Source organism: Poromitra crassiceps (genome assembly GCF_964638095.1).
Source record: "Poromitra crassiceps genome assembly, contig: HAP1_SCAFFOLD_129, whole genome shotgun sequence".
Classification (NCBI taxonomy): Eukaryota; Metazoa; Chordata; class Actinopteri; order Beryciformes; family Melamphaidae; genus Poromitra; species Poromitra crassiceps.
The window spans coordinates 520,001-642,500 of record NW_028152232.1 but is presented as its reverse complement, the minus strand read 5'-3'; the positions used below and the strand labels follow the sequence as shown (position 1 = coordinate 642,500).

General features: G+C 43.2%; 2 protein-coding genes and 1 pseudogene across 3 annotated transcripts in view; 2 read left to right on the top strand and 1 right to left on the bottom strand.

Annotated features, from left to right (window-relative positions):
* The window catches only part of LOC310800864 (ribosomal protein S6 kinase 2 alpha), a gene marked incomplete at its 5' end in the record, with an annotated part of 44,702 nt that extends 29,892 nt beyond the window's left edge, over nt 1-14,810 (top strand). Inside the window, 6 exons of the mRNA XM_083664757.1 lie at nt 2,083-2,241; nt 5,071-5,232; nt 5,433-5,509; nt 7,167-7,284; nt 8,556-8,693; nt 12,840-14,810. Of these exons, the coding sequence (XP_083520883.1) occupies nt 2,083-2,241; nt 5,071-5,232; nt 5,433-5,509; nt 7,167-7,284; nt 8,556-8,693; nt 12,840-12,962 (777 nt within the window). The remainder of the gene's footprint in view (nt 1-2,082; nt 2,242-5,070; nt 5,233-5,432; nt 5,510-7,166; nt 7,285-8,555; nt 8,694-12,839) is intronic.
* An 18,577-nt stretch (nt 14,811-33,387) lies between these two features.
* Nucleotides 33,388-73,973, top strand: LOC310800863 (myosin-11-like; annotated as a pseudogene). Its single transcript has 34 exons — nt 33,388-33,489; nt 37,466-37,639; nt 42,469-42,642; nt 43,014-43,207; nt 43,622-43,743; nt 44,186-44,255; nt 44,356-44,516; nt 45,259-45,336; nt 45,619-45,649; nt 45,853-45,984; nt 46,140-46,344; nt 46,513-46,665; nt 47,665-47,715; nt 47,833-47,956; nt 48,208-48,379; nt 48,612-48,824; nt 49,486-49,630; nt 49,986-50,192; nt 50,314-50,418; nt 50,562-50,714; nt 51,008-51,256; nt 52,488-52,700; nt 53,899-54,030; nt 54,292-54,420; nt 54,507-54,601; nt 54,712-54,835; nt 55,258-55,466; nt 56,200-56,308; nt 56,569-56,741; nt 58,078-58,114; nt 65,984-66,124; nt 66,229-66,235; nt 67,410-67,559; nt 73,654-73,973. The product of its transcript is annotated as a myosin-11-like (transcript).
* A 17,392-nt stretch (nt 73,974-91,365) lies between these two features.
* On the bottom strand, nt 91,366-100,143 carry LOC310800862 (centrosomal protein cep57l1-like; the record flags this gene model as incomplete). The annotated part of the gene is made up of 11 exons (XM_083664756.1): nt 100,026-100,143; nt 99,600-99,768; nt 99,217-99,384; nt 98,941-99,062; nt 98,360-98,437; nt 97,408-97,500; nt 97,233-97,307; nt 96,162-96,424; nt 95,776-95,920; nt 95,430-95,499; nt 91,366-91,484 (listed from the first exon to the last, which is right to left on the bottom strand). Exons 1-11 carry the CDS (start codon nt 100,044-100,046, stop codon nt 91,366-91,368), a joined length of 1,323 nt encoding a protein of 440 aa, XP_083520882.1. The 5' UTR covers nt 100,047-100,143.
* Between the last annotated feature and the right edge of the window lie 22,357 nt (nt 100,144-122,500).

Sequence of the window (122,500 nt, the reverse complement as noted above, 5' to 3'; positions counted from 1 at the left end):
TACAAATATACATATCTGTATCATTCATACTCATACATGCTACTACAACCACTTAGACACACAAGGCAAAAACCAACAAAACACATAACCACAACCACTAGCTCAAAACTTATCTAATACATACAATTGCTCTATATAATAATTGAATATGTAATTAATTGAATAGGTGAGAAAATAAATTCCTTTGCAATAATGAATAGCAAAAACAAGGTCATGTTATATTTTACAGTTCTTGTGTAAACATAATTTTAGTTTTTTGTTAAAGCATGTTTTATTACTTTGTGAAATCAAAAAATGTGGTAATGAATTCCATGCCAGCTCTGTAATAAACTGTTCTCTGAAATAGACTAGTTCTGCATGGAGGCAACAAAAAACGACCTTCTGACGACTGGCGAGTAGCATAATTATGACTCTGCAAAAAATGACAATTTACTATAAAGTATTTTTGGGGTTTTGGTTATGATGATATTTTTCACATACCACACCAGAGAATAATGCAACCTGCTCTTTACACTTAACCAAGCTAAATTAGTATTCATTATACTTACACTCGTTCTATATGGGCAGTGCAGAACGATACGTGCTGCTCTGTTCTGAGCTACCTGTAACCTGTTTAAATTATTTTCTGTTGTATTTGACCAAATAACCAAACAATAATCTAGCTGTGATAACACCAATGCTTGCATTGATTGTTTTATTAAATGGCTAGGCATGACTTTTCGACAGTGTTTTATTGCAGCCATACCTCTTCCCATTTTTACTACTAATTGGTCAATCTGACTCTTCCAAGATAGTTTACTGTCAATAGTGATCCCTAACAACTTTACATCAGTAACTTGTTCTATAAGTTTATCCCCTAAAGTCAAGTGTAGGGTTGGCATCACTTTTAATGAATGTTTTGAACCAACCACCATACATTTTGTCTTTTCAGTGTTAAGAACCAGTCTATTTTCCGTTACCCAATTAGCTTTAATTCCTCATTTAGGATCCTCCCAAGTTCTCCCGGTGTGTGTGATGATGTATATATTGTTGAATCATCTGCATACATTGCAATGGTGGCACAATTCAAAATCAAAGGTAAATCATTTGTAAAAATTGGTCCTAAGCAACTCCCTGGAGGCACCCCACAACTTAATGCACTTACCTCAGAATAACTACCATTAAAAAGTACAGTATATTTCCTATTTGTGAGATAGCTTTCGATCCATGCTGCAGCAGGTGCTTCAAAGCCATAACAGTTCAATTTCTTCAATAACAACATGTGATCTAATATATCAAATGCTGCACTAAAATCTAGCAATACAGCACCAACAATTTTCTTCTTATCAATTTCTTTCATCCATCCATCAGTCATCTGAGTTAATGCTGTAGCTGTGGAGTGCCCCTTTTTATAAGCATGTTGATACACAGTATTTAATTCATTTTTACAGAAGTCATTTTGTATTTGTTCATATGCTATTCTCTCCATAATCTTACTTAAAGCTGGTAATAAACAGCTTTAAGCAGATAAATTGGTCGACTATTTTTTCCTGAGAATGGTTCTTTACCATTTTCTTCTAGTGGAACTATTTTGGCTATTTTCCATTCTGATGGACAAATACATTTGTCTAAACTTAGATTAATAATATAAGAAATAGGCAGAGCAATCAGTTTTGCTACAGGTTTCAGTAGCTTCACTTCAAGATTATCCGGAAGGTTTGTCTTTACTAGCACTTCAACAATTTTTCAATTGTTCCAGTACAAATCTTTTCAAATTTAAACTTACGGTACATGATTTATTTGTCATTATTCTATCTTTTATTAACCTACTTGAAAGCTCATCTTCTAAGCTCGTCATAAGTAACGAGTTACTCTACACAGACAGATATTGTAAACTAACTTATTACTTTCAAATGAAAGTAACTGGTAATATGTCGTATTTTACATTTTGAAAGTAACTTGCCCAACACTGATTACCACACATCCAGTGCCTAATATCTGTGTGTGTGTGTGTGTGTGTGTGTGTGTGTGTGTGTGTGTGTGTGTGTGTGTGTGTGTGTGTGTGTGTGTGTGTGTGCGTGCGTGCGTGCGTGCGTGTCTCAGGTGTATGACACAGGTAAGCAGGTTTACCTGGTGACGGAGCTGATGCGTGGAGGAGAGCTGCTAGATCGCATCCTAAAGCAGAAGTCGTTCTCTGAGCGAGAGGCCAGCGCTGTGCTGCACACCATCACTAAGACTGTGGAGTACCTGCACTCACAGGGGGTGAGAACTACCAGCACTACTAAACCACTTCCAGCAGCTGGTCAAACCTCCACTTGGACTCGAGGATGAACTGATTTGGTGGTCAAAGGTCAAAGTTCAAGGTCACTGTGACCTCTCGAACGCCATTTTCAAGCTCGTTAACACGATATCTCAGCAACGCCTTGACAGAATTTCTATCTATTTTCCTCAAACGTCCACTTGGACTTGAGGATAAACTAATTAGATTTTGGTGGTCAAAGGTAAAATTTCAAGGTCACGTGACCTCGCGACTGCTCGTTTCATGCTCGTTAACGCGATATCTCTGAAACACCATGACATAATCTCATCAAATTTGTCTCAAACATCCACTTGGACTCCAGGATGAACTGATTACATGTTGGTAGTCAAAGGTCAAAGTTCAAGGTCACTGTGACCTCACGAATGCCATTTTCTAGCTCGGTAACGCGTTATCTCAGGAACGCCTAGACGGACTTTCGCCACATTTGGCTCAAACATCCACTTGGACTCAAGGATGAACTGATTAAATTTACGTCGTCAAAGGTCAAGCTCACTGTGACCTCACGAACGCCATTTTCAAGCTTGGTAACGCCATACCTGTCTCCGCAAACTCCAACTCGTTCAAAACTCAGCCGCCTGTATCATTACCAGAACTCTCTCGTAACGGGACAAGCCCCGTATCCTGTATGTACGTGTCCTGTATCATTACCAGAACCCCTTCCACTCAGCATATCACTCCCGTTCTTCAACAGCTCCACTGGCTCCCTGTTAAATACCGGATTGACTACAAAATTCTGCTTCTCACCTTCAAGGCCCTTCACAATCTTGCACCTCCATATCTCTCTGAACTCCTTCACACTTACACTCCCTCCCGTGCTCTCCGATCCTCCTCTGCTTTCCAACTCTCTATACCCTCTGCCCGCCTGACCACCATGGGGTCCAGAGCCTTCAGCTGCTCTGCCCCCTATCTCTGGAACTCCCTCCCACAAAACATCCGACACCTTGACTCTCTCTCTATCTTCAAATCACACCTGAAAACGCACCTTTTTAAACTGGCCTATTCTCTCTACTAATTATTTTACTTACTTGTTGTTTTTAAATTATATTTTGTATTTGTATTTTATGCCTTGATTATTGCTGCTTGTTTTAACCATGTCTGTACGGTGTCCTTGAGAGCCTTGAAAGGCGCCCATAAATAAAATGCATTATTATTATATATATATATATATATATATATATATATATATATATATATATATATATATATATATATATATACCGGTATATGTATATTTATATAATAATAATACCTCAGTAACACCTTGGCGGAATTGCTTCACATTTTGCTCAAACGTCAAAGTCTGGACAGACATGGATGTTGACTGCTCACTTGTTGGCGGAGGCATAATCCGCGGTGCGGTCGTTCTAGTTTGAATTTTATCCTCAGTTTGTATTGACTTTAAAGTCGGGAGGCTTCATACAATACAGCAGGATCAAGTTACAGCACTGCGAACAGTTACTGTAAAAACACAATACAGTAATATCAGAGTGGGTATTCTTTATTGTGATTATGGGTATGACACATAGATTGTATAGATGTCATGACAGCTCCTAAAAAGTGAAGCCAAAACATCTCGCCTCCTGGTGGTTGGCTGCAGTACAGGTCATAAATCCAGCGCCCTTCATGTTAGAAGATGCGACATGAGCCAAACAAAAAAATCTAAGTACACGTCAAATATTCTTTTCTCAAAGATGGTTTCTGTCATTTTGTTCTTAACGGTATAAAAAGGGCTGATTGACAGCTGTGAGAGCCACTCTCAAACCTCCATCAGACGGGCGGCACGGTCATTCCTCCCTCTCTTCTCTCTGCAGGTGGTCCACAGAGACCTGAAGCCCAGTAACATCCTGTATGTCCCTCCCTCTCTCCTCTCTGCAGGTGGTCCACAGAGACCTGAAGCCCAGTAACATCCTGTATGTCCCTCCCTCTCTTCTCTCTGCAGGTGGTCCACAGAGACCCGAAGCCCAGTAACATCCTGTATGTCCCTCCCTCTCTCCTCTCTGCAGGTGGTCCACAGAGACCTGAAGCCCAGTAACATCCTGTATGTCCCTCCCTCTCTCCTCTCTGCAGGTGGTCAACAGAGACCTGAAGCCCAGTAACATCCTGTATGTCCCTCCCTCTCTTCTCTCTGCAGGTGGTCCACAGAGACCCGAAGCCCAGTAACATCCTGTATGTCCCTCCCTCTCTCCTCTCTGCAGGTGGTCCACAGAGACCTGAAGCCCAGTAACATCCTGTATGTCCCTCCCTCTCTCCTCTCTGCAGGTGGTCCACAGAGACCTGAAGCCCAGTAACATCCTGTATGTCCCTCCCTCTCTCCTCTCTGCAGGTGGTCCACAGAGACCTGAAGCCCAGTAACATCCTGTATGTCCCTCCCTCTCTTCTCTCTGCAGGTGGTCCACAGAGACCTGAAGCCCAGTAACATCCTGTATGTCCCTCCCTCTCTTCTCTCTGCAGGTGGTCCACAGAGACCTGAAGCCCAGTAACATCCTGTATGTCCCTCCCTCTCTTCTCTCTGCAGGTGGTCCACAGAGACCCGAAGCCCAGTAACTTCCTGTATGTCCCTCCCTCTCTCCTCTCTGCAGGTGGTCCACAGAGACCTGAAGCCCAGTAACATCCTGTATGTCCCTCCCTCTCTTCTCTCTGCAGGTGGTCCACAGAGACCCGAAGCCCAGTAACATCCTGTATGTCCCTCCCTCTCTCCTCTCTGCAGGTGGTCCACAGAGACCTGAAGCCCAGTAACATCCTGTATGTCCCTCCCTCTCTTCTCTCTGCAGGTGGTCCACAGAGACCTGAAGCCCAGTAACATCCTGTATGTCGACGAGTCGGGGAACCCAGAGTCGATCAGGATCTGTGACTTTGGCTTCGCTAAGCAACTGCGTGCCAACAACGGGCTGCTGATGACCCCATGCTACACCGCTAACTTCGTAGCTCCCGAGGTGAGCCCAGTGATTGGTCGGTCCCATCCCTATGAGGTTTATGATTGGTTGGTCTTGATCTCACACTAGTGATCGCACGAAAAGTGATGACGTTTCTTTCTCTGAGACACCGCCTTTAAACGAAAACTTTGAATGATATTGAATTTAAACATTATGTTATGTGTTAGACATTGAAAATAAAACACATTTCTATATTGCAGGTGTTGAAGCGTCAGGGCTATGACGAAGGCTGCGACATCTGGAGTCTGGGAGTCTTGCTGTACACCATGCTGGCCGGGTGAATAGCAACACACAAACACATTCTCTCTCTCTAGCCGCTTTCACACCGACCTTGAAAGCCGCAAAATGCACGGAAAATAGGATCCGCGCCTCCGATGTGAAAGTTGTGAACACGGGTTGGTGGGTAATTGTTGTACGCCTTTCATTCCATCAAGTGGACCTAGTCACAGCGCCACAGTGCCATTTGATCACAGCAGTTACCAGGCAACCCGGCTCCACTTGAAAGCGTAGGAGCGGCAAGCCGGAATGGGGCGAATTCATGGTCAGCTCATTCATAAAAAAATTACAGGGGAAATCACCTCATGCAGCAATATGAAAGGCATGAGTGAAAGTAAAAAAAAGTAGCCTATACAATCATGACTGCAGGGGCGCCAGGAGGAATGCTCCGTGCCTGTCAGTAGGTTAGGCTTTATGCTCAAACGATGTTGACATAGTAGGTAAATTAACGGATATAATAATACGCTTCAGAGGACTATAGCTGTCTGTGGCGAGTTGGTCTGAGGATATTCACTCTGGAAACCAGCTCCAGAACTGCAATCTGTCTAGCTAGCCAGTTGTGCATTCCCTTACAAAAACTACTGACGTTATAGTAGTCATGTGCATTTATAGCCTATACTATTCCCCCGATGAACGTTATGCAGACTGCAGCTGTTTGATATGCGGGCGTTGTCTTTCAGAATGGACGCTAATAAGGCTACTTCATGGGAATAATTTGCTTTACAAAAAACTGGAACCAAAAGATAAGAATTAGCCTTGTACCTAATAGGCTACATGATGGTGCATCTGTGATCCATAAAGTCGATCAGATTTATTGAAAGCCTTACCATGCTGCATGTGGACAACACTTTCCTGTTTTATCGCTAATCACTTGATCCTTAATGACCGCAGCTGCATGTCGTTGGCTGGCATACATCGGCGATGTTTGGTTGTTGAATGAATTCGAACAGCATACAGTAGCCTAGGCTACAAAATATTCATTTGGGCAAGGAGGAGCTGGGTGGAAATGCCTCCGCTCACCTTTCAATCCGGGAGAGGTGGCTGTCACCTGAAAGCACACCCCAGGACGGGAATGTGGCGGTGCTGCTTGGCTGTGTGTGAAAGCAATTTCTGTGACGAGGCTGCTGGCTTTGCGGGCCTTCTGAACTGCAATTTTGCGGGATCTGTGTGTGAAAGCGGCTTCTCTCTCTCTCTCACTCTCTCAATTCAATTTCAATTCAAAAAGGCTTTATTGGCATGGAAAACATATTACATTGCCAAAGCAGGTGTAAAACAAAACAAAAATGCACAATAATAATACAACACATAACATATAATATAACAACAACAACAACACAATTATTAAAAAAAAAAAAAAAATTGTATTCCGATCTTGCAAACAAATGTGTTCATAAGCCTATGGTAAACAAGAGTTTAAAAGAAGGATATAGGCAGATGAGTTAAAGATATCTGTACAGTAGATACTGTATGTACAGCATGTCTATGTACAAGATGTGCAGAGGGTGGACCCTGACCTTTAAGGTGGTTGTGTCCCATTTGTCCTTTGCGCACATTGTTGTGTTTCACCCAGCAGATATGATAGTCTCTCTCTCTCTCTCCCTCTCTCTCTCTCCCTCACTCACTCACTCACTTTTCTCTGTCCCATTTCCTCACACCAGCTTCACACCCTTTGCCAATGGGCCTGAGGACACCCCGAATGAGATCCTGAGCAGGATAGGCAGCGGTCACTTCAGTCTGACCGGAGGCAACTGGGACGCTGTGTCCGATGCTGCCAAGGTAGATCAAGAAATATCTCGAAAGACTTCAAATTGTTAAAGGAAGACTTTACCGCTAATCAACCCACTTTGTATCATTAATAATCTTGGTAATATAAGCACATGGGCAGTGTTTACCTTCTCTCTCCATTTTCCTCATGGAGATCTCCCATTTCCTCCTCTGGCAAAGCGCTCCGTTGTGACGTGTTTTACATCACAGTGTGTCAAAATGGTGCTGTGGAAGTTCTGCTGGAGAAGCAGAAACTGCTCCGAGGGCGGCTGTTATTGTTTATTTTTTAAGTATGTGCACATCCACGGAGAGAATCGCATGGAGAGCCTTAACAAGCCTTAATGCTGCCCCTGCAGCTGGCGGGGGCAGATTTTTCTCTGTGAGGAAAACAGAGAGAGAAGGTAAACACTGCCCCATGTGCTTATATGAGCCAGATTAGATATGAGACAAAGTGGGTTGATAATCGGTAAAGCTCATTCATAAAAAAATTACAGGGGAAATCACCTCATGCAGCAATATGAAAGGCATGAGTGAAAGTAAAAAAAAGTAGCCTATACAAGACTTTACCGCTAATCAACCCACTTTGTATCATTAATAATCTTGGTAATATAAGCACATGGGCAGTGTTTACCTTCTCTCTCCGTTTTCCTCATGGAGATCTCCCATTTCCTCCTCTGGCAAAGCGCTCCGTTGTGACGTGTTTTACATCACAGTGTGTCAAAATGGTGCTGTGGAAGTTCTGCTGGAGAAGCAGAAACTGCTCCGAGGGCGGCTGTTATTGTTTATTTTTTAAGTATGTGCACATCCACGGAGAGAATCGCATGGAGAGCCTTAACAAGCCTTAATGCTGCCCCTGCAGCTGGCGGGGGCAGATTTTTCTCTGTGAGGAAAACAGAGAGAGAAGGTAAACACTGCCCCATGTGCTTATATGAGCCAGATTAGATATGAGACAAAGTGGGTTGATAATCGGTAAAGCCATCCTTTAAGAAAGGCTCTTGTAAATCTTTTGAAATGTTGTCCACAGCACAGTATAGTAGCACAAGAGCCACAGCAAAACAGAGATTGGTGTGTGTGTGTGTGTGTGTGTGTCTCTCTCTCTGTGTGTGTGTGTGTGTGTGTGTGTGTGTGTGTGTGTGTGTGTGTGTGTGTGTGTGTGTGTGTGTGTGTGTGTGTGTGTGTGTGTGTGTGTGTGTAGCTGTGCTAAGGACCCCCTTGAAAACGAGATGGTTCATCTCAAGGGGTTTATCCTCTTAATAAATAGTGAAAATGTGTGTTCCCTCCAGGACCTGGTGTCTAAGATGCTGCATGTTGACCCACACCAGAGACTGACAGCGAAGCAGGTGCTCAGACACCCCTGGATTGTCCAGAGAGACCACCTGCCCAACAGCCAGCTCCCACACCATGACCCCAAACTGGTCAAGGTACAGTCATGGGGCCCAATACTGTACTTCAAGTACAGTAAACAATCATGGAAGTGTACATTCTTTGTTTATGTTATATTTAAGCAATAATGAGAGGGAGTGCTGCTGTTGGCTAATGTCGTCACGGCTGTGATTCGGTCGTGAAGAAAATCATCATCGTGACGACATTAGACAACAACAGCACTCCCTCTCAGGTGATATTGCTTTGATACAACAGTTGTCCAGCATAAACAAAGCTATTCATCAATAATAGCATTTTTGTCAAGTAATTTGCGACAACTGATGATTTCTGTCTATTATTCGCCTCCGCCAACAAAAACAGTTCCCCCAGGATTGCACTAGCAAGCAGAAACAGTAATATTTCCAACCAGTGAGAGGCAGCAATGTGCCGCAAGGCATCCAGTCTGCCGCAAAGCTATTAGAAGCAGCATAAGAAGAAGCTCGCCCAATAGCTCGCTTTTTCTCTCTTCCGCGTTCCGACGCAATTGTATTTGTTCTTCCGGTTCAGCGCTAGTTGGCGGCCAATTTCAAAACAAAACGTCTCTGAATGAAGTTTGGCAACATTCAGAAGCTACACTGAGGCCAACTTCAGTGACATGTTCATAGCGTTACTGCTGCGAGGAGCCGATTGCTGTACCCGGTCGGCATTTAACGTTAGTTACAAAAGCACGTCGACAGTGTTTTCTCACTGCCAGGCAGTAGCCTACTGTAGGGGTTGGCAGATACTAGCTAGTCCGACCGGTCACACAGCCAGCGCTCCTCGCTGCTCGTTAAATATTTCCAAATAGGCGTTATTCTGATAAACTGTTCACATATTTGGAATGTTACGTTCTCACCCGAAAAAATATTAAAGTCCCTGGAAACCAAAATCCACAAAAACCTTCTAACTATTAAATTTAGGGTCTTATGTGAGTAATTGTGTGCCTCAGAAAGTAGGAGACATTAGTTTCAACCCGAACCCCCAAAATCGCCACTTTTCTACAAGGTCTGGATTTCTACTTCCTCATTGAAGAGAGCGGTGCGCACGGTGCTAAAATGAATGATCTTATCACATCATAAGATTTAATCGAATCACACACACGCACACACACACACACACAGTAGCGCTGTGCACCCGCAGTGGCAGAGTCTCTCTTCCTCTCTGTCAGTATGCGCCGAGTAACGAGCGAACACACACACACACACACACACTCCATCTCTCTTTCCTTCTCTCTCTCTCCGTTTCCCTCCCCCTCTCTCTCTCTCTCTCTCTCTCGGAGGAGACCTGCAGTCCTGCATGCACACACACGGGACACGCCCACACAGTCAGCGGGAGAAAAGACAGTCTAAAATCTAATTGATTCTCATGACTGTTGTCATGACTGTCAAACCTAAATTTATATACTTTGCGACGTTCATCATCGTTCAAATTTGGCTGGTGGCTTATTAACATAGGTTCCTGTGATGTGATGAACTCAAAATGCTAAATAACAAAAAATTATTTCTGGTTTCCAGGGACTTTAAAACTTTAAAACAGTTAGTTTTTTTGCTTGAAAACAGCTTTTTGGCAAGTCTAAAAATGATAAAGCTAGACGTAATCTACTTCCGTGTCTAAAACGGAAAGACGATTACGAAATTACGTCCTTATATGGGCAAATAATAAGGTGAATAAAGCCCCGCTGTAAGCTCAGTCTAATGGTTTTACTTTGTGGAGTAAATCAGCGGCTAACAGGCTGGAGGAGGCTCACACCATGGATGTATACAGTCAATGATTTAGAGCAGCTGTGAAGCGGAGTGATATACACACAGTGAAGTGCCAGTGCTGTTATCGTGAAATATCAGCCTGCTTGTCCAATCAAATTGCTCGGCCGGAACTAACTGTTGTATAATTATTAGGGCTGTCAGCGTTAACGCGTTAATCGCGATGCGTTAAGGGCCACCCATAATTTTTTTTTTTTTTTATTGCGTTAATCGCATGCCGCTATTTTGTCCCTTCGTCGCACCCGTACTTGTAGTCAAGCCGTTCGCAGCCATTTCCTGTCTCCTGCCTGTGCAGGCATGGAAGACAAAGACAGCAATATGCTTCTAAATGGCTCGTTTTACTTTAAATAACTCCCAAATGGCACAGTGGACAAGTCAAGAGCAGTAGTTTGCACCTTGTGTAAAACGGAATTAAAATATCGAGTTTGAGCTATCACCTAAAAGCTAAGCATACCATAGCAGCTAGCGGCCAGCTAGCAGCCAGCTAGCTAGCGTGAGACTCATCACTCATTCTTCCTTCAGAGTCTCGGATGCGCGGGTCCTCTAACCACTGGGAGGTCGGCTTCAATGGCTTCACGCGATATACACGTTATCAATACACAGTTTCCAATACCGAGCCATTATTCACATGGAAGTGCCAAAGTTTTTAGCTCAGATACAGCCTTCTTCAGCTGTGTCATTTTGGGTTTTGACTGTTCCACAGCGCCGCCGCCGGGAAGTATCGGTTCTGGAGCGTTCTGGAGTGTTTACAATTATTGTGCATTTATTTTCTATTCAAGATGCATTTTGTAGACATTTTGTGACCTCCTGTCTACATTGCACTTGTATTGAATTGAAAATAAATCTAAAATTCAAGATCACAAAGTACATTTATTTGCATTCATTTGATTCCCAATCACGACACACTGGTAAGAATTATTAATATCTAATTTAAAATGCTTTGCAATGCAAAATAATGGCATTTTAAACATGCGATACAAAGATGCGATTACCGTATTTCCGCTAATATAGGACGGGGCCTTTATTTACTGAGCCGCAGAGAGCCCCCGTCCTATATTAGAGCAGAGGCCTGCATTAGAGCGAGGCCTTTATTTCTTAATATTAAACTCTCATGGACATACTCCTTTATTTTCATGACTTTTATTGCAAAATATTGCATAAAACCAAACGCAAATAAATATTGGTGGTCACTCACTCACTCAGTATCCTCCTCCTCCTCATCTAGTATGTCGGTATCCTCCGCGTCATCATCATCAACATCATCCAGAACAACAAGTTCATTGTTGACCAGTTCCTCTTCATCTTCCTCATCCTCGGCTGCCTGTCTGTTCTCCTGGTCCCGCTAACGCAGCTGGGCGAGAGCCTCCCGTCCAGCGGCGCAGGGCTGTGCCTGCTTGAAGCAGTGGATGAGGTTGTCTTGACTCCCGTCAGTTTTCACAGACTGTCCACAAACTTGGAAGGACTTTTTGATCAGATCCTTGTCCAGCTTGTCCCAGGCGGCGATCACCCAGTCCACAAGCAGGCGTCGAGCAGGCGCTTTTAGGTTTCCACCTCCAGCTGTGTACTGCTTACCGGTATCTGCGTCCCCAGCTATCCACTCGTCGTAGGCATCGTGCAGGCTCTGCTTGAAGGGCTGATTCCACATCACACTGTACCAAATGTTCCGCTGCATATTGCACAACGCTGTCTTTAAACTTAACGTCAAACTTTCGTCTGGTTCGTTTGGTCTCTGCGTTACGTCCGGTTACGTCACACGGTAGATGCGTTGTGTTTTACAGTACCGTATTCACTGTAGTTTTTGCTCCTTCGTTTTTTTTTTTTTTGGACCTGGCCTGTATTGAGGGAGGGGCCTTTATTTGTCCGCGCAGGCCGTGCCCCCCGTCCTATATTAGAGCGAGGCCTGTAATTGAATAGGGGCCACTATTAGCGGAAATACGGTAATCGCGATTAACTATAGTTAATCGCACGATTAATCGCGATTAAGAAAATTTATCGTTTGACAGCCCTAATAATTATGTATATATTATATTATGGAGATTAATTTAATTAAAAAAAAATAATAATAATAAATGACAGTGGACAGTGGAGTGTGGACTACGAAACTGTCCTGTCCAGCTACTAAACATCACCATTAAGCTATTCCCTTTCTCTGTGGCCTTTTACTAAATCATCTGTGAGTTCGTTTGTTCGTTCGTTGTTTTTCATTCTTTCTTTCTTTCTTTCTTTCTTTCTTTCTTTCTTTCTTTCTTTCTTTCTTTCTCTCTCTCTCTCTCTCTCTCTCTCTCAAGACAAATGATGCATATTTGTGGTTTATGTGAAGCACATTGAATTTGCCTTGTGTATGAAATGTGCTGCTATGTCAATAAGGTGTGCCTAAACGTCCCCACACGGTTGTGTTGTGCACAGGGTGCGATGGCAGCCACCTACTCCGCCCTGAAGAACTCCCAGCCCACTCCAGAGCTCAAGCCTATCGAGAGCTCCTTCCTAGCCCAGAGACGCGTCAAGAAACTTCCCTCCACCTCCCTGTAGAGACTCACCACCACCAATCGGCTCACTGATGACTGAGCGAGACCCCGCCGTCTGCTTCGCTCGGGGATCAGTCTCCACCTGCTACTACCAGCCAAGGAACAGACTGTGGTCCTGCCCCCATCTTGTCACATCAGTCTATTTGCTATATTGGACGAGCAAAAGGACATGAAGGTGGATGGGGGGGGGTTGGCAGTGAGGGCAAAAAAGGGTGCAGATCTGTTAGTCTGTGTGTGTGTGTGTGTGTGTGTGTGTGTGTGTGTGTGTGTGAGAGAGAGAGAGTGTGTGTGTGTGTGTGTGTGTGTGTGTGTGAGAGAGAGAGATAGAGTGTGTGTACGTGTGTGTGTGTGTGTGTGTGTGTGTGTGTGTGTGACCTGCCACGGAGTCAATGCGGCCACGTTTTCGATAGTGATAATAATGAAAGTGTTTTCTCTCCTCCGCACTGCTGTGATTGGTTGTCCTTCCGCTTGCTGCACGCCTGTGTCTGCCTGTTTCGTGCTCCGTCTTCCCCTCCTTTTGTCTCTAGTTGATGAGCTTTATATTAGCGGTAGTGCTGCCAAATCAACCTGTGCCCACGACAGCTGCTGAGAGAGCATCATTAACATGAATATATGAAACAGTTCTGCCACAAATGCCTCTTTGGGTTTGGTACAGCCAGAACAAGTGGATTCTGGGAAATGTCAAATGCTGATGTTTTGGTTAATGTCGATCTATGCTTGTATTTTGTTTTACAGAGAGAGTGTGAGTGTGAGTGTGTGTGTGTGTGTGTGTGTGTGTGTGTGTGTGTGTGTGTGTGTGTGTGTGCTAGTTGCATGACTTGCAGTGTATGTGTGTGCATGTGTATTGTCTTGCGGGATGCTGCCGTGATGATGTCATGTGGCTTCCTTGTCCCTCTCCTTCACTCCGCTTGGTCCGCCTGCTGGCCAGTGGCCCACATTACAGATATGTCGATTATTTTTGATGACTTAACAAAAAAAGAGTAAACTAGGTGGCTTTCTGTGAAAGAGGAACATTGGCATGTTAAAATCTATATATTTGCTTTGTTCTTGTTTTCTGTGTTTTTTCCTCACTGTTTGTTGGATCATGCATATTGAATGCCGTTTCCTGTGTTGGCTGCTTTCGTTGTTGATTGTTGGTTGTTTTTTTTCCTTCTTTTTGTCCACAGAAAGTGGTGATTTAAAATAGTGAAAGAAACACGCCGAGCACATTGCAGGAAGTCAGTGTGTGGAGTTAATGCCATACAGTTCTCTTCTTCTGTTGTGAATGTCATGGGGAGGTGGGGCTGAGCGTTCTTTTCCTCCATTCAAATCTCCATCTGTCAAGTCACTGGTTAGCGTTGATCACTCACTTGGAAGTATCTCGGGTGGTCTGTATTCACACATCTAGCTCATTCACAGTCTTTCCATTTCTGTACATTTGCTGACTGGTTTTCATTTGATTGACTATGACAGCTCAAATGTGAGAATATCCCAAAAAGCGCTCCCATGTCTCCCATTTACAATCAGTAAAAGGCAGATGTGTCTCACTGTAGAAGTTGATTCATGGGGGGTAGGTCTTGTCAAGCTCGGTGCCGAGGCCTACAAGTAAGGCAGAATGGGGAAAATGCATTTTAACCAAGCAAACAGACAGACTGTACTGTACATCGAAAGAAGGGAAGACCTGTGTGGCTAAATAATCCATGAAACAGCGGTCTCACCTCACAACGCATCAGTTATGTCATTTTTGTTTGGTGGCAAAAGTCTCCCTCCTTCGACTACAGTAAAAACAGACAAATGGTCAAATGTTATTGTATCATAAAGATGAAGATTTTTATATCTTACAAATATTGAATTAAAAATCCAGTTGCTTTGACAAAAAGTCTCCTTTGTCTTCTATTGTCAGATATGTGACCAGGTTGGTTATATATATACATATATATATATATATATATATATATATATATATATATATATATATATATATATATAAATAAAAGTAAACTAGCTAAATCGGTTGGTATTATTTATTTATATATATATATATATATATATATATATATATATATATATATAAAATATATAAAAGTAAACTAGCTAAATTGGTTGGTATTCTATATATATATATATATATATATATATATATATATATATATATATATATATATAGAATACCAACCAATTTAGCTAGTTTACTTTTGATATATTCTATATGTGGCTTCCAACAGACTATGATCTAATCTATAATCACACCCAATAATTTTGTTTCATCCACTTTATTTCTAGCTGCCATGATGCCTGATGGGTGCTTCTTCTGCTTCCGGTGTAATTTTTACAGTTTTAACTTGACAAAAAAAACGTCTATGAGGATTTTACAGCAGAGACATTCTGCTCTACAGCCGTGTCGTTCGGGTGCTGGGATAACGTAATGCATTGTGGGTAGTCGGCTACTGTGGCTAATGCTAGCGTGATAGTTACTTTACATGGCAGTAAAACGCCACTGAATGATCAAATTGATTTAACTTTTAACCATTTCGAGTAACACTGTTTCCATACGGACCCCCAGCATTGGTTAGTTGTTTATAACGTGACTATATATACATGTATAACTTTTATAACGTACTCCAGTTTCCGGTTTATAATTCGGGTCTGCAGCCGAGTATAACAAAGGAAATGGCAAGCTGCAACAATAAGTCACGTTAAACCGGACCTTGTACCCACAATTATTTTTTCACAGTGGGGCATTCAAAAATAAGGTGGATACTCTTTCAATTTCAGCTCCATTTAAATTCAGTTTAATTTCACATTCAACCGTATAACACCAACACCATACATTTTCTTTTGTTTTCATTTAGTGACAACTTATTCCTATCAAACCATTTCTTCTATCTACAATCAATTTGCAATTTGAGTGTTATGATATTGTATGAAACCATTTAAAACCATCTTCCCTTGTTGACAAAAACAGCAGAAGCGCTCATGTGGGTTGCAGTAGAAACCAGGAAGGTGCTCTTTGGTCAGGAAAAGCAGACCATCTAGACAAAAAAGGGACCAAGGCAGCTCTTCTCTGGTATAAAAGTTAAAAAACCTTTATTTCATTAAATGGTTAGTTCATAATGAACGTTTAAAAACACCAACATGTTTCGGCCCAGATCTGGCCTTCATCAGGGTGTATAGCTCAAACAATTCACAGGTGGCCTAAATGAGGCCCCTCCTCTTTGTTGGCTATGGGTATTGACCATATCCCTGAGTCGGATAGAAGAGGGGATAGACAGAAACGCCTCAATCAAAAAGAGGCGGAATGGATTTTCAAATGAAAGGCTACTGTACCTCCAGGAATCAATGAGGACTTTGACCTTACTCCTTTTTTGTAAATGTATCCTCCCTGTGTAAAGTTTTGTAAATGTATCCTCCCTGTGTAAAGTTTTGTAAATGTATCCTCCCTGTGTAAAGTTGTCTGGTATATATGATGATTGGCTCCTCCCATGTCAGAGTGAGGCCTTATTTAGGCCACCTGTGAATTGTTTGAGCTTGTGCAACCCAATGAGTCCTCTATAAGTTCTTAGCTCTTTTTGCAACTGCTGCGCCTGTTGCTTAATGCACTTTTTATAAAGTTTTGTTGTGATGCTTTTAAATGTCCATGTTATTCTCTTCTTTTATTCTTTTATTTTCCTGTCAACCATTTTATGTGAAGCACTTTGAGACTGTGTATGAAATGTGCTATACAAATAAACTTGACTTGACTTGCTGTACGACTGGAGCGGTCGTTACACACACAGTCCAGCGGATGAACTTCATCGGGACGCGTACAGACACCCATCGACTTTTGCCCCCAAACAATTTTTTATTTTATTTTTTGGACTGAAGGGACAAAATATTTTATTTGTGTGCGCGCTTTATTATTTTTGGGGAATTATAAATTGTCAACTGTGAAAACCTGAAGTGCTGAATTCATGTTTACAAACAAAAGGCTTTAAATTCATATAAGTCTTACTAAGATAATCTTGCTAAAAGCCACAACTTTGTGTTGTTTAATTTCATTGCTGTCATTCATTTTTAAGGGCTCTGGTCATTCTGAAAATCTGGTACTTGTCCATGCTCATTTATATTAATATTCTATTATTATTATTCAGAATTCCAGTACTTATGCTACAGTCATAAAGAGCATTAATAAATGGTTAATTACGGATAAGTAATGTTTTTTCAGCACTTTAATGCATTTATGAACTGTTACTTAAGGCATATGTTTTCAACTTTACAATAAGGGTCACAAAGAGCATTAATAAATGGTTAATTACAGATAAGTAATGTTTCTTCAGCACTTTAATGCATTAATTAAGTGTTAGTTAAGGCATACATGTTTTCAACTTTACAATAAGGGTCACAAAGAGCATTAATAAATGGTTAATTACAGTTAAGTAATGTTTTTTCAGGACTTTAATGCATTTATGAACTGTTACTTAAGGCATATATGTTTTCAACTTTACAATAAGGGTCACAAAGAGCATTAATAAATGGTTTATTATGGGTAAGTAATGCTTATTAGGCACACTTATGCTTTTATGGAGTGTTACTTAAGGGATATATGTTTGCAACTTTACAATAAGGGTCACAAACAGCATTAGTAAATGGTTAATTACAGTTAAGTAATGTTTATAGAACATGCATATAAGTTAGGGCCACATGAAGAAACGGAACCAGCAAACCTCAAATTAACATTAAGGGTTAATGGATGCTTATTAAGCACTACTAGTCATGTTAATTACAGGGCGTAAACTAATGCTTATTAAGCATTAACCAGCCCTTACTTAAGGCACATTAGTTAATGTTAATTAAGAGTTAATTAAGGCTTACTAAGCTTTACTAACCCTGTTAATGAATGGTTAATGAATGCTTATTAAGCATTAACTAAGCATTAATGAATCCTTAATTAATGTACCCTTATTGTAAAGTGTTACCGATGTCATAAACCCCTCCCGGCTGGGCTAATGATGTCACAGACCTTGTGGTCCTTCAAGCTATGACATCATCAGTGATGTCATAACCCCACCCGGCTGCGGCTATATAGGTGGTGGAAGGTTGGGCACTCCCTGAAGAATTAGACGATGGCAAAAAGCAAGCCACAACAACAACCAGCCGGCAACAGCCAGCAACAACAACCAACCCTGAAGATGTTCTCTATACCTTCAAAGTCTAAGTCTCAAAGTAGCCAGCAACAACAACCAACCCTGAATACTCCCTCTATGTCTTTGAAGTCTAAGTCTCGAAGTCCTGGCTCAGTTAAAAGAGACTTGGAAGGAGCTCGTAGTCTGAAGCATCTGACATGTGCTGAGAGGTGTTTCAAATCCATGCTGCTCAGCTTCAACGGCTTGATCCTGTTGGGAGGTGCAGGCGTCCTGTGTGTGGCAGCGTACGTGCTGACCGACCTGAAGGCACTGGCAAACGATTATAACTACACTCGCGGGTCGCCCTTGCTGAGCAAACTGTTCTACGTCCTCGTAGGCATCGGCATCATGCTGGTGTGCATTGGTATGATGAGCTGTTGTACCACAAAGAAATTCATACATACGTAGTGGGAGGAGGTCCAGTCCCTACTAGCCCCAGCTAGCCTGCTTACAGAGAATCCCCTCTCATCTCATTCCACCTGGGAGATCCCAAGACAAGTGTCCAGAGATCAGGAGAATGAGGGACTACAGTACGACAGTCACAGCAAGACCTGTGTGCACAGCGCTTGCGGCTCTGCCCGATTTACCCCCTAAGACTGGAGCCGGCTTCACCTGGATGCTCTCCTCCACCCGGATTCACCTGGATACTTCAACATGCCAGGAAGAGTTCGTTGAAGATAGGAAGGAGTGGCCTGAGCCCACCCCACACCACGGCCCCAATCAGGGGGCCAGGATTACCCCCCGATGGGGGTGGAGCGGCTGGCCCAGCCCGCCATGAGGGTGGACGTCTGCACCAACCCAGCTCCTCACCAACCACCAGTGGATTCGGGTGATCATCCAGTGTTCGGTGGCCCCCACCTGCAATGAAACATGGGGAGTTGAATTGATCTGATAGGGATTACCATCCTACTCGCCAGTCCACAACTGCGGCTTCCTTACCTCAACAGCCTCCAAGATGTTACCAGTATCATGGGCTCCCACCAGTTCATTCATCCCACTCACCATGGATGCAGAAGCCAGAGGCACAACCACCTGTTACGCCCCTAGTGGCCCAACACCTGCAATGAGGCTAACCTCCCAGCCAAGTAGTCACATAATTCAGTAGTGCACCAAACAGCTTATAGCTACTCCCAGCCAGCCATGGAGCCATCCTACCCTGCCTACTACACCATCGTACGCCATTTGCCATATTTTAAAGATTTAATCAAAAATGTAATAAGGTTCCTTGACAATTGTAACTAATGTGATTACACATTTTCTGAATGTAATCTATATATTTTTTTGTAATCTGATTACGTAATCCTGATTACATGTCACGGACGTTGTCACAATGACAATGTCAAGTGAACTGAAGTGAACTAATGATGTCACGTATGCATAGACATTGTGACATCATTAGTGACATATTCAGTGGTGTCATAAATCACTGATCCTTCCCTGCTGAGGTTATGAAGTGTCACAGGACATTAGGCCATAGGAAAGGCTGCATGTCTGAAAGGTTCTTAAGAGACACATGAAGACAGATGCCGCATTCATGTGCTCCTCGGATATATCGGATTTACCGTATTTACGTGTTGTGAGCACATGAACAATGCCGTTCAATGTCGTATTTACCAGTGGGAATTTCGGAGATTTCGATGCTACACGAGTTTCCGACGTTGTGACGTTGCATGAGGATTCGGGACTACAACAATGGTGGGAAGTATGGAGTCCGTGTCACCAATTGACTGTAACAAGTTATTACAGTTATATATTTCATTATTCTGTTCATAGTAGCCATTATTTATTTTTAGTACTTGTACATTATGGCCTAGGTAGCTACCATAATGACCCACACTACTTGCTTTTAGTAAGAAAACACCAGCCACGAGAAAACAAGCGTCCATGTTTGTTGCTCTTCCCGACCAAGAGCACTTGAACGGGGTCCTGTCTTAATTATCACGTCACACCTGGTAAATACGATATGTCCGAGGAGCACATGAATGCAGCAAGAGCCCTACTGGTCACCTGCCTCAATACTACTACTAAGCTACTCTTCTTGCTCATCTCTGTCCTGACAACTCTAGAATATCTGCTGTGTGGAATCTAATGGCACAAACTTTGCTATAATTAGTGGCCGGGCCAGCGAAGCGGCCCGGCCACTTATTGTATTTGCCTGTATTCTTCTTCTTCTCCCGGGAAGTTCGACTTCCCATGCATGAAAACTAACCAAACTTTGCACAAAGGTCCAGTCCCATGCCAAACGTCTTTGAGGCAAATTTGGTGCCAATAGTCCTAACAGCGGCACTACAGCAACCGTCTAAATTTTCAAACTTTGAAAATTCATAAAAAAGTCATGCATACATGCTACAGCTTTGCAACTTTCACCGAAATGTGGGCCCAAATGAGGAGAAACTTTTGTACAATGCAAGCTATGGAAGCCCATAGCTGACTCAATTCAAATGATAATTTAAACTTGAAAATGGTAATGTAATTCCTCACTAACATTATCATTTTCAACACGTGTGTGTGTTATTTCAGTAAAAATTAAAATGGAATAATCAAATTTTCATTTTCATTTTCATATACTTGTAAGGGCTTTCTATGACTACATAAGAATTAAAATGACAAGCTGTTTGACATTTAATTTTCAAAGTCCATAGCCCGCTCTACAATGGACTATATTAAAATGGTAATTTAAATTTGGTAATGAAAATGCAATCTGAAAAATGCAGCCTAATTTTCCATCTCTGCAAGCATTATTTAAGTCACAATTCAAATTAAAATGCATTTTTGTAGAAAATGTCAAATGATAATTTAAATGGTATTTGACATTTCATTTTAATTTAGTCATACTGCTTTTCAATGGACTATATGAAACTTGTAATTTAAATGTGGAAATGTAAATGCAATCCAAAAAATCCAGCCTAATTTTCCATCCCTGTAAGCATTATTTAAGTCACAATTCAAATGAAAATGCATTTGTATTTGACAGTAGCCAATGAGTGACATCCTCCTAAGTGAAGGCCCGCCTTGACGAGCGGCCTGACAGATTGCCATTTCCAATTGAGTTTTGTCAGTGATAGCGCACGAAGTGAACATGCAATACACGGGAGGCGCTGTTTTTCATTTGAATAGAGTACATTGCAAAGCATGTTCAGTCTTTGATAATGTAATGTCAAATGTCAAACATCTAATGGCAAATACAAATGCATTTTCATTTGAATTGTGACTTAAAGGACGGCTTTTCCGTGGGGGATATGAATATATATTAAATCTCACGCCCCTAAGGTTTTCGAATCCGTTGAAATTTTTGAAATTGGAGCTTCACTCCCAGAGATATCAAGCATCTCTCACATATTTTTTGGGCCAGCCGACGCGTTTCGCGTCATCTGGCCCAAGTCCGCCTTGCGGAAGTCGTGCACCTATGAACTACAACTGTTGTGAGCCATGGTCCCGCCTCTAGAGGTCCTCCACGCCCCTTCAGAGGTCTGAAGAAAAACAAAAAGGCAGCCATCTTTTTCGACCACCTAGCCTGCTGTAGCTAGGTTAGCTTTCCATAGCTCCTTGCAAAGAGACGATTTTCTCGGGAACGGAAGCACGGACAGACACGTGACTGGCGGCATTGGAAAGCTCGTCAAATTTTACATCTAGTAGTAGGTGGGTTGAAGTAACGAAATTAACGCTGAGCAATGTACCCGTTTTTACACATTTTTACAGAAAATAGTTACAACATCAGATGCGCGTAACTCCTACGAAAATGCCTTAAAATGCATGAATTTTTTTTTATGAAGACATCTCCCGACATATATACTTCAGTTTAAATTTGGTGCAATTTGGAGGCAATTGATTTTCGATTTATTTTCGATTTATTTCTTCTTCTCTCCATGTCTTCTCTCCATGTCTTCTTCTTCTTTGAGTTTTATGGCGGTTGGCAAACATATATGTGCATTACCGCCACCTACTGGAGTTTGATATCAGCCAAACGCCTGAGGGGTGGGCATGGAAACGAAGGCCACGCGAGCCCAGTGCATTGTGGGAAATGTAGTATTTCGAGTCCCCGCACCCGCACCTCCCCCCCACCCCCCCCCCCCCCCCCACACACACACACAGAGTGGATTTCTGGTGATATCTCAGGCTGTAAACAACCAATTTCAAAAATTTCAACGGATTTGAAAACCTTAGGGGCGTGAGATTTAATATATATTCATATCCCCCACGGAAAAGCCGGCCTTTAAATAATGCTTGCAGGGATGGAAAATTAGGCTGGATTTTTTGGATTGCATTTACATTTCCACATTTAAATTACAAGTTTGATATAGTCCATTGAAAAGCAGTATGACTAAATTAAAATGAAATGTCAAATACCATTTAAATTATCATTTGACATTTTCTACAAAAATGCATTTTAATTTGAATTGTGACTTAAATAATGCTTGCAGAGATGGAAAATTAGGCTGCATTTTTCGGATTGCATTTTCATTACCAAATTTAAATTACCATTTTAATATAGTCCATTGTAGAGTGGGCTATGGACTTTGAAAATTAAATGTCAAACAGCTTGTCATTTTAATTCTTATATAGTCCCTTACAAGTATATGAAAATGAAAATGAAAATTGGATTATTCCATTTTAATTTTAATTTTTACTGAAATAACACACACATGTGTTGAAAATGATAATGTTATTGAGGAATTACATTACCATTTTCAAATTTAAATTATCATTTGAATTGAGTCAGCTATGGGCTTCCATAGCAACCTATGGCCAATTATGAAGTCTAAAGACCGCAGAACTGCAAAAACTGTAAAACTAATTAAAACCTACTCCTCCCACATTTTTTCTTCAAACGACACCAAACTTAAGCATCTGCATCGTTAGACTGTCCTACACAAAAGTATCAAACAGATTTTTGATTGGTAAAAAATTGAGCCCACAGTGCATCAAAACGTTGAATTCTGCCCCCATGTATAGCCTAATTGCCTTAAGGGCAATTAGGTTGTATTTGTGATGTCATCAGTCACTCAAGCAATTGTGATGCCATCACTGATGTCACTCGAGCAATTTTGATGTCATAATAGATCAAAGCCTTGAGACTTGCCCGGCCATGACTCAAAATAAATTATTATTATTTTCATAATTTTTCCCCTCCCCTGTATAACACAAGAATGAACTATGGACGAGCTATCTTGGATGTTGGTTATTGTCTAGAGGTGAAGAAAAGTTTTTTGTTTTGTTTTTTACAGATAAGCCCTAATTTGTTTGTTAGTTTGTCTGTTTGTTTGTTTTCCCCGTGATAGCCTATCTAGTCTGCCCACCAATAGTTCAATTTTCGCTTGCACATTATTGGCCAGACGGACGATATTACCTGGGCGAAATGTCTTTATTACCTGGTTCTCATGGCCGGCTGGTTTGCCAGGCTAGGGAAGATGCAGGTGAAATGTCACTAGCCTGGCTGTGCAATGAAGGGATGGAAGCTTAGCGGCCGCATTGAAGCCATGGTCTCCCCCTGTGCGTAAATGCGCAGCGCCAGCTCACCTGATCCAGCCGATTTGATCTCTGTTACAGCCCCCGATTCGTAGCTACAAGCCGAGAATATGAACTTGTATATTTGCTACAATTAATTCATTAACAGTGTGTAACAGAATACATTCAGTGGGCAACAGAATAGCCTACATTCTGACTGTGTGTTATGGACCATCTACCAGCGGCCACAATGACAACTGGGCCAAGTTAGAGAAAGTGTGTTAAACCAGAATACGGGACTATCTGGAGAGAAAAAAAAAGTATTCACCTACGTCACGTAGGCCTACATGCATTGTTTATTTGCGCTTCAACCCATTTCATGGAAACCTGATGGAAACGCACCTAATTCGAATTTACTTTTTGCTCATTTTAAAAAGATTAGCAAAAACTAATTCGCATTTTAAGGTTCTTGGATGTACAGCTGCTCACTATCCATCCATATTCCAATTAAAACTGTCCATCGTTCCAGGCTAGCAGAGAGGGTTTTAATAGGGCAGAATAAGATGTGAATTATCTTCATACTGATAGAGAAAATTTACATCACATTAGCCTTTATTTGGACAATCACTAGTTATTAATATATTCATATACATTTCAATTTTAGTTACATATAGTTATGACACAGACATACTTCAAATTTAGATGACCTGTGTACATACACAGACAGACGTATTTAGATAACTTGTACCTTACATTTGCAGCTCCTCTCTATCGCACACTGTGCCCTGTCACCTTGCCACGGTGCTCTCTACAGGGCCAGAATAACAGATAGGTTGAGTCTACAGAGTAGCCTTCCAGTGTGCGTCAAGACATGTCATCTGATGTGTGTCCTATAAGTATCTTTGAGTTTCTGTTCAATGTATGTAAGCCTGTGTATCCATCCGTGGATATACAAGAGTGCATCTCTTGGCCAAGATCTATGTTCAATACATCATATCAGACGACTTCTTCTGACTCCTGGCTCCATCATTTCATTTCAACTAGTTTCCTTCAAGTGGTTCACTGTTTACCTTTTGGCTGTGAAATTTCATTCTCTATCACGGACCATATACGGTGTCGATGATTTGATTTGACAATTCTGTCGACTGGCTTTGGCATCGGCCAATCCTGCCGTGTTCCACCCCCAAATCTGGTGGGATTCAGCGTGTTGTCGTGCTACGTGAGTGGGATCCGCGGAGTACCAGGCAGCCACCGGCTTCGTGCGGAGCGAGTGGACAATCCGATGCACCGGTGCTGCCCGCCCGCCTGGAATCTCCGAGAGACGACCCCTGACAGCCAGGGAGGCTGTCAGGCTCGGAGGCGCGCGCCATTATCGTTATAAATGTAAATAATATTCCTGGAATGCGTGTTTTAACTGTATGCCTAGAGTAGAATACAGTAAGTGACATTATTTCTGAGCTAGATTTTCAGCCATGGAGATGATACAGATACACAGGCGTGTTGGCAGGGCTGTCGTCAAAACCACCGTAGTCCAAGTCTATTCCAAGACACAATCCAGTCGAGTTGGATTTAGTTCCAATGGAGGTCGAAGTCAAATCAAGACAGAGGCCAGATCGAGTGCTATTCAAGAGTAAAATAAGCAATAAACTGTCTTTCCAAATGTAAAAAAATAAATAAAAAAATGCTAGATTTTTTTTTTATAGGACGGAAAAAGTCGACACAATGTCCAATAGTGTCCGACAAGTCAGAGTCAAATTAGGCACAAGACAAAATCCAAGATGTCAGGAAAGTGGCCTTGAGATTGGATTCAAGTACCACAGTCCTGATATAGCATTGGTTGTGTATGCTGTAGCGGCACTTCCTGTAGTCTGTTTGGAGCCCACTCACCATCACATGAGGGCGGAGGCCCCACAAACTCCAGGTAGGTGGCCAGCCGGCAGGTGAGGATGTTGTTCCCGATGTCACCTGAAGAGAGAGAGAGAGATGGAGGAGAGAGAGAGAGAGAATCAGAGTTACAGACAAAACAATGGCAGTGACCCAGATGATTGATGCAAGCGTGTGACAATCAGATCTGTCAAGGCAATTATGAGCTGTGATTGGTCAGATTAACTGTCTTAAACAGTCCCATTGTTTTCGTATGCACGTTTTTTAATCCGTCATCTGAAAACACAGACGGCTCCCAGCTCGCAAAAATCTATTGACTGATGCGAAAAACGCAGAAAATCGAACCTCGTCCCAAAACTTAAATGACGGACGTAATTGTCGGACTCGGTGTGTCAATGATGATTGACACAAATGAGGTCGTATTCTTTTTTCCGCCGTGCGTCAATTTCGGACGAAAACACGGACTTGGTGTGCAAAAGCTATTATGGTGATATTCTTTCCATTTGATTGCACCAGTAAGAGTCCAACAGATGTCAAATGAAAGATGAGAATCCACAAATTCCAATTAGGGATGCACCGATTGCCATTTTCTTGGCCGATTCCGATTTCCGATTTTTGAATAGTCTGACTTGCCGATACCGATTTTTGCCGATTCCGATTTTTTTTTCTAAAAACAACAATTGACAGCTTACACAAACGTTTTTGTAACTTTGTTTAAAAATTAAGATTCATAGAACAATTCTTACATCTAATGGGGATCCAAATAAACAAATAAACAATTCTTATCATTTGCATGAAGTAGGACCTTCTCACTCAAACACATCTCAAAATAAAAGTGTTCCAGGTTAGGCTACTGGACAGAGCTTTTTTGTGCAAATACAATGAATACAAATATTAAATTAAATCCAATAGCCTATATCCCACAGCTATCATGCATTTACTTTTCCAAAAGAAAACAGGTGCAACAGAACATCAAAATGATCCATGGACAAGGAGTTTATAGACTGGCTCCAGACCAGTCCTCTTGAGTAGAGGGGAAATGAGTTTATGAGTTACAGTAACGATCTTCAGTCTGAATATCAGGCGGAGTTTACACACAGTCCGAAGTTTGGTATGCGTATTTTTATCTGCCATCCGAAAAAATATCGTCACGCACAGAAAACGTTGCACACTTGTGAGTCCGATGCATTTTTATTATTATGTCCGTCGTTCTCATGTCGTTCTATTTGCAATACGAAACAAATAGTCTCTCCTGTATCCACGTCACGTTACAACATGACTTGACAGGCTGCAGGCAGCAGCGCTGATGTGGAATGGAAAAGCAGGTCGGGGAATGGTTATACTGGACACACTCGCCAAGCCGGCTGTGCGCGGTGGCGGGTTGCTGGAGCACCGCTTCCCGGGGAGAGAGAGCAGAGAGAGGGGGGCCAGTGAGGTGAAGCGAGCCGCTCTGACTGGACTCCAGCCGAGCGGGACACGGCCGCACCTCTGTCTCCACGGCTTATTTTCGACTTGCATGTGTGACAAACTGCGAGCTTTGTCTACTTCACTGACGGTGAAAAAAATCCACAACGAGGAAGGTATGCTGGCGTGTATGGTGTGGTGGCTGGGTGCCTGTCTCGGTGCTTTGGGGTGCACGTACGTCATGTGAAAATCGGCTCACAGAATCGGCTATTTAGAGTGACCGGAACAGATCACCGATCGAGGCCGATCACGTGAAAATCGGCCATTTCCGGTCACGTGCCGATCGATCGGTGCATCCCTAATTCCAATGGTATCAGTCTGATCACGCTACGCCCAAAACTCACTGAACTAGCAGCCGAAGAATAACACTTACTGGCGTGACAGGTGGCGGCAATATGGTACTTTGAAACAGGTAACACCTGCAGTTTAACTGTCAGTCATAGCCACCATTTTGACTGAAATACTGCAACAAAACAGTGCCCACCGCTTTCATAGAATTGAACACACCCCAGCTGATCCCTGTAACGTTAGTAAGCCACTCGCAACAATAAACACACTCCGATACCGAGAAAAACAACAACGAAGGTGCAAAGCCACATATAGTTCTAAGCCAAATAACCTAGCTTACTACTTTGATTACCAAATACATTTAGAAAAAGTAAATATGTAGAAATTAGTGAATCAGACACGAGATGGGAAGAGCAGCTCAAGTCTCAAGTCTCAAACGATGTCATCCGGTGATAGTTACGTCAACGCGTCGACATGTCGACTACTTCATGCGACCCCCTAGTACTGAAGCCAAAAAACTTTGAGAACCACTGGCCGAGACTAAAGCGAAGCCAAAGTGGTTTGATAAGATAAGAGAAACACATTAAAGCCCACCCTGTAACACAAGCCATAACGTGTTGATACACACCCGTCAGCAGGCCTTGGCCTGTACACTGGAACTGACACAGGGCCACACTGGCCTGACACAGGGGAAACCCACGTGTGTGTCGGTGAGAGACAAAGTTAGAGTTAACAGCGGGGGAACAGAGCCATACTGAATCCCCATTGGGGCCCCCTGGAGATGAAACGCTATAGGTCAGTGTCTCTGCCTTGGTGTTGCTGAATAATCACAAGCCAAGGAGGTATGCAAATAAACAGATAGGTAGAATTAATCTCCACTGTCTTGCAGGGAGAATGAGAGCACCTGCTCACAATCCCTCTGGCTCTCTGATAACTTTGTCATCATCATTCATTTATAGTGTTGCCCTGGAGCTCCCTGGGTAATGTAGTTTGGCTGTGAGTCAGCATTCTATACCGTTGTCTTTTGGGATGTGTAGTCAGTGTAACAGGGGCAATGTGTTAGCCTGGGTAAACCCATCCCCCACGTGACCTGCTCTCAGACCTGTTCTCAGTCACTATGGTCTGGTCCCCCGCCTGTGCTAAACGATTTCCTGCGGTTGTTGGGCCCCCCCCGATAGACCGCTCCATTACGCAACCTTCATCCAACCAGCTTTGTGCACAGAGCACATGCGCAGTGCAGCAGATGGCGTCATCGCTCTGCGACCTTTGTTGTTAGCAAGCGAGCTAACACTTTTCATTTCAGTACTGCTAACACGCAAATGGTTACAACCAGCTACAACCAACCAAGCCCCCCTCCGCCCGAAATGTAAACAGACTCAGAGCTGGCCTACGGATCGATGTGTGATTTCCAGGTAAGAATATGTTATTCACAGGTATATGCCACACTATATATTATCTCAGAAACTAGCGTAATTGTGTTTGGTAAGAAAGACATTCGATAAATGACTGACTTCCTCATCGGCTGTGTGGGGGTTAGCTAGATTACGGGAGCATTTAACGATCTAATGAATTCTAGAAAAACATGTCAGAAGCTAGCTAACGTTAGCCACGTGTAACATACAGTAACTGCTACGTTTTATATTACGCAGGTATTGTGGAGAAGGGCAACTGGTCAGCTGCTGCCAACCTGATGAGGAAACAGGCGTGCTTGTTATGCTGGACACTGAATGCCAGTCTGCAGACTTCATCCTCCGGCGCTGTTCGCCTCAGGACTTGAAGGCCTAACGTTGTACCATGGACTGTATACATTCTGTGCTAATAATGCTAGCATGCTAACATCCTTTTCACACACACACTGAATATACCGAAATGCTAGATTTGATCATGGACTTAACGCTAATGTTAATCAAAAACGGCCGCAGTCATAACGGTAAGGTGTGTTTGACCTAATTGAAATATTAACGTTAATGCCCTCACATTTCAGCGTGGTTACAGATAAACCTATTTAACGCTAGCTAGCTACAGTAGATTTTTGGAGGCGTTAATGTGAATGTCATGACCTAGTGATCGTAGTATTATACTGTATATTATACATAATCCAGATGTAACCTAGCTATAGCTAGACGTTAAGTTAGCGTGAATGCGACTGAGACCTGACATTACTGAAGTGAATACAAGTGACCTATATTTTTCAATCCTGTCTTTGAATAAAAGTTGTACATTGTGTTATACTTGAAAACCATGTCTTTGCTCCCTTATGTGTTCACAATTACAACAAATCTGTATGGTTTATCTGTCTGTAAAATATTTACACAATGAGATTTTTTTATAAATAATCATCAATAACGTGGATAAAGATGACATCTGCAGCTGCTGGACGAGAGACAGAAGAAACTGAACTGAAGATTGGAGCAGAGGACATGACTACAGAGAAACTTAACCGACCAGCACTCTGCTTCAATCAATGAATGCTTATAAATAAACCATACACATGAGAATTACCGTTAACGTTACAGCATTTAATAACAAATATGGTGATATCTGGTGGTCTGAAATTAATCTCTCTAGCTACAGTAGGGTAACTGGCTCCTATTGTGTCTTATTATTGTAACGTTTGAATCAGCGTTTCATAACTATAATAGCCTAATGTTACTGTAGCCTGGATGACGTTAGCTAATGCTACCCAGCCTTCCATTGGCATAATGCTGCCTCACAAATCAATCATTGCAGCCGGACTGGTCATTTGGTTCAGCATCAAAATGGGTTGAGAGATGGAGTAGGCTAAATAAACAATACACATGATAATTACAGTTAACGTTACAGCATTTAATAACGTTAATTTTCGTGTACCCGATGCCAGGATATTTTGTCACTTTGTTTTCATCAAGTTCTCTGGACTTATATACACAAGCTCACAGCGTCCTAACAGGTTAACGTTATAATCTCAGGAGAGATTAGGCTTCATTCTGTGATGCGTTTGTTATGGTTTGTTGTTGTTCACTTCCTCCCAGCATGCATTGTGCTACTGTATTTCGCTACTAAATAGCAACCAAATGAGCCGAAATAGATATGAAGGTAGATCTCAATTTTGTGTAATGGTAACACAACCTGCAATTGTATAACATTTCAATATTGGACCAAATAAAACATCGAAATGAAAACACCACCCTATGTGAAACATATATGTAATCCTGGGTCTATATATACCCCTCGTCGATTTAACGTAATTTAGGTAAGTGACAGCGTAACGCGCTTCTACTGGCATCTCCTACTGTGATGTCCGCTCCAATAACTTGGCTCTACTTCACATTTTAGTTTTACAATAAAAACACATTTATGCAATGACTTTACATAATGTAGGCTATATTTATGTGCATCATCCTACCTGCAGCAGGAGAGAGAAAACTTTATAATAGCCTATTACTGTATAGCCTGGATGACGTTAGCTAATGCTACCCAGCCTTACATTGGCATATAGCTGGCTAGACAGACGAGTTTATCTGGAATCAGTGTGACAAGATCCCTGCTGCTAGCTTGTCTGCCTTTCTGTGTCAGAGTATCTAGTATCTGCCTCCTATTGTGTCTTATTATTGTAACGTTTGAATCAGCGTTTCATAACTATAATAGCCTAATGTTACTGTAGCCTGGATGACGTTAGCTAATGCTACCCAGCCTTCCAGCGTTTATCTTCCATAATGCATTAAATCATAATCACAATGCTATGAAGACATTAGCTGATCACCACAGAGCTGCACAGACAAGTTTATCAGATAATTTCGCCGTAAAATGTGTCCAGGTGATCAGCTCTGAAGCCCCGGCTTGTATGGTCCGCTAAAATCCGATTTCGATATAGGTGTTATTTTGATCAACAGACCTAGCATCACATTATTCAGTTTAAGGATCCTTATGTGGAAACATTTTGAGAACCACTGTTTTGAAGTACTATTACTATAGCTGTTTTCATTCTCACATGACAATACAACAGAATAGAGTATCAAACAAAAAAAAAAATATTCGGTTCCACCATGATTCCCACATTAACATTAACAGCTGTTTTCATTTCCTCAACGTAGTTGCATAGCCATATAGCTAGTAGCTAGCTCGGGAGCTATGCTTTAGAGAAGCCAAATGCTAACGGCTACCAGTGCTTAAGCCGCAGCAGCTGTTACACGTCATTGACAAAGACGCACTCTCTGATTGGCCGATCACGGCAGGACTGATGTTGGCAGTCACGCCGTCACTCATTGGCTGCGGGGTGGCTGCGGGTCTGCGGGAGTCTTTCAACCGCCGCGGAAATCGATTTGAATGGCCCGGAGTCTAGACGCTAGTGACTGGGAACTGAGAGAGCAGGTCACGTGGTGGCTGGGTTTACCTAGGCTAGCAATGTGTCCCCTGAGAGGGAAGGGTGTGTGTGTGTGTGTGTGTGTGTGTGTGTTGTGTGTGTGTGTGTGTGTGTGTTGTGTGTGTGTGTGTGTGTGTGTGTGTGTGGTTATTTATGTGTGTTTGTGTTTGTGTGTGTGTGTGTGTGTGTGTTGTGTGCGTGTGTGTGTGTGTGTGTGTGTGTGTGTGTGGTTATTTATGTGTGTTTGTGTGTGTGTGTGTGTGTGTGTGTGTGTGTGTGTGTGTGCGTGCGCGGATGTGTTTGTGTGTTTATGTGTGTGTGTGTGTGTGGTTATGTGTGTGTGCATGTGTTTGTTTGTGTGTGTGTGTGTGTGTGTGTGTGTGTGTGCATGTGTTTGTGTGTGTGTGCATGTGTGTGTGTGTGTGTGTGTGTGTGTGTGTGTGTGTGTGTGTGTGTGTGTGTGCGTGTGTGTGTGTGTGTGTGTGTGTGTGTACTATGCGTAGAGCTTCCTGGACTATTCTGAGACGTGTTATTAACGAGAGCTGCCTGAGTCTGAAACTGAACTGGCAGTAGGATGCACTGCTTAAAATGTTATGCGTCCTCCAGACAGACTTGGACCACCATCTAACACAAAACAGTCACCATTATCTTTGTTTTTGTGTGTGTAGCCTATTTGTAAATTATTGCATTTCTACTTACCAATTTTAAATTCCTTGCTGGCCATCAGGATCTCTGCGTTAGGAATGATTGGAGGAGGCAGGCAAAACTGCAATCTGTAGGCTTTATTGAAAAGAATCCAAAATGTGAACAGAGTCAAATTATATGTAGAGCATGACATTTGGAAGTAAGATCAAGTAATCTACTTTACAGACCTTGGTAGTTGATATGAAACAGTCCGCCTTTTTCTGTGTTACTACGGAAACGTATCAGCACCTGATTGGATGTACTGCTGGGCGGGTCATTGGGCTCTCCGTCGGCGAAGACGCCCAGTTTCCTGGCCGTCTCCTGTGGGCCGTCCCTAAACGGAGAAAAAGGGTAACGCATCAACTAGATGCAACTTTGATTGGACAGTGACGATAATTCACCCTGGGGATTTTCTGTCCGCAGCCACTAGCCTACAGTAGTACTCACCCTAAATCCACCATGGAAGCACCTAGAGGCTCTGCGATGTGTATCTGTCAGAAGCCCAAACCATGCCACATGCCAGATTATATTCAAGCATCTTGCAACAGCAGAATAGCACCAAGCTGCTCTCACTTCATCATACCCAAAACAATTACCCCGGGCTGCTCTGGGTGATTATGTCGAAATCAGGTAGAGATGACAGATACGCGTGGAAAGACGATGCTGGATGGTGCTCTTTCCGCTAAGTGGCGGCCAACGGGAGTGTATCTGGAAGCTGTGGCCCAGCCTTGGCACTCCCCCGGCGTGGGCACGCCAGCCAGATTCCTGCCACCACCATTCAGCTTAAAAACCATGTGTCTTTGGCTGTCAGACTGGGCCTGGGAGATTACAAGCAGCTCTGGAAACGGCTGGCTAGGGACCGCCGCCTCACAGCACACTCTGGCCAAGCCGCCATTACGGGGCCCATTTCCTTGGCTCAGTAGTTCAATGGATAGACACACAGCGGTGGTAACTGGAAACTGGGGAACACAATACCCTCCATGTTGGCTCTGGATGAGCTTATTGGGAAGGATCAACACAGTTGGGGCTGTTTGGAAAAAGAGCCACAATAGGACAGAAAGTGGACATGTTGGACGACTTGGTGACGTAAACTCTGGGATGAGAATCATTGCAACACTATCTTACAAGCAGCTCCATCAGCATGTGGTTGTGCATTTTATTATACCATCTGCAAAAGATAGATGGCGCCCCACACCATGTGGACCTGTGGTGTGGACCGTGTCAGGTTGCCAGGTTGCCCCACACCATGTGGACCTGTGGTGTGGACCGTGTCAGGTTGCCAGGTTGGCTGACAGTCAGCTCACTGAGAGCGGGGACCTTTGGAGGGTGTCTCGGGGAGAGGGGATCAACTGGGACTGGCAGCCATCATGCATATGGCCGTGCATTACAGAGGTGATGATGAAAGGAAGCTTTGGCTCTCGACAGTCGGTCAGGCACGAAGAAATACACCTACCAAGCAAACCCCCTGATAGCAACAGAAACACATCAACACACAGCACAAACACACACACACACACACACACAGGTCCACTGACCCACACACACAGCAGGAGAAGGAAACCTATCCCACTGTACTCCTAAGCACTGATTGGCCCTTAGACCATGACTAAAATACAACGTTATGGTAAAGTACAGGTGCCTAATTTTGCTGCTTATTATGACCTTAAGCATTTCTTCATTACTCTACATGTTACTGTTACTGTATGTATGCAATGTCATTACATGTTAGCGTTCTCTGCACTGATGTGTGTCCTAGTTGCAAATTCTCATGCAAACTTAAGGCAATATCGCTTAACTCATTTCCTTGAAGTTACACATGTATGCACATTTTCTGATTCTGTCTGATCATTATGCATCCAATTATGGAGGGTAGTGAATGTGAGGCGTAGAAAAATCATATGAGAAAGCAGACATAAATTGGACAAAGGGGATGGTGGTGAGCAAATGGCATATGTGATTGAATGCACGTATGTCACTCTGTGGCATTCGTGCAGTCAAAAGCTAAAAGCAGCGTGTACCCACATGTGCAGCATCTATTGAAAGGAACACGAGATGCAGAGCCACATACAGAATCCTGGGAATGGAGAGAAAGGAGGGAGCAGGGAAACTATGATGAGAGGCACATAGCGGATTAGCTAAATGGACCTTGACTCTCGCGCTTTCAAGTGATAGAGAACTGGCCCCAGAGACGGGTCAAAAAGAAAGATGGAGGCTTGAAGAGAAGGAGTGGGAAGCGATTGGAAAGGACACAATGTGGAGGTGATGATAAAGAGAAGAATGGAAATCCAGAGGAGTAGCAAACATTTCTATGGCACTGAAAAACGGCATTGAGAGGAGCCAGTTCAGCATCTCGCTAAGCTGGCCTTGACATTTTGGCTTGGCTATTGCTGGCAAACATATTGAGATATCAGTTCAGTTTGCCCACAAATGAAATTGAACATTTTCTCTGTTATTTCCCCCCTTCTACACAAGGGCACACAGAAATGGATTAAATAAAGGCCTGTTATAGTGCGCATCAGTAACACAGTCTCACTTGGTAATAACACTGTCATGCACTCAGTAACACAGTCTCACTTGGTAATAACACTGTCATGCACTCAGTAACACAGTCTCACTTGGTAATAACACAGTCTCACTCAGTAACACAGTCTCACTTGGTAATAACACAGTCTCACTCAGTAACACAGTCTCACTTGGTAATAACACTGTCATGCACTCAGTAACACAGTCTCACTTGGTAATAACACAGTCTCACTCAGTAACACAGTCTCACTTGGTAATAACACTGTCATGCACTCAATAACACAGTCTCACTTGGTAATAACACTGTCATGCACTCAGTAACACAGTCTCACTTGGTAATAACACTGTCATGCACTCAGTAACACAGTCTCACTTGGTAATAACACTGTCATGCACTCAATAACACAGTCTCACTTGGTAATAACACTGTCATGCACTCAGTAACACAGTCTCACTTGGTAATAACACTGTCATGCACTCAGTAACACAGTCTCACTTGGTAATAACACTGTCATGCACTCAGTAACACAGTCTCACTTGGTAATAACACTGTCATGCACTCAGTAACACAGTCTCACTTGGTAATAACACTGTCATGCACTCAATAACACAGTCTCACTTGGTAATAACACTGTCATGCACTCAATAACACAGTCTCACTTGGTAATAACACTGTCATGCACTCAGTAACACAGTCTCACTTGGTAATAACACAGTCTCACTCAGTAACACAGTCTCACTTGGTAATAACACAGTCTCACTCAGTAACACTGTCTCACTTGGTAATAACACTGTCATGCACTCAGTAACACAGTCTCACTTGGTAATAACACAGTCTCACTCAGTAACACAGTCTCACTTGGTAATAACACTGTCATGCACTCAATAACACAGTCTCACTTGGTAATAACACTGTCATGCACTCAGTAACACAGTCTCACTTGGTAATAACACTGTCATGCACTCAGTAACACAGTCTCACTTGGTAATAACACTGTCATGCACTCAGTAACACAGTCTCACTTGGTAATAACACTGTCATGCACTCAATAACACAGTCTCACTTGGTAATAACACTGTCATTCACTTGGTAATAACACTGTCATGCACTCAGTAACACAGTCTCACTTGGTAATAACACTGTCATGCACTCAGTAACACAGTCTCACTTGGTAATAACACTGTCATGCACTCAGTAACACAGTCTCACTTGGTAATAACTCTGTCATGCACTCAGTAACACAGTCTCACTTGGTAATAACACTGTCATGCACTCAATAACACAGTCTCACTTGGTAATAACACTGTCATGCACTCAGTAACACAGTCTCACTTGGTAATAACACTGTCATGCACTCAGTAACACAGTCTCACTTGGTAATAACTCTGTCATGCACTCAGTAACACAGTCTCACTTGGTAATAACACTGTCATGCACTCAGTAACACAGTCTCACTTGCTAATAACTCTGTCATGCACTCAGTAACACAGTCTCACTTGGTAATAACTCTGTCATGCACTCAGTAACACAGTCTCACTTGGTAATAACACAGTCTCACTCAGTAACACAGTCTCACTTGGTAATAACACTGTCATGCACTCAGTAACACAGTCTCACTTGCTAATAACTCTGTCATGCACTCAGTAACACAGTCTCACTTGGTAATAACTCTGTCATGCACTCAGTAACACAGTCTCACTTGGTAATAACACAGTCTCACTCAGTAACACAGTCTCACTTGGTAATAACACTGTCATGCACTCAGTAACACAGTCTCACTTGGTAATAACACTGTCATGCACTCAGTAACACAGTCTCACTTGGTAATAACACAGTCTCACTCAGTAACACAGTCTCACTTGGTAATAACACAGTCTCACTCAGTAACACAGTCTCACTTGGTAATAACACTGTCATGCACTCAGTAACACAGTCTCACTTGGTAATAACACTGTCATGCACTCAGTAACACAGTCTCACTTGGTAATAACACAGTCTCACTCAGTAACACAGTCTCACTTGGTAATAACACAGTCTCACTCAGTAACACAGTCTCACTTGGTAATAACACAGTCTCACTCAGTAACACAGTCTCACTTGGTAATAACACTGTCATGCACTCAGTAACACAGTCTCACTTGGTAATAACACTGTCATGCACTCAGTAACACAGTCTCACTTGGTAATAACTCTGTCATGCACTCAGTAACACAGTCTCACTTGGTAATAACACAGTCTCACTCAGTAACACAGTCTCACTTGGTAATAACACTGTCATGCACTCAGTAACACAGTCTCACTTGGTAATAACACAGTCTCACTCAGTAACACAGTCTCACTCAGTAACACAGTCTCACTTGGTAATAACACAGTCTCACTCAGTAACACAGTCTCACTCAGTAACACAGTCTCACTTGGTAATAACACTGTCATGCACTCAGTAACACAGTCTCACTTGGTAATAACACAGTCTCACTCAGTAACACAGTCTCACTTGGTAACACAGTCTCACTTGGTAATAACACAGTCTCACTCAGTAACACAGTCTCACTCAGTAACACAGTCTCACTTGGTAATAACACAGTCTCACTCAGTAACACAGTCTCACTCAGTAACACAGTCTCACTTGGTAATAACACTGTCATGCACTCAGTAACACAGTCTCGCTTGGTAATAACACTGTCATGCACTCAGTAACACAGTCTCACTTGGTAATAACTCCATATTTTCTGCAGAAAGACCCTCCAGGCATCCTGGCCCTGCTGGATGAGGAGTGTTGGTTCCCCAAAGCCACAGATGTGTCCTTTGTGGACAAACTCATGAACAACCATGTCAACCATGTCAAATTTGCCAAGCCTAAACAGCTCAAAGACAAGACTGAGTTTTCTGTGCTTCACTATGCTGGGAAGGTGAATATAGCCATTTCCACACATGAAGTCTGGAACATGCCCGGTAAATCAGGCTATATTTAAGCAATATAGCATGAGAGCCAGTGTGTTGTGCCAAATATATCCCCCTGATCAGCTGTTATCCCACGAGGCCGCAGGCCGAGTGGGATAACTGCTGAGCAGGGGGATATATTCCACAACACACGCAGCTCGAGTGCTATATTGCTTTTATAAAACGGTTTCCAAGTATGATAATATAATAATAATAATAATAATACTTGAGTCCGACTCCGACTGGCATGTCATTCTAGAGTCAGTTGAAACACTACTGTAAGGCGGGACCGCAAGAACATGCGGGTGATTTGATTGGATCGTTCTGGAGACTGAAGTTGACATTGGCCAATCCTGGCGCTTGCTGAGTAGCTGAGAGCTTTCTGGAAACCCCGACAGGCAGCTCGAGCGCAGCGCTGCATTCTCAGCGCTTGCTGAGAAGCTGAATGCTTTCTGCAAAGCCCGACACCAACTAACGTTACGGGGTTAAATGCGGGGTTAAATGCGGGGTTAACAGCCTTTCTTTTGCAAAGAAGACATTAGCCCGCATCTATTCTTGTACAAAACATCATTTTCTGCGAAGTATTAGTAAAGTTATAAGCGAAGATCGATTCACAAGGATCTGACAGCTGTCTCCGCCATTTTTTTTTCTACGTTGTCATTTGAGGTAAGCCTTTTATTACTCTCTTAGTAAGAGAGTTGCCATGGCAACCAATAACCCATGGCCATGGGTTATTGAACTCGGTTACTGGAATTATACAATGGCTGTGAACCAATCAGATTGCTTGATTTGAGAGAGCCGTTACCGGTCTTACCCTTCTAGACATAGGGGCTCCTTGTTTCTAAACATAAGGAAATGACCAGTGTTTTGCCTGAGTAGAGTGGGGGGGATCGAGGGGGATGCGGTGGGTAGAAAGGAACAGAATATAGGCTACAATTCTCTGCTCTGGATCTAAATAAATGTTTCAAATGCATTTATTCCTCTAGTAGTCTAATCTTTATAGCTCTATAGTCAACCTTTATTCCAATGTTCTCAATAAGAGATCAACTTTGCAGTGGGAGCCTATTCATAGCTTTCAAGGGGCGTTACGTAAGTACAAGGAACGCCCCTTCTGGCGGTCAAAACTCAAAACAACAATGGCGCTGAACCAGACGCAGCTGCATCAAAAAGCGGTCTTTTTTCCTCCAGTTTCCAGTCAGGAATATTTAAACGCAGCACAGCTCTGTTTCATTAGTGACATACTGACACGGTGAATCGATTCACTTTGCACCGTGACTCCAGTGTCTGCTTCATATTGGAAACGCGCAGCACAGCTCTGCCAGTAAAAAGCAGTTCCCTCGTAAGGGGACTGGTGTGGGTGTGGGTGTGTGTGTGTGTGTGTGAGTTTTCTTTCTCCGACGGCATTCTGTAAAAGCACAAGCCAGGCGTGTCTCCTCGTCGGTTAGTGCAACCGATAGCACAACAGGTATCCGGCATTTTCGCCTGGCTTGTGCTTTTACAGAATGCCGTCGGAGAAAGAAAACTCAGACAGGAGGAGGTAACTTGTGGATTTGTGCGATTAGACGTGGTTCAGACGCTGGGGAGGGCAAATGGCTACCATCAAAGTACACACGTCTTTGCAGCCAACATTTCATCAAAGGTAAGCTCAAGTAACGTTAACGGGGTATTTTAATCATTATTGTAACGTTACTTGAGCTTACCTTTGAGGAAATGTTGGCTGCAAAGACGTGTGTACAAACGGCTGAACAAACACTGCGTGAGAAACTAGTCGACTTGGCTGGCAGCGAATGAACAAGTTTGTTTTTTGACCGCCAGGTGGGCGTTCCCGGCAGCACGTAACGCCCCTTGAAAGCTATGAATAGCCTATTTTTTCCGTATTCAACAGGCGCACGTCATTCTGGGCAAGCTTGGGACAACATGCACAGACAACATGCACGCTCCTATCAGACAACATGCACGCTCCTATCAGACAACATGCATGCTCCTATCAGACAACATGCATGCTCCTATCAGACAACATGCACGCTCCTGTCAGACAACATGCACGCTCCTATCAGACAACATGCACGCTCCTATCAGACAACATGCATGCTCCTATCAGACAACATGCAAGCTCCTATCAGACAACATGCACGCTCCTATCAGACAACATGCACGCTCCTATCAGACAACATGCATGCTCCTATCAGACAACATGCACGCTCCTATCAGACAACATGCACGCTCCTATCAGACAACATGCACGCTCCTATCAGACAACATGCACGCTCCTATCAGACAACATGCATGCTCCTATCAGACAACATGCACGCTCCTATCAGACATGCACGCTCCTATCAGACAACATGCACGCTCCTATCAGACAACATGCACGCTCCTATCAGACAACATGCATGCTCCTATCAGACAACATGCATGCTCCTATCAGACAACATGCACGCTCCTATCAGACAACATGCACGCTCCTATCAGACAACATGCACGCTCCTATCAGACAACATGCACGCTCCTATCAGACAACATGCACGCTCCAACATGCACGCTCCTATCAGACATGCACGCTCCTATCAGACAACATGCATGCTCCTATCAGACATGCACGCTCCTATCAGACAACATGCACGCTCCTATCAGACATGCACGCTCCTATCAGACAACATGCATGCTCCTATCAGACAACATGCACGCTCCTATCAGACAACATGCACGCTCCTATCAGACAACATGCACGCTCCTATCAGACAACATGCACGCTCCTATCAGACAACATGCATGCTCCTATCAGACAACATGCACGCTCCTATCAGACAACATGCACGCTCCTATCAGACAACATGCATGCCCCTATCAGACAACATGCACGCTCCTATCAGACAACATGCACGCTCCTATCAGACAACATGCATGCTCCTATCAGACAACATGGACGCTCCTATCAGACAACATGCATGCTCCTATCTGCATTTGCAGACACAAATATGAGCCAATTTCCTCTACATTGCCTTGATGAGAAACAAACAATGCAGCTTAAAACGTGTGCGGGCCATGGCATTGGGCAATAACACGACAGTAGAGAGAGGAGAGCACCTCTCCCACCGCTGCGTCAGGCTGTCCTCGCTGATCAAAGTGAGAGTAGCCTACTAAACGCTGTTCGTGAGTTTGCTCGTTTAATTCATTGATATGCGTGAACAAGTAATTAATATACGTCAACGTTAATAGGAGGCACTTATCACCCAATAGCCTAATTCAGTATCATCTCCTTGTTGCATTTTCCAACTGTACAAACGGCTGAACAAACACTGCGTGAGAAACTAGTCGACTTGGCTGGCAGCGAATGAACAAGTTTGTCTTTTGACCGCCAGGTGGGTGTTCCCGGCAGCACGTAACGCCCCTTGAAAGCTATGAATAGCCTATTTTTTCCGTATTCAACAGGCGCACGTCATTCTGGGCAAGCTTGGGACAACATGCACAGACAACATGCACGCTCCTATCAGACAACATGCATGCTCCTATCAGACAACATGCACGCTCCTATCAGACAACATGCATGCTCCTATCAGACAACATGCACGCTCCTATCAGACAACATGCACGCTCCTATCAGACAACATGCACGCTCCTATCAGACAACATGCATGCTCCTATCAGACAACATGCACGCTCCTATCAGACAACATGCACGCTCCTATCAGACAACATGCATGCTCCTATCAGACAACATGCACGCTCCTATCAGACAACATGCACGCTCCTATCAGACAACATGCACGCTCCTATCAGACAACATGCACGCTCCTATCAGACAACATGCACGCTCCTATCAGACAACATGCATGCTCCTATCAGACAACATGCACGCTCCTATCAGACAACATGCACGCTCCTATCAGACAACATGCACGCTCCTATCAGACAACATGCACGCTCCTATCAGACAACATGCATGCTCCTATCAGACAACATGGACGCTCCTATCAGACAACATGCATGCTCCTATCTGCATTTGCAGACACAAATATGAGCCAATTTCCTCTACATTGCCTTGATGAGAAACAAACAATGCAGCTTAAAACGTGTGCGGGCCATGGCATTGGGCAATAACACGACAGTAGAGAGAGAGCACCTCTCCCACCGCTGCGTCAGGCTGTCCTCGCTGATCAAAGTGAGAGTAGCCTACTAAACGCTGTTCGTGAGTTTGCTCGTTTAATTCATTGATATGCGTGAACAAGTAATTAATATACGTCAACGTTAATAGGAGGCACTTATCACCCAATAGCCTAATTCAGTATCATCTCCTTGTTGCATTTTCAAACTGGCAGATGGAGGAAAATAAGTGATTCAACTTTTACTTGTTTACTCACCAATTTGACTCTCTTCCAAATAATCCAGCCACGTAAGTGTGTCGATCCATTCACGAAACGATTAAATAGTACGGGGACATTAATGGTTTGTAAAAGTGCTATTTAACCACCTGCCCGCTCACGGCATGTTCCAGATAATGAGCTGGATACAAAATGAGGATACAAAATGATACATAGCGGATAATTGTTGCGAAACATGCAGGCCAACCGGGTAGCATCTGGGAATGTTCAGGAATACACTGCATGTTTAGAAATGGCTCAAGACAATTGAACACAAGAGCCTCCTCACGCTCTCATGTTGAGTTAGTTTGAATGGCATGATTAGAAACAAAATGACTTGGATCTGTGAAATGTCCGGAAGAATCTTTTTAGAAATGTGTAATGCTGTTGTTTTTTTTAGTAATGCTCTAATCTAATCTGTGCGGTTTTGGCTGTAGGTGGACTACAATGCCACAGCTTGGCTGACAAAGAACATGGACCCTCTGAACGTCAACGTCACATCGCTGCTCAGCAACTCCTCCAACCTGTTCATGCAAGACCTGTGGAAAGACGGTGAGATATAGGCTCACCTGCTTTTGCATTTGCCAATCTCACCAATAAATGTTGCACGTGTACGTGAAATAGCCCTTAATATTTAGTTAAATAGATGAAAAACAGTTGAATACAATTTTGTCGTGGAAGATGTATCAAACTTGTAATATGTAACAACTCCAAGAGTTTTCAGCACAATGATACTCACTTAAAGTTTTTATTTCCATAATAGTGAAATATATTGCCATAACACATGACTGTAATAATTTTGGCAAAATAGGTGTTCAATTTACAAATTTGTGGATATCTCATTTTGTTATAACAAAGTTATAATTTGAGCAAAACACATAGGTTGTACTCACACCTTTCATCTCGACTCAACACAACGATCTGTTATGACTGAAGACATTGTTTTGTCCATTCATGTAAATGCTCTGTTATTGTGTCCCAGGGGATAGAGTGGTGGGCCTTGAGACCATCGCCAAGATGTCCGACAGCTCCATGCCTAGCGCCTCCAAGACCAAGAAGGGAATGTTCCGGACCGTGGGACAGCTGTACAAGGAGTCTCTGGCCAAACTCATGACCACTCTGCACAACACCCAGCCCAACTTTGTCAGATGCATCATCCCCAACCACGAGAAGAGGGTAAAGAAGCTGTCCATCACACTGGATTCCACTTCATCCAATTTAGTCGAATCCAATTCACACTTCATTATCGCTTGTGGCAACATTCCTTTCAAGTTGCAGTCTGTTTGACACATTGATATTCATAAAATAACTCGATAAAATTATTTTGGATGGCTATCAAAGGTTATTTTTATGTATATTCATTTAATGACGGTGATGATGATGATGGTTTCTGGGGGAAATACCATGTTCTCAGTCAGTATTGACAACTGTTCCAGCACTTTGACCTGTTGCCTCATGGCAGTGTCAAATGTGCTACTGTCTTACTATGTATTCCTGAAGGCATAACATACTGACAGTTCAGTATTGAGGGGATTGTTTGTATTTGTTTTGTATACAAATGTAATAACAATTAGATCCTGTTCCCCTCAGGCAGGGAAGCTGGACGCCAATCTGGTCCTGGAGCAGCTGAGGTGTAACGGTGTGCTGGAGGGGATCCGTATCTGCCGACAGGGATTCCCCAACCGAATTGTCTTCCAGGAGTTCCGACAGCGGTGAGTGGGATCTGATGGGATGGATTAGCATGTAAAATGCAAGTGGTGCATCATGTGCAAAAAGATACTCCGGCTTGGTCGGGCGTCCATACAGGCAAAATTGGCCGTGTCTGCGGGTGGGAAGCCGGACAGATCCTAGTCGCTGCACTAGCGCCTCCTCTGGTTGGTCGGGGCTCCTTTTCGGGGCGGGGGGGTGGGGGGTGCTGTAGCGTGATCCTCCCATGCACTATGTGCTGCTGGTGAAACTCCTCGCTCTCAGGTGAAAAGAAGCAGCAGCAGAAGAAGGAGGAAGCATGTGCTAGTCTGCTAGTCTCTCCCCATATCGACAAAGGGGGTGGAGCAATGACCTGGGCAGCAGGAGAAATTGGCCAATTACATTTGGGGAGAAAACCAGGCTAAATCCGAAAAAATAAAATCTCTGTCTCCTCTTCTTCCTTCACAGTTATGAGATCCTGGCTGCTAATGCTATTCCCAAAGGTTTCATGGATGGCAAACAAGCCTGCTGCCTCATGGTAAACTGATGTGTTCCACACACAAAAAACAAATACACATGCAGGCAATCGTACCCTACATCAACACCTCCTGTTTCTTATTGATACATTGTCTGTGTAGATCAAGCATCTGGACCTGGACACCAACCTGTACAGGATTGGACAGAGTAAGATCTTCTTCCGCACCGGAGTGCTAGCCCAGCTGGAGGAGGAGCGAGATCTGAAGATCACTGTGGTCATCATCGCCTTCCAGTCCCAGTCCAGAGGCTTCCTGGCCAGAAAGTATGAATCCTCCTCATGCCTACTCTGCCCTCTAATACAGGGGTCCCCAACCTTTTTTGCACCGCGGACCGGTTTAATACTGACAGTCTTGCTGCAGACCATCCGGGGGGAAGGGGGGTCGTGATATTACACACACAGCACGTATTTCCCTTTCTTTCTTTCTTTCTTTCTTTATCGCTCTCTCTCGCTCTCTCTCGCTACACCCCGCCGCACATCTATCAGCGACAGCGGGCCATCACCATGAATTGCCTCCCGTGTGTGTGTGTGTGTGTGTGTGTGTGTGTGTGTGTGTGTGTGTGTGTGTGTGTGTGTGTGTGTGTGTGTGTGTGTGTGTGTGTGTGTGTGTGTGTGTGTGTGTGTGTGTGTGTGTGTGTGTGTGTGTGTGCGTGCGTGCGTGCGTGCGTGCGTGCGTGCGTGCGTGCGTGCGTGCGTTGTGGGCGCCGGGCTGACCGACACAGGCGCTGCAATGCTGCTCTGCAGCCCGCACAGACAGGCCGCATGCCAATTGTGCACAAATAGTCTCTCCCTCTCTCCATTCTCTCTCTGAGCAGTGCTCAGCACATCAAAATATATATTCTTTGAGACAGTACATTGGTCCCTTTTGATTGATCACTATACTTTCTAAGACTTTCACAACTCTTTTGTACGGTACTCTTTCTCTATTGGATTAGAAATGTGTGCATTCTATTCACATCATACATGACAGGGTGGGGATGGTGGTTTTACTGTTGTGTTTTTAAAGGGCGTTTGCTAAGAGGCAACAGCAGCTGACAGCCATGAAGGTGATCCAGAGGAACTGTGCTGCCTACCTCATCAAGGGATCAAGGGATCAAGGAAACTTTATTGTCATATGCAGCAAGCTACAATGAAATTTAAAAGCCTCGGCCCATGACTTTGCTGTACAGTAGAAAAAAATAGAATACAGAAATAAACATGATAAAAGGTTAAAAAAAAGTTAAAGGGTTAAAAAAAAGTTAGAACTACATGAAAGACAGTTAAAGTGCATTTAAGGGACATTTAAGTTGTAGTGCAAACTGTGCTTGTCCATAAAGTGCAATGTCTTTATATGTAGTGCAAAAGGAGTCTGAATAAAAGAACTCAGGAACTGGCAGTGGTGGAGGCTCTTCACCAAGGTCAGATAATGCACTTCAAGTGAAAACACAATAGAATTTCGTATTTTAGGCTGTCTTCAGATTTTTTCATGTAGTCTTAGAAATTATTACCGTATATATAATTAAGCCAAATGACCATATCGCATTGACCGATATGAACTTAGCCTCACGTTGCCTTTCCTCCATTGTAAAAATGGTATATTGTCCATCCTCCTGAACTGCAGGTCAAGCCTCTGCTGCAAGTGACCCGTCAGGAGGAGGAAATGAGTCTGAAGGACGATGAGTTGAAGCAAGCCAAAGATGTTGCCGTGAAGTTTCAATCTGAACTGAAGGAGATCACATTGAAACACACAACGGTAAAGGATGAAGTCTGCTCTTCAAATTTCTTTGTTTTTTTCTTTCCCCCGATGTCATCTGGGGCTATTTTGGGGTGCTCATTTCATATTCCCAAATGCAGTAGGACTTGATCTACTGAAGCTAAGCTACATCTTTACCTGTCTGTCTGCTGCAGGTTCTGGAAGAAAAAAATGCCCTGCAGGAGCAGCTTCAGGCAGAGACAGAGTTGTATGCCGAGGCAGAGGAGATGAGGGTTCGTCTGGGGGCTAAGAAGCAGGAGTTGGAGGAGATCCTGCATGAGATGGAGGCGAGGCTGGAGGAAGAGGAAGACTGCTCAGGCACTGCTGGTGGACATGAAGAAGATGCAGCAGCAGATGCAGGTCTAGCTATCTGTTTCTTGTTGGTTGTAGATGTCCAAAATACACATAAAACTCAGTTTGAGAGGAACTGCAATTGCAAGGTTGAATATATAATGTTTATTTCTGCTCAGTTATGTATGATCTGATGAAATAGCAGTAGGAAACAGCATTATCCTCTTCTTCCTGTAGGATTTGGAGGAACATTTGGAAGAGGAGGAAGATGCCCGTCAAAAGCTGCAGCTGGAGAGGGTTGCCTGTGATGGCAAGATCAAAAAGCTGGAGGACAACCAGTTACAGCAAAAATATAATTTGTCACACCAAAATTTATTTCGGTTTCTGCAGGTGAGGGACTTCATACTCCGGCGTACAACATTAACAACAAATATAGAAGCCTCTGAGGTCGAAAGGGTACTCTCACTTGGTCCAAGAAAAGGTTTTATTGGTTTTCTTTATAGCTTATTAAGGTCTACCTCTACTCTGAACACTCTGGCCACCAAGCAGATATGGGAGAGGGACCTTGAGGTGGAGATTGATGACGAGGACTGGTGTGATATTTTTGATAATGCCAAAAGAATTTCTGTGTGCAACAGACTGTGGTCGATGCAGCTAAGAATTATACATAGATTGCAAATATCACCCAGCCTTAGTCATAAAATGAATGCTAGCCTGTCTCCCCTCTGCCTTAAGTGTAAGATAGAGGTGGGAGATTACTCTCACTGCATATGGTCATGTCCTAAGATAGAACGATACTGGTCAGATATAGTGCAGCAGTTGAGTGTCATCTTTGGTGTGGAGTTGGACCCAGACCCTGTCAGCCTTATTCTTGGTCTTCCCCATAAGAAACTCGTTTATAAACATCACAAACGGCTATTTAATTTATTAACTTTTGCTGCGAGAAAAAATATTCTTTTATTTTGGATTAAAGACAAACCTCCAACAAAGAGGAACTGGCACCAGATAATTATGCAGCTTATGCCTCTGGAGTTCATGACATGTATGCTGCACTCAGCATCCGATGTCTTTTATAAAGTGTGGGAGCCCTACCTGAAATATATCGACCCTAACCTAGCAGAGACACTGACTATTGGATATCTCAACCGAAGTGATACTGCCACCTGAATACTGCCTTTTGCCTTGTACATCTAATTTAATTTAATTTAATTTATTTTATCGTATTCTCATTCATCTGTCCATCCTTTTCTTCATTGTTGTCCACATATGTGTCTTTGTGAAGTGTTTAAGCTGCCCTGTCTTTTTGTTTTTGTTTTTTGTCTTTGTCTGTCTTGTCTTGAAAAATTGAAAATTGAATAAAAATATTATTGAAAAAAAAAAAAAAAAAAGCTGGAGGACGACGTCCTGGTGATGGAGGACCAGAACAACAAGCTGCTGAAGGTACTGTAAGCGTGGGCATACAGCATATATCAGAGGGGCTTTATTATGATTGGCCACTGCCTAAAGCTGGTGTATATGATCATCAATGGATGACCTACAACAATGGTAACTTTGTAGGAGAGGAAGCTGATGGAGGAGAGGATTGCAGACTTCAGTACTAACCTGGCTGAGGAAGAGGAGAAGTCTAAGAACCTGACCAAGCTCAAGAACAAACATGAGTCCATGATCACCGAACTGGAGGGTAATCATCTCTTATGAATGTTCATGCATTAAACAAGCTTAAAACCCTCCTGGTTAAACTAAGCACATTTGTTAATAATATCACAATCAGGCGTATATTTTGTCTACAAAAATCTGGAGCTTTGTTATAAAACAGACGTTGTCTTGAAACATTCCTCACTTTATCAGTTATTCTTGATTGCTTCTGGCTCTGATATTCTTCTCGCATTATATTTAGGCTATCTGTCTGTATCTGTCTGCTGTCTCTTCTAGTCCGCTTGAAGAAGGAGGAGAAGGGTCGCCAGGAGCTGGACAAGGCTAAGCGTAAGTTGGAGGCAGAGTCTAATGACCTCCAGGAGCAGATAGCTGATCTGCAGGCCCAGATCGCTGACCTCAAAGCCCAGCTCGCCAAAAAGGAGGAGGAGCTACAGAATGCTTTGGCCAGGTAAAGTCTAATTTGTTGTTTATAGTTTTATCTCCTGTCTAATTACTCAAATCGTCCCGATTTACTGATTTCATCTTTCCTACTTCTGAATCCACAAACCCAATCAGCTCTAGGTCATTTTTTAGTATCTGAGGTGTATACCTGTATACCGACACGTAAACATCAACTCTCAACTCTCTACAATCAACTGTCATACTTACTGTCATTCTCGATCCATTCTTCTCCTCCTCAGGCTAGAAGACGAGACAGCCCAGAAGAACAACGCTTTGAAGAAGATCAGAGAGCTGGAGGGACACATCTCGGACCTGCAGGAGGACCTGGACTCTGAGCGGGCAGCCAGGAACAAGGCAGAGAAGACCAAACGGGACCTCGGGGAGGAGCTGGAGGCCCTCAAGTCTGAGCTGGAGGACACACTGGACAGCACTGCCACCCAGCAGGAGCTGAGGTGGGCCAAACAAGACTGAAAGGCTTTGTTCCATAGAGTTTACTTAGTAGCCATGATAGACGCCACAGCAGGGAACAACAAGATTCTTTCCATGTATGAATAAAGACTTAGGCAGACTTAGGTGGCAGTATGAAGGAGTTGATTCAAAAGGAATTGAGTCTATTTTAAGCTTACCAAGTTAAGAGCATAGAACTATAACAGTGGCTGGAAAACTGTGCTGGCTTCCTGCGACGCCATTTTATTTCCCCACAGTTCCCTACAACTATAGGGTAAAGGTAAAGCTTTTCAAAATCAAAGCATTTTCTTAAAGTTATCAATCCATAACATAAATCTAATTTCATAATTTTCTACCTGTCAATAACTTATACATACAAACTAAGGACATAAACCAAACCGCGGCATTGCATGCTCACTTCCATAGTAACTTACAATGAATAGTAGAATAATCTAAAATTCCTACATGGCCAACTTTAGGAGTAACAAATTAATAGTAAGAAGTGCATTGCTCAAGGTTACAAGTTAACACATAGTAAAAATAAATAAATAAATAAAATCCTGTGTCCTCAGAATGTCCATATTACTGCAGAGGTGTTAGGTTAAAAAATAAGAGCCCTTTTTTTGTCCAGTAAAAACCTGCATAAGTCATCCTTCCTTCCTGCAGAGCCAAACGAGAGCAGGAAGTGACGCTGCTGAAGAGAGCCATGGACGATGAAAACCGGATCCATGAGGCCCAGGTCCAGGAGATGAGACAGAAACAAACCCAGGCTGTGGAGGAGCTCACTGAGCAGCTGGAGCAGTCCAAACGAGTAGGCATCCATCATTTCATATTTGTTATCATTTTCATATTGTTTCTTGCATCTGAAAGACAAATTTCAAACAAATTGTTAGGCTTTAAACCTTTAGCTTTAAAGTTAACCCTGGGCTTAACTTTGTATTGCACAGTATTTTGTCCTTCAAGATCAAGATTCATTTGAATAGCCATGGTGAGTAATCATATTAGAAAGGAGGAATTTGACTTAGTGGTAGTATGCAGCGCAAAGTAAAAGTCCTTTAAAGTGACTTATAATTGGGGAGTGGGGGGGGGGGGGGATAGTGTCTGTGGGATAATGTCCATGTAAAATGTCTTAGGATATTGATGGCTACTTTCTCTCTTCCCCTCAGGTGAAGTCAAACCTGGAGAAGGCTAAACAAGCCCTGGAGAAGGAGACGTCAGAGCTGACAGTGGAGGTGCGCTCGCTGACCCAGGGCAAGCAAGACGTGGAGCACAAGAAGAAGAAGCTGGAAGGTCAGCTGACCGATGTGACGACACGCTTCAATGACAGCGAGAAGCAGAAGGCGGAGCTGGGAGAGCGCTGCTGCAAGATCACAGTAAATGACTATCAGCAGTTATATCAGTCCATGAAAAGATATGCAAGCAAAGATTATGCTTTTTTTTTTTTTTACTACAAAAATGAATGCCCATGCATTTTCCCCAACCCTCATCTTGCAGATTGAACTGGAGAGTGTGACTAACCTGCTGAATGAAGCAGAGGGCAAGAACAACAAACTGAGCAAAGACATTTCTAGTCTCACCGCCCAAGTCCAAGACACACAGGTAACAGAAAGAAACGCACATCATAATCCCAGTTAATCCAAATGTAACGTTTCCTGTGACTCTTTATTGTGACGTGCTATAGTGCCCTCTGACAGCAGGATGGAATTAAAATATTGAACTTTGACCTTGGCGTGCTGCTATAGGAGCTGCTGGCTGAGGAGGCACGTCAGAAGCTGCAGTTCTCCGCCAAGCTGCGGCAGGCGGAGGATGACAAGAACAGCCTGCAGGAGCAGCTGGAGGAGGAGATGGAGGCCAAGAGGAACGTGGAGAGACACGTCTCCACCCTCAACATCCAGGTCAGAAGTTACAGCTGGGGTCACTGAGCTCAGGGGTATTCTAGAAGATAGTAGAATATTAAATACAATATGCTGAGGGAAATGAATAAGAAAATAGAGAGATTTCTATTTGTTTTTGTTGGTTTGTTTTTGGTTTTGAGAGATGGCAGTAGGAGGTCTCAAGTACATGGACCTTCGAACATGAAAGGTTGTATCAAATTTGAGGCAGATTTACTTGAGCTCAAGGGCCAGATCCCTTCTTTCATTGTTTTTCACAGTCAGGGTGTAAACAAAGTCCCTCTCTCTGTCCACAGCTGTCGGATTCCAAGAAGAAGCTGGAGGAAATGTCAGGCAACATTGAGCTGCTGGAAGAGGGCAAGAAACGTCTGCAAAGGGATTTGGAGGCAGCCAACACCCAGTTTGAGGAGAAGGCCTCTGCCTATGACAAGCTGGAGAAGACCAAGAACCGGCTGCAGCAGGAGCTGGAGGACATACTGATGGACCTGGATAACCAGAGGCAGAATGTGTCAAACCTGGAGAAGAGGCAGAAGAAGTTTGACCAGGTTAGTTGAATCAGGGACATCGGGAAAACACTTTGCGCTTGCAAAATTATTTTTGTCCCAACATTAAAACAAATTACGGTAGGTTTTAATCAATAATGCTTAAAACTAAGTTCCTTAATTGTGCTAACACTTCTACATACTGGATCCTTTACGTAACATTTTAGTCCTGTTTTCGGATTTTAGAGATGTTAATTGATGAAGTTGAGGTAATAATTATTACCCCAAAACATTGGAACATTGGAACAGAACTCCTTAACACATTGAGTGCCAGCGACGCCATATGGCGTCATTAGAAATTTACCGTAGGCTGCCAGCGACGCCAAATGGCGTCAGTAACTCCAAATTGTTTTTTTGACGGGGGGGTGTCGATCTAAGCTTCTTACATCGCCTCTTACAATATTGTAGCTATTGGAGGTCTATAACCTATTTTACAGACCCATTAGGTGGCGACAGCACTCTCCTGATAAGAGAAAGTGGAGCCAAACACACAGAAGAAGTCGCTGGGGAAAAAGGAAATCGCATCGCATCCGTCCGTATGCATCGACATGCATGAAGCCAAACGCCAGCTGTGCCCGCAGCAGCTGCATCCGCTGTCACAACTGAGCACCTCCGTGTCCTCTGCGACAGCACATTCGCATAATCAGCCTTATTATTCTCAACTCGAAGCATGGGAGCCCGTGACAAACACACGCGGAACCAAAAAGATGGATGTCGCGCACCCTTCACTGTGTGTGCACAGCAAACTCAGCAGAGAGCCAACAGACACACCCAGGAGGAGGCGTGTGCAGTTGAGGGGGGGGGGGGGGGGGGCACGCAACGCAGAGCACGCAGAGCAGCATACACTTCACCCAGACAGACCCAGACATCAGAAAATTAGCTTCAGAGTCAGTGATGTGCTTGAAATGTTTAATTTCACAAAAGGCTCATTATCTCAGCTCGTAGAAAAAAAGGGCTGTTTTTGGTTCAATCAAGCTATCTTCTCCGGCTCATAACTAAAGAACGGAAAATGGGATCAATAAACTTTTTTTTGTGATAGAAGAGAGTCTCATCGTTATTTGTGCGTGTTCAGTGTTTACATAGTAATTATTAAAGAAATTATATGACTGTTTTAAAATGCATTGCGGCCTATGTGGCACAGCAAGCAACCTTTTGCCCAAGGGCCGTGGCACTCAAAGTGTTAATTCTAACATAAATCATTGATCCATGGTCCTCTATCTTGTCTTTCGTACAGATGCTGGCAGAGGAGAAGAGTATCTCCAGTAAATACGCAGAAGAAAGAGACCGCGCCGAGGCCGAGGCCAGAGAGAAAGAGACCAAGGCTCTGTCCCTGGCGAGGGCGTTAGAGGAGGCCCAGGATTCCAGGGAGGAGCTGGAGAGAGCCAACAAGGCACTGAGGATGGAGATGGAAGACCTTGTCAGCTCCAAGGATGATGTGGGAAAGAATGTGAGTGATTCCAATGAAAGTATTATAGACACAGGATTTCTAGGCCTTCAAAAGCCTTGAACGTTTGTGGCATTGAGAAAATGTCAACTAATTAAATGGATGGCCTTGATATATTTATTTATTTCTTATTAAAACATAGCACCCAAATTCATGAATATACCTCAGCTCTGGACCTCTCTTCATCTTAGCCTCAACACCGCACATCCTGAGGAAAAGGTGAAAACCACATCTTGATCTTTAAAATGTGTCCAGGATGGCAAGTTTGGTTTGAGTGATTCCACCCCTGGTTAAACTAGTAACCATCGGGGCGTCCCGCGTACCATAAAGGCTCAGTCCTTATCACAGCGACCGAGGTTAGAATCCAGTCTGCAGTTATTTGCTGCATGTCCTCCCCTCTCTCTCTCTCCCATGCCTTCCTGTCTCTCTCTGACTATCTGTCAAATAAAGCATTAAAATGCCAAAAATAAATCTTGGGGTGGGGGGGGGAACGTCATCCAGTTTTTATTTGATTTTATTTAACCTTTATTTAACCAGGAAAGTCCAACTGAGATTAAGAATCCCTTTTTCAAGGGAGTCCTGGCCAAGACAGGCAGCAGCATCAAAAACACATAATTACAGACAGAGAGCACATAATACAAAATGACAGCAAAAAGAACAAGCCAGGTAATTTAAAAACATTTGCATGTTAGGGAAACATTGAAACATGAATATTTTGTCTGTTTTTTTTCTGGTCTGTTTCTGGAGTTAGTGAACAGCATTAATTTGGTCTTACCTGCATTTAAAACAAGTTTCAGCTGAACTAAGGTGTGTTGGACAACAATAAAAGCATTTTGGAGGTGTTCAATGGCCTGTACAAGAGTTGACGCACAGCAGTATATAACTGTGTCATCAGCATCAAAATGAAAATTACCATCTGACCCATTTTGACCCAGATTATTTATATAAATAATGAATAAAAGTGGACATAATACAGAGCCTTGTGGAGCCTTGGCACCCCCTTGTGGACAGATACAATATCAGCATAGACCGAGAGTCGCGGGTTAAGAAGTCTAACTTTTAAAATATCATGGTCAACTGTGTTGAAGGCTTTAGACAGATCAATAAAAAGTGAAGCACAATGTTGCTTCTTGTCAAGTGCAACAGAAATGTCATTAACCACCTTCAGAGCAGCAGTCATCTTCACCTTGCCCACTCCCAGGTCCATGAGCTGGAGAAGTCCAAACGAGGCCTGGATGCGCAGGTGGAGGAGATGAAGACCCAGCTGGAGGAGCTGGAGGAAGAGCTGCAGGCAGCTGAGGATGCCAAGTTCCGCCTGGAGGTCAACATGCAGGCGCTCTTTTTTTTATTCAGCTAAATATTGTACAGTCTAACTTTTTCTCTATTTGTATTGTAGTTAGTTTTAGATGAACATCTTTACTTTTGAATTTTGTTCTTTTTCATGTTCATGGAATGACATACTGCACTATTGATCAGGTCAAGTTTCTGTCATAAGTAAAAATAAATTTGATTGTGATTCTCTGCTTCTGTCTGTTTCTCTCTCTCTCTCTCTCTCTCTCTCTGTCTGTCTGTCTCTGTCTCGCTCTCTCACCAGGCCCAGATGAAGGACTACCAGAGGGAGATGGAAGATGCCCGCGCTGCCAGGGAGGAGGTGCTGTCTACTGCAAAGGAGAGCGAGAGGAAGGCCAAGAGTCTGGAGGCTGAGCTCATGCAGCTACAGGAGGTAACTGTTTGATCACTGTCAAAAGAAAGAAATGGCAGACTATTTGAAAGTACAAGCCTGAGATAACAAATCTAATCTGTTCTTAGGAACTGGCTGCCGCTGAGAGGGGGCGGAAGCAGGCAGAGGCCGAAAGAGACGAGCTGTCTGATGAACTGGCCAGCAATTCCTCTGGAAAATGGGTGTAGATGTTCACTCTGCATAGTGCAGTCGTCACTGCATTGCCTCAACAGTGAAATGAATGCAGAGGACAAATGATGAGTGTGTTTGATTGGGACTGTGGCTTGTGTGCAGGTTGGCCTTGGCAGATGAGAAGCGTCGTCTAGAGGCTAAAATCTCCCAGCTAGAGGAGGAGCTGGAGGAGGAGCAGAGCAACATGGAGATTATTAACGACAGGCTGAGGAAGAGCACACAGCAGGTAATGAGACTGGAGCAGCTGCTTGAGAGCTGTCAGGTTTCACAAAGTCTACCAAGAGTGTGTGTGTGTGTGTGTGTGTGTGGGGGGGGGGGGTTAATTTGTTTCTGCAAAATATGGGCGTCGTTGAGAAGCCCTTTGAGGCTGTAACTGCAATTAAGTTACAGTATATAAATAAATTCGATTTTACTTGACAAAGTGCAAAGGTCTCAACGAGAATATTGATCAGTGTTTGACTTATCCGCACCTTTAAAGCACCAGCAATTATTGAACACGAATGCGTATACATTACCTTCAATTCAAGAAGTTCATTGGTACACGAAGATCATCCAAAGCACAAGTGCAAAACATAACTGACTGAATATTGACATCTACCCTCACACCTCCCTTTGCCCCCCCCCCCCCCCCCCCCTTCCCCTCTGCAGGTGGACCAGCTGAACATTGAGCTGCAGACGGAGCGCAGCACCTCCCAGAAGAACGAGAGTGCCCGGCAGCAGATGGAGCGCCAGAACAAGGACTTGAAGTCCAAGCTGCAAGAGATGGAGAACCAGGTCAAGTCCAAGTTCAAGTCCTCCATCGCCGCCCTGGAGGCCAAGGTGGCACAGCTGGAGGAGCAGCTGGAGCAGGAGAACAGGTCAGGGCCATGGAAACATTCAGAACAAATCCAGTGTTTTTCAAATAGACATTTGTCATATCTCACTACTATAATAAGGCGGGCTTCCGCACGGCAATTGACTGTGATGGCAAGATGTGATGCTATATAGACTCTAGTAATGACTATATTATTGAAACCAATACAAAGAAATCCATAGATATACATAAATATTCATAGCTCAGTTAAGATAATAGTTTATTATAGATAGTGCTTGTATCCAATTTCCACTATTTGATATTATACATTAATTAGGCATCTCGCGCGCTACGTGTGCTCGACTCCTAGGCTCGGCCGCTGCACGGTCTCGCCCGCCCTGCAGCTCGTCGAGCTTGCCCTGCAGCTCGTATACGCAGCTTGCCCACTGCGCGTCACATGTGCAGCACTATGACATCACTGATGACATAATCACGGATGACATCACTGATGACATCATCACATAAGACATCATCACTGATGACTGAACTTATAGCCTGAGCCAGGAAGGATGACATCACTGATGACATCATTGCTGATGACATCGTTGCTGATGACATCACTTATGACATCACATCATCATTAGGTAATTAGGGCAATTACCTGATTAAAAGATCTGTCTGTCAGGTTACCCGTGCTCTTTACACTTCCTGAAAGTTTCAGCCCGATCGCACGTAAAACGGCATAGCTGTGGCCTAATACTAATCCCACATTGAACTCTTTGCCTGTCTTCATTCAGGGAGAAGCAGGCAAGCGCCAAGGGCATGCGTCAGAAGGACAAGAAGCTAAAGGACGTGATGATGCAGGTGGAAGACGAGAGGAAACAAGCAGAGCAGTACAAGGACCAGGTATGTTCAGTAAACTCACCCACCCACCAACAAACATAACATACACATGCATGAGCTTATACAATATGTATGTACAACACACTATTACATTTTATATATATATTTATATGTATTTTAATGGTAAACGGACGTGATACAGAAGTAGACAATAGTAATGATTTTAATTAAGACTATTTTAATGGCCTGCATGATGCCGTCATGGTACAAAATACATGAAACATTGAGAGATTACTATACATGTATATTCCCACTGTCCTTAGGCGGACAAGTCCACCGCTCGCATGAAGCAGCTGAAGCGGCAGCTGGAGGAATCGGAGGAAGAGTCCCAACGCGCCACAGCCGCCCGCAGGAAGCTGCAGCGGGAGCTGGATGAAGCCACCGAGGCCAACGACGCCATGAGCCGCGAGGTCAACACGCTCAAGAGCAAACTCAGGTAAAACAACGGCTCAAAGCATCTCTCTCTCCCTCCTCATCAATCAATCTATTATCTCAGGCTAGTGGAGTGTGTTTTTTATTCCAGTGAAAGACAAAAGGCCACAAACACTTAATATGCCATCTTTAGAAAAATAGTGCAAAAATAAATATTGATATTCACTATAATGTTACAAAGCATTGGCTATATTGTGTGTTATCTAGGTACATATGTGCATGTGTTAAATATGGCTATTTTACCATGGACACATCTTTTCACACAAAGCAAATTGTTGGGATCACTGTGCTCACCTCACCTAGGAGTGTTAAAGAGCAGCATCCACTGTAGCACTCTTCATGTTTGTAAGCAAACTGAAGCATGCGGTGATGTAGTTTACAGTTAATTTACTGTAAGCAGGCATCCTGAGCACAAGCGAAACAACCATGTCCATCTCTACTACAGAGGCAACCCTGAACCCAAGGAGTAACACAGCAGGTACCTCTGCGTCTAGTTACCCCATCTCCATCGCTTAACAACCTGCCATGACTTTTCAATCCCTCATGCACTGTCTTGATTCTCTCATTTCTCTAAGCCTAACAGAGGGAAATATGGTTCATCCACTGCCAGTGAATTTGTTTGGGAAAAAAACGTTAGGTAGAGAGGAAAGGCTGCACAAATGTGCTTACATTATGATTACAGCAATTTCCAACTTGGTGACCATATTTTTCTCTGTGCTTGGTTTAGTTGCCATAAACCAAACTAATTTTCCTGGGCCAGGAGTCAAATGAGTTCGAAGGATAACCGCCGTGCTTAACCTGTAACAATAGCACAACCTCTACATCCTGTATTTCACAGATTGTCATGAGTCGTGTGAATCACTTGAGTGGTTTTCAAGCAAAACTTCACCGACTCATAAACTTAAGGTTATGAATATAACCGTGGTTTTATGAATGATAGGTGTGAGATTACTCTCAATGAGAGAAGCTCCTTCTCCTCATTTTAGAACCACAACTTTTTCTCATGCCGAAAACCCTGCTTTCAGGGTTGGGGTAACAATAAGTTTCTCCCTCCGCGGCTAGGGGCGGAGCCCCTATATATAGGCGTGAAGCCCCTATATATGGGGGAGCCATGGAGGGAGAAACTTTGTTAATCCAACCACGAAAGCAGGGTTTCGGCATAAGAAAAAGTAGTGCTTCTGAGATGAGAAGGAGCTTCTCTCATTGTCATTCATCTCATGAATATTATAAAATAAATCTCGTTTTGCAACCACTGTTCTCACTGTGGCCATATGTTTTTTGTGTTTGTATTTGTGCCTCTGCGTCCTGTGTGTCTCGTGTTTGTCTCTGTGGCATTTCAGGCGTGGGAATGAGCCCTCCTTCAGCAGCACACCTCGGGTATCTCCACAATAAGTCACTTTAGAACATTTAAAGCAGAGACGTTATGTAAATCTATAGATCTATTTCTTTTCTATCATCAGTGACTCTCGTCCTATCGCCTGTGACTGCTGTTAGCGTTTCAGAACAGCATTGACGTGGTTTATCAGATTGGATTCATAGAAAGAGGTTTCTACACCCAAACTGCTTCCAGTCAGTGCTGCTGTTTGTACCATTATCGAGTGTACTCAGCTACAAATGTGTGTAGTCCAAATATAAGGCTTTTAAAATACTAATTAATACACGTTGAAGAGTTGCAGCATCAAGTGTGGAGCAACTGCTCACTTTTGTCATTGGTTCAGACAGTGAAAACCACCATACAGTGTTTATGATTAATAATATTTATAAACCTGTCAAATTAAGACAGCAATGAGAAAAATACAATATATTTAGCTGCAACTTTTTTTAAGTCACCATTTTTATATTATTTGCACCTTTCTTGTGACCAGATTTCTTGAATTACCTATACTCAAATGCAGTAATGACTGAAATGCGTGGTTGGATGGGCTTTAGGGTTTTTCTTACAAGTAATCACAAGCTATATGCCAGTATGTGGTACTGTGCAGCACTCCCAAGGCACATCCATTTTCTATTGTTTCCATGTCCAGATTTACATTTGTTTAAAAAGACCCTGGTCACCCTAAACAAGTGTATTCTCTCGTTCTACTTTTGTATGTAATCAATTGATGTTTACATGACACCATTTGTATCTACCATATTATTAATTGTTGAACCACCTGCACAATAAATAAAAGACTGAAAAAAAGTGATGGTTTTTTTATCCCTTTTAAGAGACCATTTAAGGTCCTTAGATATGTGCACTCCTAAGTACTGTCCACGATTTCAACGTCAACATCATTTATGTTGATGGGAGTGTGCGCTCCCCTGTTTGACCTGAAGTCAACAATGATCTCTTTAGTTTTGGACACATTTAGATCAAGGTTGTTGTTGCAGCACCACTCTACCAGATCTCTCACCTCCTGTCGGTAGGCGGATTCATTATTGTTCTGGATTTTCCCAATTACGGTGGTGTCGTCCGCAAATTGAATAAAGCGGTTCATTTCATGCTTTGCAAAGAAATCATGAGTAAAGAGTAAATAAAGAAAATAACTAAGGACACAACCCTGGGGGGCACCTACATTTGTTCTAATTGTGGAAGAGGTGAGGCTTCCTATCCTCACTACTTGTTCCCTCCCCAGCAGAAAGTCCCGGATCCAATCACAGATGGAGGAGGGTAGGCCCAGGTCTCTCAGTTTGACAAACAATTTGCTTGGCACAATTGTATTGAATGCAAAGCTAAAATCGATAAACAGCATTCTGCAGTCTGTCTACATGTTCTAACACAGTGTGCAGAGCAATGGAAATGGCATCTTCAACAGACCTATTTGAGCGATAAGCAAATTGGTATGGATCGATAGAGTGAGGAATGACAGATTGAATGTGCTTTAAAACCAGCCTCTCGAAGCATTTCATTATCACAGATGTTAGGGCCACTGGGTGGTAGTCATTCAAACAGGTGATCTTAGGTTTCTTTGGTATGGGAACAATTGTTGATTTCTTGAAGCATTGAGGGACAGTGGAGGACTTTAGAGAGAGATTGAACACCTCACAAAACACAGGGGCCAGCTCAGAGGAGCACAGTTTTAAGGCTCGTGATGATATGCCATCTGGCCCTGCTGCCTTGCGGAGGATGTTCACTCTCTCAAAGACCCTCCTCACTTCAGACTCTGAAATCTCCAAGTCAGTAGTCATCATTGTTATCATTAGAATGATCATTAAAAACATTGCCATTAAAAACAGCGCTACTGTCATTATAATCAGCCATCATAATCAGCCTGCCTGGACCCGCTCAGCCTGCCTGGACCCGCTCAGCCTGCCTGGACCCCCTCAGCCTGCCTAAACCCCCCCAGCCTGCCTGGACACCCCCAGCCTGCCTGGACCCCCTCATCAGCCTGCCTGGACCCCCCCAGCCTGCCTGGACCCCCCCAGCCTGCCTGGACCCCCTCAGCCTGCCTGGACCCCTCCCCCCTCCAGGCTGCCTAACTAGCTAGCCTGCCTGGACCCCCTCAGGGTTTGGTCAACACTTCACAGCCTGACGACCATACTTCAGAAAACGTCTGTCCCAGTCGCTGTGAACTTTAGACTGACTGACCACTTCTACAACACATTAATCACCATAAGGCTTTTATCAAATGGCTCTGGACGTTTTTACTATACATTTTTTTTACATTAATGAACAATGCAGTCGTGCAATGATATGCCGTGTACTTTTTTTAAGTATGTGTTTTTTATATATTTTGGTATTGTATTGTAAATGTTATTTAATGATTTAGTTCTCTCTAGAGATCAAACGCTTTTTTACTTCAGTACAAAGGTATTTTTTGTATCTCGCTTGCAGTTCACACAGACTTTCTCCAGTGTTCGTTTGAATACATTTTCAGTGTGCTTAAACTTGCTCAGTGCAGATGAATCAGATGTGGTTTTGCAGTGAATAAATGTAGACCTTCACAAAGCTTCAGGAGCTGCAATAGTCACTGCCACTGTCCAATAAAGCCCATTTCACTCACTGGAAGCAGTTCTGTGTTCTACTGCACTTTGAATTCACAGCGTTTGGCTGCAGTACGCTGGCAGTGGATGTGGATGTCTAGCCAGGTTTTTTGTCATAATTGCATTGTTTCATGTCTTTTCATGTGTATTGTTGTTTTATGCGTTTGAGACGTGTCTGTGGTGGAACCAAAGACGAATTTTCACTTGTGGACAATAAAGTTTTCGTAATCGTACCAGGAGCACTTTACCTCTGCTAATATGGCATATAGAGGGAAACATTGCCTTCATCCAAAAAGCAAAAATGCCTCCACTAAAGGACACAAAAACATCAGTAAGACATTGGCCTGGGGCCCCTATACTTTTCCTACTGGGGGCCAGCTGGTTCTAGCTCTTTTGGAGGGCCAGTCTGTCAGTTACACTAACAATACAGTACATGCGTCACACCGCACCTACCTTAGTTGAATATAAACTCAAACAAGGCACCTAATCTTGTATTTTGACGTGTCTATTGACAAATTATTTTGAATTTAAATTAATTCCTACATTTTTACAGTGATTTTACACTGGCTTGTCTTAGACTGCCCCCTAGCTGTAAACCACAGCCTCACAGAGCTTATTGCTTTTAAGTTGAACCTTTAGCTCTGGGAAACAATGAACAACACAGACATGTTAAAGGAAAATTGCCTTTTTTTTTTTACAGCCTGGACCTTATTTCCAGCTGGATTTATGTTTTACAAGAGTCACCTTGAACAGAATGTTCTGTAAATAAAGCATGAGTAAATAAATAAAGCTAGAACGGCCTGGAATAGAGGCCGTAGCCGTAGAGGGACACCTGCTAAGCCTACATCTACATCCTGTAAATAGCTTATTTTCTGCCACATACCGGCTCATATCCTTATGATATCATAGAGACAATGTATTTGTTGCTGTATTTTTTTTATTATTATTTTTATTTAGCAATTTACATTTTTTAGAACACAGAAAAACAAACCAAAAACAAACAGACTCAGATACAGTAAAAGAAAAGAAAAGAAAGAAAAAACATACATACACTTGTGCCACCAGTTACATACAGCTTGTAAATATATATAAATTATGCTTGTAAATATATATACATATATAAATGAGTGGGATCCCACACGCGGGAGAAAGACCGGCCGGGCGAGTCACCCATCACCCCTAACCTTGTCCAAGGTAGGCCAGAAACGGGTCCCAAATAGTTTGAAATCTCCCAGGTGAGTTGGTCCTCAAGAACCTGAGTCTCTCCATTCGTATAACGGAGATCATGTCGGCTAACCACAACTGAAAACAGGGTGGAGTGCAGTATGAGTTTCTTGGCAACAATTGTCCACTGTGACAGAGACTGCTGCACAGCTATTTGTTGCTGTATTTACCCTGCGGCCAGTGTTCACCCAGAGAGAGACCTGCTGTCCATCACATTGGAAGAAACAGAAGCTCCTGTTCGCCCCACTCCTCAGTTTGTAATCATAGAACGTTATTCCTGCTCAAATAAATATGGGTGGCCATCGAATTCAAATGCATCGTCCATATTCTCTAAAATTGGAGAGTCCCTGTGTGTGTGTGTGTGTGTGTGTGTTTGTGTGTGTGTTTGTGTGTGTGTGTGTGTGTGCCGCACTGTCCAACTTGCAAAAAAAAGACTTTATTGCTGTGACATTTCGGTCACCGACCTTTTTCAAACAAATGGTTACAGACATGATGAAGCCCACTTAAGTAAGGAGTGGCTATACTGTCACAGCCAATGAAAACTCCCCACGTGAAGGAGGGTATGCATCTCTGTCACAAGACAATTATCATTTCTAAAAGGCATAGCCACTAAATGATGCATAGAAAATAGTAAATAATTAGAAAGTCTATTTATCAAACATTTAGAAATCCATTTTTGAGTAAGGTGAAGCTCAGGCAATAGATGGGGACAAATATCCTGTTGAATAACAATCAGTACAATTAACTCACAACAGATTGTCTCCAATTGGGTCTTAAGGAGCAGGGTCCATACAGTGATAGGCTATAAAAAGTGAAAGAATGCCTACCTCAGATACATTTATAAATTAGCTTCACAAAAAACATCAAGAGATCAACATCAAAAAGAACAATATATATTTGGGAGAAAACACACAAACTTTAAAAATAATCCATATTATGTATAATTCAGTACATGTATAAATGTGTAGACACATGTAGACAGGCTACAATGGCAAATGAAACTGACAATCAATGCCCAGGATACACATGTAGGATTAAGGCTCATCAGCAGAACATCCCTTAAGGAGAAATAGAGAAGAATTCATAGAAGAAAAAAAATCACACCCAACCCTCCTTGCTCCCGATGGTGTGCAGGCACCCTGCGTGGTAGCCTGCCGCCATTGGTGTATGAATGGGTGAATGTAGACTATCTACTGATTGTAAAGCATGCAGGCCATTTACCATTTTACCATTTACCATGAGACTAACTGCAGTCCAACATCCACAAGTGTAAATTCAATGGTTCTAAACCATTCTTCCCCGTGTTTAAAAATGATCTCACTGAATATATGGACTCCATCAAACACTCAAAGAATACCAAAGCAGGACTGTGCTGCTATTTACAACTTTTGTGACCTCATGAAGTAGCCTACCTTGTTGTTTCTTCTTATTAGCAGTGTTGGGCAAGTTACTTTCAAAATGTAATATACTACATATTACTAGTTACTTTCATTTGAAAGTAATAAGTTACCTCACAATATTACTTTCTGTGTAGAGTAACTCGTTACTTATTACACTACTTTTTCATTACTTTTACCAAAACAACAGCAGCAGCAGAATGACATCGCCGCCCCGAACCATCCCGAAAAATTATTTCAACCGCCTTGAAGTCAGTGTAAACAATCCAAAATTCTAAATGTTATTCTTTTGTCTTGTTATTGTCATCTATAGTGGTTATTTGCATAAAAACAGTTTGATTAGGAAATTATTGTATCTTTTTTAAATATGTGCTTTGATTTAATAAAATGTAATTCAATTTGTAACTTGAGTTACTTGACATGTACACGTGTAGGCTATGTGTACTATGTACAAGCCTACTCCCTGTCTGTTGTTTTAATTAAGGCCCAGTGCCAGCTTAGTGTCTCATCACAAAGGAGTCCACGTACATTACCGCTGCCAAGCACATCTTCAAACAAAGCATCAATGTCTGGGGATACTCACACTCAAGTTTCTCACAGTCTTCAAAAGTGTGGCTTGCCACCACAGGGCCAACCTGATGTTCTACCCAAGTGTATTAGATCAAATAGATTCATATTAGATCATATATATATATATATTGATTGATTGATAGCTTTATTGCAGACTCATGGTCCATAAAAAAACATACATAAATACATAGATACACAAATAACATAGCCTATAAAAAATATACATTTCGCTTTAAAAACTGGTCAAATAAAGAAACATTCAAATAAATTCATATAGGCTACAGGCTTTTATGCCAGTGTGCCCTGAGACTGGACGTGTAGCGAGTGCAGCTCTTCCCTGGGTATGAGAGCCACAATGACGCTATATATATATATATACTGTATATAGCCCATGGACATATTATTGGAGATAGGCCTCATAGGGTACCGTTGATTGATTCACTTGATAGCCTATTTTTCAATGCATCTTCACGTTTACAGCGAATTAACAGAGCTTATCATTGAATTGAAATTGTTATAAGAAAATGAAGTAGGCATAGCTTAGCCTACGTATTTTCCTACGTATTTTCCAATAAACATAATTAATCATGCATGGCTATATTGATACATAGGCTAAATAAAAAGCAGATGGGGGTGTGCAGTCGTGGGTGTCCAGCCGGTTGGTGATGCCTCGCCTCAGGCGAGTCGCCTGCTTGCTTCGCTGGAGCTCGGCACGGCTCTGGTCATCTCTGGTCATCTCCGTTTCAGACGAGGCATGCAAGCAGACGGACCCATTTATTGCAACGGGTCCTGCCCTGCACTACACAACCCCCCTCTACTGAAATAGCAACGTCAACGTCACGTATTTATAGGTAGAGATATGGATATACATCTGTATCATGGTGCCACTTACGTGACATATTTCATTCATTCACCAAATAAATAACAATACAATGACATAAAACTAACCTGTTTTACGGACTCATATATCCATATTTTATTTTAAAATTCAGTTTTAATGAGGATTAATCTGCGATTCGATGTGCTAAAGTGCGCCCGTGGAATTATGGGTAATGACGGCGTCCAGTAGACAGCCAATCACAGCAAGCAAAGTGGACAGAAAGTGGATGACGTCAGCACGTCATAACGTGGATGGGAGGAGGAGGAGGAGGAGGAGGAGTATCCCGTTGCCATATGTTGAAGTTGTCGCCCAGTCTAATTCAACGAGACGCCAATTCAGTTAACAGGTAAAACATATTACATTATGACTTCAGTGGTTGATAATGTAAACATAATTATGACGGTAATAATAGGCGGTTGGTTTAGCCAATATGGAATAAAAGTTACACAGAACAACTAGCGTTAGCGTTATGTTATGCTACCTAACGTTACCTGCGGCTTGATGTCAACAAGCTAACGCTATAGCCGTGAAATCAATGAATGTGAATGTTATACCGTTTAAGCTAACTTGCTTTAATGTGAACTTGTGAAATTAAAACGTTACCCGGTCATTGATTGACCGATATCCTTTTTCTGTGTGGGGCTTTTAGCTTCTTTTTTTATGGAAATCTGCGCAGGTAAGGTATCATACAGAGCTCCGTTCTCCGAGTTGACGTCACAGCCACATCAAAATGGCTACTTGCATCGTTAATGATAATCACAGAATTATTATAAAGACGTTTGTTGACGTTTTAACACACAAGTTGTTTCAAACTAAAAAAGAAGTGATAGCGAGAAGGGGAGGGAGGGCCCCCGGCCTGTCTATCAATCATGATCACTCCTCGTGGCCGCAGCCTTTGTGTAAACAGTCAGGAACTAATACCCCAGCGGTGATGCTACATTAGCGAACACGGCATTAGCGACGAGGAGCTGGACGTACGCAGCTGCTAACGTTAGCGAACAGTGATTGGGTTGGACAGAGAGAGGCAGACAGAAAGGGTGAGTGAGTGGAATTTAGTGCATTTAGAGTGGAAGTTTGCATTATGTCTGACAGAGCGAGGGGTGAGAGAGAGAGAGACAGAGGAAGAGAGAGAAGAGATTAGAGATACATTTTAAGATGCATTATTTGCCGTGGTATTTTTCCTTGCATGATACCATCCACACACAACTCCAGCCGATGAACTCCAGCCGTGAGAGCTATGACAGCGCCCAGCACTTCTGCAAGAACCTCAACAGCAACATCGCCTCGCTCACCACCACCAAGCAAGTGGGCTATGTTCTTGAAGAGCTGAAGAAGCTCCAGCAGCAGGACAAGGTAAAAAAAAATCCCTTGGAAATGCAAAACTGATGTTAGTAGGCCTATATCATGTTTTGGGTCATGCATGATGATATGACTCAAACATTTTCTTCTACTCCCAGAAGCCAGGTGATGGTGTGTGTCAGGAGTGATCTTTCTTACTGTGTAGGCCATCCATAGAGAGCCAAAGTGACAACAAAATACAGGCTATAAACAAAAGGTGTTCATATTTTGAGTCCATTTGCTATCAAAATAACAAGGTTTTTGCTGAGTGTGTTAGTCCGAGACAAGAAATAGTCTCCGTTGAGTCAGCCAGACATCAGCCAGCCGATATGCTCATCACATGAGTTAACTGTAACAAACAGCTGTGCAGAAAGCAGCATCTAGCTTACAGCTGATATGCTCATCATCACATGAGTTAACTGTAACAAACACCTGTGCAGAAAGCAGCATCTAGCTTACAGCGTTGATGCTAAATGGATTGTTTTGTTGTTAATCTTAATTTATTTGATGGACTTACTGTTGACAAATGGTTGGAAGAAGAGATAAACAAACAAGCTGCTGGTTTCATCTGGCAGCATCAGGTTAGGACCATAGGGTGTCTGCCGATGTACCAATACCAAGGGCTATATTTACACCTTTTGGTAAACCAGAATGTTCACCAAAGTTGATTCTGCTATGTCAGGAAAATAGATGATTAACACATTAGAATATGCTACTGTTCTGCAATCAAAATTCTTAAAATAGCTAAGCTAGTGGATTTGTAAGTTATCTTATGATGCAAGCCATTAAAGGAACACTCCGCCCATTTTCAACCAGCTTTGTATCATTAGAACATCAATAGTATATCAGAAAACTGTAAACGGTTTTGAAGCCTGTCATTTAATTTGCCAGTTATTGAGTGTTAAAGTGTGGACCAGTGACATCACTGGTCCACACTAACTCAAATTAATAACTCATTAACTCAAATCAACTCTCAATAACTGTCAAACTAGATGAATTATGAATAGTTTGACAGTTATTGAGAGTTGATTTGAGTTAATGAGTTATTAATTTGAGTTAGTGTGGACCAGTGATGTCACTGGTCCACACTTTAACACTCAATAACTGGCAAATTAAATGACAGACTTCAAAACAGTTTACAGTTTTCTGATATACTACTGATGTTCTAATGATACAAAGCTGGTTGAAAATGGGCGGAGTGTTCCTTTAAGTGTAGGTGTCACACTTTTCAAACAGCGTTAGGATGAATTGGCTCTTCTGTTCAGGTAATCCCAATCAGAGTTCCCGTCTGTCCTGTAAGAAGCCCTGCACACCAACTGTGCCAACTGCACCAGCCAGGCCATGGAGTACATGTGGTGTGGCAGTGCCCAGCGCTGCGTCGACTCCACGGCCTACGTCATCTCCTTCCCCTATGGCCAGTGTCTGGAATGGCAGACTGGAGACTGTCTGGGTAAGAATGTGTGTCTCCGTGTGTCGATCAGTTGGTTTGTCCTATTTTCTCTCTCATCCTCTCTCATCTTTATCTATCTTCTTCTAAACCCAACCCATACATGGATGGCCACTTTGAAGTCTACAGTCGGACATGAAGGGTAGCCATTGATGGCTAACCTACATTTCCATCTGTAAGCGGTCGATACCCATCACTGAGGTTAAGGGTGGAAAATAGCCAGCCTGTGTCAGAGGGAAAATGCTATTACATTCCTGTGATTGGCTTGGGAAGTTGCTTTTGGTTCTGTAATAGCCAATTAGCCTGCAAATAGTCTCCGTAACCAGTTAGATTTCCCTGTTGGCCAAGCTGGGGATGGACTTGAACCCCCTGTCATTAGCTACAGTAGCTTTGGGGAGTTTAAAAACGGCCACACATCAAGAATCAGCTTCAGAGATGGTTACAAATAACTAGTGGTGCGTTCCTTTATCGCAAAATAACTGGGATGTGGAGGCTAAATGACATCACATCCATTTTGTTAGCGTTCCATTTGCAGAAAACTTGAGCTGGGAAGTTCACTGTTCATTGGTCAGATCCAGTCGCTAGCCAGGCTAGCCATTGTTAGCCATTGTTAGCAATAAAATTGACAACATGGCATTTCGCGGCAATTTGCGCATACAAACACTGCAGCCTCATGTCCACACAGATAGATGTTAGGCAGTGCTGTGTGTACAGCTGATTTAATGAGACACAAACAAAACAGAAGTGCTAAACAACATTACTACGATTATACTACTACTGTTGTTGCGCGGCGCAGCCATCTTGGATTTTTGAGGTTGGGGCTGCTGAGACTCCTACGAGTTTGGAATGGGACATACCAGCTCTGATGACGTCACCGCCCAGCTCATGACCTTTGAAGTCGTAAGATTACCAGTCCCCAGTTATAAAGGAATGCACGATAGGTCCTGTGAGCTGCATTATAGGAAGCCTGTGAGAGATGCATTATGGGAATGCCTGTGTCAAATCGGAATTTTGTGAGCCCCCAGTGAGCCCCCTCATTCACCAACCTCTATGCTACAAAAGCATCCCTGCTTATCAGTTGTTTCACCGCACAATAGAGTCCCGCAGGGATGACGCATTTTTGTAGTCGGAAGGTGGAAGTCCCGGACATCCTGGATCTTACGGGGGAAAGTCAATGGGGTCTTAGAATGAGGATTTCATTTAAATGCATAAAATAAGCTCTGTGGTTAACAAAAGTTTATGAAACTGCGGCTCAGCAGATAATCTTCACAAACGAGGAGCACTTTGATGACTTTTGAAACGTAAATGCGTTTTTATTTTAAACGTGATTTTTAGAAAACGCTTCAAAAGGCATAAAAGCGATTCACGTTTGTGAAGATTATCGTGCTGACACAAAGGCTGCAGTTTCATAAACTTACGTTAAGCAATAACCACAGAGCTTATTTTATGCATTTAAGTGAAATCCCCATTATAAAACCCCATTGACTTTTCCCCGTAAGATCCAGGAAGTCCGGGCCCTCTGCCTTGCATGCTACTTCTGGACTAATCCCCGCTGGTGCTCTACGGTGAGTTGATCAGAGCTCTTGTTTGCCTAAAGCTGCTTGTAGTTCTTTAGGTTACTCTGCTATTTAATCTTGTGTGATGAATGAGAAGCACCCACAGGTATGGCAGATCATAAAAACAGTTTAGGGAGTCACAAATTTAGGGAGCCTCAACTTCATTTGTGCCAACTGGTGCTTTGTGGCCCGGAGACTTTGGCCTGGATGCTCTGGATATTTGTCATGATGAATCTGTACCTTTTTGGCATGAAGGACAGAGAAGGTTGTCCTATAAATTCCGCTCAGAACTCGCTCTCCCACTTCACTTCCTTTCTCTTCATTGAGGTGCTCGACACTGAGGAGAGAGACTAACAGAGCTGCGGCAGAGCTTATCCCCGCAGCCTGCTTCCAGTGAGTCACTAGCTTTGACCAGAGAAGGATCTCTGGTTTGACCAGGCAAAACAGCCGGGGTCTTGAACAGGAAATCCTAAGACAAACTGGTCAAGTGGGCGGGGCTACATAAGGTGAATAGAATCAGTATCAAAATTAGGGATGCACCGATATGAAAATTTTGGCCGATGCCGATAACCGATATTAACATTGCTGTTATGGCCGATAACCGATATTTACCGATGTCGATATGATCTGTATAAAACCACATTTTGATGATCATCACATTTTGTACATACTGAAAAACACATGTTAACACTGAATTTGAAAAAGTTATGCATTTCTTTATTTGCAAAGCCTTTGGAAAAGCCCATAAATCATAGATTTACTGCATTATTTCATATCAATGTGAAGAATTTGGCTGATAATGATAACCGATATTAACATTGCAACATCTGACCGATACCGATATGACCGATATGTTAAAAAATGACTAACATCGGCCGATACCGATATGATTGCCGATATATCGTGCATCCCTAATCAAAATAAAAGATATTCAGTAGTAGCTACTATTGCCTCCATGCACAGTGGATGTGCAAAAGGGCAGGCTGTGAATTATAATGTATTTGGTGCAGTATAGAATAGCCTATTTTTGCATAGCCTATAGGTTTGAACTACGGCGAAAGCTTTAGTTTGGACACAGTTCTGATGATTTCCACCATGTGCCAGCCTCCTGCACATGACGCGTTCAGGAGCCGTCGGGAAAGCGTGACATCTGTAATGTGTCACAACAAAATAAATAACCTGGGTTACCCTGAGGCGGCGTTCACACCCAAAGCGCTTTTTTCAGTCAGGACGCTATGAAAATCATGTTGAGAGTGCTTTCATTGTGCACAAAACACAGCGCACGGAGCATTTTTTTTGTGCTCCGTTTGTTTTCCCCTGTAGTCGCGTGCAGTACAGATCAGAACACAACGACCACACGGACGGTAGCCAGCTAGTTTTGTATGTTTGATGTTGTTCACTGTCAACATGAAAGCCAGATTATTACTAATTCTGGCAGCAGCAGAGGTTGTATCAAAGAGAGGAAATCTCTGCACAACCGTGTACGTCAGGTGCGTCGGAAAAGCAGGATCAGTTGAAAAGGAGGACTCCCGCACACTGACTACCACTTAAAGGCTTTTATTCATATAATTGCTGCAACGTTTCGGTCAAACGACCTTCATCTGCCATATATCTGGCAGCAGAGGTTGAAAATCCCTCCGGAGGAGAAAAGGTAGGAAGAGTGAAAAAGACGATCAGGGCGCTTTTCCTCAATGTTCAACTTTTTTCAGCTTTAAAACGCCCACAGCGCTCCTCCAAAAACAACAGACGCCACCAGCGCTAAACTCCAGGTGCGTTCATTAAAAGAGGAGGACGTCTAGCGCGTCCTTACATAGAGAATTAATTGCAGAAAGACGCTGGAAGCTCCAAAAACGCGTTTGGACTGAATGTAGCCTTACTATGTTATTGTGTGTTACTGGACAGACACACTAATAACTTTTCAGTCTGAGCCATTTTACATAGCCTACAGCAGGGATGTCAGAGATACTGCCCGCGGGCCGGATCCGGCCCGCGGGCAGGTTTCATCCGGCCCGCGAGATGTTTTTTTTTTCTTTTCTTTTTTATTATTACTATTAAACTCACACCCCATTATCATGAACTACGTGTGGCTAATAAGCAAGCTAAGAGTTCATTCATAAGTTAATTAACCTGCACTACAAGGAAGTATGTCAGTAGGTCATCAGGTGTAAACAAAGCCGCCATGATGCCACGCTGGAATTGAATCGCGCATTCGGCTACCTACCAAAAAACAAAGGAATCAACAAGATGCTGTCGAAAAAGAGAAAGGTTGACACGGAATGCAGGCAGTTTCAAGAGAAATGGAAAGAGCAGTATTTCTTTTGTGAAGTAAATGGATAAATGAGTGGAATTGGTTTTTAGTTAAAAAAAAATCCGGCCCCCATGAGGTCTCAGTTGAACAAATCCGGCCCTCTACCTAATATGAGTCTGACACCCCTGGCCTACAGTGTGCTGTGATAGTGCTGCAGTTCATATTTTTCTATTCTGTTTTCAATGAGACAGGCAAAGGACCTGTCTCAGACATTGACTGATAGGTTGTTGTGAAGAGTGCAATGTACATGGCTATATAATTTGTAAAGAGTGTAAAGAAAAATATTGTATTAAGAGATACATAGAGATAGCCTACATCAGTGGTTTCCAAACTTTTTGTGCCCATGGCACACCAAATGGCACGACAAAATCTCAAGGCACAGCCTAAGTCTATCGGTGCAAAATAGCCTCTATTACTCTTATCACTCTAAATGCTAAATGCTTTTTTATTTACTAATGTCAAATACAATTTGACAAAATATATTACTCTAGGAATTAATTTGAAACTTTGCAAAATTACTACATCAAAGCAGCAACACACCCACTTTTTGTATAGTTTTAGGCTATATTTGCAATTGCAATAATGCAAAATCCCAAGGCACACCTGTGTGCCTTGGCACACCATTTGGGAACCACTGGCCTACATTATGGCGTTGTTCTATCACAGAGAGACATTCAGTTAATATGGCATTATTCTTCTAACACAGAAACATTCAGTTAATATGGTGGTCTTCTAACACCAGAGAGACACATTTCAAAAGGTGTCCTTCAATCCCACAGTGACTGTTAAGGGTGTTACTAAACCTTGAATTTGTGAATGTGATCACCCTTGTGGACATTCTGTTTCTTATCCATTAGGTATCGAGTGTCGTATCTGTATCGAGTATCGAAGCAGATATTTATGGGTTATCGCAGGGATACTCAACTTGCTTTGCCCGGGGGCCACTTTCGTGAAATGATAGAAGGCCAGGGGCCAGTTAATAAACAATCAATATACATTTTTCTGTAGCGGATTGTAGGTGTCAGACGGAGTTTAGTCTGACAATGTTGTGCACAGCGGATAGTTAGTTAGATTGAGTTAGTTAGGTTAAGTACATACATAAGTGCCTGGGTAGCGAGCAGACGGCGGTATTTGACAATTTAGCAGCTAAATCATAGATTATTGAAAGATATTCCATATTCCAGACTGAAATGCTATAACAGAAGTGTGAGTATTGGCCAGAATTACATGAACATTTGGACACTTATTCAGCGGGTATCTTGCATGTTGCGTTCAGGTGCACTGTCTTTTTTTTTGCTATTCCATCGCGGGCCATACGGGGCGCCCGCGGGCCGCATGTGGCCCGCGGGCCGCCAGTTGAGTATCACTGGGTTATTGTATTGTTTAAAAAACTCCATAATATCCTGCATCCCTAAACACAAACAGGGAAAAAAGGTGGAAAATCAGACGACGGCTTATATGTGTTCTGTTGATTGTTAAAATGTGTATGGGTATACAGGGGTGACGATCCCATGCACCGGCCGTATGCCAGGTTTCCACCTGGCCTTGTTTCTAGAGGCACGGGACCATACAGCTAATCCTCCTAACCACTTTATTGTTGATTTAGCGGGTTTTGTCATGAAATACAATTTCTTCAGTTTTAACAATGACTTCTATTTACAGACATCTGGAGCTAGCATGGGATCTATCTGTGCCCCAAACTATGCTAATCTATATATGGGATTTTTTTAGCACAATTTTGTCTTCAACCACAGTAAAAAATATTTTTGCACCGAGACTTCTTAAATATTACCGCTATATTGACGATATTTTCTGTGTTTTTCAAGGCACCCCCCAGGACCTTAATGATTTTGTGAGTGTAGTGTACTCAACAGCTTTAAAACTAATCTGCACTTTACCTGTGAATCTAGTGATGAAAAGGTGCATTTTTTGGATATGTGGGTCATGGTGAAAAATGGAGGTTTGCCTACTACTCTGTATTGTAAGGAGACAGACAGAAATACTTTGTTGTTGGCCACTAGCGCACACCCTACCCCTCTCAAACGAGGCCTACCAAAAAGCCTATTTTATAGATTGAGACGGATCTGTGCCACCACACAGGACTATATTGTGTGTGTGTGTGTGTGTGTGTGTGTGTGTGTGTGTGTGTGTGTGTGTGTCAGTCACATGAGAGATTGACTGCCACGCCTTCTACTCTTTCCACATGCGTTTGATTGGCACCATTTGCACACAGGTGCGGGCAGTTTGGTTTCCCCCTGGCTTGTCTTATTTAAGCAGCAGCAGCAGCTGAGAGGACAGAGCGAGAGCTGGAGGAAAGCGGACATTTGTGGTACCTGGAAGAGACGAGCCAGAAAGCTGTTGAGACGAACCCGACCAGACTGTTGTTGTTCCAGCAGAGACACAAGCACCCGTCCGTGCTCGAGAGGTCCGGGAGACAGCGTGAGCGTACTGCAGCCACAGCGGGCCGTCTGCTGCATCCAGGAAGCCGTCCAGGGGAGCCAGCCTGAGAGCCAGCCCAGTCACCGCACCGCACCGCACCGCGGGGAGAACTAGAACTAGCCAGCCGCTTTCTGGGTCCAGTGCCATTCAGTGTTTGAGAGAGAGGAGGCCTTGGACAAAAGTGGAGGGATGGGGACAGGTTCCGCCCTAATAGTATGATGATACTTGGGATGCCATTGCCAACATAGATGTGAACAGGTTAGCTAAAACTTTAGCGTCGCCAGCGAAGGCCCCCACCGTTGCAGTCGGGGTACGTTTTGAAATCCCTCCAGGCCTGAAAGATTCTCTAGGGGAAACGTGTGTGTGTGTGTGTGTGTGTGTGTGTGTGTGTGTGTGTGTGTGTGTGAGAGAGAGAGAAACACAAAAAATGGTAGGCAGATGTGCTTGGTTGGGGTGGCTTTTGGTGTTTTGCGGTAAAAGTGGCTCTCCTATTGACTTTGTCCTGCCAGTGCACCTCTCATCGAAGAAATAGTGAGGATCACTGATATACACACACACACACACAGGTTCCTTTGTCAACACGCTGCTACAAAATGAAAAGTTGGTGTATAGGCAGTTTACCCTGAATTGTGTGAGGCAGTGGTTTACGGCACGCCGCGATGCGCTGCACGTCACAATGTTTTGATTTCTGCTAGGGATGCACCGATTGCCATTTTCTTGGCCGATTCCGATTTCCGATTTTTGAATAGTCTGACTTGCTGATACCAATTTTTGCCGATTCCGATTTTTTTTTCTAAAAACAACAATTGACAGCTTACACAAACGTTTTTGTAACTTTGTTTGAAAATTAAGATTCATAGAACAATTCTTACATCTAATGGGGATCCAAATAATCTTATCTTATCTTATCATTTGCATGAAGTAGGACCATCTCACTCAAACACATCTCAAAATAAAAGTGTTCCAGGTTAGGCTACTGGACAGAGCTTTTTTGTACAAATACAATGAATACAAAAATTAAATTAAATCCAATAGCCTATATCCCACAGCTATCATGCATTTACTTTTCCAAAAGAAAACAGGTGCAACAGAACATCAAAATGATCCATGAACAAGGAGTTTATAGACTGGCTCCAGACCAGTCCTCTTGAGTAGAGGGGAAATGAGTTTATGAGTTACAGTAACGATCTTCAGTCTGAATATCAGGCGGAGTTTACACACAGTCCGAAGTTTGGTATGCGTATTTTTATCTGCCATCCGAAAAAATATCGTCACGCACAGAAATCCTTGCACACTTGTGAGTCCGATGCATTTTTATTATTATGTCCGTCGTTCTATTTGCAATACGAAACAAACAGTCTCTCCTGTATCTACGTTACAACATGAGTGACAGGCTGAGGCAGCAGCGCTGATCTGGAATGGAAAAGCAGGTCGGGGAATGGTTATACTGGACACAATGCTCGCGTTCACCTCGCCAAGTCGGCTGTGCACTGTGGCCGGGTGCAGCAGCACTGCTTCCCGGGTAGACAGAGCAGAGAGAGGGGGGCCAGTGAGGTGAAGCGAGCCGCTCAGACTGGACTCCAGCCGAGCGGGACTCGGCCGCATCTCTGTCTCCACGGCTTATTTTCGACTTGCATGTGTGACAAACTGCGAGATTTGTCTACTTCACTGACGGTGAAAAAAATCCACAACGAGGAAGGTATGCTGGCGCGTGTGGTGTGGTGGCTGGGTGCCTGTCTCGGTGCTTTGGGGTGCGCGCACGTCATGTGAAAATCGTCACATGATGCATCCCTAATTTCTGCACACCACACTAATGGTGCTAGTGTTGCTTGAAAGGACCCATGTGGGGGGGGGGGCATCTATACAGCTTAGTATCACCATATTTAGTGGGCAATATATCGTATCGAATGCCAAGTATCGTGATATTTAATCATAGTAATATTTTGTATGTCAAAAGCTGTTGTTTAATATAATGATTAATTGATCGTTAACATAACCAATTAATCAATTAACACGTTGAGTGCCATAGCCGAGATATCTCGTCTTACATAATCCAACGCTTGAGTGCCAGAGCCGAGATATCTCGTCTTACATAAACATTTTTTTTTTTTGACGGTGGGACATCAATCAACAACTTTTACGTCTTCTATATCACTATTGGAGCAAGAGAATGTGTATAATCTATTTTACCGACCACTAAGTGGCGACAGTTCTCTCCAGACAGAGACAGAGACAAAGCCACAGCCACGGGACCCGTGGACCAAAAGCAGCCGCCTCCCGCGGAAATGGCTTGGCGATTTTACAGTCAGAAACGAACGAGCCTCATTCTCATACTGTAGGCGGGGACGCTTCGCGCTGCTGCGGTGGGGGGTTCCAGAAATGGACTGGGTGAGCAGCATAAAGCCTAGAGTCGCACGGGGGTTCATCGGGGCTCTCAAACCCAAGAGACAGTGAGACCTATCCACACTCGCTGCCAGGGAGAGTCGCTGCTCAAACTCCCAGCAGCAGAGCACTGCGCAGCACAGACGGAGGGAGGAGTTTGGAGACACACACACACCCTCTCTCTCTCTCTCAGAGAGAGAGAGAGAGAGAGAGAGAGAGAGAGAGAGAGAGAGAGAGAGAGAGAGAGAGAGAGAGAGAGAGAGAGAGAGAGAGAGAGAGAGAGAGAGAGAGAGAGAGAGAGAGAGAGAGAGAGAGAGAGAGAGAGAGAGAGAGAGAGAGAGAGAGAGAACAGAGTGGGAGACAAGGGCACCCATAATCACAGGCACGTGAGGTGGTTCTAAAAATCCATTTATCTCCAAACTCTGAAAATCTCTGAAACCATGCTGTACTCAACGGCTAATATCTACATAACTACTAACTCTGCAAACTAACTCTTTTAGACAGAGAAAGCACACATTCTATTAGTTATTTTTAGATGATTGGTGTTCACGAATTCTTAACAGAAAATAATCCTCGGCTCTTGTAAAATGAGCCAGAATCCTCAAAAAAAAACCTGGCACAACTTACCTACAGGATTGAAAAAATGGCTGGCACTCAATGTGTTAAGGGAATTTATCAAAATTAGCATCCCTAGTAGTGCCGCATTTGGTGTGAACTGCTGCTACTGTGATGTGTGTGTGTGTGTGTGTGTGTGTGTGTGTGTGTGTGTGTGTGTGTGTGTGTGTGTGTGTGTGTGTGTGTGTGTGTGTGTGTGTGTGTGTGTGAGAGAGAGAGAGATTTTTGGCTCCAGGGTGCGCGTGGACAGAGATCGAGCTGGCTGAGAAGATGAAGGTGGACAGGATCCTCAAGCACGGCATCAACTGTTTCATCAACAGGTGCACAACACACACACACCAACAGGTACACACCAGGTTCGGAAATTAAGTGTGGTTCGGGGCAAAATGCCCACAAAAAAATAGAGGCGACATTCAATATGAATAAACTTTGAGGAAACGAGCGCGTAAACAGAGGAGCAGTGAGCCACTCTGCCTCTGTCTGGGTGCAGCGGGGCTGTTTGCTGTAGGCACCGTCATATCATTCACAGCGGGGCGGGGCCTCAGGGCTCTGACTGGCCGGTTGAACTCCCAGAGAATAACTAACGGGCACACACACTAGCCAATAGGAGTGTAGACACTATACAGTATGAGACACAATATAGTCGTTGCTGATGCGAGCATCAATGCAGAATGCTACAGGACAGGACTGTATAGATTAGGGTTGTCAAAAGTATCGATAGTATTGAAAAGTATCCATACTGAAAATGTAAATGGATACAATACTCATTTGCAACAGTTTTGATACTATCAGAGCTTTCTTTTAATGAAGAATCACTGATTTTCACCTCCCTATCATTGGTGGGTATCTGTTGCTTCAACAAGCTAAACATGTTGTGATATCTAGAGCAGGAGGAATCTGCTGTCTTAAGTTCAAAGTTTGATCAGGCCTAGATTATGGAAAAGTGTGCGTCTGTCCATCTGTCTAACTTTATTTTTATGCCTCTTGATGTGTCATCATCCCCCCTTCCCGTGGTATCAAATGGTATCAAGTATCGATATTTTCCTGGGTATCGGACGGTATTGAAGTCTAGTATCGTGACATCCCTAGGATACGGCATGCTGCGACGCACCGTCTGGCGTCTGCATGCTCAGCCAGCAGCTGCTTTATATCACAACATAACACCTTTACTGCAATCAGGCCGTATGGCAAAAGATCAATCAACTGATGTTGTTGACTGATGGAAGAGGACGTTGAACTGTAACAATCAAATGTTAGTATTAGGCCTAATATGATTGTAATACATGTTATTTGGATTGGTATGTTGATATACAGAATGGGTTTTTGTGTGCCATACCAAGTACATTACATAACATGCCAGACAATCAAGTGATGTTGAGAATGAGATGATAGGAAATGAAGATATTTTTTTATAAACTGATTGTTTATTAACTTTTATTAACTATTATTATTTTTTAAATAAGAGTCATTGAATATTGGTCTCGAGTGCAAAATAGATGAACGGATTTTCCTCATTTGATCAAATTGCCCTGGAAATGATCCAAAATGCCACTGAAACATTTCCTACGCGTGCGCACACACACACACACACACACACACACACACACACACACACACACACCACACACACACGCACACACACACACACACCACACACACACACACACACACACACACACACACACACACGCACACGCACACACCACACACACCACACCTCACTCCCGTTCTTGGCTTCCATGGCAACGGCCATGGGAAATGATGCTATGACAGTTCATAATGTACCTTGCCATGTGACCATCTCCTATAGGGAGAAAACGTGTAAAATATGTGTATACATTTTTTTTGTAGCTAGTGTAGTGCTGAAGGTATTTTCAGCACTGCATTTTATTTTGACACGTAGAACGACAGTGTCAATTGTCCTAAAGTACTATGTCATTTTGATGCAGAAAGTTTCTTAACATATCAATGACAGTCTCTGTCAACTGACTTCTGTGTTACTTCAAGTGGATGATGTTAATTTGACATTGAAAGTGATGATAACCCTTTACGACCAGTGGGAACAAACCATTATGACCATTATTAGGTATCCTATGCATGGATGGCAGAGCTCAGTCTACAGACTGAGTTCAGTCAGTTTAAACTCTTAATATAATTGATGCAACTGTGCTTTACTCTTATTGTCATTGACTCTGTATTTCCTTTACATTCATGTTGAGAGTAGCAGAGGACTTTGAAATTGATGCATTTAAAAGAATCACAATTGTGCATAAAAAATCACCAGAATGCAGTAAACGTCACTCAAAATGTCACAATTTCATTCATAAAACCCACATTGACAGAGTGTATGACTGTTTTTGGTCATGGGTTTCATACACTTTCTGTAATAAAACATCTAAAAGCTAAGATCTGCTCAGGTGGTGACCCCGCTCTAATGTGTGTCAGTTTAGGGTCCTTGACGTGAAAATGTTTGAGAACCACTGATGTAGAGAGTGAAGAGGAAGGTTTAGGGAGCAGTTACCTGGGGTCACCTGCAGGCCAGTACACACACACACACACACACACACACACACACACACACACACACACACACACACACACACACACACACACACACACACACACACACACAGAGCCCTCCCTGCTCACCCCCCTTCCTCTCTCTACAGACAGCTGATCTATAACTACCCGGAGCAGCTGTTCGCTGCGGCTGGGGTCATGACCATCGAACACGCAGACTTCCCCGGCGTGGAGCGCCTCGCTCTGGTCACCGGTATGACCACACACACACACCACACATATACATATATGCACACACACCACACATAAGCCACTTCTTAACTCATTGAGTGCCAGCCACTTTTGGAGAACGGACGCTCCCAGTGCCAGAGTTTCAGAGCGTTTTCAGTGATTTCTCGAGGTCCACAGAATATTGGGTGATATTACTATGTAAACACAGAACACGCACAAAGAACGATGAGACTCTCTTCTATCATCTGCAAAAAGAAGTTTAATGATACCATTTTCCGTTCTTTAGTTATGAGTCGGAGAAGATGGGCTGTTTTGAGCAAAAAGACACATTTCAAATTAGAAGCTGAGATATTCCGCCTTTTGTGAAATGCAGCATTTCAAGCACATTCACTGAGTCTGAAGCTAATATTTTCTGATGTAGTGACGTGGTGTAGTTGTGTGGTGCCCTGCGTGCCCCACCCCCCTCTCCCCCCCTCAGCTGCAAACTCCTCCCCACACTAACACACAGCCTCACGCACCCAGTCTATTTTCGGAGCGCTCCGTTTTTGTGCGCCGGCTCCCAGCGCGACACGGAAATGCCAAACCGGACTCCAGGGAAAGGTTTGGCCCTTCGGCGTCGGGTGCTGCCTTTCTGGCGGTTAATCGTGTATAGAAACTATACAGCAGAGGCAGAGGGGCTCAGTTGTGTGCGCGGATTGACTGCTGTTCGCAGCCAGCCTCAGCTGCAGACAGCAATCTATATGGCTCTGACTGCAGCATGAGCGGTTTCTCTTTGATCACGGGGATTTTTCCTGCTGTGGTCTACGTCTAGCGCCTCCTGGCTGCCCAGCTGCATTATGGGACGATGCAAGGGCGAGACCTGGTCTACGTCTAGCGCCCCCTGGCTGCTCAGCTGCATTATGACGACGCGGGGCCGAGACCTGGTCTACGTCTAGCGCCCCCTGGCCTGGAGTCTGGGGTCTAATTTTCCCAACTGTGCTTAGGATCCCTACTGAGGATGAACTAAAAGAATGACTAACCTATCCAGTGACTGCGCGCACACCTGCAATGCAATTTCCCTGTTCAATTGATAATCAGGCTCATTTATATGCATCATGTGGTTAATTGGCATTGACCATTTATGGTTGGATTGGGGCGGATCCACATGTGGAATGTGATTCCACAGTTGGACTGTGATTGGTTGGTTACGGGGAAATTGCCTGCAGCAGGTGTTCGCACTGTCAGAATTTAGTTGACTTAAATTATTGGCCTAAGTTGTCTTGTTTACTTTATAACTGTCATTATATCTTTTACAACATTACTTTATGCGTGGGATACCTTTGCTGACCTTTTGACACTAGATTGTGAAACAGATTGATGGCGTGGACAGTCAGTCACTGGACAAGTTAGTCATAGTTTTAGTTGGGATTCTAGGCACATATTGCTAAATGAGACCCCTGGAGGGGCAGGGGGTTGTTGTGGTACAGCATTTGAAACCTAGCACATAGGAGAGCACGTCTTGAGGAGGCATCACTACATCTTAGGCTTTCAGAACACTGCAGCAGATGGTCACATCAACAGAGCGTTATGTAGAGACCAGTGTGCTCTCAGAGAATACAGAGACTATCAGGGTGCTCTCTTTGACAACTTATGGCAAAGCCCCCTTAAGCCTTTATTTATTGAAGAAAGTGTAACTGGTGATGCTAGTTTAGAGATGCTGTTTGAGTCTGGGGGTTTTGTTGTTGGAATGTTGCTTTTATCTGAAATGGTTTTAATTTATATTTGAATACGTCTGTTCCAATGGGGATTTAGTGAGGCGACTTGTAGACTATTGCAGGGATAAATTACTCTAATTATTCGTTGCTGTGCCTTTTGATCTTAGGCTGTCTTTCACCAAATATAAGAGGTTTAATAATAATCAGACTATTACACAATGAGAATAGATGTAGTTGATTGGACTAGGTTTTTATTGTTTATTTTTCTAATTTATACCTAAAAATGTATTTATAAATGAAGTTGTACACAGCTGATGTAAATATTTCTCTTCCCTGTCACTCAGCAGATGTCTCCCTCTCTCTATAGGGCAGGCCCTGTCCTCTCTCCGCTGCTTCTGCCATTCCTTCTCTGTAGATATTTGTTATGTGCTTTCTCTCACATCTAGCCAAGCCAGAAACCTACATTACTTCTTCACAGGACTAACAGATCACATCTAGCCAAGCCAGAAACCTACATTACTTCTTTACAGGACTAACAGATCACATCTAGCCAAGCCAGAAACCTACATTACTTCTTCACAGGACTAACAGATCACATCTAGCCAAGCCAGAAACCTACAACACATCTTCACAGGACTAACAGATCACATCTAGCCACCCAGAAACCTACATTACTTCTTCACAGGACTAACAGATCACATCTAGCCAAGCCAGAAACCTACAACACATCTTCACAGGACTAACAGATCACATCTAGCCACCCAGAAACCTACATTACTTCTTTACAGGACTAACAGATCACATCTAGCCACCCAGAAACCTACATTACTTCTTCACAGGACTAACAGATCACATCTAGCCACCCAGAAACCTACATTACTTCTTTACAGGACTAACAGATCACATCTAGCCAAGCCAGAAACCTACAACACATCTTCACAGGACTAACAGATCACATCTAGCCACCCAGAAACCTACATTACTTCTTTACAGGACTAACAGATCACATCTAGCCACCCAGAAACCTACATTACTTCTTCACAGGACTAACAGATCACATCTAGCCACCCAGAAACCTACATTACTTCTTTACAGGACTAACAGATCACATCTAGCCAAGCCAGAAACCTACAACACATCTTCACAGGACTAACAGATCACATCTAGCCAAGCCAGAAACCTACATTACTTCTTCACAGGACTAACAGATCACATCTAGCCAAGCCAGAAACCTACATTACTTCTTTACAGGACTAACAGATCACATCTAGCCAAGCCAGAAACCTACAACACGTCTTCACAGGACTAACAGATCACATCTAGCCAAGCCAGAAACCTACATTACTTCTTTACAGGACTAACAGATCACATCTAGCCAAGCCAGAAACCTACATTACTTCTTTACAGGACTAACAGATCACATCTAGCCAAGCCAGAAACCTACAACACGTCTTCACAGGACTAACAGATCACATCTAGCCAAGCCAGAAACCTACAACACATCTTCACAGGACTAACAGATCACATCTAGCCAAGCCAGAAACCTACATTACTTCTTTACAGGACTAACAGATCACATCTAGCCAAGCCAGAAACCTACATTACTTCTTCACAGGACTAACAGATCACATCTAGCCAAGCCAGAAACCTACATTACTTCTTTACAGGACTAACAGATCACATCTAGCCACCCAGAAACCTACATTACTTCTTCACAGGACTAACAGATCACATCTAGCCAAGCCAGAAACCTACATTACTTCTTTACAGGACTAACAGATCACATCTAGCCACCCAGAAACCTACATTACTTCTTCACAGGACTAACAGATCACATCTAGCCAAGCCAGAAACCTACATTACTTCTTCACAGGACTAACAGATCACATCTAGCCAAGCCAGAAACCTACATTACTTCTTCACAGGACTAACAGATCACATCTAGCCACCCAGAAACCTACATTACTTCTTCACAGGACTAACAGATCACATCTAGCCAAGCCAGAAACCTACATTACTACTTCACAGGACTAACAGATCACATCTAGCCGAGCCAGAAACCTACATTACTTCTTCACAGGACTAACAGATCACATCTAGCCAAGCCAGAAACCTACATTACTTCTTTACAGGACTAACAGATCACATCTAGCCAAGCCAGAAACCTACATTACTTCTTCACAGGACTAACAGATCACATCTAGCCAAGCCAGAAACCTACAACACATCTTCACAGGACTAACAGATCACATCTAGCCACCCAGAAACCTACAACACATCTTCACAGGACTAACAGATCACATCTAGCCAAGCCAGAAACCTACATTACTTCTTCACAGGACTAACAGATCACATCTAGCCACCCAGAAACCTACATTACTTCTTCACAGGACTAACAGATCACATCTAGCCAAGCCAGAAACCTACATTACTTCTTTACAGGACTAACAGATCACATCTAGCCAAGCCAGAAACCTACAACACATCTTCACAGGACTAACAGATCACATCTAGCCAAGCCAGAAACCTACAACACATCTTCACAGGACTAACAGATCACATCTAGCCAAGCCAGAAACCTACATTACTTCTTCACAGGACTAACAGATCACATCTAGCCAAGCCAGAAACCTACATTACTTCTTCACAGGACTAACAGATCACATCTAGCCAAGCCAGAAACCTACATTACTTCTTCACAGGACTAACAGATCACATCTAGCCAAGCCAGAAACCTACATTACTTCTTCACAGGACTAACAGATCACATCTAGCCAAGCCAGAAACCTACATTACTACTTCACAGGACTAACAGATCACATCTAGCCAAGCCAGAAACCTACATTACTTCTTCACAGGACTAACAGATCACATCTAGCCAAGCCAGAAACCTACAACACGTCTTCACAGGACTAACAGATCACATCTAGCCAAGCCAGAAACCTACAACACATCTTCACAGGACTAACAGATCACATCTAGCCAAGCCAGAAACCTACAACACGTCTTCACAGGACTAACAGATCACATCTAGCCAAGCCAGAAACCTACAACACGTCTTCACAGGACTAACAGATCACATCTAGCCAAGCCAGAAACCTACATTACTTCTTTACAGGACTAACAGATCACATCTAGTTAAGCCAGAAACCTACATTACTTCTTCACAGGACTAACAGATCACATCTAGCCAAGCCAGAAACCTACATTACTTCTTCACAGGACTAACAGATCACATCTAGCCGAGCCAGAAACCTACATTACTTCTTCACAGGACTAACAGATCACATCTAGCCAAGCCAGAAACCTACAACACATCTTCACAGGACTAACAGATCACATCTTGCCAAGCCAGAAACCTACAACACGTCTTCACAGGACTAACAGATCACATCTAGCCAAGCCAGAAACCTACATTACTTCTTCACAGGACTAACAGATCACATCTAGCCAAGCCAGAAACCTACATTACTTCTTTACAGGACTAACAGATCACATCTAGCCAAGCCAGAAACCTACATTACTTCTTCACAGGACTAACAGATCACATCTAGCCAAGCCAGAAACCTACAACACATCTTCACAGGACTAACAGATCACATCTAGCCAAGCCAGAAACCTACATTACTTCTTCACAGGACTAACAGATCACATCTAGCCAAGCCAGAAACCTACATTACTTCTTTACAGGACTAACAGATCACATCTAGCCAAGCCAGAAACCTACATTACTTCTTTACAGGACTAACAGATCACATCTAGCCAAGCCAGAAACCTACATTACTTCTTCACAGGACTAACAGATCACATCTAGCCAAGCCAGAAACCTACATTACTTCTTCACAGGACTAACAGATCACATCTAGCCAAGCCAGAAACCTACATTACTTCTTTACAGGACTAACAGATCACATCTAGCCACCCATAAACCTACATTACTTCTTCACAGGACTAACAGATCACATCTAGCCAAGCCAGAAACCTACAACACGTCTTCACAGGACTAACAGATCACATCTAGCCAAGCCAGAAACCTACAACACGTCTTCACAGGACTAACAGATCACATCTAGCCAAGCCAGAAACCTACATTACTTCTTCACAGGACTAACAGATCACATCTAGCCAAGCCAGAAACCTACATTACTTCTTTACAGGACTAACAGATCACATCTAGCCACCCAGAAACCTACATTACTTCTTTACAGGACTAACAGATCACATCTAGCCAAGCCAGAAACCTACAACACGTCTTCACTGGACTAACAGATCACATCTAGCCAAGCCAGAAACCTACAACACGTCTTCACAGGACTAACAGATCACATCTAGCCAAGCCAGAAACCTACATTACTTCTTCACAGGACTAACAGATCACATCTAGCCAAGCCAGAAACCTACATTACTTCTTTACAGGACTAACAGATCACATCTAGCCAAGCCAGAAACCTACATTACTTCTTTACAGGACTAACAGATCACATCTAGCCAAGCCAGAAACCTACATTACTTCTTTACAGGACTAACAGATCACATCTTGCCAAGCCAGAAACCTACAACACGTCTTCACAGGACTAACAGATCACATCTAGCCAAGCCAGAAACCTACATTACTTCTTCACAGGACTAACAGATCACATCTAGCCAAGCCAGAAACCTACATTACTTCTTCACAGGACTAACAGATCACATCTAGCCAAGCCAGAAACCTACATTACTTATTCACAGGACTAACAGATCACATCTAGCCAAGCCAGAAACCTACATTACTTCTTTACAGGACTAACAGATCACATCTAGCCAAGCCAGAAACCTACATTACTTCTTCACAGGACTAACAGATCACATCTAGCCAAGCCAGAAACCTACAACACATCTTCACAGGACTGTACAGATGGAGCTGGTGGCTTCTTTACAACTCTCCTTATTTCATTGTCATCCCAACTTCATGCTCGCCTCTCAACCAAACTACTATATATAGTGACTATATAGTTGTGTTCCTACATGTGGCAGCCCTACATGACATAAACACCCTGCGATTAGGCTTCTAGTCCTGACCAGCCAAGCTTACATTGCAATGACCCGCGGAGGCTTTAGCATGCTAGTGATTAGCTCAAACTCCCTTTCCTTCTGTTATTTTTGGACCTGTTCTTCTTAGGGATGGGGGAGAGTACTCGGGTACTCGAGTACTCGTTTGTAACGAGAGTACTCAAGTACCGTTTCCGCTGTCCGGGTACTCGCCCCACCCCCCTCCCCTATAAAAATGGCCGATCTAACGTTAACAGCGTCTGGCGAATCGCCAGCAACACAGACGTCCATGTATATTAACGCAATCTATATTCAGCAGATGTAAAATAAACAAGATTTGATTGCAGTTGTTTTCCGTTCATGGCCAATTTATATATAGATGTGCAAGCAAAGATGTTAACGTTAGATGTTTTTTACTCGGACGGACCACTTTGACTAACGGACCCCTGACAGTAACTTTGTTTACCATAGCCAAACGTTCCGTGTTTCACCACGGGCGGGGACCATCACTCGGATGTTGGTGGTTTTTGCGGTTAACGTTAGCGAACATTATTACTGTTTGCAGTTATCATGTTTGCAGTTATCACTTTTTGGCAGAACACCAGAGTTTTTAATAAGTGGATTTACTTAACAGTGATCAAGAAGCAGTATGGAATGATTACCGACATGTATTGGGAATTACTTTTACTGAGGTAGGCTAACGGCTAACACCGGATCACCTTATCACAGTCAATCTGTAAAAACTAAAAAGTGCACCAGGCAGCGCTTTTTCCATGCAAAATTGGTAATGTGTGTGAAGTTGCTGTGAACAGCCCCATACAAAGCAGATCACCCCTGCTCTCATCACAGGCATTTGGCGAATGCTAATGGTAACTGCTTAACATAGCCAAACTTAGGATCTTTCATGTGTGTGTGTCGTTCCCCCGGGGGGGGGGGGGGGGGGGGAGTACTCGAGTACTCGAGTACTCTTTCATAACAGAAGGAGAGTACTCGAGTATTTAAATCCCTTACAATGCCCATCCCTAGTTCTTCTCTTCCTGTGGCTTCCATCTTTGGAGAAACTGTGTTGTGTTGTGCCTCTGCACTGAGAAAAGAAAGACTGGAGTGATGCTCTGTCACATACGTGATCATATCGTGTCTGCTTGTACCTTGTGTTTAGAACGCTCTCTGAATGTAGTTGCGTAATACAGTGACCACTGGTGTTGTGCACTGCTTTTGTGTCATGTAAAGGTGAGATCATTGTATTGTTGTGTAGGCTACATGTTGTGCTCTGGGAGGATGGGTACAGGGAAGAGGGGGATCAATAAAGAATGTAAAGAACAACACCTGTTTTACATGCACACTAAGCGTGTTAGGAGTAGGTCTACCAGCTATGCATCACACCACTCACCATGTGTTATGAGTAGGCATAGGCTATGCATTTCATCACTACATGCAAGTCTTTGCTTATGGTTAATTACTTAGTTGGCAACTATTAATTTGAGTAATTAAAAAAGGGCAAAATTCTCTGACTCCAGATTCTTAAATGTGAATATTTTCTGGTCTCTTTAGGGCCTACTCCTCTGTGACAGTAAACTGGTCTCTTTACTCCTCTGTGACAGTAAACTGGTCTCTTTACTCCTCTGTGACAGTAAACTGAATATCTTTGGTTTGTGGACACTGATCGACATTTGGCACAATTGTTTCTAGCTGCTCAGCATCAGTGAGGTGGGAGTTTGACACATTGCTTTGTTCAGCATGTGGTTATTATCTGACTGGAACTAGTACTCACTATGCCTAGTGTTTATAAATGACTGATAACATTTATATATAATGATTCCTATCAAAATATCAATCAGTATAAAAACGCGAATCTTTTGACATGCAGACAATTTGACTCTACGTGGATATATAGGCTACACCTGGATGTATTATTTGGAATCATTCAAGAGTGCCTGCTCTATAGATAGCCTACCAATCAATGAGAAATTGCATAAAGCAGAGAACTGCAAATGAAAGTCAAACAGCATTTTTTCTATCAATGCAACATATTGACAAGAATCCATTTCAAGTAGGAGATAATAGACAATAAGTGCCATATAAATGTTTCCTCTTCATACACACATCAACAATAATTGTGTTAAGTTAACACGTTCACTGCCATTGACGTATTAATACGTCAAAAATAATCCAACGGTTGACTGCCAATGACGTATTAATACGTCAAAAAAATGAATTTTTTTTTTTTGACCCTTTTACATCTCTTATATAATTATTGGAGCCACCGAACGTTTACAACCCATTCCACCGAGCCACTAAGTGGCGACAGTGCCCTCCTGACTAGAGGAAGGCAAGCAAAAAGCAGCCATTCTCATGAAAATGGATGGGGGAAAACGCTTTCGTTTTCGCGCTGATTGCTGGCGATGCGGGATTGCAAATTTGCATAATAGATTACAGGTGGAACACACTTTGAAACACGCAGCATAAATATGACCAGAATCGCAAAAGCTTCTCTCAACCAAAACTCCAAGAAGCGAGCGAGTCCATCCAGACTTCCTCAAACAGCGGCCGCGCAGACAGGCACAGGACAGCAGCAAAGCAGTGAGACTGGTGACAAGCTTGTGACGGCCGCTGCAGCCAAGAAGAACGCCCACGGAGGGAGGAGTTGGAAGCAACTCTCTCTCTCTCTCTCTCTCTCTCTCTCTCTCTCTCTCTCTCCCTCTCCCCCTCTCACTAGGATTAAACCTAGTGCGTCTCCGGGAGAGAGAGAGGGAGGGAGAGCGAGAGGGAGAGAGAGAGAGAGAGAGAGAGAGAGAGGGAGGGAGAGCGAGAGGGAGGGAGAGAGAGAGAGAGAGAGAGAGCGAGAGGGGGAGGGAGAGAGAGAGAGAGAGACAAAAATGAATGGTTAAAGTGACTGTTCTATCGAATTTCACAAAAAGCCGTTTATCTCTGAATAATTTTTCTGACGCTGAAACCATGCTGTATTCAACTGCTAATGCTTACATAACTACTAACTCTACAAACTAACTCTTTTAGACAGAGAAAGCACACATTCTATTAGTTCTTTTGAGATATTGTGTGTTCACAAAGCAGAAAAGAATCCTCGGGTCTTGAAAGATGAGCCAGAATCCTCAAAAAAACCCTCTGGCAGAAGCTAACTACAGTAAAAAAAACCGTCTGGCAGTGAATGTGTTAAGTAGCCTGTGTTATTCAGAATCATTTCGAAATGATTCCTGCTCCTCGATTCGTCCAATCAAAGTGGACGTTGGAGGCTCCTCGATTCGTGCAATCAAAGTGGACCTTGGTGGATGCGCGTCCAATCACATTAGCAGGATGATGCCGCATTTGAGTTCTGGACTTCATCAGGAACAGCAGCAGACAGCTAGCCTGGTAAACCGCCCGTCACGTGAACTCACATTTCATTTGGTTCTCCGTGACGGTCTGGACCCGCACAGGCAGTTTAAGATGATTGGTCGAGCCATGCCGGGCCGATGAATCAGCGGCGGCCGTAGGCGGGCAGGCTCGTCTGGGCAAGTAGTGGGTACATGGTCTTTGTAGTTCTTTTCACTCGTCAACATCGCGGAAGTGACAGGCAGTCTGAATGAAATTGAATGTAATGTTCCCAATTCTATGTATTAAATTCTAAAAAACGACCCTCAACATTTGGGAAGGCTAAGCCACACAACTAGTTCGTTATAATCTACCTAAATGCTTCGAAGGTGACTTTACGACCGCGAGGACTCAATCAATGAATACCACGGAGATCATCCACAGGCACCTTCCGCGATCTGATTGGTTGAAGTTAACACCCACCAGCGGTGATAGACAGATGGGTCATCCAATCACCTGCCAAGTAGCTTGGACAAAGTGCCCGCCTCCGTCAGCGGGTCTGGTGACTTCAAACCCAGATCGACTGGTTTAGTGAAACCTATGTGGAGCTATACCGTCCATCTGGCAGCGTCAGGTTAGCAGACAGCAGCAACTAGCAAGACTCACTCAAAACACCCAAAGTCATACGCTTTTCAGTGCAATTTACGTGCTAGTAACGAACTACTCGACTATGGGGAAAGGAAAGGTAAGACATGTTTATTTACATTTAACCGTCATATTGTGGTCCCTTGCCATGCAGCAGCCACCTGTTTCACCTCTTCTGCAGGTCAAATTGACGTTAACGCGAGCACAGCCGGAGTAGCACAGATGCGTCGTTGAAATCCTTGTGAATTTGAGGGGGAAATCGAATGTTTTTCAAAACATGGGTCATTAAGAAGGCTGCGTTTCCCAAAAGCTTCTTAGCGCTAAGATGATCTTTCGTTAAGAAGGTTTTGTAAGAAGGGTCTGGGGCATTCTTAACACCTTCTTAATGACGAAACACTGGCAGATCCAGCCGCGTCAGGCAAAAGGAGATACTTGTGCCCACTGTTCCTCTTGTGTTTTTCCCTTTTTCCTTTCTTTCATGCACCCTTTAGTGTTTAAAATTGGGGAACACTTGAAAATCTCCCCTGTATGTATGGTTACTTGTGTTTTAAATGTTTTACCGTAGGCTATATTCCTCTAATCAGAATGGATTCCTTTTATAATAAGAATCTTGTGGATTTATATAGCACCTTTCACAGAACCCAAGGTCGCTTAAATTCTGGAGTGTTTCTCTGTTTTGTTGTATGCTGTGTATATAAAGCAATTTGAACTGCAGTCCATGTCTGAAATAAATAATGTTTAATAGAAGAAGTTCTTGTTTAACATGACCATGATTAGGTTATTCTACAACAGTGTTTCTCAACCACTGGGTCGTGGCCCACTGGTGGGCTCAGAGTGCCATCTAGTGGGCCGCAGAGGACCTCTCACATCGAGAAGGTGGACAGCTCCACTTAAGATGCTTCGTAAGAGCCTTCTTTAGCGATGTGTTAAGAAGGCTGTTAAGAAGGAGTTTGGGAAACACTTCTTTGGAGCCTTCTTAACTCCTTAAGAAGCTTCTTAACACCTTAAGAAGCTTCTTAACTCTTAAGAAGCTTCTTTGTTGGGAAACAGCCAATGGCTGAGTTTCCCAACAAAGAAGTTTCTTAAGGAGTGTTATCAGAGATGTGACAGTGTGACAGTGTGACAGTGTTGTCAGAGATGGACACCTCCCTGTCCTTCTCCTTTTGACTCAGTTTACAAAAAGGCCCAGCAGCACCTCCACCTGCTGAGGAAGCTCAGGGCTTTTAACGTCAGCAGGGACATTTTAACCCTGGTTTACAGATCACTCATCCAATCCATTCTCACCTTCAATAACACATCCTGGTACAACTCCCTCACCGTCAAATACAAAACCAAACTCTCCCGTATAGCCAATCAGGCAAGCAAAATCATCGGTTCACCCCAAACTCCCCTGTCTGAAATATACAAGCGGTCATTAATCAGGAAAGCCACACAAATCACACAGGACCCCTCTCACCCCCTCCCTCCACCAATCATTTCAGCTACTTCCATCAGGCCGCCGTTACACAATTCCACACATACAAAAAATCATTTATCCCATCTGCAACCACCGCCCTGAACATTTTAAAATAGGCACATTGTTTTTGTTTGTTTTTAAACCACGACATTTTAGCTTCTTAAACCATAACACTTGTTTTATTATTATTTTTAAATGACTGGACTTTTTAAATAGGCACTACATTTTTTAAACACTGCTTTGTCTGATGTTTTTATTGTATGTATTAATGTATGTGTGTTGAGTAAAGATTTGAGATACAAGTGTAATTATTAGGTTATTACATTAAAAGTAAGGAAATATATTCTGAAGTTGATGTGATTTTTGACATTTTCAATAGTATTGTCAATGGGTTTTAAAAGATCTTGCGATATGGGGGCCATGGCCAAAGGCTAATGCTATTTGGGGGGCGTTGGCATTGAAAAGTTTGGGAGCCCCTGACAGTAGCCTACCTATTAAGCTTACATATGTCAGTATGTCTTTTTCCAGTCAAAACAGAGTTGTGTGACCATATAAGGGAATAAAACATTTTGAAAGCAGGGTTTGGTGCTTTTATCACTGAAACAAACGGTATCACAACCAATTCATCCAAAGTGATTAGTGGACAGCCACACCCACCTGTGTGTGTGTATGTGTATGTGGGGGGGGGGGGGGTGTCTGCAACCGATGATCTGAAAAAGAAAATGTGCACATCAAAATCATACAGTAACCCACTCTTGAGAGCAAAGATTTGAAATAGAAGGCATGCAGGACACATGTAATCCTGGTGCAACGGAGGCCTCCCCACACACTGCTGGTGGTACCACCGCCTACACACAGAACATTCAATAACATAACTCATTTAGACAGTGTGTTTAATGACCAGGCTCTTTTACAAAGCAGCTAAATGTTTTACCTAATCACCATGGTGACTCTCTCCAGTCTCAACCTCCCCCCACGCATGACATAGCTCTGCCATTGCATCTGATCAAAACATGTCAGTTAAACTTACAGTGTAGTCAATAGTTAGGCCTACATGTATGATAAAACTGTTTGACACCTACCTGAATTATGACCCTATTACGGCCCTCAGTTCTTTAAGATACATAGCCTTTAACAACAGCAAATAGTTGGGTTCTTAAATGTGTATGGTACGTGGTAAATATAGTTGCCAACATTTGAACAAAAGTGCACTTACTATCAAAGTCCAGTGGTGGTGTTTGCAGACAGCTCCAATGAGTATCTCATAGTCTGATATATTCTACAAGCAGTCACTGCACTGCTCCTCCTTCAGACTTTTTCTCTCTCTCATTTAGAACATAATAGGACACAAACTCCATTGAGATTGGTTTTGTTGCAATTAGTGAGAGGTTGACCCCGATTTAGTGGTAAAATGCCTGACCATGAAGACACTTCAGATTCACAGACACAGACAAGTGTATTGCACCCTCCTCTGGGAATAACATGCAATTACACCTCTAAATGACAGATTTAGTGGCCCTACTTTTCATATGGGTTACACCAGTCCCTCTGCTGGTCTGTCTCATCTAATGTGACTCCTACCTCCATTTGGCCAGTTACAGGTGTATACTTTTCCCAACCAAGTTTAGATGAAACCACGCCCCCAACTCATTTGATTGGTTCCTGAAGACCTGCACAGAACAGCTTTGTGGGGTTCTACAGCACCTCTTCAACCTTAGGGCCTGTGTCCACCTGGCGTCTTTTCCTCAGGTCCAGCGTCTATTTTCAATTGTTTCCAATGGGAGGAGAGCGTATGCGAGCGCACACGGACGTGTAGAGAAAGTGCAGAGCGCCCAGCGTCTTTTTTCGGCGTTTTTGTGCGCCGACTCCCAGCGCTTCCAGCTGAAAATATTTTAACTTTTCAGAAAGACGCTGGTGTCGGCTGCTCCTTTTCTGCTAACTAATCATATGGAAAAACTATCGCAACAGAGACAGAACGGCTCAATTGTGGGAGCAGATCGGCTAGACACTTAATATTTCTGGTGAGTGTTGTGCTTACTGCTTTTAATAGCGTAGCCTACCTGTGTTGTTAGCTTGCTAGCTGTCAGCTATCAAGCTGAACTAACGTTACTTGCAGACTGCTTCCTTGTATATTGTGCGCTGGGATCAGCGTTCCCCAGCGCACTCCCAGCTTTTAACGTCGGAAAAAGAAGCTAGGTGGACACAGGCCCCTAGCCTGAGCCAGGAGAAGGTTCCGGTGCTGTGGAAGACATCTTGCCTTGTTCCGGTTCCTTTAGCCTACCTCTCTCATCTTCCCTCCTCTCCTCTCACATCTCTCTCCAGTGTTGAATGCCAACACACACCTCCATCTCCTTGCTGCCTGAAATCATTTGAGCTGACCTGACACACAGAGTAGGCTAAGTATCATTTTAAATGTAAAATATTGTCCAGTGTCCAATAGTTACTGTAACAAGGAATTCATGTCTAATTCATCGCTTACTAATTGCTTGTAAATGCTGAAAGTTACACAACCCTATTTATCGATAACAGAGGTTATTTTTTTTTTTATTCCAGACCTGGGAAATACTCAAATCAAATTCCATAGTTTTCCATACTTGCGTATGAATACAAGAGTAAAATCAGATCAAACAAAGCAATTGTATTTATATAGAAAGAACCATACACAAGCTAATTCAAAATGCTTTACAAGGGCATAAAAATAGTGACATTGATTGAATGTATAAGCATTAAAAGCCAAAAGGAAATGTACATTATAAAAACTAAACCAGACAAAAATAGTACAATATATCAATAAAATAAAAGTTGTTACATGTTACATGTACAGGTCAGTGAAGTGCTAACCCTAACCCTAACCATGTGTGGCTGCTTTATGCAGATTAGGATGGTGTCAGAGCCCATCCCCGCATCTCTCAATAAATCAAACAAACTCTCTTAGTCTCTTAATATCCAAGAAGCTCGTTTTTCCTCTTTTCTTATACGACACCTTTCATACAGGTTAGTGTAGTTCAAAGTGCTTCACGTATGACTGACAAGACATACGACAGAAAAAAATAGATCAAACAAATTAAAAAGACAAAACAAAGAAATACATTCTTAGTCCAAAGCCAGGCTGAAGAGGTAGGTTTTAAGTTTTGGTTTTAAGGATATTAAACACTTTCCAGCAGCTCTCAGATCCTCAGAATAAATGTGAATGGTTGGCAAGCATGTGTGTTGCTATTCTGCACACGTGAACGGACACGTGTGCATGTTCAAGTCCCTGTGAAATGGCATGGACAGTGTGATTTGCTTGTGTGTGGTCGTATTTCTGAATGAAACAATTCCAGCAGTTTTTGTGTACATTACAATTAGACCAGATCAGTTTGCCAATATCTGATATTTGTATTTTATTACCTCCTCCACTGAGTTCCAAAGGGGGAGGTTGTTTGTCTGTCTGTTTGTCAGCAGGATATCTCAAAAAGTTACGAAAGGACTTGCACGAAACTTAACTGACCATCCACCTGGTCAGTTATTAATGGATGGAGGGGTGTATTACAGGGAGGGGGGGGGGGGGGGGGGGTTGACATCACACCACACAATTGTCTGTCTCGACCATTAGGCCACCTAACTGACATAAACATTATATACGTGTCCAAAATAATGTCAGCTGCTGCTTAGCACACACAGGGGAGGGGGCGCATGTCCTGAAGTCACTCGCCCTCTTGGTCTTGGGCTCCTTGCTGTGTGCTTGCTGCTTCTCAGTGCTCTGGGTCCATTTGTGGAGCTGTGGGAGGGAGACGAGGGAGAAGGTCAAAAAGCTGTCAGTCTTCAGATGCGCGGGCGCGCGCGCACACACACACACACACACACACACACACACGCTTCACTCCTATTAACACAACCAGGCATGCTGCAATATGCAAAGCAAGAACATGTTGAAATCTCTTTTGTTTTGGTGTACAGTACAAGACTTTATCACAAACCACAAAGATGGCCACTGATAATGCAGAGTGAGGTAGGTGATGGCTTATTGAGTTGTACTGAGCAGCATGGTGCATACCGTCTCCTGGTGTTCGCAGAGCTTAGTGATCTGAGTCGCCTTCTCCTCCATCTTGTTGACCAACGCCTCCAGGTATCTCTTCAGGTCCTCTCTGACCTCCCGATCATGTGTTGCATCTATCTGATGCATTAGCTCCTGGTGCTCACTGACACACACACACACACACACACACACACACACAGTCGGTCTATGCAGTGACATAACACAGAAATGCAGCAAAACAATAATCTCCCTTTAGAAATGAATGATAGTTGTATGTAAAAATAAAATAAAAGCTAGAGAAGGAAAGTAAACCCCTAAAGACTTCAATCCCTCTGAGGAGTCATTGCATTATCCACCTATCAATGCCATGCACAAGCTCCCAGGGAAGAGTTGCTTTTACTCACCACCTCATCTGTCCTAGCTCGCCCTGCAGAGCCAAAAGCAGGTCGGACAGACAGCCCAGTGACGGAGCTGCGTGCTCAGGCCCACTGCCAGGCTTATGAGGAGCGGCGGGGGATGGAGAGAAGTCCCTGCCGAGGCTTTTCCTAGTCCCGCCCGCGGACCTGTGCAGGGAGCGCACTCGCTCGCACAGCTGCGGCTGGTGGTGCTTCAACATGTGAAGGATGCTCTGGACGTTGGCGTGGACCGAATGGCTCGGACCAGTCGACTACGAGAGGAGCAAGAGAGAAAGCACAGAAAACAACTGAGTCTCACCCGATGACGCATCATGGAGGCCATTTACACCTGGCATTAACATGCGTTTTCTGCCATCAGATTGCAATCAGATTGTATTTTATCACTTCAGCCTGATTCCATTTACACCTGGCACTAACATGCGTTTTGGGTGAACAGATTGCAATCCGATTGCTCTCCAGCTCGAACGTCATCACGCGCGCGCCCCTGAACGTGTGCATGCATGTTTCATACATGCACAGGGAAATAGAGGTTATTGTTAAGCTCAAATGCACAGTGAACGTCCCCTTCACCTGGACAAAACGATGGCCGATCACGCAGCACTGCATCTATTTCTTTATCTGTTTATTGACAATGACACTGGGTCCGAGACACACACACATACATACGTTTTCCGTGCATGTCATTGGCTGTAACCACCTGTGTTGCGTTCAGGTAACATCCTAAATTACCATGTTATACAATTGAGAGCATAATTTCTCTTTTATATGAAAGGAAAATGAGGGGGAAAGGGTTCGAACCCTTTCTCCCTCATTTTCCGCTCCTTTTCCAAAGGAGAAGTGTTGATATACAAGAGAAATTATGCTCTCAATTGTATAACCGGAGGTGGTTTGGCCGATCAGATTGCAATCCTTCTTCAATGCGTTTTGGGGGTGTTTACACCTGTACTTTCAAGTGATAAAATACAATCGGATTGCAATCTGATGGCAGAAAACGCATGTTAATGCCAGGTGTAAATGGCCTCCTGTTGTAGAGTCAGAGCATCAGTACTACTGACTTACCGTTCCTACAACAAACGGCATTCGCTTCTCCTTTGGGCAGCTTGGTGATACTGGTTCACGCTGTCTAGAGGGTCTCTGAGAATAGAACATGGTTGTTATCACTACTAGATCCAAACAATTCTCTTTCTCAACTGAATAAGTGCAGTTAATTAGCTTTAAGCAGTGAGCAAAGTACCCTGGAGGTTGTTTTCCTTTTCTTCTTTGGTTTGATCTGTTCAGTAGCTGGGGGGCACAGCTGAAGGTTCATGTCCACCTCCCTCAGCATCAGCTGTGAACATGGCAAGATCAGCAGGGTTACAGTCACAAAGAAACAGCGTTTTGATTGTGTCTCTTTTCTCTCATTTCATGGATTTACAGTTGAAATAGGATGTTGGGGCAAGACTAAATGCAAGGAGGGACTGTTCACAAGTGGGGGGTTTGGGCCAGAACAAAGATGGAAAGTGACTCAGGAAAACTGGATGCGAGCCTGCATTAGAGCAATAGGGTCATCATCACCCCTGTTATTGGAGTCGTGGTGGACAACACCTTTGGACTACAGGAATCAGAGGAAGAAGAATGGAAAGAAGATTTTCTCTGGTGTGTAATTCCAATAAAAGCCAGTCATACAAAAATGATTGGTTGATAGTTTGATGTATGTCTACCAGAGGTGGAAAGAGTACTGACAGTGACGAATCCTACTCAAGTACAAGTATTGTTACTTTAGTGAAAATTAACTGTACAAGTACTGTACGAGTAAAAGTACTAAGTACATTTTAATTTACTTATTTACTCGGTGTGCTGTACATTTGTACAAGTACTCAAGTAGAAAATGTATTATTAAAATGACCAAAGTAAGAGTAAAACTATAGCATTATAAAAATACCAAATCTTCAAGTACTTCACTTTCCACCCGATGCCCATGAAGTAGCCACTAAAAACCCACCATTTTCCATGAAATACTAGTAATGGTGTTTACATATCAAAATTAAAGACAATATTTTTTGTACAGTATGTGTGTGGAATTGTTTCCAACAGGTTTATATGGGGAATTATCTAATAAGGGGAAAGTCATTTTTCAAGTCATTCTTGATCCAGAAATGTATAGTGAAAGGTGTGTGTGTGTGTGTGTGTGTGTGTTTTGGACTGACCTCATCTGCCTTCTCCTGCACACGCTGACGCTTCTGCTCTTCTCTCAGTCGTTTCTGCTCCAGAACAGCAAGTTTCGTCTGAGAGGAACACAATTGTGTTGTGATATTCATATCATGAAATACAGGGCTTTATTCAACTCTCATTCTGTGGTGATTATCTGATAGACTCACTAATGCATTGGGGGGGGGGGGGGGGGGGGGTTACCTTTGTCAGATTTTGTCTTTTACTCAATTTCAGAGCCTCTCTTTGAAGTTTGTCCAGCTTCTCATGCTGAGGTGGGATGTTTGAGTCAAAGGAAAGAGAGAGATTGTATGGCTGGTTAGTAACAAGCTCTCTTGTCTTCTGACATCCAGCAATCCCACAAGGGCCTAAGGATATGTGGATTTGTTAATTTTATTTAAAAGATAGTCAAATGATTTGCCAAGCAACTGAGCAAGGATTTAACTTTCTGGCCAAGTGCAAAATGTGAAAATTTTATACTGAAGAATGAAGATCGTTTATCACAATTTATGATCAACTTTGAAGGTGAGATTTAAGATGAATTCCTGCCTTGCAGTTTTGCCAGAATGTTACAGGCTACCTGTTTCTCCATCAGAGCCTTCTTCTCCTTCTTCTCAGCATTCTCCACCATCTTCATGTAGTCCAGCTGCTTCTCAAGGGTGTGGCAGCGAGCTTGTGCAGACTGCAGCTGTGAGCGCAGTTCTGTTATCACAAGCACAGACATGCATATTAAAAAATACACACACACACACACACACACACACACACACACACAGAAAGGAAATCTCAAGAAACTGGTTAAAAATATGTAGATGGCATCGGAGCACAGTGAAGTGCCGTGGCCTCTGTCAGTTACCTTTCAGGTTGGAGTTGTCTGTCTCAGGCAGGTTGAGCAGTGATTGGCTGTGGGGAGCAGCAGATGCAGCAGCCTTGGAGAACTGCTGGACGTTCCTCTCTGCTTGCTTGCTTTCCAACTCCAGCCGCCTGACCTTCTCCTGAAGGGTCTTCACTGCATCAATGACAGCTGAAGAGGAGAGACATGCTGATGAGTTAGATGGCCTGAACAGATATAGACAGTTGGCACTACACCATAACATCGTCATCGTCATCGTCATCATCATCATCATCATCAACATCAACAACAACAACATTTTTATTTTATAGCACACTTTAAAATACAACGGAATCTCATTGTGCTCAAATGTAAACATAAACATAGCCTTAAGTGTTAAGCCATACCTTTGCTGTCAACATTAGCTTTAGGTGTGGTCCGAGACACCCAAAGACTGGTCTGCTGTAGATTGGGAAGCTGTCCAGGGGTCTTCTCTAGTCTTGGTACTGACAGTATCCTCTCTGGAAGCTCGCAGTAGCTCCCAATGCAACTGTTCTTAGAGGGCGAGTCTAAAATCTGCACGTAGAAGGAAGCAATTTACAAACAACTGTATGTAACATACATACATACATACATACATGCATACATACATACTGGAACAACTGCATAACGTTGTCGTTTGCATCGATGTGTGTGTTTGCATTGATGTGTGCAACAACGACGCTGATTTATCGAAAACAAGCGCATCGTGCATAGAAAACAAACTAGCGAGCTAATGTTAGCCACATTAGCAGCTTGTAACGTAGCTGCCTTGCATGAGAACGTTAACCCACCTGATTTAAGTAATTCTCCATACTGCTCGTCTCAGCTTTCCAGTTGATCTGTCAGTCACCGCACAACAGGGTCCCGAGCAGCATAGATGCCGAGCAGGTCCCGAGTTTTAAAATGTCCCTCCTTTTCCGCCCTCACTCAGGTGGTTCCGGTTCTTCTTCTTCTTCTAGCGTTTTATGGCGGTTGGCAAACAGCTTTTGGTGCATTACCGCCACCTACTGATTTTCATTTTAGTTTCCACATACCGTAGTGGCCTCCGTTCACAAGTGATTTTGTCACCCTGCCTGGTTCCGGCCTAGAGCCCGCCCTAGACAGGAAGTAACAGCGGAAATAGCTCGCTAACTTGACAATTAGACACAACGAATCAGAAAATAAAACGGCAAACAAAACAAAAGATGGACGTACCGAACGAAGTTTTTGAAGAACTTCTTGTAGAAACATTGCGGATTCACAATCTCACAGAAGCTTTACTTTTCAAACAAATTGCCAGTTGATGGAATAGTTATAACGCTAGTTGTCTCTGTGTCCGCTGTTATCGATAATGAAATGGAGGATCGAGTACAACAGTTGAAGCATCTTTGCTGCCTGTGCTGGAAAAGACATGGACATTGATGATAAGATTTCACATGGCGAGTACTCCATTGTCTTTGGCTCTCCAGAAACCTTCCTCGGCAGTGACTAGAAATGTGCTAACGCTACTATACAACTTGTGTTGTTGTTCTTTTCAGGCTCTAACGCTAGCTGCGTAACCTCGCTGCGTCAAGCTAACGGCAACAAAGACGTTTTTTGGCGCACTCATTTCCGGTGTTCCGACCTACTTCTTCTTCTTTTGAGTTGTGTGGCAGTTGGCATCCAAGTGTTGCATTACCGCCCCCACTGGCCAACTTGAATGCATATTAAGGAGAGAGAAAAAAGACCTTCACGTCATGCGACACTATTTGGATCTCACCTCACCTGCAATTACTGCTCATGGCCATAGGTGATGTCAGGAGAGCTGCCAGTAGCCTATGTAGGCTACTTGTTTGTTCCTTCAGAAGACCAGACCTGATCAAAATAAAGGTGTGCTTGGAGAGTTAATGTTGGTGTGCCGATGATGGTTGAGTCCTGTAATGTGTCTTTGCTACCACAGGAGGTCCCAGTCGGCCAGTTTTAGATGCTACAGGCCCCCACCAGCCTGAGGAACTGTAGTCCTGTCCCGATCTCCAGGCAGACTGCTTGCTTGGCAGACACTCTGATTCACAATCTGGATCGCACAGTGACAGCTACGAAATCTGAGATTTTTTCTTTTTTCTTTTTTAATTGTACTGTAATTGCACATTTTCCCTTAGATTGTTTTTGTCAGTTTGGGACTGAGCCAGTGTTGGTGTAGGCCTATCAATTGACTAGTCATGAAATCCATCGAATTCTTTTTGTGTCCGCTAGATATATATGCTTTGTATAGGCTATACTTTTTCTATTCCTCTGTGTGATATTTGTAGCTATTTAGTGTTATTTGTATTTCTTGTCAAAATAAATTGACAATAACCTTGGATACAATACTCCTATGAGTAGCCTATGCATGGCTCTAGCTGTGAACTTTAACAATGTCTTTGACTGTTTCTTAAAGCAGCAGTGCTGGACTTGTATGATTAATGATTTCTATGAAACCAAACCATCAGTATCAAAATCATATGCCAAATTATTAGGGCCTACAAAAAAACTGAAAAAAACCGGTATCCAAATAAGTCAGAGTCCTCATCCCCTGCAGTGTGTACAAGAGAGAGAGTCATTGTAATATGCTACAGTAATTATTTTGTATTAAATACAGGTGAAGTCATCAGCTTTTGTGGCTTATAATCATGGACTGTAGGCTATGTATGGTCTGTAGACGTTTTTATTCCATGCATTATAATTCAAGACACTTCCAGCAGTAGCTAAGACAAATACAGTAGGCCCTATACAAAAATAAAACTATAGCCTACAGAAACTAAAAGAAAGAATGAAAGAAAGCAGAAAGAAATGAACTGAGACTGAAACACTTTCTCCGTTGTGATTTGCGCATGCGCAAGTGGTGGCAACATTCGAGTCCATTCGAGCCTCAGTCCACTGCATGGGCGTTTCTTGTTTATTGGTTTTACGACAACAACAACAACTTGCTTTACGTTCCTCCCTTCTCAGCTGCCATATCCACGCCAGAAGACTTCTCTAGAGTAGACAGTTTAGCCCGTGGCCTGAGTCTGTTATGTTATATGAAGCTGGCTATCTCTGAGCAACATAATTATGCTAACAATAGAAGCTACACACCATCATACCTGTTACAGCACGTTACTGGGCCGTCAGAAGACAGGAGAATTACAACAGAGAGCGCGCGAGGTAAACAACCCGTTATGTTATCTTTATACGCACGTGTATTTATTGTGGTGGTTGAATGCTGGTTTGAAGTTGTGAACAGTGGAGATTAGTCTCATAACTGTGGGCTTTCGTGACAATTCGCGAATCGCCGACATGAAACTTGTCTCGGTATGCAGCTGTCTGTCACTGGCTTGTCAAACCTAGCTGTTGGCTTGTTTATTCACTGTCAATGGACGACTGTGCTAGCTGTTAGCTTGATGAGTCGGCTTGAACACTTTATGCACGTTAGCTTATCTTTTTTTGTTCTAATTATTAATGCGAGCGTAATCACACCCCTCGGAGGTGTTTTGCGTTTGGTCCTGTGCAGTGTTGGGGGTAACTCATTACAAAAGTAACATATTACATCATGTAATATATTAGTTTTAGCAGTAACTCAGTAATATAACTTATATTATATTACTATATATTACTTCTAGGATTTCAGTAATATTATACCAGTTACTTTGCCAAGTAACTCAAGTTACAAAATGATTTTTTTTAAATCAAAGCACATATTCAAATAAAGATACAATCATTTCCTAATCAAACTTTCTGTTTTTATGCAAATAACCACTACAGATGACAATTACCAAGGAAAAGAATAACATTTAGAATTTTGGATTGTTTACACTGACTTCAAGGCGGTTGACATTCTTTTTTGGGGTGGTTCCGGGGTGGCGATGTCATTCTGCTGCTGCTGTTGTTTTGGTGAAAGTAATGCAAAAGTAGTGTAATAAGTAATGAGTTAGTCTATACAGACAGTAATATTGTAAAGTAACGAGCTCTACACATACAGTAATATTGTAAAGTAACTTACTTTCAAATCAAAGTAATTAGTAATATGTAGTGTATTACATACATAAAGTAACTTGACCAACACTGGTCCTGTGGCATTCTGTTTCTGTGCTACTCTTGAGGCTAATACACCAGCAACATCAGCAGCACATTAGCTGCAGCGGCCTGCAGTGCAGCTTGCAGGGATGGGGCTTCGCTCTGACTGATAGCAGAGAAGTCCAATGAAAAGTCTAACCTTGGTCTTGGCAGTGCACGTACTGTATGTAGCCAAACAGACAAATCTTTCAAAAAATAATAAAAGATTCATAAGAATTGATAGGGTGATATAAAAACAGGTTCAATGCTCATTACAGTGAACTTTAATTCAGCTAATTTTAACACAAGAGTGACATGTATTTGAATTGAAATATTAATCAGAGGAAACAAGGTAATGAATGCTGCTGCCATCTGCCATCTCATGCTTGTTGATTTAATGATTGTTTGACCCTTATTATAGCCTATATTATATTGCATTACTTTTACCAAAACAACAGCAGCAGCAGAATGACATCGCCGCCCCAGAACCATCCAGAAAAATAATTTTAACCGCCTTTAAATCAGTGTAAACAATCCAAAATTCTAAGAATGCAGAAAGTCAGTCAGTCAGTCAGTCAGTCTGTCAGTCTGTCTGTCTGTCTGTCTGTCTGTCTGTGTGTCTGTCTGTCTGTCTGTGTGTCTGTCAGTCTGTCTGTAATACTATAACATTTCACAAAGTGGTGAAAAATGTCAATCACTTTTTCCCCCAAAGCCCAAGATGTCACCTTCAAATGCCATCTTTCAGCCTGACCCAACAGTCCACAACCCAAATAAAAGAGAATCAGTTTAATGTCATCGAAGACTAAATAAACCAGAAAATATACACATTTAAAAAGCTGCAACAAGATCATTTTTTTCTTAAAAAATTAGTCTACAAAATGATTAATCAATAATAAAAAATATAGTTGGCAATTACTTTTGTCTATCAACGGATTGATGAATTGACTAAGCTGCAGCTCTAGTGTTCATCAACAGTTTGTGTGTATTAATCTGTATCGTAGCTTATTTTCTCATCTAGGTTCTGTTGTAATATTATGCTTTGGCAACACTCAATATCTTATTCATGCCAGTAAAGCTTTTGTGTGTGTGTGTGTGTGTGTGTGTGTGTGTGTGTGTGTGTGTGTGTGTGTGTGTGTGTGTGTGTGTGTGTGTGTGTGTGTGTGTGTGTGTGTGTGTGTGTGTGTGTGTGTGTGTGTGTGTGTGTGCTACATGTCTCACTCAGCAGCAACAGTAAGTAAGTAATACTTTATTTATATAGCACTTTTCAAATCCATGGATCACAAAGTGCTTTACATACAGGAAATAAGTGGTGCTTTACATACAGGAAATAAAAACAGATTTATAGCAGGTTCGTTCAAAATTTAGCCAACAAGTACACAAAAAGCAGGCTAGAAAAACGTCAATTGGCACAAACTGCAACAGGTACATAACACAATAGCATGTGAAGGAACAGCACATAAAACAACAAAAATTAAAACCAATCAGGCAACACAAATAAAAATAAAAGAAGCGCGTGGGATAAAATTAATAAAAGGCTTGTTTAAATAAATAGGTTTTAAGAAGCGATTTAAAAGTGGACACTGAGTCTGCCAATCTCATACCTAGGGGGAGGCGATTCCACAGTGTTGGCGCTATGGACGAGAAAGCCCGCTCACCTTTTGTTCTGAGTCTGGTTCGGGGGACAATTAACAGTCCTTGGTCCGATGACCTGAGTGGCCTTACTGAATTATATGGCTTCAGGAGTTCAGAGATATAGCGAGGGGCTAGGTCTCGCAAAGCTTTAAAAGTGATTAAAAGTATTTTAAAATAAATTCTCTGTCTCACTGGCAGCCAGTGTAAGGAGGCCAGAATGGGGGAGATGTGAGACCTACGGCTTGTCCTGGTTAAAAGCCTTGCAGCTGCATTTTGGACCAGTTGAAGCCTGGACAAGTTGGCATCACTGAGGCATGTAAAGAGGGCATTGCAGTAATCAAGGCATGAGGAAATTAGGGCGTGAATGAGTGTTTCCATATTTTTTGCAGAGAGAACTGATTTAATTTTTGCAATATTACACAGATGAAAGAAACAGCAGATGAAAGAAGGTGGGGGCGGTGGCTTGTATCTGGATGCATATGAGGTGTCCACAGGTGTTTGTGTGTGTGTGTGTGTGTGTGTGTGTGTGTGTGTGTTTGTGCATGTGTGTGTGTGCGTGTGCGCGTGCGTGTGTGCGTGCGTGTGTGTGTGAACAGCAGGTGATCGACGGTCTACGCACGTCTACACACCGACTCACCGACCGCATTTACGTTTCAGAAGTCATAATAAAGTGATTCACGTTTGTGAAGATTATCCTGGTGAACCCAAATGACCACTCCCATAAACTGTTGTTAACCACAGACCTTATTTTATGCATTTAAGTGAAATCCCCTTCTAAATTGAACTTTCCCCGTAAGATCCAGGAAGTGCAGGACTTCCTCCTTCCATGCTACTTCTGGACTCATTCCTGCGGTGCTCTATTAGACTATTCTATGCAGGGCCGTCATGCAAGCCAACATTGTGAGAGAGCACAACTAGGCTGTAGCCAAGAACTAAACATGGAACACACAGGTAGATGATGCCTCTAGTGCAGTGCTGACCAATTTGGGGCCCGCGGGCCAAGTGAAATTTATTTCACCTTTATTTTACCAGGAAAATTACTTGAGATCCAAGATCTCTTTCGAGTAAGACCTGGCCGACAGTGTCTGAATGTGGCTGCGGATACTGTGTTCACTCCTGAGATTGCATCCCTGCAAATTGTCATGGCAAATTTTTTACAAAAGATGGACAATAAAGCTGATTTTCAAAGTACCTTGAGGATTTTTCAAGTTGTGAATTAAGTCAAATTTCTCTCTTGATTACAAAGGTGGAAAATACAACTGTTTTTAACTGGGTGTTTACTGATTAAATGTTTAAGCTCCCCACAAATGCAGATGTTTTTTTATATATATATAACCAATTGCAAATTATTACAATTACCAAACAGATAAAAAGTAGATTATTATATTGAAATGTTATTTTAGATTTAGAATGTTAATTTTCTATAAAACACAATACATTTTAATGTAATTCCACAACGTCTATTTTTGGCCCTCGGCCCTCCACCCAGATTGAGTTTTGGCCCTTCATGGGAAAGAATTTGGGCACCCCTGCTCTAGTGTGAGACACATGTGTCCTCAGTGTAAACAATGGCTAGGCTAGTCAGCATAGGAACTGAGCATCAGAGCTAAGTTACTGTATGTTACAGGCTATGTGATCTCATTTTGATAACTAATGTAATATTTGTTCACTTCCATTCACTGAGCCTCCCCTGAAACTGTTTGGAGCCCCCCTGGGGAGGCCTGCCCTCCACTTTATAAACCTCTTCTCTCCACAATGTTACCTCTCATCTCCTCTCTCCTCTCCTCTTATGTCCTCTTCTCTCTCCTCCCCCAGAGCCTCCCTCTCAGTACAGTCTGTTCATCCTGGTCTCTAACCTGTGGGCTCACCTGTACGTGGCTCTGGAGAAGAACGCCTGGCTGCAGAAACGCATCGAGGAGCTGGAGGTGGAGCGCAACTTCCTGCGCTGCCAGCTGGACCGCTTCATGGTCAGCATGAGGAGCCAGGAGGGTGAGGCCCACGGACACGCATCACTCACCCACACTGCACTGACACCAGAGACAGCACTAGAGCCATAATACTAGATATGATTACATTGGAATCAATCCCTGTGGGGGTAATTGGGTTCTTAGAAAAGGATTCAGCAAAAACATACATTAAAAAATAGGGGTGTCTGGGTATTGTAGTGTAGAGGTAAAAGCACTCGCCTAACACCACAGAGACTGGCGTCCAGTTCCCGGCAGCTGTACTTCTGGCTTGGTCAGACGTCCCTACAGACACAATTGGCCGTGTCTGCGGGTGGGAAGCTGGTGGGTTATGAGTCCTGATCGCTGCACTAGTGCCTCCCCTGGTCGATCAGGGCACATGTTCGGGGGGGGAGGGCAACTGTGTGGAATAGTGTCCTGTTAGTGAAACTCCTCGATGTCAGGTGAAAAGAAGCAGCTGGCTTCCTCCAACACATGCACAGTTGCCAGCCGCTTCTTTTCACCTGACAGCGAGGAGGTTCACCGGCAGGACGTAGCACGTGGGAGGATCACACTATTCTCACCAGTTCCATTCTGCCCCAACCAGGCGCCCCAACCGACCAGGGTGCTAGTGCAGCGACCAGGACACAGGCCCTCAATCTTTGCTGCATGTCATCCCCTCTCTCTCTCTGTCTCTCTCTCTCCACCTTTCCTGTCTGCCTACTGTCCTATCTATTAAAATGCAAAAAAACAACAAAACAACAACAACAACAATGCCTGCTACAGCCAACAGGCTCGTCAATGCTTTTCCGCGCTGGCAATGGCCCTGGTGAGACAGACACACACACACACACACACACACACACACACACACACACACACACACAACCCGTCATTACGAGATGTATATCTTTGACTCCAAAGTAGAGTTCGGCAATATATCAATATTATTGATATTGTGACATGAGACGATCTTCTTAGATTTTGGATGTCGTAATATCTTGATGTGGCATAAGTGCATTACAGTAAAGTGATGTCATTTTCTGTTCTATTATTTTCCTTTTTTAATACATTTTATTTTGGTTTTTCATTATGTAAAATGTATACAATGACAGTACAAAAGTGTTGTTCACAATACAAGACAAAAAAACGAGTAAATAAGATGATAAAGAGACAAAAATACGTACAAATACATCATCTTCACAGCATTAGATGAGTGAAAATAGAGAGACCATTCACATAGTCATTCAATCCTGTGGGATGTGAGATGTTTTCCAGAGGTATGCAGCTCTTCACCTCTGAGAGCCACATTCACATTGGCAATGGGAGGTCTGACTTCTGTCATAGAGGATTTCCCTAAGCTTAAAGGAGGACTTACCCCCTAGATATGTATTAGAACAGTGATTTGAAAATACCTATGGAAAAAAACAAGAAATGACATATACTCTTGTCTATACTAGACTCTTTGGCTGTGTTCAAGTCAAGATTTTTTTTCGGAAAACGACGCCATTACAGTTTGCCTACTGCCTCAAAAATAATTTATTTGAGAGGGGCCATATCTTTATAAATATCAACAACTAGCCAACGCTGGTGGCCTGTTTGTGGTTGAAAGTTATATCAATTTGGTAATTCAGTGGCGAACTAGAAATTTAATTATTTTTCTGCATGTATCTCTATGGCAGTGTCTCAAACTACGTTACGAGAGCAAAGTGACGTGGGCTCGTTACAGCAGCACACCGCACAATACGACAAACCCCCCGTTCTGGGGTAACACAATGCGAGATTTCTCTACGTCATTCCCTCGTCCAAGTTGCCATATAGTCCCTTTTTCATTTTAGTTTGTGGGCTTTTCGTGATTCTTGTTAAAAGTTGTGCAAAAGTTTTCCTCTCAGCGCAGTGCAGGCTGCGCCTCCTCCCTCCTGCCAGACCCCGGCTGGCGAAACAGCCTGCTGCATGCATGGGGCGCTCTAACCTCACAGAGCAACAAACAAACACAGACAGAAATAGCTGGTGTGCGATTTAGAGAATACAGTCTGAGATTGGGTACAGGATTGAGGGAATCCCGCATCTGTTTGCGAAGGTGCGACTGGACAGGACGCTTTTCACAGACGGGCACAGTAGTCGGAGCGAGGCGAGTGTCTCTCAGGGCTACTCAGGGCACAGCTGCAGATCTCTCCTCCTCCTCCTCCGCGCATTCAGTCTGTCCAAAATCATTACCGATATAATCTCAGTAGGAGGGATGCAGGGAAATATGATAGTAGCCGATGTGTTTAGAGAAGCTTTGTCACGTTGTCACGTCGTAGTATAGCGTTATATTTTACATGTGCGCTAAACTGCGACCATATTTGTTTGCGGAAATATCAGACTGCTCTCTCTGCTCTCAGAGCACAGAGAGCCCAGCTGCTGCTGCGCGCGCCCCCGGAGCTTGGCGCTAGTGCATGAGGTTTTACAGTACGACTCTCTCCCGCCCGCTCCCGCCTGCCTGGGCTGGAGACAGCTGCTTCCAACTCGGACTGATAATATATACATCATCATTCGAGCTTATCCAGGTAAGATATTAATAAAGTAGTGACACATTCAGCGGGAAACTAACTATAATTAAGACATGTGCCAACTTTGACGACGTTTGGTTCAGTATTTTAAGAGCAAACTTCAATAGGAATAGGCTTGGAGTTCTGAGGAGCCGAAAGGGTACAGGGGGGGTAGGGGAGTAATTATCTTGAAATCCCATAGTCTTTGGGGACAACCTGACGTCAGGTTGTACCAAATCTCCCATTCATTTGAGGAAAGGAAAAAAAAAAAGCAGTGTTCCACCCTTAGAGGGCGCTTATGCCAGTTATGCTGCTGAAAAATGATACAAATGGCAGAATGGCAACAGTTTGGTGTCAAATGTGGAAATTCTGACCAGAATTCTTCACACATCACCCCCAAAGTCATATATATTGGTTAAAAGCTGAAAAAAAGTGTTTTGGGGGTTAGTTACACTTTAAGTTATGTGAAGTTAGTAATCTGGTAATCACACAAGGGGCTCGTTTTGATGTGGATATTAAGTTAAGTTAGTAATCGGGTAATCACATAAGGGGCTCATTTTGATTTGGATATTAAGTTAAGTTAAGTGAAGTTAGTAATCGGGTAATCACATAAGGGGCTTGTTTTGATGTGGATATTAAGTTTAGTTTAGTTAAGTTAGTAATCGGGTAATCACATAAGGGGCTCGTTTTGATGTGGATATTAAGTTAAGTTAGTAATCTGGTAATCACATAAGGGGCTCGTTTTGATTTGGATATTAAGTTAAGTTAAGTGAAGTTAGTAATCGGGTAATCACATAAGGGGCTTGTTTTGATGTGGATATTAAGTTTAGTTAAGTTAAGTTAGTAATCGGGTAATCACATAAGGGGGCTTGTTTTGATGTGGATATTAAGTTTAGTTAAGTTAAGTGAAGTTGGTAATCAGGTAATCACATAAGGGGCTCGTTTTGATGTGGATATTAAGTTAAAGTCGAACTGAACCTGTTTGTCACGTGCATAATGAGTCCGTTTCAGACTGAAAACATAGTTTGTCTAAGATGACAAGTTGAGAGGCGGGTCATAGTATCATGTCGATGATTTTATTTGACAATTCTGGGGACTGGATTGGGCTTTGGCCAATCCTGGCGTGTTCCGCCTCCAAATCGAGTGGGATTCAGTAGTTGTGGCGCTCCCCTCGGGAAGAGCCGTTTGACGGGAGGAGTGGAGCTCAGCGAGCCGCAGGCAGCCAGCTGCCTTCGTGTTGCCGAGCGGAGAGTGCAGCACGTCGGCCTGGAATCTCCAAAGTGCGACCCCTGACAACCAAGCTCTCGGATGCGCGCGCCATTATCGCTGCTATAACGATACGCTATCCCTGGAATGCGCGTTTTAACGAGCCAGTTACATTTCTTTGCATTCTTAGAGATTATAGTTTTTGTTTTTTATCCATGTTTCTAACAATTGGCCAAGTTAGTAGTTAGTTTATGGGATAGGAATTCTGCCAGATGACAGGCACTAGGCGCCATTTTCTACTTCATTTGGAAGAGAAAATTATCCAGAAATGAAGATTTGATTGACAGCTGCATGTCGTGATATGATTGGTTGAAATGGGGTAGAAATTTGATAGTATTGGGTGACGTCAGCAAACTGTAAATCACTGTTATCAATGAAATCTTGAAAAACGAACTTTTGATGTGAAAAAGTGTGAAAAACTAAAGAAATTAGATTGTTGTGATTTGTTTTGCATACATTATTAAATAGGTGCACTGCATACCCAGGTATTTGAAGTAAAAGAAAAGAAAAGTCATTCTTGGGTTCAGCTCGACTTTAAGTGAAGTTAGTAATCGGGTAATCACATAAGGGGCTTGTTTTGATGTGGATATTAAGTTAAGTTAAGTGAAGTTAGTAATCGGGTAATCACATAAGGGGCTTGTTTTGATGTGGATATTAAGTTAAGTTAAGTGAAGTTAGTAATCGGGTAATCACATAAGGGGCTTGTTTTGATGTGGATATTAAGTTAAGTTAAGTGAAGTTAGTAATCGGGTAATCACATAAGGGGCTCGTTTTGATGTGGATATTAAGTTAAGTTAGTAATCGGCTTATCACATAAGGGGCTCGTTTTGATGCGGATATTAAGTTAAGTTAGTAATCGGCTAATCACATAAGGGGCTCGTTTTGATGTGGATATTAAGTTAAGTTAAGTTAGTAATCGGCTAATCACATAAGGGGCTCGTTTTGATGTGGATATTAAGTTAAGTTAAGTTAGTAAATAGTAATCGGCTAATCACATAAGGGGCTCGTTCTGATGTGGATATTGGTGATCACAGAAGGAAAAATAAATACGCATATCCAGAACGCCGTTGTTTTTCTCCCAGGGGCAGAATCTTTGGTTACAAATATACCAAATATTTTAAATATAATACAGTGGTTCTCAAATATTTTCACGTCAAGGACCCCTAAACTGACCCAAATTAGACCACTGACCCCCATTTGAGATGATTTTGTCCCAGGGTCCCCCATCTGATATGATTTTTGCTTTAAGATGATTTACTGTATTGCAGAAAGTGCATGAAACCCATGACCAAAATATTCATGCCTTCTGTGTGTGTGTGTGTGTGTGTGTGTGTGTGTGTGTGTGTGGGTGTGTGTGTGTGTGTGCGCGCGCGCGGATCGAATATTCCTCATAGGCTTAATTGATATATAGCAGGCCTCACTGTGCTCGTCGACATGAGTGCACTGAAGCAACAAGACCACCTTGGTTTTGACCACACACCAAAACATATGTGACAATATGTTTCTGCTGGAACACTTTTGTGGGGATGGTACGTCTGGATGTTTTTGTTGATGATGTCTCTTAGTCAGTCTGCTGTTTTCCTCCATCTAGATTGTACCATAGATACATCAGTTAGGACCTTTACACATCGAGAGTGTTTTTTTTTCCGTGCGATTAATTCGCACGTCAATAATATTTTCAGAATCAGTCAATGCAACCGTGCATACCAACGGCGAAGTTTCGCTGAGCGTTTATTTTTTCGGACCAAGGTCGATTTTTCAGAAATTCGCCTCCGACATGTACACGTCTGTTGCTGTGATTGACAGATGGGTTAATATTCGCATCGCAGTTTCGTGCTGTATATTCGCAGCGCTCTCGGTGTGTTAACAGCCTTACGTCTGCTGTTTCCCTCCACGTGTAGATTAGATTGTGCCATAGATACATCTGTATATTTCCCATAAGCCACCAGTGACGTGTTGCAGTGCGGCCGAGATAAGGCAGAACTCGTACCTCCAGCTGTGAAGCGTGTAGTGCAGTCTAGCATGGCACGCTGCGTGGGTGGCTATCTCTCTGTCATCTGTGTGTGTGTGTGTGTGTGTGTGTGTGTGTGTGTGTGTGCGTGTGGGTGTGTGTGTGCGTGTGTGTGTGTGTGTGTGTGTGTGTGTGTGCGTGTGGGTGTGTGTGTGTGTGTGTGCGTGTGGGTGTGTGTGTGCGTGTGTGCGCGCGCACACGCGTGCGATTGGTTCCTGATTGTTAGCGGCCTCGTTAGAGACGGCCAGTAGCTCGTCAAGAAGCGAATGTGTTTTTCATCGAAAAGATGGATTTTGGTTTCTCCCCATTCCTGGACATTATCTTGTTTTCCAGAAAGTCCTGGAGATGTTTTCCATTAGATTGCGTATTGGTTATTGGAACATCCGTGACCATCCCATTCTTATATAACGTCAATTCCCTCTGTTCTTCTTTTGTTCCTCTCTCCTCCACGTCTGGTTTCTTCCTCCCCCTATCCTCCTCACACATTTCTATTCTATTCTACTCTGTTATTTTCTATTCTATTCTACTCTGTTATTTTCTATTCTATTCTATTCTATTCTGTTATTTTCTATTCTATTCTACTCTGTTATTTTCTATTCTATTCTATTATATTCTACTCTGTTATTTTCTATTCTACTCTGTTATTTTCTATTCTATTCTATTCTACTCCACTTCATCTGCAAATAGAGAGGCAAAGTGACTGCCTACTTCCTGCTTCAGCACTGTATCAGAGATTTTCATCCGCCATTTATTTTCCCATACACATTTCCTACAATGCGTATAAAAATAGTTTTACTGGTTCAAACCAAACGGTACAGATATATTTAGAAACAGGAGAGATCGCATAACCTTTCACTGGGACCAAATCGTAAAAAAAATGCGGGTTTAAAGAACATATTTTTTCGATGTTGTTTTTTTAAGTTTTGGTCCAAGTGAAATGTTCTATGGTCTCTCCCGATTATAGCGTTAGCTGAACCGTTTGGTTCGACCAAGTAAAACTATTTTATAAGCATTTTACGAAATGTCTATGGGAAAATAAATGGCGGATGAAAATCTCTGGTACAGTGCTGAAGCAGGAAGTGATGTTCCACTTTGCCTTTCTATGCCATGACATGCATTTGAGCTAACACTAAAAGACAATTTATCATTTTATATATACTTTTTGCAATTGACCTCAGCCAATGTGGAGTTCTATTCTATTCTATTTAATCTTCAGGTATGACCAAAGCTCTTTTCCTCTTCTCCATCCTCCAGAAGATCGTCGTCCAGACCCGCCTCCCCGCAGGCAGAGGGTCTCCCCTGGGGCGAGGACCGGGGCCACGACGAGTCTCCGCCCCTGGAGCCGTTCTTCCACGAGCTCCCCCACCACGAGGAGGAGCAGGGGCGCCCCCTGGAGGAGGAGCCGCTGCCCCACATGCTGCTGCCGGCGGACAGCCTGGTGCTGCTGGAGAAGGCCGAGAGGAGGATGATGAAGAAGAAGAGGAGGAACAAGCAGAAGAAACAGCGGCACCGGCATTTCAACGACCTGTGGGTCCGCATCGAGGAGAGGTAAGAGGGGGACAGATGATGACCACCAGTGTTGGGCAAGTTAACTGCAAATGTGTAATTAGTTACAGTTACTAGTTATTTGTCTCAAAAAGTAATTTAATTACTTTAGAAATGACTGCATAATAAAAGTAATTATTTACTAGGGAAAGTAACAGTTGCGTTACTTTTAAAAGTCTCCTTCGATTGCCTTATTAATGCACAGATTATTGTAGTGTTGCTGTGGCACAGTGTGGGACAAGACATACTGTCAAAGTTTATCATGGTACCTGCATGAGATACTTGAACATTTGCTTACTGGGGAGGCTTATCCACCTTATTTCTAGCTGCCATGATGCCTGATGGGTGCTTCTTCCTCTTCTGGTGTAATAGACTGTTTTACAGTCTATGGTTTTAACTTGACAAAAAAAACGTCTATGAGGATTTTACAGCAGAGCCATTCTGCTCTACAGCCGTGTCGTTCGGGTGCTGGGATAACGTAATGCATTGTGGGTAGTCGGCTACTGTGGCTAATGCTAGCGGCTAGCGTAATAGTTACTTTACATGGCAGTAAAACGCCACTGAATGACCAAATTGATTTAACTTTTAACCATTTCGAGTAACACTGTTTCCATACGGACCCCCAGCGTTGGTTAGTTGTTTATAACGTGACTATATTTATAACTTTTATAACGTACTCCAGCTTCCGGTTTATAATTTCGGGTCTGCAGCCAAAGAGTATAACAAAGGAAATGGCAAGCTGCAACAATAAGTCACGTTAAACCGGACCTTGTACCCACAATTATTTTTTTACAGTGGGGCATTCAAAGATAAGGTGGATAGACTATACGGCTCAACAAGTATCAAGTACCAACTCTTTTGATGAGGATTTTCCGAAACGTCTGTGGGAAAACGAATGGGGAATGAAATGTCTAGGTCCCATGCCTGAACCCGGAAGATGGCGTGACTTTGTTACAGACTCAAACTGACACTGCCTGGTGTTGTGCTGCAGGCTAAGACAGCCAGCATATCACATCTCACCCTACTCGTCATGCCGTCCGCACACACAGCAACACACAGGCTGTAGGACCCAGCTGGCTGCAGCCTGCAACACACAGCAACACACAGGCTGTAGGACCCAGCTGGCTGCAGCCTGCAACACACAGGCTTTAGGGCCCAGCTGGCTGCAGCCTGCAACACACAGGCTTTAGGGCCCAGCTGGCTGCAGCCTGCAACACACAGGCTTTAGGGCCCAGCTGGCTGCAGCCTGCACACACAGCAACACACAGGCTGTAGGACCCAGCTGGCTGCAGCCTGCAACACACAGGCTTTAGGGCCCAGCTGGCTGCAGCCTGCAACACACAGGCTTTAGGGCCCAGCTGGCTGCAGCCTGCAACACACAGGCTTTAGGGCCCAGCTGGCTGCAGCCTGCAACACACAGGCTGTAGGGCCCAGCTGGCTGCAGCCTGCAACACACACAGGCTTTAGGGCCCAGCTGGCTGCAGCCTGCAACACACACAGGCTTTAGGACCCAGCTGGCTGCAGCCTGCAACACACAGGCTTTAGGGCCCAGCTGGCTGCAGCCTGCAACACACAGGCTTTAGGGCCCAGCTGGCTGCAGCCTGCAACACACAGGCTGTAGGGCCCAGCTGGCTGCAGCCTGCAACACACACAGGCTTTAGGACCCAGCTGGCTGCAGCCTGCAACACACACAGGCTGTAGGACCCAGCTGGCTGCAGCCTGCAACACACAGGCTGTAGGACCCAGCTGGCTGCAGCCTGCAACACACACAGGCTTTAGGGCCCAGCTGGCTGCAGCCTGCAACACACACAGCAACACAGGCTTTAGGGCCCAGCTGGCTGCAGCCTGCAACACACAGGCTGTAGGACCCAGCTGGCTGCAGCCTGCAACACACACAGGCTTTAGGGCCCAGCTGGCTGCAGCCTGCACACAGCAACACACATGCTGTAGGGCCCAAATGGGCTGTAGGACCCAGCTGGCTGCAGCCTGCTGCTATGAGTGTCTTGGATGTGAGAACAGCAGCTGGGAAATCCTGTGAGCATCCGGTTTGGGTTTGGGCCTCCCAGTAGCTCCGGGCAGGGACTAACCGGCTGGCAAAGCAAGCTCACCTTTCAGGCACCTGCTCTCAAGGTGATGTGGTCTGCTGTGCTGAAACCTGCTGTGCTGAAACTGCTCTCTTTTAGTGGGGCAGTTAAGCATAACAATTGTGCATTCTGTGAGAAAAGCATATCATTTGGTACACCTACAGCCAAAGGCATTCCAAAAAAGTATTAGATATGAGGCGGGGGGTGGGGGTTGTGGATGTTTTTTGCGGCCACAGACTGGCAGCCTATGGAAAGTGTAACTGACACAGACTGGCAGCCTATGGAAAGTGTAACTGACACAGACTGGCAGCCTATGGAAAGTGTAACTGACACAGACTGGCAGCCTATGGAAAGTGTAACTGACACAGACTGGCAGCCTATGGAAAGTGTAACTGACACAGACTGGCAGTCTATGGAAAGTGTAACTGACACAGACTGGCAGCCTATGGAAAGTGTAACTGACACAGACTGGCAGCCTATGGAAAGTGTAACTGACACAGACTGGCAGTCTATGGAAAGTGTAACTGACACAGACTGGCAGCCTATGGAAAGTGTAACTGCAATAAATGTGTGTAGACTAGTCTGATCTGGATGATCTTCTTGTCAATACCTGATGAAGCCTCCTGCGTGTTTCGTGTTGGAATAAAACACGGGAGGAGGAACATTATACCTTTTTTACATCAGAAGTCCCACTAGTACACGTGTTTTTGTTACCCAGGAAAGCAGCAGGGGGCAACAGCAGCAGCCTTTTAAACTTTTATATGACACTCTCAACCCACGTTTCTCCACGGCTGCAGGCTGTCTCTTCCCCCTCCCTTTTCCCTTCTCTCACGGCTGCCCTAGGTGCAGTAGTGTCAGGTCAGCTAAAACAAAATGGAAACTTCCGGATAAAAATGTCAAACTAATGTCATTTAAACAAGTAAATAGCCTGACTGATGCACGTTGGAAAAGAAAAAGGTGTTTCAACAAACGAAGCAGCAAACATTGTATCAAAATACTCATTTTGATGTTAAGATGACATAATAGTGAAGCTGTAAAGCATTACTCAAAATGTGAGGGATTTAACGAGGGATTTATATTTATTTTTCAGGCTTCGCAGTAAAAGTGACTAGGTCAGCAGTATTGTTGCTCTCACCTAAACACATTTCTTCAATCTCTCTCTATTTTAATATTCTGAGTAGGATGGTTTTATGGCTCCAGTCCTCTAGATCAGTGGTTCTCAAATGGGGGTCCATGTTACTTTGCCAGGGGGTCCGCGAAAAGTTTTCAGTTATTTAATTTTTTTTTTTTTTTTTTTTTTTTTTAAATGCTACATGTTACTTATTCCTTCTCAAACTACTTCCTACATGGTGCTAGTCTATCAAAATATCTTGTCTGTCATTGATTGTGTTGCATAGTGGCTTTCTGTACTGTTGACAAATTGTGATATTGTAAGTCGCTTTGGACAAAACAAAAGCGTCTGCTAAATGACGTAATGTAAATGTAATGTAATAAAAAAAAAAAAAAATTTTTTTTTTGCAAAATCTTCATAGTTCAATGAAAAAAGTTTATGCTTTAAATCTAAAATGGTTCATGGATTACATTCTAATAACAAACCTATCAAATTAAAAGTCAAGCACGTTACCGTGGAAACAATTAAGCTTAGCCCAAAATCACAAATCAGAATGAGGGGGTCCCCGGTATATTTTCTATCTTGTAAGGGGTCCTTGGCTGAAAAACATTTGAGAACCTCTGGTCTAGAGAGAGAGTGGCGTCAGTGGAGGACCAAAATGCGAGACTCATTAGCCAATGAACAGCCAGGAATGGGTCTCGCGCTACTTTTGCATGTTAAAATAAAGCTGATAATGTACAATTTGATTCAAGGGATGAAAAACCCTTTCAGAGTACAACACAAACTGTCTATTTTGCTGCAACTCGACAGTGCTGCTTAATCCAGGACCTTACTTCCTGGAACTCTTGAGAGTAAAAAACTGGTCCATTGGAGTGAATGGAGATGTCGCAAGTCTTCTATATATACGGCTCTGGGATCCACTAGATTATCACACACACACACACACACACACACACACACACACACACACACACACACACACACACACACACACACACACACACACACACACACAATCAGGGTTAAAAAGGGTTCAATGTTTGAGAAATCCAAGCATACAGCCTGTTTCCACAGGAACAGATGGGGCTTGTAAGCATGTTTGTATACATTATGTCTGCAAATGTGTTTTCTTTTCTTTTCCCCCCATGTGTGTGTGTGTGTGTGTGTGTGTGTGTGTGTGTGTGTGTGTGTGTGTGTGTGTGTGTGTGTGTGTGTGTGTGTGTGTGTGTGTGTGTGTGTGTGTACATATGCTCCAAAGCGTGCCTGGTGCACGTCTTCGTTTGTATATTTTAATGTCTGACAAGCTATGACTTTAATATTACAGTAATATTCAACATGTTGAAGGAGTTCACTGTAGGGGGAGGTCTCCTCCCAGGCCTACTTCTTTCCACAGCAAAGTGACAGAGAGGAGAGAGAGAGCGTGGGAGAAAACACAGATCCAAAGAGAGAGTGAGGGTGTGTGTGTGTGTGTGTGTGTCAGTGTGTGTGATTCTGCAGGTATGAGAGCATGAGAGAGAAGGTGTGTGTGTGTGTGTGTGTGTGTGTGTGTGTGTGTGTGTGTGTGTGTGTGTAATTCTGCAGGTATGAGAGAGAGAGAAGGTGTGTGCGTGTGCGTGTGCGTGTGCGTGTGTGTGTGTGTGTGTGTGTGTGTGTGTGTGTGTGTGTGTGTGTGTGTGTGTGTGTGTGATTCTGCAGGTATGAGAGAGAGAGAGAAAGAGTTAAGGGGGGTGTGTGTGTGTGTATGAGAGAGAGAGAGAGAGACTACACTGCTGTAATTCTCTGCTGTCTTTGATGCATGGCCACACACACACACGACGCACCTGATTTCCTTCTGCCTTCCCAGGCCCTCACTGGCAGCTTTGTGTAGTACAGCTCTACCCAAATAAACCTGCTGGCAGCTTTGTGTAGTACAGCTCTACCCAAATAAACCTGCTGGCAGCTTTGTGTAGTACAGCTCTACCCAAATAAACCTGCTGGCAGCTTTGTGTAGTACAGCTCTACCCAAATAAACCTGCTGGCAGCTTTGTGTAGTACAGCTCTACCCAAATAAACCTGCTGGCAGCTTTGTGTAGTACAGCTCTACCCAAATAAACCTGTTGGCAGCTTTGTGTAGTACAGCTCTACCCAAATAAACCTGCTGGCAGCTTTGTGTAGTACAGCTCTACCCAAATAAACCTGCTGGCAGCTTTGTGTAGTACAGCTCTACCCAAATAAACCTGCTGGCAGCTTTGTGTAGTACAGCTCTACCCAAATAAACCTGTTGGCAGCTTTGTGTAGTACAGCTCTACCCAAATAAACCTGTTGGCAGCTTTGTGTAGTACAGCTCTACCCAAATAAACCTGTTGGCAGCTTTGTGTAGTACAGCTCTACCCAAATAAACCTGCTGGCAGCTTTGTGTAGTACAGCTCTACCCAAATAAACCTGCTGGCAGCTTTGTGTAGTACAGCTCTACCCAAATAAACCTGTTGGCAGCTTTGTGTAGTACAGCTCTACCCAAATAAACCTGCTGGCAGCTTTGTGTAGTACAGCTCTACCCAAATAAACCTGCTGGCAGCTTTGTGTAGTACAGCTCTACCCAAATAAACCTGCTGGCAGCTTTGTGTAGTACAGCTCTACCCAAATAAACCTGCTGGCAGCTTTGTGTAGTACAGCTCTACCCAAATAAACCTGCTGGCAGCTTTGTGTAGTACAGCTCTACCCAAATAAACCTGCTGGCAGCTTTGTGTAGTACAGCTCTACCCAAATAAACCTGCTTCAAAAAAGACTTTTCTGAAACGGTCTTATTATTGACAGAAATAAAGCTAAAAGGACGCCTCAAATATCTGTTCTTCACGTTATCTGAAATAATGGTCAGCTTTAACATCCATCTATGAACTAAAGCCAAGAGCTGCAGGCATTGTAGCTCGCCAGCGCCAATCAAAGTAAAGTAAATATGAAGTGCGAGCTTAATGCCAGTGATGAAAACACTTCACTTTGAGGTTGATGTGGAAATCGTGATGTGAAATGTTTGGACACTGAATGAAAGGTGCAGATGTGTTTGTCTTTTTCATCACAGTTATGAGATCATCATCTGATCCATTCAGTTGAGTTTCTCTCCACAAAGCACTTGTTCTACAGGGAAACACTTTGTCACTTTTGTATACTGAAGAACAGCTTCTGAACTATTACTGTTCCTAATTTAATGGGAAGCTATTCCCAAGTTTCCTGATGAGACCGTGGGCACTTCCATGACACCCTCCCTCCCTGTTTCCAGCTGCCGGTTGCCTGTTTCCACCCAGCACCGTTCATAGCAAATGCGACTGAAAATAATCATAATAATTGTTGTGACTTTGTACCTACCTATGTCTTGTAATGGAGCCCCCCAGCACAATAATTTCACACGTGCATAATTGTACAACAGAGATATCTTGAATGTTGAAAGAGAGAGACCGCTAAAGCTACGTTCAGGGTACGGTGGTGCAGTGGTAAGCGCTGTCGCCTCACAGCTCGAAGGTCCTGGGTTCGATTCCCACCTGGGACGCTGTGAGCGCTGAAGGAATGCGTGCCCGTCCGCATGTCCTCGAGTGCCCACTGCCCTGGTGGGGTCGTCAAAAGGGCCTTTCTGTGTGGAGTTTGCATGTTCTCCCCGTGCCTCCCGGGGGTTTCCTTCATATAGGAACCCCCTTCACCAAAACATGCAATATCCTGGTTGCTGATGTGGTGCCTCCTCTGATCGTTCGGGGCGCCTGTTCAGAGGGAGGGGAACTCGTTGGAATAGCGTGAACCTCCCACGTGCTATGTCCTACCGGTGAAGCTTCCCCTGTCAGGTGAAAAGAAGCGGCTGGCTAACTGCCCATGTCTCGGAGGAAGCATGGAGCCAGTTTTCGGCTCTCCCCAGATCGGCAGAGGGTGGAGCAGCAACCAGGATAAATATAAATTAGCACTAATGGGGGATAAAAAAATCTGGGAAAAAAAATATATATATAAAAAAAGAAAAAGCTACGTTCAATGACCAAATAATAAGAGTTCTGGTTTGGACGTTTAGCCTTCAAAACAAAAGCTGCCGCTATGCAACCACATACTATTTTTTAGCAATTTCGGCTAAAATAAGCCCATACAGTACGAGTGAATTGACATTCACCTCGTTTTTGTAAAATATCGCCGCTATGCAACCACACAACGTTACTATTTTTAGCCATTTCGGATCATAAGCCAAATGTTCCCACTCTTTGACAGCGGCGCGCACTTACTTGCTAGTGAATTTTTTTTAAACAGGAAGTCGACAACCGGCAACCGCTGAGAATCATGGGAAACGTAAGTCCAGGAATAAGGTGAATAGTGTCAAACTTGTGGTAAGTTCATTGGGATCTATAGTGTTCCTGTTGCATACTTGAATAGATGGTTCTTGTATCCAGCAGTGAGTCGGAGACAGCAAAGGTTTTCTTTTCACAAAAGGAAAGAATATATATTTGATGTGGCTTTTAAAACATGGCTGGCTACACCTCGCCTTGACCAACGCTTTGCTCTCCAAACCCTTTAGACCCTGTCTGTGTCCATAGCACATTTCATACACAACACAGATCAAAACAAAAGACCATGGAGAGAGAGAGAGTGTGTTACAGGCTAAAATATAAGATCCAAACGGTCACAGTGCAAAATTATTTGCATATTTTTACTTTGTGAATGAATTCATAATATATGCATATTTTCTCAATAATTATATCTTCTTGTCTAAACGCACTTTTCCCAATACAGGCTACTGTATTGCCAGCCAGGTTCTCTGCTCTGGGGGCTGGGCGAAGTGAGTCAGACATTATATTCTGTTTGTAGCATCAGATTTGTCGGGTAAAATACATGACAGAGCGGACTGCTAAGCCCAGGTGGGCTCGTCAAGTTTGCATGTTCTCCCTGTGCTCCCCTGGGGTTTCCTCCAGATAGGGGTGTGGCTTCCTTCACTGCTCACAACAATATAACTCGCCTGTCTCGCCAGATACACAGTATAGCCTAGTAGTGGATTGCTGGCTTCTAGTCGTGCTGAATATCACATTTAGTGGCTTTAAATCATCACTTTTTAATATCCCACAGTTACTCATTTGAACAATAAATGCTGTCTGTGACAAGTCTCTCTAATATTC